The sequence below is a fragment of the Metopolophium dirhodum genome, chromosome 4, assembly GCF_019925205.1.
Source record: "Metopolophium dirhodum isolate CAU chromosome 4, ASM1992520v1, whole genome shotgun sequence".
Classification (NCBI taxonomy): Eukaryota; Metazoa; Arthropoda; class Insecta; order Hemiptera; family Aphididae; genus Metopolophium; species Metopolophium dirhodum.
Genome location: NC_083563.1, coordinates 1,607,337 through 1,711,902, shown reverse-complemented (window position 1 = coordinate 1,711,902; position 104,566 = coordinate 1,607,337). Strand labels below are relative to the sequence as shown.

The 104,566-nt window shown below is 28.3% G+C and overlaps 2 protein-coding genes and 1 pseudogene across 4 annotated transcripts; 2 read left to right on the top strand and 1 right to left on the bottom strand.

Moving 5' to 3' along the window:
- Positions 1–1,624: 1,624 nt before the first annotated feature.
- Positions 1,625–64,951, top strand: LOC132942865 (uncharacterized). 2 transcript variants are annotated; one of them, XM_061011540.1, is made up of 5 exons: positions 1,625–1,715; positions 1,785–1,876; positions 36,146–36,283; positions 39,517–39,631; positions 62,046–64,951. In XM_061011540.1, the coding sequence occupies exons 2-5, from the start codon at positions 1,865–1,867 to the stop codon at positions 62,339–62,341; spliced, it is 561 nt and encodes a 186-aa protein (XP_060867523.1). In that variant the 5' UTR covers positions 1,625–1,715; positions 1,785–1,864; the 3' UTR covers positions 62,342–64,951. The 2 variants fall into 2 exon arrangements, with proteins under 2 accessions (XP_060867523.1, XP_060867524.1); XM_061011541.1 differs by adding an exon at positions 32,315–32,426 and having other exon boundaries at positions 1,628–1,876.
- LOC132943482 (prostatic acid phosphatase-like) lies at positions 43,388–56,274 on the bottom strand (annotated as a pseudogene).
- A 13,348-nt stretch (positions 64,952–78,299) lies between the features above and the next one.
- Positions 78,300–82,690, top strand: LOC132943454 (mitochondrial uncoupling protein 4). 2 transcript variants are annotated; one of them, XM_061012461.1, is made up of 7 exons: positions 78,300–78,444; positions 78,699–78,895; positions 79,935–80,193; positions 80,252–80,374; positions 80,467–80,664; positions 80,734–80,826; positions 80,903–82,690. In XM_061012461.1, the coding sequence occupies exons 2-7, from the start codon at positions 78,772–78,774 to the stop codon at positions 81,075–81,077; spliced, it is 972 nt and encodes a 323-aa protein (XP_060868444.1). In that variant the 5' UTR covers positions 78,300–78,444; positions 78,699–78,771; the 3' UTR covers positions 81,078–82,690. The 2 variants fall into 2 exon arrangements, with proteins under 2 accessions (XP_060868444.1, XP_060868445.1); XM_061012462.1 differs by lacking the exon at positions 78,300–78,444 and having other exon boundaries at positions 78,614–78,895.
- The last annotated feature ends 21,876 nt before the right edge of the window (positions 82,691–104,566 follow it).

Below are 104,566 nucleotides of genomic sequence, written 5' to 3'. Positions count from 1 at the left end.
TATTTCCATTAAGAATTTTTTTTTTTTTATTAACTATCCCGCGCAACTCAGGCCATTGGATGGTTATTACTGTGGGGGAGGGTACTGTAAGTTTTAAACATGTGTGTTTTGGTTTTGGCAGATTTTTTGGTAAGCACCCGTAGGTATCTGCCATGCCCTGGATGGGGGATGGCGGCACTTCTCTCCGGACACCGTGACTTGCCTGAAGAAAAATGCCCCCCGTGGCCGGCATCGAACCGGCGCCGGTGTGCGTCGCAACCGACGGCTAATCCGCTCGGTCACTCGGTCATTCCGTCCCCCCATCAAGAATTATAGTATTGGAGATTTAATAATATATTTGAAATATTAACATTTAAATAGGTACCTACTTACGAATTATATAAACATTATTACATTAAACACTACTATAAAGTCTACAAATTAGACTATTTACATTATTTATCAATAATTTTTTTAAGATTTGCAAGGCTCAAATCTAAAGTCAACTATATAAATAAATATAATATTTTGGATTCTGAGCGGAGCGATCAATGTATTGATTTTACAATGATGTGTTTTTTATTTTTTATAATATTTTTACATTTTTAATTCATTGAATTAAAAAAAGCTATGTCCTATATAATATACCTACCTATAGGTATCAGGTACGGCTATACGATATACATAATCAATTAGTTAGTAAAAACTGTATATTTACATACCTAGGTACCTAATTAATTTATCATGTCCTATTTTCTCTTAAAACATGTTTGATATAGATTAATTAGACAGACCATTTATATTTTCTACTGCCCACATAATTGCAAATTTGTTTCGTAATATTTTAAACTCATTTAACTGGTCATATTCAAAATAATGAACAAATTTCAATTATTTATAGTTCAAAATATAATCTATTTAATCAAACGTGTAATACAAATAGGGAATCAAATTAAAATTTAGTTGCTTATTCTATGCGTTGAACACTTACAGTTACTGAATGATTTAATAATAATTGGTTTTATATTTCAGAATTTCTGAAACATTACATACAAATAGTCGTAGTCAGCTTCACGTGTAGAGAAAACCGAGTTTTCAAACTTTTTATATAATGCTATAAGAATGCCAGAGAAGTTATCCGTGGAAAAATATACGATGGCAATACATAAATATCAACACTAAATATTTATTTCAAACAACTTTCACGTGTGTTAAATATGTGTAAATGATTTTAATCACGTTAAGTATATTTGAAACTAAACAGTATATAGTAACTATTTAATGACATTGATTAGTTTATGGATAGCTGTTAAGTAGGTATAACCACATTGTATAATGTATTGTTGATAGGTACTTAATTCGACGGCCTATACATAAATATATAGTGTCGTATAAAATATTTTTTTATTCACTATTTTGTCATAGAAATTTAATTGGAAAAAAAATAGGCTACAGTATAACAAATAGAAAAGTGAATGTTTTCTCCTCCCCAATAAGTTGTAGACCATAAAATAAGAATTCGTGAAATATGTTTTTAAGTTGGGGTGGTATTTGGGGGGAAGAGCCATGCAACAGAGAGGGTGCGTGTAGGTGTATGATGAACACCCGACGGCAAGCCCTTCAGTATCATTTTCCTCTCAGTCCCGTTTGTGTGAAGGTGAGCGTTGACCGCTTTAACTCGTCCAAAAATATAATTTATCGTTTATTTTTTTTTTCAATCAGCATCAATCGAAGTGGTTAGGTTTTTTATTTTCTAACAATACAAAGATTTACTTTATAACACAACGTTTAAAATCATTTTTCAGTTTGCTTAAATCTCTAGACAATTGTGTGATAATTATTGTTGAGCATTAAAAATTGCCCGCCAAATTTACCACGTGAAAACATGGATGATCTTGTAAGTATATTTGTATATTGTGCATTATCATTATTTGTTATACTTGGTTTATACATAACTTTGTTATCGTTTAACTATTATTTTTTTTACTAAACTTTTTAACTTTAAGTTGAACTCAAATTTTAATATTAAAATAAATTCATACTATCAAACAGTTAGGTACATAAAAACTACTAGTGCTTATTATAAAATAAAACAATTAATATAGATTAAAAGATATGAAATTAAAGTGTGTTGACTACTGAGTAAAATTCATAAAATGTATTCAATGGACATTATCAATACGGCATACACTCAAAGAATAATGCTTGGAATCCTTCTTCTTAAATAAACCTAAATGTAAAATGATATTTTTTAAAAATAAAAATATTGTAGTTATATTAAACTAAAATGGATTAATATTTAAAAACCTATTGATTTTTTTTTTTTTTAATGTAGACGTTTCTATGAAATACCTAATTAGACTTGACTGAATATTGATTTAATTTGTAAACAAACATTAATAATTAAACTTCAAATAAATATCAACTTTTATTGGTCAGTTATTATTTTTTTTCTTTAAATATTTCTAATGCGCATAGAGTAATGTAATCTACATACTTATTTATAATACCGTATATTTACTTTGTGTTTATTATTTTTGAATATATATTATATATTATACATATTATAGTTTAAATTATAAAGACTCAAATCAAATATATTATTGTTATAATTGTTATCTTGTCTTGTAAACTATTATCAAAATATATAAGATATTTTTAGTAGGTTTTAGTTGGACACCTACTTGATTTTTATTATTTTTAATACGTTTCGAAAATAAAATACAACACTAAATATTTGTAAAAAATATCATTTAAACATCAATGACAATTATTGACAAATATAATAATTATGGTATCAGTATTTATTTTTATAACATTTTAACACGTGGCTTATTAGTTATTATAAACAATTACATCGCACATCTTCGGAAGAAATTAAATTTGATAAATAACTTTATATAACACTAAATCAAATATTACGTACCTACCAAGTTATTTTGTAACGCTATTGCTCATCATTGCTTTTAAATTACCTAAGTACAATAGAGGTTGAAAACGATTTTATTGAATCCATCATAGGATAAGGAGTAACATAGTAAGATAGAAAATATTTTAGGACTAAATTTAAAATTGTAATTTATCGGTATTGTAATCCACGTTCAATATTTATAAATGTTCAAAAATTATAAAATTTTTGCGAGCACTTCTGTTCGAAAAATACATTGTTTACCACGTTTATATGTAATCGTTAATATCTGTGCATTAGATTAATTTAATTCGGGTATTAGGCTAATGCTTTTTTAATATTTAATATGATTGATGAAATTGAATTAATTATTCTGATGCGCATTAACGATTGCAAATAAACATTAAAAACGTGCGAAAGTTAAAAAATATAAAATAAATTACTGATCCCTCCTTTTGTTCGGTATCTTAAATTGTTTCAACTTTTAGCCTTAAGCCTTTAAAGGTTTCATTATTATGTAGGTACTATGTAATATAGGATAATGCAAGGTATGCAAAGTGGACCTAAATTAACTGACTGCTGACTGGATTATGGCACTTTAAATTTGATTTATCGCGTGTTGAAGAATGATGTTTACTAATAGCGTTTTTGTGTAGAAATATACATATTACTATAGGTTCATATATCAATATCATATTATAGTAGCGCATGCGATGTAGAGGGCCATTCTTTTTAATGGTAGCACATTTTTCGAATAAATCAGTTTTAGGCGATTTCGCTTTTTAATGAGCATTATTAATGGCTATATATATATATTTATACACACTATGAATATTTAAGACGAAAAAAAGAGAGGAAGACTGGGTAGGTAGCATATCAATGTGTTTACCTGCAGCAGGGGCACAAAATCCTAATTACAACCGGGGCCTAAATAACGCAGGAATGATGTCACTACCCTTTTTTTTAAATATTAATTCATCATAAAATGAATATACACGTACAGGTTGTTGTACCTATTCATGTATGAAAAAATATTAAAATGTAAGAATGATATGTTCGTCATTTATGTAACAGTGTAACCGCTTAAATATATTTGTACAATTTATTGTAATATTATTCATAGCGAGGGAATAAAAATGAATAGAATAGGTATTATGTAGTTTAAGTTGACAATTTAATAATTCATAATATGGAAATTTAACTTCTATTACAAACATTTTGTAGTAAATGACACGTATGAAATACAATATAATTGTAAACGTATTACAGTTTTTAAAGATATGTTAACATAACATTTTATATGGTTTTAAAATGAATTGAAAATTGTATACCTACTGTTACACGATAATATCCTTTATAGAAATTGAATGAATATATTTTATGATATTAATATTTAAAAATATAAGTATAACAACATTTTTTTTCTAAGTTAAAGAGATTACATTTATAATAATTTATTTTCAATAATGATTAATGACTATATAAACATAGCGTGAAATCAAATAAGTTGTAAATTGTAATAATATTCTTAATGACTAAAGTAGGTAATTATAATTTTAAAACAAACAATTGATATTAATGTTTGGAGGATAAATATATATACCTATGTCCTATTAATTGTAACGGTTTAGAGACTATATACCTGCAAGATTGTTATTAAATATTAACATTTATAATATTAACATTGAAAGTAGGATTAAATACATATTTAAATGGCTACGTTCCTTAAGTTTTTAATACTTAAGTCTAACAGTAAGTCGATTAGAACTACACATTTGAATGTGTTTTATTTTTTACTTGAATTAAGTAGCAGTATTATACATATTAAGCTCTTTTTAATATATTGACTATTTTAGAACCGTTACCGAAGAAATGACAGACTATAATGACATTGAGTACGGTAGTACTATTTTATGTACTCCTTCTAACCTCGTTCGGGATTCAGTTTTTTTCTTGGATAGTAGTTTATGCTTTTATTTTTTCTCCTACAATGTATTACATTAAAACGCCACCCAGTATGGGTAGTATTACAGTCATCTATCAATTCATTCATCGTTAAAGAAATAGCGAAATATACTTAGGTGCATTGAAACAATTTGATTTTTGTGTTCAGATTTAAATACTTAATGATAATAATAATATTTAGGTTCATAGGTAGGTATTACTAGGTATTAACAAAATACATCAATGTATATTATAATAAAAGTTATTATAGTTCTTAAAAATATTAAATACCTCTACCTATAACGGTTATACTTAAATCGATGTGCAAATAAATCGTACCCAAAATACGATAAAAGATCCTTGTTTTCTTATTTTTGGATTTGTAAGGGAAGTAGGAAGCTTTATAATATACTATATTATATTATTATATTGGTTTGAACTTTGGATGCTTAACAATGATATATTATGCTTTTTATTTATTTTTTTTATTATTATATTTAGGATCGCTAGCGATGGTTATGTATCAATGTAGAATGAATGTCCTAAAAGTCATATAAATCTTTCTCTAGCGCTTGAAAATTAGACACATATGGTAATTTAGAAATAAAGTTTTAAAATTTCTGAGTAAAAAAAAAATACGTTAACTTAAAAAAAAAAGGTTTGGAACAAAAACTATATTTAAAATGTGATTTAAAAAAATATTCAAATGAGTTCGTTAATATTAAAATTAACCGAACGGTTTATAAAAGTATATTTGTTTATTTAATCAAAAATATTTAAGGGTTAAAATAATTTGTAAATACTTGTGATGCACTAGAATATTGGTACTTTGAGGAAACTTCAAATGTTCAACCATCAAACTTACGTGTATAGTTTTGTAGCCCATTTTTCCACGTTAATAGTTAATAAATGATGTCCCAGGTGAATTAAATAATTTGGAGTGACAGGAAAATGGAAAATCCATTACCTTATTACTTTATGTATAGGATAGTAGGTAGGTACTATTCAATTCCCACGAGACATTTATTTCCCAATAATAATGTTTATGACGAGTTAACAGTTCTAAGTTGTAATATTTTATTTATTTGTTCAGTTGTATACTATTAATGGGCTTAAATTAATAATATTCTCTTTGCTTGTATAAGAAAGCACTTCAGACACAACTTACTACCCTGCAGCGAGTATCAAAAATACATCTCAATCGAGTGCTATATATTTTATCTTTATTTAAAATGAAAAAACAAGAAAATTAGATTTTTTTAGGAGATAATCTCAGCTATACTTAGAATTGTTTTTTCAAATAGAATGATTTATTATTGCTTTCAAGTTAACAGACATCCAACCCCATACAGTAGTACAGCTCTCGTATTCCCTTTTTTTAGGTATTGCATCTTTTACTCCGCGATTTTATATCTTCTATATTTCATTGGTTGTCACGCTTTATAAATGTATACACCTATAATATATTGATCTTATAGTGGTGTCACAATATTAATTCCGCCCTTAAGCCAATGCCAATCCAAAACAATGGTCTACACAATGCTCTGTATACAGGTTTAGAGTTTAAACCTACACGTCTTATAAATAGGTCCTACACGTGTTTTACGCGCAGACTTTGGTCATAAAATTATTTTGTTACAAAAATAAAACATAAATAATTTGTTTGATGCCCAATTATATTTGCTAGCCGTTAGCTGTCTTTATAGGGATTACACGAAATCTTTGGTTTGATAAATCACACATTTTCCCTAGTAGATTAACGCAAAAATGTTCGCTCATAATCACTTTTATAAACTATCATGTAAAGATGGGTTTAATTTTTAATATTCAGATTTTTTTTCATCAGAGCTTTCCGATTTTTGTAACAGTAAAGATCGGTAATCTTTACTGTTACGAACACAAATATAATATTATGGCGTAAACAAATTAATGCGATTGAAATTTCAATTTGAATAAAAAATACTGTTGGTCTGGTTTCATGACAAACTTAGGTATGGTATTATATGGGCCAAAAATATTGAACGGAATACTATGCGGGCAGCATAAAAAAACCTTATCGAAAAAACATTTCACACAAATTGTTCAGGGAAAGTGCGTAGCCACCACCACGTAGGTAACACACATGACATAATATGAATACCAAAATGTATTTCTCTCTGCTTTAACATGCATGCACGAAACATAAATTGTTTCTATTTATTTTTTTATTTAACTGTTGTTGCTCTTTGTTTTAATTTATTTGTCCGACGATCTTGGTGGCCGTGATCAGAAAAAAAAGAGTCGTGGGCCGCGCGTTTGACACGGCTTCAGGTGTAGAGTATTTTAATTTATTTCGAGTCGATATTATTCGAGACGAAAGTCCGTTATGCCATAGAGAAAATGGTGGACAAAATATTGAGCCTGTGTAATAGCTTACATAGGTAGTAAAATTTCAAAATAAGAAACAGTATAAACATGGGAGGCCCAACTTTTTTAGATAAAGATCTACTGAGAATGTATTTTTCATTTGAGCAGCCATAAAATACACATAACTATTGTCGACAGCGGTCACTGGGATTTTTTATGGGGGGTGCTATAAATGTATAATAATAAATTCTGACAAATGGGAATCGTTTTTGAAATCGACCACGGTCGTCCGTTTGGCCGCTTCTGGAATATAGCAAAACAGCCTATAGAATATCGAGAAGTGAATATAATAATATATAATAAGTGAGTATCATTTTAAGTTTGATTTTGAAGAAGATTCCAGGACTCTGAAATTGGGTAGTGATTTGAAAACCACGCAACTTTCATAATTTTTTTAATGTTTTGTCTTTTGACTCATATCCAAAAACACAGTGCGTATATTTTGTCATTTTGGATAATAATTACGAGTTGTCTCGCGTTTGCCTGATGTGCGTCCATAAAACGATCATATAACACAACATAATATACCATAACGGTAGTCCACGCTGAACTGATGAAGGTTTAATTGATACTGAAAATTACACTACCACATCAATGATGATGTCTGACGCACCGCTATACCTACCTATTCATTAAATTAGTTAACGTTGGTCTATTTGATGTGTAACAACCAATGCTCTATTAGAAGAAATTGCGATACCTATATTATTATATGCGTGTATATATAATATTCATTATATTATGCGATTCACATATTTGCATATTTGCATATTTTGGAAGATATTATATCAATAAATTGAGTAAAGAAGGGTTACAGTGCTAAGGATGTGTAAGCAGGCAAGGGTGACCGACCCCATATAGTCGTGAGTGAAGGGCGAAGGGAAAGAGGAAAAATAAGAAGCTTATATTGATAGCGTCATAGAAGTATTGATTGATTGATTGATTGATTGATTGATTGATTGTAGATTGATTCATAGATTTTTGTAGGTATGCGTTAATATTTATTGGCGGATTTGTATATTTCAAATGTATATTTTAATTTTTGTAAGCCTAAGTTTTCATTTTAAATTTTCCATTGTGATTTTCAGTCATGGGTATTTGGATCATTTGTTTTTCATAATATTATATTCCTTAAATATAACCTAGTTTTCAAATATATATTTTTCATATTGATATGATGATATTGGTGTGTCGGTTTTGTTCTCTCCGAATAGTTATTTTGTAGGTAACTACTTACTAGTTAGTAGTTACTATATACTTACCTACTGGTTAATGGGGTCAGGATTATTGATTATGAGTTTTATTTCATAGAATTTGAGAATATTTGAAAAGTCAATATTCGTAATGTTAGTTGAATACCTAGTAAATATTTATGTTTGTATAACATGTATAATATTGTGTGTTAATTATTATGTGTGTTATTTTATACAAACTAACAAGTAACACTAATCAATGGGCGAAAAAACCCGTGTTGGCCGTTGGGAAATGCATATTGGTCAAACATCGAACTGAATGTCAGTATGTCACGTTTCAATAACGTTTGGAAAGTTTTGAGATTATTGAAAGTGTGTTTGACATTATCCAAACTGCCACAATAAATTCTAGACATGCTAATATATTATAATGATGACATAGTAGGTACTGCATAACATTACTATTTAAAAACTCACAGTTTTAGACTTGGCTACTTTGTATGATTATACGTTGTGCAGATAACATAAAAAAGATAGGTAAATAAGTGGTTTTAATTATTTGTATGCGATTGTGATTTAGATATATTCGTATTAATAACTGAAATATAGTTTAGTAAGTACAATTGATTTGTATTTTTTATATTTCAAACTAGAAAATTTTATCAAATGCCATCAGGGGTTGTCAGACTTTTTAGGTAAGGGACCACTTATTATTTTGAAACAATGTATCGAGCCGCATTCGTAATGAAAACATCTATTAAATGATTAAAACTGTATTAAAAAATACATGTTGTATTCAAAATGTGTTCACGGGCTCCGAATAAAGACGAGGCGGGACACGGGTTGAACCCTATTATACTTTAGGGAATATATACTGTATACCTTATACACTTATACAGTTACACGGTATATGGTACAACTGAATATGGTGTATTGGTGGTGGTGTCTCACCGTGTACTCTTAGTGAAATGCCAACATGCAAAACTTCCACTGTTTAAATAAATCAAGTTTATAATAAAAAAAATATTTTTTTGATCGAAAAATTAGTAATGCTGAATATTTTTAAAAAAATGTCTGCAGTGTACGTTAATAGGAGCCTTGCATTAAATTTTCACGCTTTTTTACCCAAAAAATACAATTTTATTGATATTTATAGAAAAAAAACTAAAAAAATGGAAAATTGACAATGTCCGTAAACAGCCCAAAAAGAGTCAAAATATTTTCAACATTTTATGGTGTATAGAAAATGAAAATATAAACATTCAGTAACATTATCATGTATCTACAGTTATTTGTTTTTGAATAACAACAAAATAACAAAACCGCTACATGAGAAATCGAGTGAATGTCCAACATTGTAAAAATATGAATTAAGGTAGACAAACTTATGAGGAATCCTGTATTACATTTTCAAATCTTAGATTTAAAAAGAAAAGTTTTTATGAATTCTCAACTCAAAATAATTTGCTTTTTTTCCGTATTTTATTAAGATTTGAACTTTAAATGCTTATAAATAAAAACTGTGACTAAGGATTTTTAATATTTTTCAAATGTCATTGTAAGAATATAGTAGGAGCCTTGTTTTAATTTTTCAAGCTTTTTTACCGAACAAATAAAGTTTTATTGAAATTCGTAGAAAAAAAGACTAATAAAATTGGAAACAGAAAATGTTCCTAAACAGTTCAAAACAAATCTAAATAGTTTGAAAATTTTATCTTGTATAGAAAATGCAAATATAAACGACCAGTGAAAATGTCATCTATATACGTTCATATATAGAGTTACACCAAAAACCAAAATTGAATTTTGGAAAACCGATTTTGCGTAAAAATTCCCGTTTTTTCTTAATTGTTCTTTTATTTTTCCCTGCGCTTTACTTTTGACCCCCAAAAGTACCAACGAGATTCGCTTTCCTATCAGAAAAGATACTGTTGAAGAAAATCTAAGCATTTTTACTGTCCTAAAAGATGATGGCAGACCCAAAAAAAAAACACAATCATTTTTATGTTGTTTTGCCCGGCGTTTTTCAAAACTATTAGGAATTTTAAATTTTGACCTCCCCAATGCACCAACAATATTCACTTTCCCATCGAACAAGATACTGAAGTTGAAAATCGAAGCATTATTTCGACTACTTATCGTGTACATAGACACAAAAAAAAAACACATTATTGTAAAATCAATACATTCATCGCTCCTCTCAGAATCTAAAATTAGATGCATATTTTTATTATTTATATCATATATTAGTGATTTAAAGTGCATATTTTGATAGTTTTTAATGCATGAATTACTGGGGCCTAAATTAATAATAATTAACTAATAACTTCTATGTACAAATAAACATGAAATGCTTACTTTATATTCTGAAACTGTTCTTCATGATAAAGACTATAAAAGTATTGTTATTATTTATTAACAATTTAAATTTAAATCTACTAGTAGGTACCATATAAAATAGATGTATAGTTGTTGTTTAAATATTCATACCTTGTACAAAGTTTTACTTTGTAATTTTGGATTTCGCATGAGTTATGATTCTAACAGAAATCTGAAACTAATTAATAAACTTGTAAATGGTGTGCTGTACATCACCTTAAGTAGTCATAATAAATTAATTGTTAAAGTATGAAGTAATACATTTGATAAATTTGGGTTCATAAGAAATATAGGTATATAAGTAGGTAATTATACCAGGCACTTTATAATCAATAATCAAGTAAATTAAAATTTAGTCTTCAATTAATATTAAACCAGTATTAAACATATCAATAATTTTCGCACAGAATAATATCGTAATATCGTAGGTAGTATGACGATTCTTTTTTACATATTATAATTTATTTAAACATATTTTTAACATATTTTTAATGGTTTTATTTTTAAATCTTATTTATTTATTTCTTATCCATCAATAATTGGTAAGTAACAATCTAAAATTTGTACACCTCTATGCGAAGTGAGGAATTTATTGGTATATCAAAGATATTCTATTTTCCGTGAACATTTTTAGTTGTAAAATGCCCCAAAAGTTTCTTACAGCCGTATTTATCAATTGAAAATCGAGTCTAGTTGCTCTACTTAGGGGTAGCAGGTACTTTCCTTAGTAGTTTATATTAATTAATAGTTGCTACCTCCTTAAATGCACGCAACAACATGTAATTATTCATTATTGTTCAAATTAATTATCAAATATCATAAAGATAGAACAAAATTCTATAATAAATAACTACGAAATAAATTGTAATAAGTAGTACCATTCAGAATTCGACTTGACATCGTAAAAGACCTTCGTCTACTGTGCAGTGAGACAAAACAAAATCTTTTCAAGCACACATATACGGAGTATAAAAAATAAAGCTTTGTCGAGTTAAATTTTTTTTAAACGATATTGCCAAGAGTTATTCTGCACAGACGTCCTAGAAGTAGTGTATTTATCCTTTTAGTTCAATCTCGTCTTGAACATGCCTCATTTATTTGGTACAATGATTATAGTATTACTCGAAATATCATGATTTAGAGTCAGTTGACAGTTCGGTTAATATGTCATCTTCTAACTTATCTTTGAAATATCGTTTTCAAAGTTAACGTGCACTAAACATACATTTTCTAATAACATTTTATGTTTTATACAAATAATTACAATAAAATACAAAAAAAACTTTCAGGATTCAATATTTTTGTACAAATTCATTAGCGATGTCTAAATTGTTCAAAACTTCTTAAACGACTCCAATATTCCAGCAACACTTTAGTGACACATCAAATTTATACGAGAAATACAAATTTGTTCAACGAAAACAAATCGATATGATGCATATACAAACAAATTCCGTATACGGTCAATATTTTAAAGTTTATAGAGTGAACATAATTTTGTCATTATTGAAATATCTTCAAATATAATATCAATATAAAATGGGAATAAAACTAATTCAATTTTCAGAAGTTAATTTTCGTCAATTTTTATCCATTATATAACATTAATAATGAATATTCTATATTATCATGTACCTACACAACTGTTCATATCGTCTACATTTAAAATTGTAAGACAAAGCTTTATCCCGTAATAAACAACTAAAAATTCAATTATTTATGAATTTTTTTTCGTCCAACAATGTAATTAGATGGAAATTTTGTTATTTAAATAAAAACAGGTGCACGCTGACATATAAACGAGTTCCCATCTAAAAAGAATACAGGATGGTTCACCAAGAATTCTCACCACCATTTTATCCTTTAATAATAAGACATTTATTACAATTCTGATTTTTGAAATTTTTATACCTTATTAAGAACCAAATAATTTTAAAGCACATGGAATTTTTTTCAAATAATTTTAGTAAAGTCCTGTAGCGAAACAAACTTTTTTTCATAAAATCAGTACTACTATATATTTAATCCAGTACTTATTAGAGTCTATAGGTACTTATTACTCGGGCATTTTTTTAAACTGTAAAACATTAACAATTTAATTCAATTTTCCAATAATCATAGCTCTCATTACGTCATAACACCTATATATAACTCCTATACTTTATCATGAAATGTTAACCGTATAGCACTCATAGCTTAACGATATTCAAATATTACCCATTTGAATACCAATACATTTAATACATTAAATTATCAAAATGTGAAAAAAAAATGTCTGTTTTACTTAGGTACTCGTAAGTACTGTGTGATTTTCATCTCCCTGATTTCAAAAGATATGAAATGTTTATATAAAAAAAAATCAACAGTGAAATTACATTTTCAGCACTTTCAGTCATATTATTTATTTATTTTTCTTGTATGAATATTTTATTAATTTATATGCCCAGGGACGAGAGATTTATTTCTAAATTATATTTTCGATTTCGTTTCCAAATTCTCGTAATTGTATTTTTTCCTTTGTACAAAAATAAAGTATTTTTACTACCTACGCTCAAAATGTATAAGTACTACACTAAGGTACTAATATTTAATCAATTTCTATTTTTCTCTTTCGTTTATGTTCTTTGATTTATCTAATCTATTATATCCAATTTATTTATTTACAATGATGTCTGTTTTTCATGTGTACACGATTAATAGTAGAAAAAATGCTTCAATTCTCAACTTTGGGGGCGGTTTCTGGTATAAGATTGGATCTACTTTGTACTCCTAAGGTCAATAGAAATTTCCTAGTATTTTTCAAAATAATCGGGATAAACAAAAAAAAATGTTCACACTTAAAATCGATTTTGTTTTTTTGGTGCAACTCAAAAACGAATAACCACAGATATTTGAAATGTTAATCTAATGTTTATAACTAGCGTTTTATAAACATTATAATATTCTCAAAATATTTTAAACTATACCTATACAGACATTTGATGGTTTTTATATTTTTTAGTATTTTTTTTCTATAAATATCGATAAAAAATTGTTTGCTTGGTCAAATTCTGAAAATTAAATATAAGATTCTACCAGTCGGATGGCACTGCTGGTTGATTATCTGTACACGTAAATTCTTGATATGTATAATTTATTTTAGGCAATAGTCATATCAAAGTTACTTGTTGTTCATAAATGTATAAATATTGTGAATTCATTAAAAAAATGTATTCAAAAAATAGGTTCCTCCTAAGATTTTACTATAGCTATTTAAAAATATAAAAAATACCAATACAATTTTTTAATAGACATTTAAGATTAGAATTGATATGAAATTATATGATCAAATGAAGAATAACAATTTTAGTTATATCGTTGTAATTTAAAAATCTTATTCTTGAGTAACTATACTTGATACTTTTAACGTACGACCTACCTATATTGCATATACCTAATTATATTGTATACAGTCCATTATTAAATACAATGTTATTGGAAAATATTAATTCAACCTACCGTTCTGATACTACCGTTTAACTAATTGTAAAATACATTACTATAATAGCAATATTAAAATATGATAAATATATTCAAAAGCATGGGCCGACAGACCGTATTGCTCAGAATCGTTATTCTTATGCAATGCAGGTAATCATTGAATTCAAATTCAACACATGGGTACAGCCAAAGGCCAAACGATCTGTTGTTGATTCGTCTGTAACACATCAGAATGGAAACAATATGGCACCTAGTCGTCTATATAAAGTAAACATTATAATATAAGATAATATTTTGGATCTTGGTATTATACTATCGTAATTAAAACAATATTCTAAGGATTTACAGAGCCGATATTGTTCTACGGGAGTAGATATCCTCTCACGAGACTTGCTCAAGATAATACGCCTTAGCATATTAGCGTAGTATTTAAGTAGGTGTACGTATGTACGGATCAATAAAATAAAAATGTCTCTGCCTTCATAAAGAATATGAATTCTACGTCCTATATAGGCCTGTTAATTCGTGTACTTACGACAATATTATGTACCTTTTGAATAGACGGTTGGACGTTTGACACTGCTCTGTATATAAAACAAACGAAAAAAACGCGTTTTTTTTTTTTTTTGTAGACTAAATTATTAATACATTTTATAATATTACCTGAATAATTTACAAATAACGATACAATAAATTATACTCAAAGAAAATAACAAATAATGATGACTTACAATATAAAATATTGCAGTTATTTAATAATAATTGTAAAATATAATAAAAAGCAGACATTCGCCGCGAGTTGGCCACTGTTAAATGGACCGTTTAACCATGAATTATGTGTATTCAACCGACGTGTTTTATCACATATAAACTCATATTATTTTTATAGAGAAAAAAAAGGGATCTATCGAATAAGTAAATTAAAAACGTGTTGAATATTTAAAATGAAGTATTATTAATTTCCGTATACATTTTTTAAGAATAGAAAACTGCAGAAATACTTAAGTTTCGCGAGCTATTTTTATTGATTTAATGATAGTTTAACACAGATGGTACCTATACTTGTAAGAAATATCGAAAAACTCATAAAAGTTTTAATGAAAATTGTAAGAATGTCGAAAAACCGAGAATTTCGTAGATAAAAAAAATGAATAGATGAGTAAAAACAAAAATCAATCGGAAGGTTTTCAATTTGTTTGCTATAAAATTAAAAATAATCCAACAAATAAAAAAAAAAACTATTTTTGGAATATTCTAATTATTGTTTTTAAGTTTTATATGATATAAAAGAAAACAGTAATTATTACACTAACGATAACTAGTAATGTGGTTCATCGCTCATCCAAAGCCGTGATTATACACGATGTGTAACGAATTACGGATCATGTTCACTCATTTGACTAATAGGTAGGTACTTTTAAACATATAAATTAAATGTTTTTAATTGTATTTTTATGAATAGACTATATACCCATTTAAATTGATACACGCCCATAAAATAATAATTTTACTCTAATTTGTAAAGTATGACGCGAATACCTGGCAACAATACTATGATAAAAGGGTTTACAGAATATAACAACACATAACTGTTCATTGTCTTAGCTCTGCTCAAAACCTTAAATTAGTTACATCTCCATAAAAACTTAATTTAGCGACTACTGCATAAAGTTAAACTTTTAGTTCCCATTATCTTGTACTACTTAAAAATGTAGGTACTTATACATTATTGAAAAAACTAAAACTATTAAATATATAATTAAAAATTATTTTCCACATTTTTTATTGTAATGATACAATGGTTCACTACAATGGAAGAATGTTAATATCATGAAGTCTTGTCGTATCCAATCGGAAGAGTTTTACATAATTCGTATTTTTAGTCTGCACAAGGCAATTGTTTTTCAACGAAGAAACTCTTTATTTCGATTACTTTTAAGTTTAACGAATTTTAATATATTGTTATACATGCTATGAGTTTATTACAAAACAACGTATTTGAAAAAAATTATATTTTTTATTATTTTTTTTTAACTTTTGTAGTTTTTTTAATGTAAACATAACTTTTTTACTTCATATTCCGAGCAGAATATTTATGAAAATCGAATTTAGTTCATTAGTTATATCCTGTAAGTATTTAAAGTATTTAACTACCTACAGGCTTCTAGTTCTAAATTTTATATTTATACATCGAAATACTCTGAAGAATATTCTGCTTCAGAATATGAAATAAAAAAATGTATTATTATCATTTAAAAAAGTTTAAGAAAAAAAAATGACAACGATAGAAATGTTAAAAATACGATGTTGTGTTGTTAAGACTCCGAATTATGTAAAAGAAAATTGTTACAAAAACTTTTGAAGATAATAAGTGTTTACAGTAAAAAGAATCACTCACTTTTAGTTTTTGATTTTAAATTCATAAGAACATGTTACAATAAAATTATTTGTCATTCTTTTTATGTATTACTTCATCAGAGCTCGTGGTAGTGATTACATTTTATTCTAAATATACAGAATTATACAGAATATTATCACATCGGTTGTCAATAAATGTTTTAATAGGTAATTATTAATTAATATCGTTTGCTTTAGTTGAACTCAACTCGAACTAAAAAAAAAAAATTGAATGTTTTATTTCCTGTTGAATTATAAATTGCCAATTTATAAACTAATCATTTATGAAAACGATTTTACATGGGTAACTCATATTTGATGAATATTCAAATAATACAATTATTATATCAATTTTAAAGTTTTTTGTACCTAGATATATACTGGATGGCAGGAACATTCACTGTGAAACACCCTGTACACTTACATGTTAAAAGACAAACATTTACAAGATTAACAATAGCACAAAAAACGTCTTGTTTGGACATAAAACTAGATATTCTCGTTGCGGTTGGTCATATAGTGTTCTCGTAGAATTTTATGATTATAGATTGCTACAATGTTAGTTATACGTGGAGTTCTTACATTTTTTGTAAAAATTTAGTCTGAAGTTGTGAAGTCTGAGTAACACATCTAGTGCGTTCAAAGACAAACCTACGTAGTACGTACGCGACATGCGTGTACACTGTCATATTATTATTATTATACTGTTCATTAATTTTAATTTCATGTTTGTTGTGAGTACATATTATAACATATTTTGTAAAACAGTCTCTGGACCCGTTCAGAGTCAACATAATTGTATAGAAATTTGAAAACGCGAAATTTCTATTGCACCTCTTTGTCTTCAATATAAAACACGCTCGCGGCTTGCCCGAGGTAAAATAATACACTTCTCCTCTTTTACCTGTTATTCCCGCCGCCATTAATATATATTATTAATGTTTTTAATCTAGTGCTGCTTGATAACAAAGTTAACTCGATTATACAGTTTGACCCATATTTATTATAAACTGTATTCGCTTATTTAAAAAATGTATAAATTGTTTTATTGATTAAAAACAAAAAAATGTTTAGGTTTGTTCAGTGGTTGTTTACATAAATATTTTCTGTAGTGTAAGCTCAGATACTTTATTTTTTTAGTACCTACGATTATATACTATTACAGGATGATAAACATTGTACAGTTATAGCGGCATTACATAAGACATGATTCACGTCATAATAATATGTGGACACAAGTTTATTTTGTTTATTTTTATGCGAAATTGAGAATAAATGAAAACTAAATAAAGTGTATAAATAATTAATAACTTAATAAATTGAGTTTAGTTTAAACTGTTGATTGGTAAATTACTTAATTTTTTTGTACAACAGTAACTTTTAACATAATTGGCAAAATATTATAGTATTTTACTTAAAGAATATAATATTCGAGAGTGAAAATAAACCTCAAAATTAAATGTATTTAATGTTACTGACCCAAAAGAATTATTAAACCAAATACAATTTAAAAACAATAAAGTAGGTAACTGTCAAGGGTTAAGGAAAACTATTATTACAATAGTGTAAGTTACAAAACACCAGTCACCAAATGTATTTCTCTTTAAAATGAAACCTCTTTTTTATGGTATTTTTACTCTTATATAATACTACTTAATGGAATTAAATAATAAATATTAGCAGTGTGATTGAAAAATAAAATAAAATGTATAATAAGCGCAGACCGAGTCAGTTATTAAGTCAAAATAAATTATTATTATCAATTAAATTCAAATTCGATAATGTTAAATTGTATACGTAAAAATATAAAGTTTATTGTAAAAGATGCGTAAAAATATCTACCTATCTATAAATAATACAATTTAATTAAATGATATACAACTATCTAAGTATGTGATGCAAATAACAATACAATAATATTATGAACCTAAACCAATTACCTGAGGACATATTCAGCAGCCTACGACCAGAACTTCCAATACCTTGCATATCATTATCCTTCCTCCGGCAAACCGGATTGGATGAATTAATATATTGTAAACCTATATAAATTTGTCACTACTATTTATACTATTTTCATATTTTCATATTTTTAGATTTAATCTTTTATTGTATTATTCTTATTATATATTTTTAAAAAAAATGTCTTTCACCTGTGAAATATTTTGTAAAAACAATGAACTCCCAGAGGCCATGATGCCGAGGGTTATTTTTCACTTGAATAAAATTATATTATGAGAGAAAATATCAACGAGACGTGTAGCTCCGGAAGACTCATCGCATCGATAAACTTCAGACAATATATTATTTTCATGAAATGAACAATACCATCTATAGTTAATACATACACGTAATAACCAACCAGCGACGAAAATCGCAACGAATGGTCTCAACGGTACGCAGTATAATAGACACCATATTGAAACACATAATCGGCGATTAAGTGGAAAACTAATTTCTTCCTCTACGGTAAACATCAATTCAAATGGTGACAATTCGTTTGACCCTTAAACACGAGACTATAATTTCAACAAAACCAACGTATAAGCTTTTTTTTTACGTAGAAATATCAAAAAATAAGTAAGAGAAATCATAACTCGGTGACGCGCCAATAATTATTTTCGGTTTTCATTAGTGGGATTTATGAGTTCAAAATGAAATACAACCGACAACAATATAGGTCAGTACTTTTATGTTACATATTAAGCATATTATTATTTATTGTCCAACCAATTATAATCTCAAAGTGCTTGAATTCACGTATTATTACCAGTTAAAATGTCATACAACAAACAAAATAAATACATGTACCTATCGCTCCGCTCAGAACCTAAAATATATATATTAGAAATACTGTCTGATGCATGAAATAGGTACAACGTAAATGTACGAAATAATAGTAAAGATTTACTATTATAGACAACTATAGTACAAGTCTAGTACAAAACATATATCGTAAAATAATGTTTTTATAATAGCAACGATGGCATTGATAACTTTGGAAACACATATTATCTGTCTATATATGAATACTTTGTGGGTGTGTATGGAGGGGGGGGGGGGGGTTAGTTAAAATATCGCATTATGTGTAGTAAACTAGTAAGTAACATGTAACAAAATAAATAACCACAATAAGTATAGAGACACGCAGACACGGACAATTATTAAGGAGCAAACGTTTTTCTTTTTATTCGTGATTATATTATCAACAATTATAATAATAATGATCAATTAATACTATAGTAGACGTGTTGTAAGTTGTCTAACGATTGGACGTTATAGGTGTCCATAAAATAATAATAACGGAGAAAGCAGTGAGATAGCGTTTTACGGTTTGTCGTTAAAATTTCAATATTATAATTAATCATGCCTCTATCAGTGGCGGTAGGTATATTAACCGATATTATAATACAATTATTATAGTCATCGATTTATTCGGCGGCGGCGGTACATTTGAACGCCTTCGGTTCGAGACGACGATACGTTTCATATCGGAATACTCCAGTGCGCGCATAGAATTACTATAATATTATTACGATCATCCCAACGGCGGCGACTATCATAAAAGCGTTCAATCTTCAGTGTGCATTGCTATTGTCCTGTATTTGCTAGATTTGATCCGACAAATACCATTATAGCTTTTCAATTGGCAGTGTTCTCCACACACTGCGATAGGGCTTATATTGTCTGAGAATTGTCCCGGGCCTCGTAAAACACTGCAACACCAACAACAATATATATTATAGCGAGTATATTATTATATGGACGAACTGTACATCTTATAATTCGGGCGGTGGATTGATTATTATTATTACTATTTATTATTATTTTGTCGAGTTCATAGAATTTTGTTTACTAATGTATGCGAAATACAAGTAAGTATATTACAAAAACTTGGAATAAATTATTTCGAGAAAACTCGAACGCAATATCGTTATTTATGTTTAAATAAATAAATAACAATATATTGATGGATTCCGAACAAAATGTGAAAGCTATACTCTGCAACGCTCTTTCTTCTCGGAAATAAACTTTTTGAAAAAGTATAATATTCGGGGCAGATATTATATAGGTGGATGCATTTCAATAACTTCACTTACAGGACCTAATTTATTGATAACAGAAAATAGACCGCAGGTTGTTGTTTCGGTTGATGTATAATCCATGAATAATCACCATAATATTTCTAATAGGAAAACGAATAATAAAAAAATACATACCTATACACAATATACATATTATATGTGAGTAAGGACAAAATTAATTCGTTATTTACCATTTTAGAGTCGACAATATTCTGTGACGCGATTTTTTTTTTTTGAGATCAGATTTATAGAAAAGTCCAAATATATTATAAAACACAACTCGACGCTCGTCTGCTATATAGAAACAGAGAATATATGAAGAACTTAGGTCATTTCTCCATAAAATCGTCAAACTTTCAAGTTGAAAAATAACAAAAATGTTGTTATTTTAAGAAATATTCAAGAAAATATAATATATAAGACGGCAGAATGCTATCATTTTATGGCGATGCTTTTATTATTATTTTAGATTTAAACTGGCACAAGAGATGTATTGGTTTTATAATGATGTGTTTTTTTTATGCATAACCATTGTTCAGATGGTAAAAAGTTCTTCAATTTCATCTTAACCCATCTCTAGCAATTGAATCATTTCAAAAAACCAATACTTAACTAATAATTTCCGCAATACATATAATATACATATATATATTGATTCAAACGGTCAAGTATATAAAATTCATAAAATAATCAAAAAATATTTCTGCTATTCGAGTTGTTGACAAAATTTATTTTGTAATTTTATGTCAACTAAAAAATTTATAATTTTAATATTGTTTTATATTTTTATACAATACATTTTGATAAAAAAAATGCTATTTCTCAGTCAAAAATGTATGAGTTTTATAAGTTGTTATGTACCAATTTAAAAATATATGGGCTTATATTTTAAGCGTTTTAAGTTCAAATTTTTACGAAATTCGTTTAAGTCTTTAAAATGTAATTCAAGGTTCATCGTGAGTTTTGTTATATACATTTAAAATTACTACGCACCATTTGTTTTAATAGGCATATGATGATAAATTTGGAAAATAGTTATTTTGATGTAGTTCAATAAATTAATTCAATATTAATCGTTAGGAATTGACATTTTTTTTATTACGTAAGACGTAAATACCTACTCATAATATAAACGTAGGTAGTATAGGTACCTATTTATATAATTTTCGAAATATTTAGTCTAATTTTAAGCTATTTAGTATTTTTACAACGAAACTATTAACATGATTTTACGATAATATGTGGTAGGTACTAATTTATAACTTCTAACTCAGTTATAACTTATAAGTTAATATAACAATAAAAATAAATAATATAATATTAGGTTCGATGTTTTTTTTCAAAAACTAGTTCAATATACCTATTACCTACCGTATAATTAATATCGCTAATATACTACTTATTACTAATTAATAATTTTACAGTAATACTAATAGCGGTAGGTACTATAAATAAATTATAAAATATTCGTATATAGAAGTATAGGTATAGTGGCTGAAACGGCGAAGTCTACGCTTGAAAACGATTTTCGTATGAAATGAATCATCATTGAATTTAAGTGTAACCGTGACCCATCACAGTGACCTACTCATTGACGAGTTACACCCAAAATCTACTATACAGTAGAGTGACCTTTTTTTTTAATACCATTTATCAAGATTACCCATATATTTATGACAAAAATATAAAATAAACAAATAACAAAAAAAAATTAACGAACGACTGCACGGTATGGAAAAAAAAAGATTATAGTATACGAATCGTATAGTAATATGATTACATTTGAATGATTCGGACGACTCGAGAGGAGCATTTAGTTTTGAAAACAAAACGGACCGCAGCGTTTTTCGCGATTGTCGATCTTCATCTATGTACTTTCGTCCGAGAAATCGACACGAGCAGCATCGTTAAAACTGGATACCAATAAAATGCCGACATCGCATTGTAGGTTAATACCCCATATAGTTTTAAGACATGTATATCCATTAAAGGAGGGGAAAAGATTGCGAAAAGCATCACGTGAATCTTCCACCGCCGCCGCCGCCGCCGCCGGTCATTAAATGTATTGCCGCAGTCACTTCTATTTGTTGGAACAACAATTTTTGCTTAGTTTAATGCATTTCCCGGCGTTCGTTTAATCTCCAGCACATATAGAGGTCCTGCAGCGCTCACATTTCAAAACGACAACAACTACTGTATTATTGCCATGGTATTATACACGGAAAATGCCGGCAAAGTGGGAAACCCTCTCTGCCCGGGATCAAAAAACAATTAGACATATTGCAATGGCGACAGTGTAATTGTAACGTTATAATCTTAATTTAAACGACGATTATCGCTACGATATTTACGATAATGCGTCCGCGCTCGAGCAGCAAAACAAATAATATTATAATATTATTTTTTTTTTTTTTTATTGATCTCAAAAAAAATTAACATCGACAGCCAAGGCCATTAGTTTACAAATAAACATTAATTAAATACAAAATAATAACATTTTTTTTTTTTTATATAAGATTGAACAATTTGGTTTGTTTTATAAACTTTATTAAATCAATGTTTTTTTCATGATTGGGTCCGAGTGAAGAGTCTAGGTTGTTGGATATCTGATGTGATGTCCGCTCTTGGTTGAACATTAAACAGTCTGATATTATATGTTTGACGGTTAACAAGGTTCCGCAGGTTTGACATATGGGAGCTTCCTCTCTTGCCATCAGGAAGCCGTGAGTCATTCTGGTGTGACCAGAACGGAGTCTATTGAGATAATATTACTGTCGTATCATATTGTTGTACTTTTCGTGCGTCCATTGTTGTCGGATACGCACAATAATAATACAATAAACGCGGCCGCGGTGACACGTACACCTACCTACCTACACCGTATTATATAAATAAAATAATAACATTATAGCCTAAAATAATATTAAAAAAATCAATGACGCAGTTGGCGAACGTTGTTGTTATTATTTATTGCTGTTTGGGAACCATAAAAAAAAACTTACTTGCCATAACAAATAATTGCTACAAACTATATATTATTGTGCTATTGCGTGAAAATCAATTCTTTAATATAAAATAATAATTGAATTTCGGCCAACGCTCTGACTATCTGGTAGTTTGTAGTTTTCTGTCCGTATCGTTAATTTAAATTGATTGCACATTAATATCGCTCGAACAATATAATAGGATACGTCAGTATTGATAAAAACTACACGCATTGTTTGTTTTATGGATAAGAAATATTTTGATATTTCGTGATTGTGTCGTGGGCGTTTGTTTTAGTATAATACCGACTTATATATTTGCAGCTAACCTACCGCGGCTTGAAGTACATTAATGCGTTTCTAAGTCTAATTGAATGGGCAGCGGCGCAAATTTAAGCCGCGGGCCTCTAATAGTTGCACAACAGTTTTTCTTTTTTTTTCATTTTTATGTAAGATACTATAAATGTAGGGTAGTAAAAAATATTATCAGTGTCTTAAATCGACTTAGTGCATTCGGCACTGGTGTGGTGAACCGCTGTTTTTACGGCACTGCTTATTTGAGTTTACGTACATACTTATTCGGTTGTCACACGGAATTATCTACCGAGCGAGACGAAATCACATGATACGCGATTAAACTTTAGTCAATTTTAGCACACTTACAATAATTTATCATTTAAATATATACTATATATTTAGGTATATATAAAGACACTGTTCATTAATTTGCAGTTTATAGTTTGTAAGTTCTCATAATTTAGTTGCTGAGTAGGTGGTTATTGTTTCAGTGGTGTTGCAGGACGTGTCTGATTTACCGACCACGTATTCGTATGTATTGAAGCACTGTTTTATTCTTAAAATTGTAATGACAGTTGACACACAACAATATAAAACGGTATGTCATAATACTGAAGGAAATAAATATAGAGAGACGATGATATTATATGGGTACTTGTTTGCATTTAATTATTAATTATACATACACAACGACAATGAAATGAAATTATTAAAACAATTTGAAATAAAAATACTGATTTTATATCATACTAATTTGTATATAGTTTTGTGAAACAGTATTAATTAGAACGTTTACATATTTTAAATTGGTAATTGCGTTTTCACTCCGTTAATGCATTTAAGAAAAAAAAAAATACTGAGAAATATATTATAATAATTTAACAGTAAATACAGGTCTGAAGATATTCTCTGATATTTTATACCCACAAAGTTGTTTCACCTCCACACACAAATTTATTACGGTGAAACTTTTGAAGAATTCTTTTTAAATTTAGTAAACCAGAACGGCTTAGCATACTTTTTAAAAAAAAAAAACGTCTACCTTTTTCTTATTTCATTTTCCGTTTTCTAGCTTTATTGCAATCGTTCTCTTTTCCTACCGATACTTGTCCGGTTAAAAGGTCACATATTATATTTTCTAGATCGAAATAGGAATTTGCATTACCTATTTGCATTAACATCTCGCCTAGACTTATTTTTCTGTATTCTATTTTTAAATACATGCAGTTGTATTTTGACACCGTGAACAAATTATGTATTCTCCGTTGCAGCATTACCGTCAAGATTTTCGTATTTTGAATTTTCGTACAACGTAGACTTTAGTATGCTTATATTGATATATGTATAAGGTGTTTGTATAAAGTTTAAAGTCTATAGTAAAGTGTATATAGTTAGACCGCAAACTTTATAAAAACACGTATATATTTAAAAATGGAATTAAAAACGCATTAAACTTTTTGAATGCATATACATGTTTTACATAATATTCCCATTTATACGCCTTTTGTATGATTAATAATAAGCAGGGAGGGAGGGATGGATGGATGATGTAAATGACAGGGTTAAATACCCTTTTCAGTTCACCTAAACAAAAACGTTCTGGTAGTAGTCCAATGGAACTTCTGACGTAGCCACGTGGTTATCTAAGAATATCTTGAATTTAGTTTATATTTATGTTTATAATATACTCACTACTTACTAAATTTGAATATCCTGCTCTAAATAAACAAACTTTCAACGAGCGTTGAACGTATGTTATGTTTTGAAATTCGTTTGTTCATCTTTTACGGTACCTACATTACAATATATTACTATTTCGTCATAATACTACGAGATATTATAAACAAACACGAAACTATCGTGTGAAAATCTACGTTCATAAAACATAATAATAATATGTTTTAAACAATTTCTTGTTTCGTTTTTTTTTTTTTTTTATATACCTGCATATAACCTAACCATGCGTATGATTTTTTCTCGTAAAATGAATTGTTTAAACAGTTTTCAAAACCACTATCATCACAAGCATAAACGTACACCAATAAAATCACGACACATTATTTTGCTACGGTATATACAAATCATGTGGGTACGAACTATAAATATATATATTATAGCATTACATCGCGCTGAAATAATACCATTTGTTTCAATGAAGAATGTTTGCAATGTTTGTCATTACTGCGGTGCTTTCCACTGTTGTGTTATAATTCACAATGAAACAGACTCAAACAGATCATATTTTAATTAATATATTATGTGGTGAACTGCAGTGAATCAATCCATAATTATATGTTTGTTTGTTTTTCAAGTGTAAAATATGTTTGTAGTACTATTAAATATTAAGTAAACAGAGAATTAATTGCAATCTCATTAAACATTGTTACACTTGCCCTTATTCCGGTATATTGTGGCCGGGTAGTGAAGTATTGATCGGAAATTACTTTGGTAATTTAATTTCGAAAAACGTTTAGCTAAGTAGCTCGGGGTTGATATAAAAACGAAATTCTAAAGTCGTAGATTTTATTAAATTACCTTTAATTATATATATATAGGTAATGAAATCTTTAAGTATTTTTTCAATGTTGTTTATTTTATCATCGGAACAGTAAACGCTGTATACTGTAGGATATTATGTATATATAATACCTATGTATATATTATATACCTTGGAGCCTATTGCGAAACTTTCGAATTGGTTATAATATTATGTTAAAATTATTCTGAACGAAATAAAAATAAAATGTTTGAAATTACCCACATACTTTAGTCGCGTAATTTATAAAATTACATTATTGTACAAATGCACAATATAGTATTTACTATTTTTAATCGGTGTATACAATATAAGTCAATGTTATGTACATTAAATATTAATAAATATATGTGGAAACATGAAATTGGAAATACTCAACATTGGCTCCGTGCAAATTGAACTTGATCGGAAAATCTAGTATTGTATCGAGAAAAAAATACCGATTTATATTTATTTGTTGATTTTTTTCCCCGTAAAATCGATGCGTACCTATTGCTTTTACATATTTTCTATACGAAACGTGTCCCATATTAAGCTCGTTCTCGTTTTTCATTGTTAAAGAAATGAGATAAAATATTTTCCTAACCTTTTCAAATTTCGTATGTAATTTTTTTTAACGAAACGAATAACGCGTATTTGATTTACAACGATATGTGTTTATTTTTTTAGTTATACTAAGTTAGTTAGTTTTGTCAGTTATCATTTTTTTTTCTATACAAAAGAAAGAAGTACTCTAAAAGTTTCATGTAGACTCGCGGAAAAAAACTATTAACAATCGCGAAGGAAAAAAGTGAAATTTACGGCATACCGGTTTCTAAAAAAAATCAATTTGGGTTATTTTGTTATAATTCAGAATAAACGATCAATCTTGAAACTTCAAAATTTTCACAACTACAAATATTCATTCGAACATTGTTATCAATATACAGACCTGATAGAAATTATCTAGAATGTTTTTTAATGTTCAAGTCCCGTATGGACGGTTTAATGGTTTTTCGGTTTATACGCGTAGAATCATTAAACTTACTACTTTTTTAATTATTTTAACTTGAGTTAAAAAATCTCAATAGCAACTTAGTCAACATTTTTTCATTAAGTACATCCGTTTCGAGTACGAATCCAAGGAGATCTTTTAACTAAGTTACTTTTAGATTTGTTTTAATAGGATTCTTACTTTTGTGTACTTAATCGGTTCATACGAGATTTCTCGTATTACTTCATTTAACCATTAATATGTATAATTATTCATACATTCACTACGTACAATACTTCTTAAATTTGAAGACCTTTCCTTATAAGTTCAAATAATAATGCACCGGCGCTATCCAACGCCGACGCGGACAGATGAAGTCGCGGACCCTGTATTCTTTCAGACAATCTGAAGTAGGTACTATTATTCTATTTTAACAGACTTGTACATTAGAAAGGGTCGGTTAATTTAAGAGTAAATAATTTTTTAATTTATTGCATACTGTAATTGATATTATGATATAAGTAACATGGTCTTCAATTTCCAGACCTAACCAAGCAGATTAAATATTTAAAACCATATTTTCCTGTAATACAGGGGAAACAACTAAACTGAGTTTCGTTAGTAGGTTAGGTTCGTATTGCTCGGGAAACCACTATCGAAATTGAATCGTAAATTCTTTAAATATTGTGATTTAGATGACATTTACCATCGATGGTTTACTATCTCCATTGACACAATATATATAACGGTCATTTTGAATTTTATAGATCATTACTGCCCGAATATGTGTGCGTTCTCGTGCATGACTAAAATAAAACCAAAAATATAATGACCCACTGAAATAAAAATATGCACGTGCCTTCAGCCCATTAAGCGTCTTATTCTACGGTTTTATATAAAAATATTTATTACTGTGGAATCAGCACTAATTACGGATATTTATTGTGTACATTTCATACATAATATTCCATTTTAATTACTAATTTGTACTTTTTAATTGACTTTTATACGCGTTTAACGCATTGGGTATAATAGGTCGTATATGGCTTAGTTATTAAAACGTACAAAGCAAACATATAATCGTTTTTCAAAAGTAATGATTTATGAGGCGAATGATTCGAGATAAACGTGCGTGATGTATTGATTCTGCCGTCCTCTCTGCGTCCTGCCTGCGGTGTCATTTTTAATTTATAGTTTTTTTTTTTTTATTACGACAATCATTCCAATAATATGCGATTTCTCAGAGGTTTACGGTTATTTTTTCGACATAATATTTAGAAACTTTTAGACGATGACATATTATTATTATTATTATTATTATTATGAGTTATCAACACGGAGTTTTCAACATGAATGACATTTTTGCAAACGTTAGGTATTTAATGTTTCTAGAGGAGTTTATTACTTTATGTAATAACAATAAATTATATGGCTTGGTGTTCTACGAATATCGGAAATCTTTCAATGATTTTGTTTTTATTTTTAAAGGCAGTATTTGCTTTGACGTAACGGTTGTATTAATAGTATCATACCGGATGTTTAGAGAGGAAGTCATTCGTCTTTCTCTGTATTTCGGTGGTCCGGAGCTACAACACAATAATATTGTCGTAATGCTCGCTTTTAATGATCGTGTTGTATAAACGAATAAATGTTTTTAAAAAAATAATCGTCTTCTTCAAAGCATGGCTCAAACGTGACTTAGATATTTTTTTTGCGAATTATTTTTGAAAAATTAATGTTTCGCATGTCAGAGGGCAAATATTTTGTAATTATGTTTTTATACAATATTATATTTGTAATGTGTAACATGTATAACAAGTATGTTTTATTATTTTCAAAAAAAAAATAATAACGATCTTAAATATGTTTAGAGTTCAACGATCACATAAAGACCTAAGACCGACAAAACCCATAAAATTACATAATTTTTATCAAAGTTCTAGCCGAAAATAAAATAATAAAATCACCATGTTAACACAGATTTATTTAATTTCGTTTATAAGCGTATGTATTTTTTTCTTATACCTATATGTTTATATTTTTATATTTTTTCTGTCACGTCTATCTATCCACAGTTGTCAGCTTTCTTTCGATATCAACCACAATACGACAGTTTTGTCATCTTCAGAATAATTTATTTTGTTTTACTTAAAATTCTATACATACAATGTTCTATCTTTTATATAGATCATATTATATTTTATTTAAGTTTCTAAGAGAAGCGAGAAATGTATTGGTTCAACAATGATGCGTTTTTATTTTTTTATTATTTGGTATATTTGATCATGTTTTTTTGGTAGAAAAACTGCTTCATAAGTTTTATGTGACCACATAACAATCGATAGAATATCTTGCAAAAACGGTTCTCAATATATTGAGGTCATTTTTAGAATTTTCCATAAAATTTTCAAATAACGTCATATAAACTGTGCAATATCACATGCATTTTAATAGACCATTACTAATTTTTTCTAATTGGAAAAATTAAAACTTAGAGAATATTGACATTTTCATCGGTTCAATTTTATAATACTGACATCGTAAAAATGTTCAACGAACATTTTTGTACTCTACATAGAATTTTTATAAGTTTTTATATGTTCACAAATTTTTAATTTAATTAAAAATGTAATGCAAGCTAATTTACACAACGGGTGTCCAACATTGGGTCTGTTATAAATAAAACAAACTAGTCCTGGTTTATCTCTAATATCCACTCTATAACATATCATATTTTTAATATGATTAATATGTGTACCCGACTTAAAAAAAGTATATTCATTTTAAAGTGCTTGTTAAATATTTCTATTTGAATGAACTTTTTAGTTGAAATTATATTGAAAATATATTTCATATAGGCACATATATCTACACTTTTAAATGTTTTATAATTTGAAATTTGTTCACAATCCGCAGCGTCATACACGCATATAAAACTAAAGGGCAAATGCGGTGACATAAACTACTGGACGTATGAAGAAATGTGATGGGTCAGGTGACACCAGCTCTCAAAAATAATGATGAAGTTGAAAATGTTAACTTTAATATTGATGTCAGAAGTGCTACAATTTAGTGCGTAGGTATGCGATTCACTTAGTAGACCTTATAAAGTTCCATTTAAAGAAGTTTCTTTGTCTACGTAAAATGATTTGATTAAAGGTAGGTATATTAAAAGGAGTCCTACGTAATAGTTATGCATAGTCAGTACCTATAATATGTGAAACAAAAACTCGGCGAAACAAAAATTGTCCGTAACTTGAGCACGTCATTATATTTCCTAGTTATTAAATTTGTTTCCCCTCGTGTTAATAATCAAATTAAATATCAGGCTATACAATAAATTGTGGATTTTCTGAATAGAAAGCTCTATCTATTAGTCTCACGCAGTCCGTATAAAATGTGTTAATAATATTGTGGTGTATTTTACGCAATTAAATTTTGATTTATCAAATATGAAATTGTAATGATAGTATAATAATATATGTTCATTTTTGTTTCGTATTTGAACGCAATTATTTTGATGTTTAATATTATTAGGTTCATTAGGTAATCATAATGAAAATTACATAGGCGGATATTTGGTCACATCCGTGGGGGGGGGGGGCTTAACATTTTTGTCTTATCCATTAGCATAAGCATACATTTTTAAACGCTTCGACCTACTAACTGGGGGCTACTCAGTACTCCTACTTTATTCTAGCAGAGGCACCAAGTATATATAGGTATATTAAAATACACAATTTATTTTGACATCTAGTGTGGTTTGTTAAATTCAGGGGGGCGTAGCCTCACAAGTCCCCCCCAAAATTTATATTTTCTATGGACAATTAAGAAAAACAAGATTATTGATTTTGAAAGAAAACAAAATTAAAAATCAATCGATCATAATAATCGCATAATAATATAGTTGTTTAGGACTTATTTGTTTATTAATTGTGTCGTAATTTAATAATTATTATAATTTTTAATTTGTAGAAAAAATTGTTGACAATATTTTGGTTAATTATAGAAGTAAATCGAGTTTAAAGACACAGTATTTATTACATATTTATGGTATTAATATTTATTACGATCTTATAAAAACAGACCACCACAGGAAAAAATGTAATAACGTTGATGCAATAAATGAGTTACCCCGTCATACCCTACATCATAAATAATATAGACTCTCAATTTTAATTTGCTTTACTTTTATAATATTATTATTGGCAGTATATTATACGAGTGAACCGAGAGGAGCATACCTACGACAGTAACACAGGTTTATAGAACAAATAAATATATTGTAATAATCACGCACGATTCCACTTTAAAAAATATATTTTTTTGGTAGTCAAAAATTATTATCACTACCTACAAATATGTTTTTTTATGCCCTATGTCAGAGTGCCAATATATGTATTATGCTTTACATAATATACTATATTAATAATAAAATATTTAAAATATTATACACAGTGAAACTTCTATAATATTATACAACGAAGTATCATGGGGAACAACAAAAATTTGTATTATAGAGGAATTCGTTAAATAGAATTACGACATTTTCATTTTGTTTTTGCAAATACATTCATATTTTATATTAAATTTTAAAAAACCACCAAATATCATATTATACATATTAGCTTTACTTTGTTTAAACTTATCTCAAACGTATTTAATTTATTTTTAATCTTAATTTAAAAGAAATTATCAGGGAGTTCAAAAACTGACATACATTTACGTTTCGAAATTTTTTTTGTGCTTATAGAAAAATGACGGAAAATTTTATCGTTTACGTCAATATTGAAACCGCAGCACTGGAGCAAAATTAACCGGCTTGCCTATACCAATGCTATATTTTTATCGGATACTATAAAATTGTATGTATTTTAGAACAATATTTAATATTTGATAGTGATCAAATTTACAAAAACTGGTTGATCGATCATTGAATAGTTTATTCGTTACCTATACAGAGATAAATTTACGAATGAAATGAATGAAAGTCATGGCACTCAAAAATATTTCGTTAAACTGAAAATTGTCACGTCATATCAGTTTGACAGTAATTTGTGTATTATGAAATAAGGTATAGGTTCACTACTGAGTCTATGAATGACCCTTCTTGATGCCAAAAATATTGTCATAAACTATATAGTATATAATATTGTTATTCACTTTTTGAAAAATGTTTATAATAAAATTTTTTAATGAAATATTTTCGATAGTGGTGACCGCACTAAAATCATATAATATGAGAATAATGTTAGTAATCGTTATATTATTTTTCTTACGTTTATGCGGATAGCCGAAGGACGTTCTGTGTCTGGCCAAAAAATTCTACTTCAAATTCTGTCGTTTTAATTTTTGCTTCACTATATTAATATAGTCTAAGTCCTTACTCGAATGACGATATAGTTATTGCCCAATTGCATTTGTTATTCTCGCCATATATTTAAACAATACTTTATCGGGCGAGTCTTGTGGCTTGTTTATAATTGATTCACGATAAAATAATTCACTACTGTTCTGAGCAAAAGTTTTGAAAAAAAGTCATGTCATGTCTGTAAAATCAATTTTCCATCAATAATGTTCGGGCTTCTTCATTTGTGCTTCACATATTATTATTGCGAAATGTGATGGAAATATAATCAATGACGTCAATTATTATGAATAAGTATTCTTTTGTTTGGCGCCAACTTCGAATTCTGTAAATGAGATGTCGAGTGGGAGATAATTAATAAAAATTACTACCTACGTAGTATGCCATAATGACGTTACTACCTACAGGGGGTAACCTAAATTGCCTATTCAACACGCCGTGTTACACAAATCATAATGTGTTTCGGTACCAAAAATGTCGTTAACAATTACATATTAATTAACATAATAATAATTATTTCTATACTAATTGTATACTTACTTAATACTAATTAGTAATTATTCAGTCTATGAAATGTATATTCTTCACGTTTTTAAAACACTCAAGCATAAGACTTTTTATATTATAACTATGGTAATATACTGACATGGTTAATAACCATTGGTTATATTAAATTACCAAGTACCTAGCTGAATATCCCGGCTTTGCCCGTGTGCAGTTTTTTTTTTGTGGCAAATCCTATATGGTTAGGTTATGTGCTATATAGGCGTACCTCGGTTTGAGTATATTTCTGTTTTAGTGTACCTACCTCAGTTCACGGACAAATCGGCGTCAGTGTATCCAGCTTTGTGAAATAATTCGACCTAAATATGGGCAACCACAAGTCGGATTTTGCACTTGGTATATTTTTTAGCGTGGTTGAAACTTCTTACTCTCCAAACTTTCCTGTCATCGCCAAAAACCATCTCTGAGATTTTTCTCAAATTCAGTTGAGTAGTTTTTGAGTATATAATAGCTAGTAGCTATACATACACACATATTTGGTTTTAAGACGTAGGTTGTTTATTTATTCGATGCCCTAAGCGCGACAATCTGATGCATGCAGTATCACTGTACTTGATCGGCCCGAGTAACCAGCAAAAACCAATTAAATACAAAAAAAAAATTTCAATTTACATCGTGAAACTCAAGATCCCCGTTTGACCACCTATTTAAAATGCGAATATCGGAAAATCCTTTCTAATTGTATATCTAAATCATTAGAAGAACCACTATTCCAAATTCAAAGTTCATACGTTTTGTAGTTTTTAGGATGTAGCGACGAATGAGTGAGTGGGTTGATTTAGCTAATATTATATATATTGTATTATGTGTCCATAAATATGAAAAAAAAAATATATTCAATAATTTTAGTTGGTTCATTTTTTGTCAATATTATATTTAATAATATTATTCATTAAAACAAATATACCGTGTTTACATACATTTTAGATTTTAATATTGAATAAACAATTATTTAACTAATCAATCAATGAACCATTTTACAATATATCTGATAGTAATATAATAGGTAAAGTTATTGACACGTTATTTTTTTGTTTTAAAATCTTTTCATAGCGCTTTATTTAACACTAATGATCTTATTTTTAACTACAAAACAAGGTATTCCTTAACATTTTTTGGTTATTGTATTTTCAACGCATGAATAAAATGAACCACAAAAGGTTAAAATAAATTACTGAAAACACGTCCATTCACGACAAGTAATAGTTACACGACAACCCCTTATAAGATATTCATTGGATTTATGGTATTGCAATTTTCGACAGATATAAACTATACAATGTTTTTTAGAAACCACCCCTTTCAAAAAGGCGACACATAAATTTCTAAGTCCGGTGACGATAAAAATCTTCATGTGCATCATATTTCTGAGAAAAAAAATAACGTAGAAATTTGTTTAATGTTTCAACCTTTTATTTTCGTTATTGCAACAGTCGGATAGTATTCTGTATAATGCAATTAAATTATAAATAATATGTAATTTATGTTTATTCGGTAACACCACGTATAGAACCAAATATAATAGTGATACAACACCACTTTACGCAATTAATAATATAGTCGAAAATCATCATTGTAAAAACCCCTTAATGTACACAATTATATAATCAAATCGTAAGCTAATAACCATGATAATATGTTGGTGCTGTAACAATAAAACAAATTAAAACATTAAAAAATAGTCGAAACTATATATATATATATATATATATATATATATTTTAAACAGTTTACTATGTTTTAAAAATGAGATAACAAAAAAGAAAAGAAAGGTATTGGTGATGAGAGTAAACAGAAATAGCTCATTCGGTTATTTTTTATTCGACTTTGTATACACAACTTCTGATTACTATACTCGTCATCCAATATATTATCGTACAGTCGTTCCAATAGAACGCATATTATTACTGCAATACGCTATCCATCGATACATATTAAAGTGTATAAATCTCATTTTAGAGTACAAAACGTATACGTTACGTTAACACGTCTTGACGAATAATAACGACAATACGACACGATAACATTTAAAATATAATGCGTATGGCATTGCTATTACTTATTACATAAAATTATGTTTCACGAAAGAAAACGTTAAAACCGATTCCGTTTGTGATTTGTCACCCAGAAATATAGTTAAGCGCTTGTATACGTATGAATACGAGCCCGGACAAGCTGGCGATAGTTTTTAATTATTGACTTAAGTTAAGTTGATAGAAAACTGATTTTAAAAAGTTTACATTTAATAGTTATCCTAATTTTTTGTTTAACCCATTTAAGTTAAAAGTTATATGGAAACTTACAATTAACTTATTAACTTAAGTTAAAAGTTATTTTTTTCTTATATTATACATAAATAACCACTAATACGGTTAGGTTAATCATAAAAAGTAAATGTTTATTCAATGTGCATCATCAATTATAATTTTATTATACTTATTATTTAATTATTCATAAGCTAACGTAATTTAGATTTGATTAAAATATTTATTAAGTTTGTATCAATGAAAATCAGTTAAGTTAATAAAAATTAAATTTAAAAAGTTAAAAAGTTAACTTAACTTTAACTTTTTTACTATTTTGTGCCCGGGATTGCGTAAATATATAATAAATGTATTATAAGTATTTGAATCTATAATATAATTATTGCAGGCGGTCCGGCTGAACCATAAGAAAGAACAAGTGATCATACTCGACGAAGATAACATGTTATTAGACGATAAAATGATCTACACGTCGCAACCGAAGATTTATCCATTCGCTGTAGTCCTCAGACTTCGTGTGCTTCAGGTACGTAGTATTCATATCAATATTGAAAAATTAATATACAGTTAAACCGTGGTGTAATATTATTATGACTGTAAGGCTCGAACTCTATAAAGAAAAAATATAAAATTACGTTTCGTGTTTGTTGAACGCGGAAAGAATGATTTAGACGAATCCATATAGCGTGATGTACAAATGTTATAAAATAACGCGAGTAAATAATCTATTATGAAATTGAAAAAATCGACGGCATTTGATGACGGGTTAAATTTAATTTGTTTAATGTAACTGTTAAACCGAAGCATCTGGTAAATAATAATTTAAATACAACTTTGAGGTACAATACGTGTAAACATTTTCTGATGATAACTACCAACATTTTTTTTACTACATATCATTATCAATCTTTAGAAATTGTATAATAGTACTGAGTTAATCACAAGTTCGTTTCATGACACTGTATATAGTTATACCGCTATGGCGCTATACATACGCATTTCAATAGTTCAATTTTCATTTTAGAAATTCAAACATCAAATAATAGTGTGTACAAACATCGGTGTGAAAATTGAATTAAAATCGTTAAATATTTTCACCTCGTGAACGTTGAAGATTATCCAAGGTGTCAAATATAAGGATGACAAATGACGGGATCGTCGTATTCGGTATTGAGGATATATAAGAGTTAAAGCCTCGGACAAACCCCTAGCGTTTCGCGGTATTTATCTCGCTCGTTATCGAAGGCATTCAAAACCGAACTTTTACTTTACAATTTGCTTAAAGCGGCGTAAAATGCTTTCACCGCTGTGGCAGTTTATTTATTGTTTTAGTGCAACGAAACGTTGTTTAAAATTTAATTTTGACTATGACAAGACATTCAAAAAAACCGTTTATCTTCATAACGAAACTGTAGACACGTTTTGTATACCATGGCTATACCTCGATTTTTATTATATTTCTGTACAACTTATATAGGTATAACAGCTCCGCGGAATCATTGATTAATGTACCATAAATAATGTCATTGTAATCGCACAATATTATATAGAAAGCAAAATACATCGTATATATTTATTTACATAATAATATACAATTTTCCTGTACGGTTCCTTTGACACGTGCACTTTTGATATTAATTCTAAACGTTTTTTAGAAGCTCGCCATTGTTATGATATGTGTTCGCTATTTTTACGTTTGATTAATACACTAGAATTTACCAGGCACATATTATTATTATTAGTATAAGCACTTAGTGTGGGGTTTCAAATGGGAGATGCGATTATGCGCTTGCTGAACACGGAAATAATTAATGTGCATATAGGTGTGCGCAGGTATGTATTCGGCCCCGTGAAAAGCTTTCACAAATTATACATTATAAAACAGCATATATAATCTCGGGGGTCATTTTTGGTCGCGACTCTCTCTGTACGTCGTCCGTTTAGTTGTATCCGTTTTAAAATAATAATACGCACGCCCCGCGATTGTTTCGACGAACAATATATTATATTATTATACACATTGGGTATTCACTTTGCGGTTGAAAAAAAAACAACAAAAATGATTACTGTAAAAATATGCCTTTTGCTCACTGTGCAATGTAAAAAAACTTCGATTTTCGTAGTTTTACGAAAAATTAGACGTGCCTACGTAGTATTATATTCTTCGTACAATATTATATGGGATTCGCGACCAGTCCAAAATATGTTCAAAATATTGTTTTTCCATCGGTCTCGTCCACACGGATCAAATAAATAGAATATCGAGAACCACCGTGCGTATTATGTGCGACTGGAATACGTCATTAAATCGATATAAAATACTATGGAACCACGCGAGACAAAGCCCTGCGCCACTGAACTACTGAACTTTGTGCGGCGTAGCGGTATTTTTTTTTTTTTTTGAGAATTTATGAGATATTAACTTATTTTCGTAAAGTCAGCGATGTCGTTGATACATCAATAGTGATCTCGTGAAAAGATTTATCCCCCATAACACCACTACCTACCTTTAAAAAATAAACATTCTTAAATTGACATAAAAATAATATAAGAATGTCAAATTTGACCTCTTTTTCTCAGAAAATATTTTTTCGGTTGCTATTTTTTTTTCCATTTTCTATGAAATTCAGTGCACGTCATTTATAAATAGTTCAAATACCTCTTGAATAATATGAATAATATAATATGGTGTTTGATAAAAAAAAAATACATCTTTAGACTTCTGCTATGTGTAATAACCTCAATTAAAAACCATTCATCGAAATAATTTAGTATAAAAGTCTTAAAATAAATTCCTTGAGTGAAAGATTTTTTTTCTTTCATTAATCTAAATTAAACGTTCATAAATGGAAAATTATAATTTTTATTGCCTATATTTGTCTATATATTATACTATCAAGTATGAAAGCCTTAAAAAGACAATAAATAGGCATGCCATTAATATCTTCAGCAGGATGTAATGTTTTCTTTATTGTTTTCTTCTTTATTCGTATAAATATTAAATAGATTTGAACAAAACAATGTCTATAAAATAGTAAAATATAGTTGTAATACACTCTAATTAACTTCAGATTGTTATTAGTTGTAATTAGAATTCGTTTTTGTGTTACGCTTCAATTTTGGTATAAAAGTCTTTGATTGGTTCGTAAAAAAAATTCCGTATAGTGAATATTACGTTCAATTTAAATAAAAAATGTCTCCAGGGTCTTACTTCGTGAATTTAGTATATATTCAATATAACCTGAATACATATAAATCTTTTTCAGTTCAATATTTCTATCATTAAAAATTATATTTTTAATAATAATGTAATCAACTTCAACTGCAGCATACATTTATAATGCCATATAATACCAATACTAGATAATATGATTCTCCTTGAATAGAACCAGAGCACAAATATAGAATTAAAATAGATTTCAATTCAATGGTATGAATTATATATATACAAAATTAGCGGGAAAAAAAATGTATACCTAAAAAAATCCATGGGAGTTTAAATATAATTTACTCTCACGACGTTAGAGCCGAATAAATTGCTCAGAAGTATTTTATGTCCTCTCACTAACTCACTCTCTTTCTACATATATATATATTTCCTTTGATTTATATACGGTACCTAGTATAACATATACTACTTGGACCCTGCTTCATATATTATATATTATTAAAAACGTAATACGTGCTCTCCCTGTGTAATTTCAGGTTTTTTGTAATCATTGTATAGTTATAATTATATATATTTTTTTTTTTTTTCAGATAGTTTGCGGTATTACCGGGTTAGTTATGGGCATGGTCGCCACTATAGAAGAAAAGGGAAAAATGAACTTGGGCTTAGCAATACCGGCTGGAATTCTGACAGTTATTGCTGCAGGTATGTATAATGCTATAATATATATTATATATGTATAATGTTATAGTATATATATATGTGTGTATATGCATTATCGTAGTTATTAATGAATAGGATGTTTATGATCCAAAACTCTAAAAAATGCATGCAAATACGCCCAACAAATATCAAAGTGTGGACTTAAAGTAATCAAATATGATATAAAAGAATTGTTCATGTATTGTTCATTCAAAATAAACTATTCATTTTTAATAAATTAATAATAATATAACACGTATATTATATTGTTATAATAACACGTTATATTCGTGCCTCCAAGTGGATTGTGACACCAACATTAACATATAACTTTGAGCGTTGCCTGCAGGCTATGGGTATGTGCCATGTATTGCCTACGGTATGTCAATAAAAGCATGTATGACACGCTTGTTAGCCTGAACTTGCTGATCTGTACAAGCTAAATCTAATAGAAAAAATATATATTTTTAAAAATGTTCTTAATAATCTAAAATCTTAGAAAAGTTACGTACCTATACCTATACAATTTACAAAAAATGACCAAAGTATAAAAAAATTTCCTCAAAACAAAAGCTAATACATTCATGGCTATAAATGCAAAAAAAAATTAATATAACTGCTTCTATGCCATACCAAACGGATTTATAATATCTGCAATGCATATAAAGTGATGATCTCCTTCCACAAAGAAACCGGGCTGGACAAGTAAATTTAGTAATGATATAATATTTCTTGAACATTTTCTATAAACAAGCCTGTGATGGATTTGTTAGCTAAGTTAGATTTTTCTGAAAATATTTTTAAATGGACATCGAGATTACGTCCTAAAATCAAAAACAAAACAATTAGTTTGTATCATATGATGTTTAAATTTTTCTTTCAATAATTTCTATCAGGTACAATCTATTAACCTACATTTTACTTATTTTTAATGTTTTAAAATGTAATAATTTAATACTATCATACTAAGAAGATTTTATATAGAGACTTCATATTATTAAATTTGTTCGTACAAATAAATTGATTTCTCACAAATTATTTTACATATCAATATATAATTAAGAGGTGACGATTTTTTAACACACTAGATACATCATGCAAATATTTTTATAAATATAGATACATTTACCGACTTATTTAACAGTAAAAACTGTATTGAATTTATTTGATTTGTGTGATAAAAAATATAAATAATAAGAATGATTAACATTTTTATGTTGACTAAAACGTGTTGAAAAATAACCATCTTTAAAACCTATTAAGTAATTAAATGTGTACACAATTTACGGAGACTCAGCGACAACAATAAATGTAACCGTATAGAAACATTGAACATAGTAGGCATATACACTATATAACTACCCATTTGCTTTTATAATATTATAATTGGAATAAAACATGCAATAAGCCTATATATTTTTCATCAATGTACTATGACTCAATTGTGTCTAATAATGCAATCTCCAACGATAAACATGTATAGTATTAGTATATACATTAATATGAATGCAAAACATTACCTAACCATATTAGAATTAGAACAAATTAATAATTTTTAAAATTCAGCTATAAATTCTAATGATATAACAACAATTTTCTATTGGACCGTAATAATTTACAGTGCGATAGATTCCATTAAATATATAAATGTATTAGTCAATAACATTTCTGGAATGAAATTATTAATTTTAACAGTAAACATACCACTACAAGCATGCCATGTGTTTTTAATTAAAATTGTTCTGCGATGGTTTGATAATGGCACAGTAAAAAAATAACTTCTAAGAAAACATATGGCACCTATGGAACATTAAAATATATAATTTATTTTCTAAATTGCGTGCTGAGTTACATATTATAACTAATTAATTTAAAGAATAATATATAAAGACAAACATTTTTTTTAAACAAAATAACTGATAGAGAAACAAGTTGTAAATAAATAATATTGTGTTAACGCTCAAGTCAACTGAAAAATAATAATTTTAAAAAATATTTTTTTTCTTCTTAATACTGTGTTCACTATGTATGAATATAATTTCAAAATTTATTGTTAACATTATATAGATTGTTTGACTACAACTTAAATGGTCGTCGTTAAAATACATTTAGACCATTACATACACAGTATATCATTTTTACATGTGAAATTATAGCACACATTTCAAATAATTTACAAACAAAATTGCAACTAACAAACCATTTTCTCCTTGTGTCTATTTCTAAAGTTGATACACTATTCACAAATCATTCAAATGACTGTACAATTATTATTAACATCTATGGAACGATAAACGAAATTTTATAAGCAAATATTTTTGGTCACATTCTACTCGTATGCACAATACCCCTCAGACAATTAACAAGCTTTTTCTGTCATCACCAACTAGGTCATATTAATGGCTCTCTAAAACGTTGTTCTAAATCAGTTTCATTTGTACTAATTTATGAATTTATACCTAACAAAATCATGCGGCTTTACAAACATTTCAATAACTATGCTTTTTAATTAAAAAATACGTTCAGCGAACTGTATGGCAAAACAATAAATGTAAATTATTAATTCGACTATTGTTAGAAATATTGAATATTATAGTTGCTGCCGATGTACTGTATGAGCGAATTATTCGATTAATGTGTCTACTCATTGGGACACAATATTCTCATTTAATCAACTAATATTTTAACGTAGTCAATTAGCAATGAATGGCTTCCACCTGTCTGACAAACGCAAGCAATCAATCTAAATTGCCGGCAGTAGCGCCTAAAGAACCAGAATGGTATTCACCCGATAAGTTTCTAACTTGAAGGAAATCCTACTTTATACCTATTTACTTGCTAAATAATTTGCACGTGTGATTTATAAACATGAATATTCAATACGAATATAGGTAATATATTCAAACCAGAATCCACAAAAGTAAATAAGATAAAAACTAAAACAACTAAAGATAACAAATAATTTGTTCACAGCGTAAGACAAATATAATTTCCAATGTATAAAAGTACATCTTCTATTAAATATCATATCATTACGTTTTTATTTATAAGAGTTTTAAGTTAAATTCATATGTATAAAGAAGCAAGCAGGGTTATCCTGTGAAATTTGTACCTAATGCACTGCAAAACTTATCCAAACAAACTTTAAACATTTACTATTAAAAACTACATTGAATGTTTACTATTAAAAGTCGCATTATACGTAAAAAAAAATGTTTAAAAGAGTATTATAGAAGATGCATCTAATCACATTCTACTTAAAAAGTTATAAAATATTTTAATTATAAAGTGAAATATCATAATATGATATTACACTTATCATATAGACTTATATACATATACATTTATTTATTTTAGAAGAAAAAAAAGGTATAGTAAAAATGATTTATTGTACTACAATAATAATCCTTAAATAATAATAATATATAAGCACTCTTCAATTATATTGATTCAATTTTTAATTGTAAATTATACTTATGAAAGTTTATTCTTATTCATTGGACTACTTTGAATAAATTGACTTATTTATTGTTGCCATAATTTTTTATCATCGGTAATATAATTTTACGGTTACGAATAAATGGGTAAACAATAATAAAACGGTATTAGGAATTATAAAAAGTTATATAATCGTAATTTAATAATTTAATAACTCAATAGTTAACATTTATTTTAATGCACCTAAAAACAACAGAATGAATAGTATTAAATTATAACATGATCAGACGACATAAAGTTTTAATAGATAAACTAAAATAACTTAACTATAACTAAATAGGTACTTACACAAATCGGTTCATTTATCTTATTTATGTGTTATAGATCCAATAGGCAAAAATTAAACTGAAAAATTAAATAATAACTAGTTGTGATATTTATTTTTATTTATAAACTTATAATTATACGTTATAAATATTACACGTGAATATATTTTTTATGGGATTTCATAAAATGTTTAGATTAGGCACGAATGAAGTATACGTTAATGTCATAAATAAAGTTATTCAGCAGTATACCACCAATATAAATGAAAAATAAACAATGAAATAATTCATCATTTTAAAAGTTTTATATCAAATTTATTTAATATTGCCCTTTAAAATGCAAATATTGAAATATCTAATTATAACATTTTCTATCGACGATTGTATAATTGGGAGTGAAAAAAACGTCCGACATAACTTTTGCATTGAATCGCACCAATCGTGTTTCTATTTTTGTCAATGTAATGTATTTTTCGAAAGATAATAAACAATATTATAAAACAATGTTAAACATTTTGTCAATTTATTAAACAAATTTTCTAGAGTTAATAAAAATGTATTTCTATAATATATTTATTATAAGTTATAGTATGGTAATATATGGTTATGCCCCACATACCTATACAATTTTACAGTTGTACCAAAATACCTTAGGAAATATATAAGGCGAATTAGTTAAATATTTTAAAATTATTTTTCAAATAGTTAATAAAGAAGCAAAATAATAAAAAAAAATGTCTAATATAGGTAACACGGAATTAATTTAGTCAGTACAAACTTTTGGTTCTAAAAATGTTCGGGTAGGTAGCGTTGGGGTGTTCTCAAAGTATCATATAACTTCTGTATCGATTATAATGTGATTAGGTACTTATATTATGTCAACATAGATGGTATTTTATAAGCCGGTCATATTCACAAATTCTCATTAATTATCGAGAAATAATAGGTACCTATATTAATATATTTAATATAATATAAGACGCTGTAAAGTTCCAAAGTATGCGATAAAAGTATTAAATTTAATAATCCACACTATTCATACTATTCAGAATTCTCTATTCATATTGGAAATATTTAATTTACCTAAAACATCTACCTATATATTTCGAAAGTTAAGACATTTTTTTTAACTCGCGTGTTTCGTTATTATAGAAGAATGTTATTTAAGTTTAAAGTTAAAAATTGCTTTTTTTTTCAGTGTTTAAACTTGTAATAATTACAAGTTAAATATTTGAGGAACTCAACTTCGTTAAAAATCAATTTCATACATTCATTTTTTAGCTGAATATTTATATTTTATGCCAAATCGGGATAAGCAAATTTGATGAAAGAAAGCATACACAAAAACTGAAAAAATACATTATTATAATAATCAAAAAAATTCATTATTTTTGACAGAATAAAAAAAAGAAAGGACTAAGGAGGACTCCCCAATAATATTAACTAGTTGAAGTTATAAATTATATTAGTTAGGTTAAATATTTAAATTTTTTTACCAACAAACAGACGCAATTAGGGTCAAAATTCTGGAGGGGGGCTACAGCCCACCTAACAAAACTATTAATTTAAAATAACCCATAGGCGGCTCATATCTAAATTAATAAGGAATATTTGGGGGGGCTAAGCCCCTCCCTAGCCCCCCACTATAGTTGCACCACAAAGTTGACAAATTTTATAATCAACCATAGCGCATGAAAACCAATAGGAAAATTCCTAATGAGTTGTACTTACCAGCATATTCCTACATTAATTTAAAAATATCAAAAATTCATAGTCACGATTTTTTTATATAGATCACTCAACTAACTTTGATTTAAATATCGAACTGGATTATCTGGTAGTGCTATTATTGTGAGGTTTAAAATGAATATATTGGAATGAGATTGCACATTTCTATACATCAGTATTAATACACATTATTTTGATCCCTATTCTAATAAATCCCTAAATCTGGGAATAGTGCATTAAACACTTCGGTAGTCTACAATTCAGTATTTACCGATACATAATATTATAACCTGAAGTATACCATATACCGCAGTTTCTGAATTTTTTATTTTTTATAATAAAAACAATAATTTGTACAAAACAAAATATAACATTGATTTATAGGGTTTATATTGGGAAAACAATTGACTTAACATGACTATAATAATTAATTAACTGGTTAGAGATTAGTTACTACCTACATATCATGAAAACAATTTGACTCGTTAAGTTAGAATAGTTATTTTTAAATTAAAAGTAACTCATTGAATAACATAGTTAAAAGTATTTTTAAGTCGTTTATGCTAAGCCTTGAAATTATGAAAGTACTTTTAATTCTATAGAATGTAATTTAAATTCTAATTGACAATAGTTTAAAATGTGAAAATAAGGCTGAAATAGTTTAATAGGATAATAGATTTTCAGGCAAATATAGTTTATAAACACGTAATCAATAAGTTTGAATTATGTGATACATATAAATTTAAACAATCCTGCATAGTTAAACATTAATAAATATAATATCAAATATACTCAATTTAAATTATGAAAGATAAACCAATACACTGTATAACATCAATAAATTAATTAACAATTAATTTACAATCCAAGACTATTGTTGCATTTATATTTACTTATGATTATTATATAAATAATAAATATAATTCTGTAAGTTAGTTAAATATTTGTTATTTAGAATTTACCCAATAAACTTCAAATACAAATATTCCCGCATAAAATTATATATTAAAAGGAAATGTTATTAAATTTAAACTAATTAGTAAAGTACATTTATTACGTACTTTGTTATTAATTACTAATAACAGTTAACCTGTATTTTAATTTTTGAAGGTTATATTTTTAATTAACTAAAGCTAAAACCAGCTAAATAAAAATCATCATAATAATTAATATTACCTTTTTTTGTTTTATAATAATTACGATATTTAAATATATCAAAATGTAACGACAATATTTTACTTTTTCAATTTCATTTAATTTTATATTTTTTTAAATTAAATTAAATTAGGTATACGCATTCATATTTTGTACGCCTTTTATTATAACAATTATAATTTGTAGTGACATTAAAGAAGTAATAATAACTATTTATTAAAAGATTAACACAACCAGCTGTGTCTAATTGGAAATTATTCTTATTATTTTACCGACATTTTAAAACCTGGGCATAGAATATTGCGATTTATAATTAAATATTATATCCATACAAAATAATTATAGACCTTTTATGGATGATAAAATCAGTTTAAAGGATTAGAATTTAATAAATATAGTGATGATGATAGTGGTTAATGTGGTCGTTTTTATATTGATTATTTTTATTATTTTTTGTATGTAAATGTTAATTACGCGTTTTCGTTTTTTTTTTTTTTATTTATGTTACCGGAAATATATGAATACATCTGAAGTTATTTATAATGTCTAGACAATATAAAAAAATGGCAGGTATATAATGTGTATAATGATCACATTAATTGTCATTTAGTAGGAACTAGAAATTATAATGCCGAATGAAAATCAGGCTATATGCAACAAAAATAATATGACAAATGTTTTATCAGTGTAGGGGTAGATTTTTCGAACGATACTAATATGACTTGTTCAGACTATTTTATTATACATAACAGGAATACAACATCAAAAACTGAGGGGGACGTCTATATAGTCGTCCAAAAATTATTTATGTGTAAAAAAAATCGTTTTATTCCATATCAGAGTAAACAATGAAATCTTTAATTCGGAAATAATTAATTGAAACATCAAAACATGACATAATTTATGTACGAATATAAGTGATGGAGTTATGGGCATATTATATAGTTATAGTATATACAGAGTGATTCACCAAGCATGCTCGTCCCCATTTTTTCCTTTAATAATTATTATTTATTCAAATTCTGATTTTTGGTATTTTTAAATATACTCAAAGACTATATTTTCAAATCCTTGAGATTTTTTGTACTACTTAAGGAGTGTCCTGTGGCGATACAAACTTCTGTTTTTCAAATGAGAACACCTCTTTTTTACTGTAAATTATTTAGCGGATAATTTTTTTTAAAAATGATGATGTATCTAATTTAAAATTCAATTTAGTAGTTTCTTAATTATTAAAATGTTTATATTAAGGATATTTAAAAATGGTATTACATAAATATAAAATAGATGTAAATTGGATCTAGTATTTATTATACTTGGGCAATTTTTATAAATTATTTATATTGATGACTACGAATTTCAAATCACCATAGTCCCCATATCTTATAAATCCATAACCATAGACCTTTTATCCTTAGAACACAAAGTTAAATATCTCAAAAACTATTCGTATGAATAATTTATAGTTGAATAGGGGTGTTCTCATTTGAAAAACAAAAGTTTGCACCTCCACAGGATACTCCTTAAGTAGTACAAACAATCTCAAGGATTTGAAAATATGGTCTAACAGTATATTTTAAAATTCAAAAAATCAGATTTTGAATAACTGTATTATTAATGAAAAAAGGGGGTGAGCATGCTCGGTTAATCACCCTGTATATATAGTATATACTCCTCATTTAACTACTGATTTGTATAAACATTTTATTATTTATTATTGTTAGGTACCTACCGTGCATATTTAAATAAACAATTGTTAAAATATGTGTGCATCATAAATATTATTTTTCTGTTTTTATTGTTATTGTTTTACCCCTGAATATATCGGACGCTATTTTAACTTAATTATATTGGATAACGTTAACTATAACAATAATCACTAAACCTCTCCCTGTTCAGTGTGTTATATATAATATATAATATTTTTTATTTTTTTTGTATGGTTTAGGCAGTATGAGATATTATTATTATTATTATTACTATTATTAAACTTCGCTATCGATCACGAGAGCAGGCATACGAGCATAAAGCCAGCATTTTATCTGGCGTGAAGTATTCAATAGACAAGAGAATTATTATTTAAGTAGGTAAAACCTTTTATTAATATCAATGACTATCACATATTCTCATTGACCATGTCTTCAAAATTATAAGAGCGTAAAATATGAACGTGATTGAACAAATTATTGCTAAGTTATAAAACAATTTTTTTTGCTTATTAATTTATATAATATTACAAAATTATAGCATTATACAATTTGTTGTATATTTGAATGTTTAAGACTGACATTTTTATAGTTTCTAATTATTTTTATTTATAGTTATTTATTCAGATTTTTCATTTTGTTTAGTTGGAGTTGATTATATTTAATATCTCTTCAACATTTGAATGAATACATATTCAATCATAAAAACAACATAATTAGGAAATGCCTGCTCTGACTACTCACATGTTTGGTAACCTGCCTTTTTCTTAAAGAGAGATAATATTTTTCCAGCAATCACATACGATACTAATATTATTACAATAAAAGTAATAATCTGAAAAATAAAATAATACAATTTTAAAATGATGGGGGTGTCTAATACTTATAAGTTATAAGTTATTGCGGTATAGCCTATACAAAGCACGTGCTAAGAACCACACGAATAATAAATAATAATTATTTTGGAATAAATATCAATGTGTTCGAGACTTCGACATAATATTCAATATTTAAATTGTATCTCTGATATTTTTTTTGATAAATTAAAGTTCTACGGTTATATATTTGATGAAATTTTAGATGTAATCATAATAATTATTTTAATAAATTACATTTTAAAACATAAACCATTACATTTTCAACAGCTTTAGATTGAAATACAAAATAATAAATACACGTTTGACTCACTAAAAAATGTTAACATATTATTTTCCACATCAGATTTGCACTCAACATCCCAGTCAACTGATATTAATGGTCTTAAAACATCAATAAACATATCTAGCTCGCAAACGACGAAATCGCAACCACGTACATCTAGTAAATATGGTTCGTGGTTACTTGTGTTTCGATACGATATCTAAAATATAAAATTATTAACCAAGAAATAATACTAAAATAAAACCATATGAAAATTATAATATCATACTGCAGTTCTGGTTTAGTTAATCGATTTAAAAAAAAAAAAAAAACGTAATTCATATACCTACTGATTTATACATAGGTACTTTATTCTTAAATGTATTCATACTTTATATATATTACCTACATACTTAATATTTATGTGTGCAAAAACTTACTGTGACAACATAATTTCCTGTAGTGTTTAACCGAAGTTCAATCATCAAGACAGCTGCTTAGGGCACCAGTAAATGTTCGTATAGTTCAAAAGCGTAGTAAATTAACTATAGTAGTATCATGAGCTGAATAAACCCAAAGCATTCTGTTAGGACTCAGGGTACCATTTTTCTTTTCGTACATATGGGTTACAATCTCGTTAAGTAAAGGACCCGAATACAAACCAAACCTTTATTCTAATATCACTATAACCATTATAATATATAAGTATATAACAAACAAAACACTCATAAAATATACTCTAAAACATTGTTGCATACTGTTTGATACTTGAAAAATAAACTAGTAAGTACATAAACATTTGTCGATGATTGGCTAATTGGCAATTCATTTTTCATCGACAACATGCGTGTTATACAAACAACGTATATTATATATTTATATTATATAACATTTAAAACATATATCATGAAATGAATTTTGTAAATTGCGTAATTCTTGGGTCACGTATTTCAATTTCAATTTTTATATTATATTAAGGTTCTTTTCGATGCTTTCCATTGCCGCACATGGCCCAATGCCGGGCAAAATACATAACCAGCCCATACCGCGCAAAATTCATAACCTTATACGTTATACCACGTTTAAAAATGACTCGATATTCCGCTTGCATTTGATAAAATCAATATCCTAAAAGCACTTACGAAAATGGCTCAAGACCACACAGATTCTTTAGAATCCATAACATGTGTCAATATACACATAATGTAAATTAATTTTAATAAATATGGAATATTCTTTTTTTTTTTATAATGTTAAAAAATAAAGAAAACATTTTTTTATTAATACCTAATAAAATGAACGTTGATCAAATTTGTATTTGCTTTACAAAAAAATAAACATTTTAATCGTAAAACGTAATCTCTTGATCCTCTTAGTTGGCTTAGTTATTTGAAAGAATTTAAAAATTGTACGCACATCTACATTTAACTATCACGTGTCAGGTACTATTATACTATTTATAGATATTTATAGATACTCCGTAGGTTTACTGGAATTTCATTCCAAATTTTTACATTTTGTAGGATAGGTCAAAAATAATATATTATTATTAATCGTTTATGATATATGGACTGCTGGTTATGTTATGTATAGTAACAAATATTTAATAAATAAAATTAGAAAATATTTGAAAATCCGGTAACAGTTGCGTACTGTGTGGTATTAGGATATCGGTAATATCGAAATATTTGTGTATGGTCTTGTCCATTGCGGTTTTCAAATAATTTTGCTGTGATGAGCAACGATTAAATATTCTTTAATGTTTAATTTTTAAGTGTGGTTGGTTTAAAATAAGTTCAGTAAAATATTCATATTTTTATGGGAGTATGCCTTAAACAATTATGAACCTAAAATTTGCCTAAGATAACCTTCAATAATATACATAATGTATGATTATTGCGTATATCATGAAAACGAGATTTTTAGAAAGAAAAATTTAAATTTAACAGCTACCCAATCGAGATTCAAAATAAGAACCTGTAGAATGCCAATTAAAAAAAATAATCATAAAAATAAGTAATACTTCATTGTATTACTGATTTACGTTATTGAGTATGCAGATCTTAAAAGTCATTGTTCGTTTTATTCGTCTAAAAGGCTAAATCTATGCCGTACCTATATTTATTTTAGTAAATAAATTATTATTATTTATAATTTAGAAAATCACTTGCCAGTTTTTAATCTTTTCAAAGTATTAGTGTGTGTTGCCAGTTCTACATTTTCTTTAATTATTCTCAATAATGGTTCAGGAAATATAATCTTAGTCCACTTCGGTAATGTGTAGTTGAACTGTGACTATAAAACAAAATTACCTATTCGTTAAGTTAAATTTAAAAAAAAAAATGTACAATTTAAATGTCGTAACTCGTAACTACTCAAAATACACAAAATAGAAAAAAATTATAAAATTATTTTCTGTAAAAATTGTCTAATACACTATAATACCCAAATTAGATGTACTTTTTTAAGAAATAATCAGTGATTGGAATATAGTCGAATAGATAAAAGAAACACTAATTAAATAACAACCTTAGTAATATTATAGTGATCCTAAAATGATTTATATTTATTTTTTTTTTATTAAATAATAAAAACTTAGTAGCATTTATTTTATTTTACAATACGGGACGAACTCATTACATAAGATAGCAATACAGTATACAATTAATGCTCAACGAAAACGTCGGAAACTATAGGCTCGTTTATTAAAGATATGAACATGGCTATTATTTCAAATGCACAATTAAAATATTCCAGATATAAGCTATTTATACCGAGTGATTCATTTAGCACTTATATTATTTCAAAAACTATTAACATTTTTCAAATATTTTCTTACGTGGTTTCAAGTCGTTGCAAAACGATGTTTTTTTTTTTAAATTATATTTTTTAATACGAATGATACTGCTGCAATTTTTAAGTTCTTACTTTTTTGAATTACAACATACAATTTTAATTTTACATTTCGGAGCAGAATATTTTTAAGTCTTTGTATACATGAAAATCGAATTAAGGACTAATAGTTAATGAGTTATAAGTATTTAAAGTTATAACTCATAAACTACTCTTCTTAAATTCGATTTTTATGTATCGAAATACTAAGAAATAATATTCTGCTTTGGAATATAAAATTAAAACTGTATGTTATCGTTCAAAAAAGTAAAATAATAAGGATAAACATATTGAAAAATAATTTTTGTTTTTCAATGTTGTTTTTAACGACTGAAAAGTAGCAACCACATACATTTTTTTTTTAAACCAATATTATTTTAAATAGTTATTGGTTCATGATAAAAGAATCACCTGGTGTATATTATTATATTAAACATAAAACATTAATCGAATATATGGTCAAAGTATCAATATTTTTTAAAAATTAAGAACATAATATTTTAATAATAATTGCATTTCAATATTAAAAAATTATTTCAATTAGTTTTATTTCAGTACCTACATCGGTAGTATTTAATTTTTCAACATGTCTATGTTTATCTTTAAATATAAAACGAAGTTACAAAAATATATGTACATACCTACCTACCAACCTTTTAAGTTTAAAATAGTTAAATGATGATCAATAAAATAAAACAACTGATAATTATTAATAAACATAAAATATGAAAATATTAAATTCTAAGCAAAAACGTATAAGTACAGGCGTACAGCTGTCGTTATAAATTAATAATAATTACAATATAAAGCACCGGAATAAAAAATAATTGGTGAAATATTTTAATTCCACCCAAAAATATGAAATAAAATTTATCGTCATAATATAATGTCAAATTATAAAAAAATGCAAAAATCTATTAACAAAATTGCTTAACGCATTAAATGGATATGATGGATCAGTCAGTGGGTATAATTATATATTAATTATGAATTCAAAAATATACAATTTACAATACACATATAATTTATTAATGTATAATATTATATGTTTAGTATTTACCTATACAAGGAGTGCATCATATAGCAACGCAGTAGATTTTATGACTGATTTTTTACCCATTTCAAGGTTGCTAGTTTTTCCATGATAATCGAACGCCGAACTAAACTGGGCGTAAAATTTTTGTACCTCGAAGTCGTTTACTACCTTATCCATATGTTGTGAATAGAGTGGACAAGACTCTGACATTGACCATAACTAAAGGAGATCCAATACAAACGCATTATAATCATGTTCTAATACTATAAGACAAATTATTAAATTATACACAATCATCGTTTTGTTTTTGTATAACACTTGTACCTATATCTATCTAGGTAACAATTATATCGAAAACAAAATGCATACTCGTATTTAAAATGTAACCTAACCTCGAAAAATGTATAAGAAATGACAAATGTTTAATACCTATCTACTATTCGATATTTTCAACGTGAACTCAATTATTTTGAGTTTATTATTATCTGAAATCCAAATGAACTTAGTGTCGTCAGACGAAACCGAGATGAATAGATGAAAAAACGTACGTTTTCACGACAAATTGAATATTACGCCACCATGAGTCATGACCTCAATGCGTCAGTCTGTCTACTTGAGAAAAAAAGACATTAAAAAAACTAAAAGCACTCTAAGCATCCGTCTTGAAACCTAGCCTACAACTAATTTCTCAGCTGTATATTATATAGTTCACTCTCGGTTTTTACTTGCTCTGCACAAATTATGAATACCTTGATACGTGACTTTTTCTAGCTCAGCCTTTTTTCCGTTTTAAATAACTATACCGCGGTACAATATATTATTTTAATTGGTATGCGTAAAAATTAACAAATCACCAACAAATAACAAAACATTTATTTCGAGAACGTCGTATGAATTCGTTCTGATGAAACGCACCCAAACCACTATGTACGATATCATACATACGTTATCCGTGGACTTTGGCACAGTATGTATTGGAACTATAGTTGAATGTGCTTTCCAGGTTCCATGTCCCAATCTTTAGGTCCCGCGGGAGGATACGAACCGGCTAGATTAGCTTGGGCACTCATTATGGTCCGATTGTAGTCACAGCTCCGCACATAAACGTCTTCTGCAGAATACACTTCCGGCAACCATTCGCTGTACCGATTTTTCAACCATTTTCCCAGTTTAAATTGTTTTTCTACTCCAGACTAAAAAGTAAAAAACATAACCCCCCCCCCCCCCCACAAGTCCATCGTTTCAAGGTCGAAGATAATGCACGAAACGATGCGTGTACCTACCTACTATATATTATAACATATATTTGTTATGTATTTAGCTTATATATACCAAGATCTCATACACACATTTAGTAATATAATTATCTGTAATATTATAAATTTTAAATTTAGTATAATTATTTTTTTTTTTAAATCGTGTCAATTTTTGTAATTTTACAAATTACAAGTATAACACACTATACAATTTTCAATTTTCTTCATTGAGTAGACGTTATACAATACGCAAGACAATAAATAGCAAGAAGTTATACGTATTGCATACATCAGCGTTTAAAGTCGTTATAAAAAATATAATGGTACAATTGTAAGACAAAGACAATACTCGTTATCCTTTTCAGATTTTCAAATGCGCAATTAAATTAATTACTTACAGGAGTTAGTTGGCCAAATCCCATTGGCCAATAAGATTTAGTAGCGTTTAGGGTCGTTTGTATAAGTACGCTCAATTGACCGATCGCCGTGTCTGTACCTACGACTAAATAATATTAAAGAAATCGTCTTAAGTAATTATTATTCTGAAATAATAATTATATGTTGATAAACACGATATTATGTAAAGTAAGAATATTAATCATGTTTCAATTTTCATAAAATGAAGAAACTATTATTGAACATATTTTGTCATAATAATAAAAAATTATGAATAACCAACAAATAACCTACACGATCATTTTAAGAGTAGAAGACGTAAATGAGTATGAAATACGGATCTTTTTCAGTCATTGTCAACAGTGTAAATTAGTTAGGTTATTGGTGTGTATAGATTTATAAATTTAGTTGTGTATAAATTAGTTACAGAAGTACTAATAGGTACATACTATAGACTATGACACTATGTAGTATATAATCTAAATACAATATATTATATTCAATATTCATAGATAATAGAAGCATGGATGAGACTTTGCAGATTGAGGTGACTATATTTTTGCGGTCGTTAAGTGATAGCAAACTGAGGCCGTTTGTTTACATTTTTGTATAATATATTGATAGTCGAATAGTCGATACTCAACCGTCAATATAGGCATACACTTAGTTGGCCTCAATCGAAATCATTGATCACCGCTGATAAGACGTTATGTCCTATTCATATTTGTACTATCCATGTATATTGTATATAATATATATCAGTGGCGTAATTGCGGGGGGGAGGTGGCAAGAGTATCATTTTGCCCCCCCCCCCCCCAAATAATCCACATTTAAAAAGTATTCTTAAAAAGACCGTTAACATAATATTATAATAATATTAAAATATTTTTTTCCTCAAATTACTTTATAAAAGTTTATATTTCTTTTAGGTTTCTCTTGTTGAATAATATTATATTATTGAAATCGTGATTATGACTACTTAAAGGAACGGTTAATTTTATTGCCTCCCCCCCTAGATTTGTATCCAGTTACGCCACTGATATATATTATACATTTTTTATAGTATTTTATACTATTAGATAATTTTAATTGTATATAATATATCATTATCCTAATCCGGTAATAGGTATATATATTAATGGTAACAATATGCATGTGGCCTATGGTTATGCCTGTATGCTCGCTTTCCCACCTACATGATTTATACTTTCTATAATTCGCAAGTGATTGTTATTATATTATTATGGTTTTTCAATAGAAAAAATAATATAAACTATAATAATAGCCAATAGGAACATCGGCAGATTCGATGATATTCAAAATTTAAACACATAAATACAATTTTTCGAATTCAAATTTTCGTTGCGGATAACCGGTAGAAATTACATAATAATTATTATTATAATTATTTACGCATATGAATATCATTAGAATATTAGATATCATTAGATACATACTAGTGTGGAAAAAATACAATATATCCGTATAGGTATTCACAAGCCAAAGGATCCACGCTGACAATGTTTCCAATATTGCAGATAAATATTATCGTTGCCACAGTTAATTTATTCATATTTTCAAACCGTCGCAGAGTTTAATGTTGTAATAATATATATATATATAAGAATACTGTGAATACTGTGTTTGTATAATGACCATTAATGTGCTATGCTAGAACACACTGATCAGGCAGTAGTATTATATACGTAACAATGATTACAATATGAACTGACCGAAATGTTACATACCTATACGTACAAACAAATAGCAATACCTAATCATTTAATAATAATTGTAATTTATAATAATATTATATTGAGTTCTATACGATCATTAATTTAAATTATAAACTAACAGATTTTCTGAGACAGTTATCTAAGAATATATTTTATCGTTTAATTAGCTTATATTTATCAACAAATACTAATAATATGATTTATGTAATGCACTATGCACTACATTTATCCACTTAATTCATTTTAAATGATATCCGACGTCCGTACAGCGTATAACAGTATTATTTTTTTTTTAAATTGAACGATTTTTTCAGAAATTAATTGTTTTATTTTTATTGAAATATCATCGAGTATTCATTTCAATACTTAATAACGACTTGACAGTTGACGATTACAATATTGCATGCGGTGAATAGTAATAGTGGTACAAACATGTGTATGTGGCAAAACACTTTTAAACTCGTATTTAAATATTAAACCGAATAAATTGAATAAATACAAAATACAAGATATTAGCTAAATACAAATGAAAAAATGGGTATACGACTATTAAATATAATTATGTTACTAATATCGTTAATACTATAAGTAGTTTTTAAGTCATTTAAAAATATTATAGTTTAATTAACTCCCTCCTCACTTTTTTACATCTGTACCTATTGCAAAAACTTAATATTCCATAGAGAATATTTTGTGTATCTCTGCTTTTAATTAACCATATTGCCGCACGATCGGTTATCTTTACTATTATATTATAATCTCATTATTAATTGGCCTTCGTAGCTATACATATGTTATATATATTCATATATCACGCATTATTATTATTATTATATCATATTATATTGCATTATGTCATATTTCTTGTTATTATTTCCATATGTATACAAATAAAAAATATATATACCTATAAAGTTTATAATAATGCCAACATATTATAGTGATTAAGGATAATAATTAAGGAGATAGTAGAAATTAATTACAGAAAAGTATTTAGAACTGTTGATATGAGGGAAACGATCGGTCGAGCGGGCTAATGATAGAATTTAAGTCTCAAACGAATCGGGATAAAATATAAGGAATATATAGATGGCGACTAAGTTAATCCGAATTGTGAGTTATGTAATGAATTTTAATTGTCTGTAATAAATTGTAGTATATTTAATATGCATATGAAATTAACTTTTGATGAAATAATTTAAGTTTTCAGTGTTTAAGATAAATATTATTTCCAGCTTATGGCAGTTTATAAGTAGGTATATATTGATACAAAGCATAAATTATATTCGAAGTTCTTATCATAATAAAGAAACCACAAAATATTAGTTTTACATAAGTTTATTAAATCGCGCCAAACATATTTCTGAACGACGCTGTTTTAGTAATTTTAACGTTAAACCATTTGTTTAGGTTGTCAATTAAATGTTTTATTGTAAGATTGTGCAAATTAATACTGTCAAACAATAAATCTTTAGATCAATCAGATATTTGGTATATGATCAACTAACGAGAAATAAACATTTTAATAACCATATTGTATACTTATACTTCTATAGTTTTATGAATTATGAATAACGACGTATATAATATAATATACCTAATATTATATATTATTTCAATTTCCCTTAAAAACATTTTTATTGAATAATCATTATTATGTACAATGTAAATATATTTTATTTGTTTTCTAATAACTTGGAGATAAAATGTACAGTTAGATTTTTATAATAAACAATTTCAATTTTCAAATAATCGTACAAATATATATTATGTTATTAATTATTATACATTATGAATTTGAACTACCTATATTGTCATTGTTATTATTGTTTTTTAATTGTGTGCATAATCTTGCATCTTTATCGTACATCACCAACTAATATTACTAATATTTTTTTTTTTTTTATGAGCTTATAACCTAGAAATTGATGCTATACAATGAATAAAATTATATATACAATTTACATTTATAAGATTTCAAAGATATAAAAATAAAGGGAACAATAACTAAGTAAAATTCCCAATAACGTAAAATATAGGGATATTAAATGTTCTACCTCTTTTGGACTTATGTAATTACTTTTAAATGTTGAATCCTGTTAGCTGAATAAAAGGTTCATAATATAACATGAGCTATACAACGTCAAAGATCAATATTTCTTGGGTCATGTTACTTAACGTTCTTTTATGTTCCATTATGAATGAATGCTTTACGAATTATGGTAAACCAATTAATGGCATTATCTATAATAAATACGTTTCACACTTTTACCTAAATGTCAACATATATTTTTGGTTAATATTGTAAAAACCTAGAAATAATTTGCAATTAAAAAACACTTAAATTAGGTATTCTCTTCGTTATTATCTTAATTTTTCAGTCGTTTTTTGTTAGGTTAAAGGTCATTATGGGACCTTTGTTTAAGTTATTCGTAATATTTTTTAATAAAATGACTGAGTAAGATCTTTTCACTTTTGTACTGCAGATCAGAATTAAAACTAACGAAATACATTCATTCAAATGTGACTGTGAAGTGATTTATTGTTCGCAAAACACAAAAACAATAAATAAATTGATAAGCACGTCATGTTATAAAATTGCGCCTAACCTTATTATACTAGCTTTTAATTATAATACATTAGAAAATATAACCGAAAGGGGTGACTCAATCAGTGTAGTATACACATAATAATATAACCAATAATATTATGTTGACCAACCAATTATAACTTGTTATAATAATCGTACAACCACTACAACCTATTAATGATTACCCAGGTACTATATAGTAATAATAACTAATAAAGGCGTTTTCCACCATACCGCACTGGTGCCATAGACCTTATACCAATAGACGGAGCATTTACTTGTATGTAGGTATTGTCTTTTTAATTTTAACTTCTAATAACATATGTAAATGTACAATGGCAACAATTAAAAATGAGGATTTTCTCCCAGTGCAATTACTCTGATTCACGGCAAAATTAAAGATTCTTATCATATAGCAATGAATGTATTAATTTAACAATGATGTGCTTTGTTTGTGTCTGAGCACTAAAAATGCTCCAATTATCAACTTTGAGGGTATTTTTTGGTGCCTACAATTGAATCTATACGCTAACCTAACCTAACCGAACCTAGCTACAGTATAGTTGGTACTTTTTTAGGTAAAAAGAAGGTACTTAATGTTTTTTTTTAAATAAGTAGACAAAATTAACGACGAATGCAGAGAAATGGGAATACGTATTTATACGCAACACCAGTTTTTGTCACAATCGGTTTTTTAGTTAAAATTTAACAATTTAACCGTTAAATATTTATCTGTATAATATATAAAAATGAATGTTTGTCTGTATGTCCTTTATGCATTCCTAAACGGCTGGACCGATTTCGATGATTTTTTTTGTGTATGATTGAGTGGTTCTCTGGATGATTTAGGTTCACAAATGGACCCGGAGGTGCTCAAACAGAGATTTTGAGATTTATGATGGATATTTTTGCTTAAAAATGGTTGTTATTGGTTATAGGAGAAATGATTAGTAGAAATTAGTATTTTTTTGTATATTGGTTGCCATTGGTTAAATCTGGCAGAACAGGTACAAGCATGCATCACATCGAATTTTCGCACATTGCCCAGCCACCTTGCACTTACAGCCGCTCATCAGTGTGTCCGCAATCCACCATAGGTGGATTGCTTACTTGATATGCTGTCGCACATTGACCGCGATCCGACGTATTCGGATTGCCCACCAGGGTGGCTGAGTTGCACTTACTGCAGCGAGTTACACCCAAAAAGAGTTGAACAATTACAATTTTTTTTTAAGAGTTGTCATTTTTTACGGGCAACGAAGTGCGTGGCATCGCAATGAAGTGCGTATTAGTTGGGTATATTTTAGTCCCTATATTTAAAATGTTAACTTGGTTGGAAAAATTTTATAGAAACACTCACACAAGAAAAAAATTAAGGTTATCACACACGAATACATCAAAAATCAAAATTATTTTGACCATGATATTTTCACTTTACCTACTTCAATAGTTACAACTCACAACTATAAACACCAATAATTTTCGCTAAGACTTGAATAATAAATACCTATCAAATATAATAAATTTTCAAAAGTTCAAATATTTTTAGCAAAACGATACCCCTGATTCCCCAAAATAATTTATGGTGTAGCAAAAACAACCCTCGATACACCTTAGTAACGCCTATGAGTCCATCGATAATATTATATATTTTAACTAATGAAAACTGCATTACAATATTCGTATATATTATATTATATCCATAGTGCGCACAGGGGGTGACGGGGATGACTGGGCACCCTTGGACCCTTCACCAAAAACGACAAGGGCCCTAATTATTAATTAAGTGTAAATTAAATTAATGAAATTATTGACGAATTCAAAAATGTTGTTCCTTTTAAACGTCGATTATCATTATCGGATTGTATATCTATATATTGTTATGTAATATTTATTAGAATGAATAATGAAATAAAATAAATATTTTTAGTGCATTTGATATCTTTAAAACATTTGTCTGTATCTATAATTGTTTTCAAAATTACTGTGGGCCCTAATTTTTAGTGTGCACCCCCGGAACCAAAAGTCTGCGCACGCCTATGAATTTATATAACGAACATAGGTCAGTAGACCTTTCAAATTTATTAATTAACATCTGCAGACACGCAACAAGTGGGAGTATTGGATGCGAGTACTTACACGCCGGGACACCAGAGTACTTGACATTTGGGTTAGGGGAGGGACACTAATGTTAACATCACACGCTACATTATTTGTTTTTATTTATTAAGATTTTATGGGCTGATCCCTTTAAACAATAGTCCATAACACATTTATATATACAATAACAAGAAAAAATACTAATTTTACAATATACTTATATAGGTACTATAAATAATTTGAAAAAATGAAGGAGGAGTCCACATTATCAAGGGACATAATGGATTAATTTAACATATAGTTTGTAGAATATAGGGGGTAGCGGAATAGACAAGTGGACAGAATGTCGGACAGATCGTCGAGGGTAGATGAGTCTGTTTTTTAAGTAAAGATATTTTTCTAAAACAGGAGATTTACCGAATGTCTGTGATTCGTGGATGTTCGAGGAATCTAATCTGAGCCTTGTAGCTACAGGTTTATAATCATGTTGCGTATGATAAGGGATTCGGAGCAATAAGAACCAGTGAACCTATCAGAAACCGTCTCTGCACACGTTCAATTTGGCGAGAGCCGCTAATTGTATGCGTATCCCAGATATACTCCAGGCATACTCCAAAACACTCCACGCCAAGTAGCTGCAGAGTAGGTACCTTAAGGCTTAAGGGATGATTTGTCTCTGAACGAATGTGCAGTTCGCGTAATAAAGACAATAGGTGATTTCAATTCCTTAACACATACCACGTCCATAGTATGTGGTCTAGAATCCAGACAGATATTGTTAGTTTGATACCTATATAAGTCTGCAAGTACAAGGCAATTACATATCGCTCTGAAGTAGCGCGCCATTTACAATTATGAGAAAATGTAATTATAATTTGATTCGGTAGTAATGATTTTCCATGATGTTATGTTATACAGCTGGCAGCATTTACACGAGCCACGGTTTCAGCGGTTACCGACCGCAACAGCTGTGCGACCCGCGACTGCAACCGTTCCGGTTTCTGGGGCCCACCGTCCGGTCCGCGGTGGCGCTCACAGTGCTATGGCTCGCCGCGTGTCTGTTGCACGCCTGTCTGCTGTACGTCTCCGCACGGTCGCTGTTCCGGAACGGGCAGATCGCCGTGCTGGCCACCATACTCATTTCACTCACGTTGCTCACGTTGCTGTCCACCGCCGCGCTGGTGCACATCGACTGCAAGTACGATCCCGATTGACCCGGCCCGGAGGCCCAGGTGCCAACGGCTTCGGTCAGCGTGATCGGGCCCAGCCATTTGTCCACGGACAGAGCCACTAAGGTGGCGTGGGTCATATAATACCACGTATACCAAGGTATACCGGGTGCGGCGGATGCCGTGCGTCAAACGCTCCATGTTCATATTACAACATTATGTATATTTTAATTTTTATGTATTCTATGTATTTTATATCGTGAACATATTTATGTGAATATGACCGTATAAACATCGTCGACTTAGGGCTCAGTCAAACAGAAAGCGGTCTGCCTGCGCGGGCACTGTAAAATAATACAACCGACCGCTGCCCGCCGCGGTCAGCGTACCCGTAGACCATGGCAGCCCGCTCTCTGCTTGACCGACCCTTAAGGGTCGTTCTTACAATGTCCGGTCGGCTAAAACGCTCTAACCGACTGATCACAGATTTCATAGCCGGCAGAATTCGCGGCCGGTCAAGTGCCGGTTATAAGACTAACCGGCAGAATTCTGTTTCACATATTATAATAAATTCTTCTGGTTAGCGTTATCAGACACTCGACCGGACATTGTGAGAACGGCCCAAAGTAAAGCTTTGTATAGTCATCGTAAAATATAAATTACGAGCAATATAACATTCCCTACGTGAAAATCGTGTTTTCGTATATTATCAAATACAAATATGATCAAATGTGATAATATGATCTTACATTATATTATTGGTACCAAATAATGAGAATCCTGCTGTCAAAATGTGATACCACTCAACAGTTCAGTTCCCGAAACCAGACTTTTGAACACATTTCTGAACTATATCCAGTGGCGCTCTCAGGAATTTTCAATTTGGGGGGGGGGCTAAACCCCATGATCCCCCCTCCGTGAGCACGTCCACTAAATCTAATCCGGAAAATAATTAAATTCAAAAAAAGACATTGATTCATACAAAGTATAATATTTTTTGTAATAAAAACATCCTCTTTTTAAATGGAAAATTAGTTTTATTTAAACAGTTCACAGAAACCTAAATATTTTATTCTAAAACATAATAAACGTCATGTTCATTTTTTTAATGAATTTTATCGTAAAATGTTCAATACCAAATAATGCTTTATTTTTCTTCAGATTTTTTTATTCAAAATAAGAATTCAAGACAATAATTTTAAAACTTTCAAAGCTCTTATTTATTATTATTATTATTATTATTATTATTATTATTATAATTTTATTTTTATTTTTAGACTTCGGTAAATATTTGTAAGCTTAATTTGTCCATTGTTCGTTATATAAATCATTTCCCCAAATGTATAATATGTAAATGTGCAGAGTAAAAAAGTTTTCAACAAAATTCAATCGTCAAAGAATATATTATATTATATTATACAAGTTCAATATAAATGTTAAAAACCATTGATTATTAGGTTAATAATAAACATAAATAATATTTTGCATACATATTGAATTGAATTTTCGTTTTTTTAGAGTGTTATACTCTTTTTCTTAGTTCTAAGTGTTATGTTCAAAAATTATTTTGTTTAAAAGGCAGGTATATATTTTTTCCTTGTAACGCCGCCACATGGGACTGAACTGTTGAACTGTTTGTAGATTACTATTTGCTTGGCCCTCATGCAGTTTAATAGGCATAACTAATTGGTATTTTGTTAGATTATATTCAAAATTAAAGACTATTAAGATTATTTTTAAAAATTGTTGTTTTTATACTTGAACTATACCTTTAGTTTAATATCTAATCATGATGCTAATTGTTGAATTTCAAAGTCATTAAGAGGACGCTACCCGTGCATTTGTTGTCTCCGTCTTACACACGTACGACATTGCAAATTTTCGTCCACTAGTTTCAATAGTGCCCTGTTTGTTTTGATATTAGAGTGAATTGACCTATTAGCAAGTTTTTAGGTATGTGCTTAAGCGTCGGCTTTTATTTGATATTTTAATTTTTAAGCGAAAATTGTTATGCATTTTTATTTGTGATAGGTACTTCACTTACCCATATCTCGCACGAAAATTAAAATATCGAATAAAAACCAACGCTCGAGCACATATAATGTATATAGCCAATATAGGTACCTAAAAGTTTTATTATATGTGAATTCACTCTAATATAAAGTATAAACGCTATATTATTGAAATAGTAAACGAAAATTTGCTACGTTGTACGTTTTTAAGACAAATACAACAAACGTCCTCTTAATATATTACTTGATATTACAGAAATAATAACAACAACGTAACACAGTCCACAATATGTATAATATGCCTCATAATATACTTATGCGCTTAAGAATAATTTAATATTTATTTGTTTTTTTATTTAGGAAATTCGTATTTATTATTGTATATTCAATATAGTTTTTAAACTTTTGATTTAATTTACGATTTGACATTTGTTAACTATATATGTGTATTATAATGTCCTGATCCAAGACTTCAAGAATAAAAGAAGATTTACAAATAAAATAATGATTATAATTAAATATGTTTAGACCAAATGTCATAAAAAATAAGTTTATAATTTTTATGATCAACTTGAGTTTCATAACTGTTAAATATGTACGCATGTAGTCATGTAGAATATTAAAAAAAATGTACAAAAGATATATTATAGGTTGTTTTTTTTTTAAATAAATATTAATTTGTATATAGTTTGAAAAAATAAAATGACTAAAAATTTCAATTTTATTAGTTTTTAATTAGTATACCTTCTGTATAACTTAAAAAAATTGATTTTGTTTGAAAATTGTTGAAATCAAATTTTTTAGAATATACAATATTAAAATGACATTTTTGATTTTATTTAATGACTTAGCTGTGATTCATATTATATGATTGTTCAAACGTGATACGAATAAAATTGAAAGCTTACTTAAAAATACGAGTTATTGACATCAGTAAAGTAAAAACCATTACAGGTCACTTGGGGTCTTGAATAGACCCTGATTCAGAAATGACTTAAAGTCATGATACCTAACCCTGATACCAAAACTTTAGAAAATCTATTTAAACTCTATATTATTTAAAGTTATCCAGTTATAATTTCTTACAAGCATATAGTATTTTTAAATAATTTTAGATTCTGAGCGAAGCGATTAATGTATTAATTTTACAATGATGTGTTTATCTTTTAATTTTTTTTTGGTTTTTGGTGTAACTCTAAAACAAATGACCGTAGATACATGCAATTTTCACTAGTTGTTTATATTAGCATTTTCTATACACGATCAAATTTTGATTTGTTTTGAATTGTTTACGGACATTTTCAGTTTCCAATTTTTTTAGTTTATTTTCTATGAATGTCAATTAAATTTTATTTGTTGGCTAAAAAAGCTTGAAAATATAATACTAAGCTCCTAATATATTGTTACAATGGCTTTTGAAAAATATTAAAAATCCATAGTCACAATTTTTTTTTAGAAGTATTTTAAGTTTAAATCTTGACAAAATATGGAAAAATCACGAAAATGAGCAAATTATTTTGAGTTAAGAATTCATAAAAATTTTTCTTTATAAATCTAAGATTTTAAAATGTAATACAAGATTCCTCATAAGTTTGTCTACCTTTATCACGAAAAAATGTTTACAAGAAAATCAAATTAAATATTTATGAGCTTTTGTAGTTTACATTTTTACAACATTGGATATCCAATTGATTTCTCATGTAGTGGTTTTTTTATTTTGTTCTCATTCAAAAACGAATTACTTTAGGGTCTTAAAAGTGTGAAAATGTAATACAAGGCTCCTGATATATTGTTACAATAGTAGTTAAAATAATACGTAAGCACAATTTTTTTTTTTTTATAAGCATTAAAATATCAAATTTCTTTTTTTTTTGTCATATTTGTTTTTTATTTGTACAATCTGTATAAAAATATAATTACAATAAGCACAATGGAGGGGTAATACAATTATAGGGCATTGGTCATGGTTGGCTTGAAGAAGAAGCTATTCATTAATAGCACTTCATAGTAAAAAAATATCAAATTTAAAATTTAATTAATGCTTTGTAATGGATTAAAAACGTAAAACAAGGTTTCACGTAGGTATTTAGGTTAATCTGTAACCAAAAAATATAAAAAATATAAAACAAATTTTTTTTTATAGTTATTTTATGTTTAAATTCGAATTAAATTACAAATTAATTAACCAAGAATGACGATTTTAGTTATTTTGTTGTTATTTTATAATATTAATTCAACTTACTGGCTACCGTATTATAAATTACTTTATTCACAACAATATCATCCCCCCCCCCCCCTTATGACTGTTTTTAACCTGTCAATAGCGCTATAACGGCAAATAATCCAAAGAAGAATTGGAAATCTGGGAAGAAGATTAAATCTACCAGAAAACCAGGAAATTGTTATTTTTGTAATTTGCCAGACCATTGGAAAAGTCAATGAAGAAAATACTTGAAGAAGCAAGTGCCTCCCACATTTATTACTTATTTTAAAAAATATGTTGGGGCTGAAGCACCCTCCTTAACTTTAAGGTCTAGTTACACCTATGGGAACTTTGGTTACTTGACTCGGGAGCATGATGGAATCATATGTGCGGTAAAATAAATTGGTTTTATAATTACGTATTATTTAACAAACCAATTCAAGTAAGAATAGGTGACGGTTCAATTTTGTTAGCAGAAGGAAAGGGTAGGTATAATATAAAAATATTATCATTTGCAAACAATAAATGGAATAATAATTATTTATTAGACTTACTATACATGCCGGAATTAAAGTATAATTCATTTTCGTGTTGTACAGCGTCAGATAAAGGCTCAATACTATCATCAGATAAAAATAAATGCGCGTTTTCAAGAAACGGACAGATGGTCTGTACAGGTGAGAGACAAGGAAAACTATTTAAATTAAAGTTCAAAGTCATCACCCTTATTATAGAAGAACCACAAGCGAATATTGTTATCAAGGACATATTAAGATCATGGCATGAAAGGCTAATAATAGTCATCCAAAGTATGTTAGTAATATATTAGAAAAATATAAAATGAACAGATAACGAAAATCACTTTTTCTGTGATTCGTGCGTAATCGGTAAACAGCATAAACAAACATTTAAGTCTAGTACAACAAACACATAAGTTGTAGGAGAGGTAATACGTCATGCTGATTTATAATATTAAAAGACGATTATTCGCATTATAGAAAAGTATATTTTATAAAATATAAAAGCGAAGTAAGGGATATGATCGAAACGGTAATACGTAAAATAAAAACTGATACCGGTCAAAGTATTTACGGACTGATAATGGCTTAGAGCTTGTAAACAAAGAAATAAGGAGTGTTTTACAGAAGCGTATGGGATTAGTCATCAAAGAAAACCGTTCCATACATACCGGGGCAAAACGGGTGCAAATTGTATGCATGCAGATAAATGGAAACAGGTCATGGGTGAGGACTACTTGTGAAGCAATACTATATAACTATTATAATTTAATCTTTAATTAACTCGATATTTTTTTACCATGGGGATATATTTTAAAAAAAGGTGGATAAGTGGATGTCGCTCTGCTGTACAGTAGATTACAAGTGGGTCACTGTAATGGATGGTGTTAAATTTGAATTCAATGATATGATATAATATCATTGTATAAGAAAAACGATTCTGAGCGAAAACGGTCAGTCAGCCTATGATATTACCAAGTATATTTGATGATATTATTGTGAATAAAGTAATTTATATATAACCTATTTACGTGGAGCCTTGTTTTAAATTTTCAATCCTTAGCCATAAAAGTTAAACAATTTATACATTTTTAACTACAAAATAATTAATAAATTATAAATTTGATAAATGTTGTCAAAATTTGAACTTTAAATGCTTATAAAAAAAAATTGTGCCTATGTACTTTTAATATTTTTCAACTGCTATTAGAAGGATATATCAGGAGCCTTATATTAAATTTTCACGCTTTTTTACCCAACAAATAAAATTTTATTGATATTTATAGAAAAAAAAAACTAATAAAATTGAAAACTCACAATGTCCGTAAACCGCTCAAAAAGAGTCAAAATATTTTCAAAATGTTATGGTGTATAGAAAATGCTAATATAAACATTCAGTGAAATTTTCAAGTATCTACAGTCATTCGTTTTTTAATTACAATAAAATAAGAAAATTGTTACATGAGAAATCGAATGAATATCAAATGTTGTAAAAATATAAATTTCAGACGCTCATAAAAATTTAATTTAAGTTTCTTGTAGACATTTTTTTTTTGATAAAGGTAGACAAACTTATGAGTTATCTTATATTACATTTTAAAATCTTAGATTTTAAAAGAAAAATTTTTATGAATTATCAACTCAAAATAATTTGCTAATTTTCGTGATTTTTCCGTATTTTGTCAAAATTTGAACTTTAAATGCTTATAAATAAAAACTGTGACTAAGGATTTTTAATTTTTTTCATCTGCCTTTGAAACAATAACTTAGGATCCTTCTGTTAAATTTTCAAGCTTTTTTACTCAACAGATAAAATTTTATTGATATTTATAGAAAAAAAAACTAAAAAAATTGAAAACTGACAATGTCCGTAAACAGCTCAAAAAGAGTCAAAATATTTTCAGTCAAAATTTCATGTCTCTACGGTCATTTGTTTTAGAGTTACACCCAAAACCAAAATCGATTTTCTCGAAAACAGATTTTGCGTAAAAATTCCCGTTTTTCCTTAATTTTTCTTTGTTCTTCACGTCGCTTTTGAAAACTACTGGGAAATTTTTACTTTTGACCCCCCCCCCCCCCCCCCCCAAAGTACCAACTAGATTCACTTTCCTATTAGAAAAGTTACTGTTGAAGAAAATCCTAGCACTTTTACTGTCCTAAAAGGTGATGACAGACACAAAAATAAAAAAAAAAACACATCATTGTAAAATCAATACATTCATCGCTTCGCTCAGAATCTAAAATTAAAATTAAATATTTAAATAATTTAGTATATTTTAATTAATATGATGTGCGCTGATTCGTCTCTCTCTCGAGTGTATGTTTGCGTTGTAGATCGTTTGAATGTCATATGCTTACCCTAATAATTATCGTGTGCTAAAATCTCGCGCTGAATTGTCACATGCTGAAATTCTGCCTAGAAATGTCGCAGAACATGAAAAACATTGTTTATAACACACGTCACACACAATAAAGAAATATGGATTAATAATAATATATTTTATATGTCGTGGCATTGTCATCTGATTTTTTTCATACAGTAGTGTTTTTTTGGCAAAATCCAAATAACTCGGTTGTCCGATACCACCCCAATCGGCAATCTATATCTATGGTTTTGCTCATTACAACGATAATTGCTGTATTAAAAATAATTTATTGAAACAGATATGTACAACATATTACTATAGTAAACAACGCACAACTATATGATAGGTAGGCAAGGTAAATGTATTACGAAAAGATTAATGTTGTAATTCATAATCCAACTGTAAAAATACTTTAAGAACTTCACATAAATTGTACGAAAAAATTGAACTGTGCATGTGATCTATCACTTACGCCTATATATTGAGTGCTGTTAAATAGTGTTAAATATAATCTTTTAAGTACCTAATCATCGCTTACAACACGTCTGATGGATTAAATGTTGAGATACCCGCACCAAGCTACACCATAAAACTTAAAATTATATTAATATTAGATTTATAAATTATTTTTACTTTTTAAATTATAGAAACTAAATTTCTAATTATTGTGCTATCCGTGTATGTTTAAAATAGTTGGATAAAACTCATAACAGTCATAACTGTAGACTTTTATATAATATATATTAATTACTAACTCATAACCTAAATTTAAATTTAAAAATTTAAGTACAATGTATCAAACCGTTTAAACTCCGATTTATTTATTCATGTATAGCTTAAATATTAACTAATGAAGTTAACATTTATATCAATTTTAGATGTTGGGCGATGGAATAAGTGTATAGTTATAACTTTTAACACTGATTAGTGTTTTGATTTTGAATTTGAATTTTTGAGCCATTATATTTTGTATCTGTAAAAATGCTTAAATTTTCTGGTAGAATTTTAGATCTAGTTGGTACAAGGGGATAAGAAGTAAATAAGTAATGCTTTTTGAAATTATTAAGAAAAACTAAAAAAAAAGTTGAAAAACGGGAATTTTTACCAAAAAACATTTGATCAAAAATTGTTTTTTTTTTTGTAATTCAAAAATGAATAACTTTAGATGCTTGAATTTTTCACCTAATATTTATCTTTGCAAAATTATTGACACGATACAGTTTTAAAATAATATGTTGTGCTACTATTATAGACATTTTAGATTTTTTAATTTTTATTAGTTTTTTCAATTTGCTTGATAAAAAATGTTCATGATTAAAAAATTAAAGCAACTAATCAGCATACCCTCAGGCGTCTCTCAACTTCTTTACTCGTCGTCATCTCTGTGTTAAATTTGAATTCAATGATAGAAACCTTATTTAAGATTTTAAATCCTTGGCTATACAAATTGAACATTTTATGAAGTTTCAAATATAAAATTAATCGATTTTATTGAGCTATTTTAACGAACCTAATTAAACAAACTGCATTATGAGGTGGTTGGAAGTATTACCCCTGACTATGCCTTTACTTGCAAGAGTGACAATATGTATTACAGCATACCTAATTATATTTACTTCCAAAACGTCAAACTTGTGACCGTAACGTAAAATTATTTTACCAACTAACCAGTGCAAAACGTATTGTAGGTATACATCGGAGATCCAGGTGACCAGGTATATCTAATATACACTACGAACTAAAAGCAAAGTCAAAGCAAAGCTAAAGTCAAATTTAATTGGTTTACCATTGACTAATGACTATAAGTACGTGTCGGTGTGATAATTCGAGTTAAGTTCACATGATGACACTATAATCGAAAGTAATAAATTTATTGAGATTTTTATCGCATCTTATACAATTGCTGTTTTATGCATATTATTAATATTTATGTAGGCATTACGTACATTATAAATATTTACAGTAAACACTTTTATCATCATGCCAACTACACAAATCTCTTTTTAAAACGTCTATAAATATATTATATTCTCTTAATATATAATATATATATACCTTTCCGTGTGTAACAGTGGCGTATTTACGGGGGGGGGGAGTATGTAGGATAGATCCCCCCTTGACTTTTTTATTTGTAAAGTTAAGTTTTCTTATCTTCTGTATTTCTCAATATGATATTACTTTTAAGTATGTCGGTTTTCTAAATGTTCTAGCCGTGGTAATTTTACCGCTCTGATATATACTATACGCCTATATATAGTGGTGACCACGATTTAAGATATAATACCTTAAATCGTATATCTTAAACCGTGGTGGTGACTAGTCGTTCACGGCATATATGTGACTATTGGACAACAAAAACATATACCTCTATGGTAGTATGGTGTACTGTATTTTTTAATTTCCTGCGAATTATGTTCCATGCACGAGTGTTCATAATAAACCCGATAAATAGTCGGTAAATAAAACTAAATTACCACGAAGACTGTAGATTTACCATGGGGCGTGGGTTTATTTTTAGTGACTGGAGCGTAGTTAGTGACTGAACAAATTGTGTTCACCTCTGAGTTACATGCTTTAGATCTATGCAGTAAAGAGTTGTATCCAAATATTCATGAACTCTTGCAAATATTTTGTACTTTGTCTATATCAACTGCTACACTTGAACGATGTTTTTCAAGTTTTTATTAAGTATTAAGTCTTACCTAATAAATAGTATGACAGAAGTAAATATTTTATCAATTTTCCTATCTAATATTAAATAATAACTATAAATTAAGTAGTAATTATTATATACTTTGTTTATTAGAACCGACTTACAATCATAGTTTAAACCTAGGTTACGCTTAACCCACTGATTTTACCAGTCGAATTCCGCGGTTTAACATTAGTTTAACCATTGTAATACGGGCCCTTAATGTGTTGGCTTTATTGGCGTGTCACCGATTAATACAATAACTATGCCAGATGAGGTTATTGATGAACTGAGCATCCAAAAAAAAAATAGAAAACAGGATTTTGTATTATAACTATGTTTTTTGTTTATCGTATTAAACACTGGATTGGCGTTAGTATGAATTTATAATAAATGCCATTAGGCAGGTGCAATTTGTGTTAGTTCTTATTTCGCATTGATTCACACTAACCTCAATAAGTTAGGGGATTTTAAAAATGTATGTATTTACGGGTGTACCTATTATTATATATTTCATCCCTATCCCCTAGAAAAATTCATAAATACGCCACTGGTGTGTCTACACCGATTTTTTAAAAAAAAATTTGTGTTTGCTTGAGTGGGTCCTTGAATGGTTTAAATTCACAATTGAACCCGGTAGGGCTAACCCGGGGAGGTGCTCAAACGGCATTTTGATATTTACGATGGACTTTTTCGTTTATAAAAGCATATTGGTTATTGAAGAAATAATTAGTAGAAATTGATATATAATTATTATTATAGTTGCTATTAGTTATTCGGGCGGACCCGGTACAAGCATGCGTCAAATCGAATTTTCGCACATTGCCCACCAAGTTGGCTGAGTTGCACTTATAGCAGGTGGATTGCCTATACTTGATACGCTGTCGACGCTGTCCGACGTATAGCTCCAACGATTGCCTATCAGGGTGGCTGAGTTGCACTTACTGTAGCGAGTTACACCGTAAAGGAGTTGAACAATCACAATTTTTTTAAGAGTTGTCATTCTTTACGGGCAACGAAGTTCGCGGGATCAGCTAGTATTTTATAAATATTCTATTATGAGACTATAATATAGTTTATAAATAACTTAACACAGTAACACGCTATGTGTATAATACGTAATTTATGTAGGTATATGACCCATTCGGATTTAACCGTTGTAAGAAAGGGCATACATGATTTGCGTTCTGATCATTTAAATTTCGTAAGTGGTAGGTACCTACAACTCTCAACTTTAAAAAAAATGTTTACATAATATTCATCCCTGGTTACTTTTTAATGCACTTACATTATAGTAACATTTTTAGCCAGCCCTCCCTTCCCCTCCATTTGTCCAATCTACATCAAAATACCACCAAATATAGTAGGAAATCAATTGCAAATAATTGCAAATCAAGTTTGGCTAGTTGCTAAAATATTTTTTTTGTATACAAAAAAGTCCCGGTCCCTGACTAGCTAAACATATTTAAAAAATTTCAATATTTTTTTTAAAGCATATAAAGTTAGAAGTTTGACCAAAGAAATAAGTCAAAATTGTGAAAATATGCAAAGAGTTTATAGTTAAGAATGTAGTGTTCAATTTTTACAGTTGAGGTTTAACAATTTAATACAAGGTTCCTCATAAGTAGTCAATACTGGGACCAAAAATATATTAACTATTTATACATGGTACAACTGCACAAGGCGGCATTTTATCGCCTATTCTATATTTCTAAATTTTTGAAAAAAAATTTCCCATTTTTTATAACGAATAAAAAAAAACCTTAAATTTGTTCATATTTATTTTTTAAAAATCACTTCATCAACTCGTTATAAATTATGTATTTTGGTGATAAAAATAATAGCAGTAGTATAAGTTTTGCCAAAAATTTCCCGGTTAAAATTAAAGAAAATGTGGATACCTATTGATGATATTAAACATAATATAGGTACAGATACAAAGTATGTGAAGGCTAGATACATATTTGGGGGGCTCAGGCACCTAATTGCGCCTATGCCTATACTTAATACGCGTTTTACAAGTCTGTAGTTTCACTGTATCCGGCTATGTCTGTACAGTCATGCCTAAATGTTACGTCCTGTACTCTGTAGTCTGTAGGTTATTTAAGTACTAAAAGGTTATCATTTATCACTTATCATTCTACGGTTTATACATTTATACCTACTTAGTACTATTGTATAGTTATATACTAGGCACTTACATTTAATACACTTTAATAGCACTTACCTACATATTAATATAATGAACCGCAACGATTTCAGGTATTAGACATTATAGTGTATTGTATAGTTCAGGCGAGCCCTACCTTTTTCAACTTGCGATCTACATTCGAAATTTATATTTATAGCGTAGCTGTATATGTATACCGGTTCATTTTGATAAAATATTCAATAATTAATATATTATTATTATATTTGATCACTAATTTATGACTCTTATCACTTTATTAAAATTAAAAATTGTAAGACAATTTGTAATACTTAAAAGCTTATTGAAATAACATTTTTTTTTTAATTATTATTTTTATTTTTACCTTTATCTATACATATATAGAAATTTCCAAGGCTGGGCATTAACTTTAACTTAACTCATTTGTAACTACGCTAACTTAAAATCAACTTATATTATTTTTGATATTAATTTTGAATTTTCATGTAACACCATCGCACCGTACAGATAGGACGTTGGTGGTCTGAAAATAGCCTTCTTTTGTGGCATTGCACACGTTTCACAATGTGCGGTGAAAATATTGGTAGATGTCGTAGAAAGCGAGTTGTACCGTACTCCGTTTTTATGGATTTGTATGTCCCGTTGGCGAAAGTTGAATCAAAATACACCAAAATATCGTCTAATTCTTCCAATATGATTTTAAAAAATTGGATAGTAGTGACATTCTTACACATTTTTTAAACACTCAAAAATTATACATAAATGTATACATTACAAAAATTATAAATTACTTTTTTTACAATATTTGCAGGAAGAAATGCTAAAGCAGGAATCATTTTAACAGCCTCTCTAAATTGTTTGTCTTGTTTATACTTTATATAACTAACGGCTAATCCCAACTCTTGAACTTTTCGCCAGATAGATTGGTTTAAAATTTAAATGATAAGAACACAATTTCACCGATACTTCATTATTAAATACTTGTCAGTACCACAGAATGTTCGAAATCGATTGACATTATATTGAAAGTGATTCAAATGTATCCTCTAGAGCAGTCAGTAATTCAATATAAGTTTCTTAATTTGTACGCTGAAACAAAGCGTACACAACAGGAATAATAATATTTTCTATACTTGAGTAAAATATATAAACTTGATAAAAATCGGAAGGACAAGAAGAATATGTTCCGTCCATATAAATAATTTTGGTACGTTTTAATACGTCAATGCACGTTTGTTAAGAGAAAATTATAATACGGTTTTCACTATTTTTACTGTCATAAAATAAAAACGACTGAATTTTCTTTACCAGTCATACTACAATATGTTCCTACCTGTAAAATATCATCCATTTTTTAAACTTTTTGATAGATACTGCTGTGAATACGCTACAAACACCTTTTAATCGAATTTTCATTTGCAATAATTTTTTTGTTTTTGTCTGATAAATTAATAACATTTCGTGTAAAAATTCGAGATGGTAAATCATATAGGTTTCTTTTTCTGTCTTCTTCATATTACATTTGACTCTCTTTACGTTAATTATAAATCTGTATGACCTTCAATCTTTATGACTGTGAGCTCCAAATTTAAAACGGTAGTTATTTCATCGTCTGTTGTAATTGTTCCAGTGCACAAGTCTTTGTGAACACACACCCACCGGATTCCCAATTTTAATTTTTTTTGTTCACAGCATAAAAAAATGTTGGAAATGTGTTTCTTTTTGTCTTTAATCACTCTATATTTGTACTATACAGGGTGTAACCGAAACCTGTTACACCCTGTATACGCACTACAATATGAACAAAATATAACTGTGTAGAATTGTGGAATTATTGTGGAAATGGTAAGCATAAAAACATTTTATCGAATAGGTTTATCTTAATAACTTTTGATATACTAAATATTTTATAGCTATTTGAAAATCATTTAATGTATAGGTATTAATATAAATTTAGAATTTCAGCTCACAAACCTGTTTGTCTGTATAATAGTGCACGTAAAATCTTTATTACGTACCTATATACTATATTACAGAACTGTTGATTAAAAATAAATGTATTGATCGTTAGTAAAATAATGAACTTTGAAGAAATTAATAAATAATAACGATTACCTCAATAACCTGAGAACCGAAAGAGTCCTCTATTATCAAAATATGCCGGGGACCAAACGTCCTATGGCTAATAACTCACGTCCGTTTCACCAGCCACCCCCCCCCCCCCCCCATATTGAAATCCCCGATTTTTTTTTTTTCGTTCCGGTACAAAACGTCCTATTTAAATAATTGCCTTGAACGAAACGTCCGTGGACGAGATATTTTGACAGGAACGAGATACGGCGATGTTCGTTGCGTTGACGTGATATAGATGTGGACGAGTAAATGACGACGCGGTGCCGTGCGCGGAACATACTGTAATGTCCTTATGTAATAATTATGTCTATAACCTAACCTTTTATGTTTTTGATTGTTGTTCGTGATTAATTAAATAAATATCAAAATGTCTCTGCCTCCGAAACACACACGAGACAATAGGACGTTCGCCAACAACGCGATCGCAGGTTTCATAGTTTTGCCGAAAATGCGGAATCAATTATTAGAATCCGAGACGTCAACACCGCCCAAAACATCGTCATGGTCGCCAGGGCCGGATTGGACAAATTCGGCCCACCGAGTTTTCCGTACTTCACCAGCACATTTACAAACTGGCGGCCCTTGGGTACGTTCTTATTCGGAGCATAGTTTTTTTTATTTTATAGTCTCCATTTCTTCAACTTTTATTTCTTAACATATTTTCAGTCAGCGCGGCCCCTCATGACTTAAACGACCCAAAATTGTCGCGGCCCACCGAGTTTTACTCGGTAACTCGCCGGGCCAATCAGGCCCTGATGGTCGCCCGAGGATTCGTTGACTATAGGATAAAATATAATGCAAAAGAGGTGGGCAGTTGGGTGACACTCTGCTGTACAGTAGGTTACAAGTGGGTCACTGTAATGGATGGTGTTAAATTTGAATTCATAATGATATAATATAATTGCATAAGAAAAACGATTCTGAGCGAAGACCTGAATATATTGAAATTTCTAAATATATATTTGATGATGATATGATGATATGATATTATTGTGAGTAAAGTAATTTATATATAATATAATAACCTGTTTACGTGGAACCTTGTTTTAAATGTTTAATCCTTAACTATAAAAGTTGAACATTTTATAAATTTTTAACTACAAAATAATTATTACATTTTAAATTTGATAAATTATGTCAAACTCGAACTTTAAATGCTTATAAAAAAAAATTGTGCCTATGTATTTTTAATATTTTTCAACTGCTATTGTAACAATATATCAGGAGCCTTGTACTACTTTTTCACCCAACAAATACAATTTTATTGACAATTGTCAATTATAGAAAAAAAACCTAAAAAAATTGTAAACTTAAAATGTCCGAAAACAATTCAATATTTTTTTGAAAATTTTGTGGTGTATAGAAAATGAAAATATAAACAATCAGTGAAATTTTCATGTAAATACAGTTATTTGTTTTTGAATTACAACAAAATAACAAAATCGCCATATGAGAAATCGAGTGAATATCCAATCTTGTAAAAATACAAACTTCAAACGCTCATAAAAATTTAATTTGATTAGCTTGTAAACATTTTTGACGAATCTTAGATTTGAAAAGAACATTTTTTATCAATTCTTAACTCAAAATAATTTGCTAATTTTCGTGATTATTCGGGTGTGATTTTTCGTTCGGAATCTAAAATAAAATCGTATAACATAATTTCCGAACGAGAAATTGATTGTTAGGCTGACACGTGTATTTGTATTTTCTACTTCAATATACGAGTCAAGTCTTAACTACTAGCGGCATCGTGGCAGGAGTGTAGGACGGACATGTTACAAAAGTGTAACACGCCATGAGAGTTAATCACGTGCACGATTAAGGCATATTATCATTATTCTTTAATCGTGATCACATGTTTATTATTAAGGCATTTCGAGAGTGTTATCAAACAACCATATGATCAGAACATCAGGTTGTCCTTATCAGTGTTTACAATCTAGAAATTCTTACGATGTCGTTAGAGTGATGTTTGACTTTGAATGTCAAATGTGTTAGACTATAAAATTGTAAGTACAAAAAACTTTACAGGGTCAAATCCTCTCTAAATGGTGAGTATTTATAGTCTACAGAATTGTTTGATAGAACAAATAGAATCCTACCCAATATAGACTATCCGACTTCCTTATTCTCCCGAATATTATAGGTACTCAGTATTTTATCTACCTTCCTTTGTGTTTTATTTTATATCTAATCTCTCAGTCCGACAGTAGGTAGTAATAATAAAGACTATTAACACAGTTCATTGTTCATACTTGATACTTACCAATCACTCAATTGTGTTCATCGCTTATTTGTTATTCAGCGGCAGTTACCGGTGGCACACATTTCAGTAACGTGTCTGATGATAATAATAACAGTGTTTAATAAAACCAATAATGGTATTCACACAAGTGGTATCCATCAAAGACAAAGCACCTGGAACCAAAGTATACAACTATGCTGATTCATTCTGGTGTACATATATTGTGTCTGTGGTGGCTGCCAGTGTTGCAGAAATATGTGAGTACTTTTACAAGATCCATATGATTCCTATGTAAGTGCAAATCGCCCAAAAATATTAGGAGGACTTAAGAACCAAACAAATTTCAGAGGAAACAAACCCCGCTTTTAAAGCTAGAGGTCTTAAGTTAGGATTCCGAAAAAATTTTAATATTATATATAGCCTACGGAATTGATCCCCCCCTCGTAAATACGACACTGCCTCACACTCCTTACTTACCATACCTCATCTGTTACATTTTATATCTATTAATAAAATACATTATAGATTTAAATCAATATTATGCAAGGAAGCGAATTTTTAGAAAAATTAATTCATTTTAGCTTATAGAAAAACATGGTTTTTTTTAACACAAAGTTTTAATTATGTACAAAGAACTCAATTTTGTATTTATTTATATTTAACAAATTTTTTTTTAGTTTTCAGTTCTTTTTGGACCTATATTATAGTAATTAGCTATATTTTAAAATTTTTATTACTTTTTTGGATAGTTTTTAACAATTCTTGATAATTAAAACTTTATATACACAGGTTATGAATTATTTTTTAATTTTTGTCTAATATAGGTTTTTGTAAAAGAATAAAAATTTAGTTTTTGTATTAATACAATTTGATAGATTTTTAGATACCTAGACGTTTATATTTTTAATATTTTTTGAAATTTTAAATGCATTTTTAAAGTTTTTACTGCATAAAATCCCTAGTAATAACATTTCATGTAAAACTTTTTTTTTTTTTATTAATAACTGATAAGTAATGTACTTATTTACAATGGACACTTGTTTTTCATATTTATTTAAAATTGTTTTATTATTAAGGACTACCTATAAATCATTAGATGTGGCGAATTGGTAAGTCCGATAGTCTTATTAAACTCTCGATAGACCCATTTTAGTGGTACGTATTCAAGTTCTTAATTATTCTATAAGAATATCGTGGAATTCCTGGTGCTGGCATTGAAATTCAAGGTTCTAAACTAATAATCCGACCCAAACTTATATCTAACTATTTATGTTATATTATTTTTTTCTTATGCAGTGACATACCCATTGGATTTGACCAAGACCCGTCTGCAAATACAAGGTGAAGTAGCTACAAGCAGTAAACCTACACAGTATAGAGGCATGTTAAAAACGGCTATCGGCATTGTCAATGAAGAAGGTGCACTAAAATTATGGCAAGGTGTGACGCCCGCACTCTATAGACATGTAGTGTATTCTGGTATTAGGATTGTATCGTACGAAACCATGCGTGATAAATTATTATTAAAAAACGAAGATGGATCATTTCCGATATGGTATTCACAAATAAACAACACACATTGGTAGATTCTTTGATTTATTATTTAACTTCAGGAAATCGGCCATAAGCGGAGTGATGTCTGGTGTTATTGCTCAGTATGTTGCTAGTCCAGCTGATTTGATCAAAGTTCAAATACAGATGGAAGGCAAACGACGTCTGATGGGAGAGCCTGCTAGGTATACCTATTATTTATTGTTTAACTATTTATTATTATTGTTGTGCAATCATTTAAAATTAACTTGCATAATACTTTATCATTTTATTCAAGAGTGTTAAGTGCAGCACATGCGTTCAAAAAAATAGTATCTGAAAGTGGTGTCCGTGGTTTGTGGAAAGGTTCAATACCCAATGTACAACGTGCTGCTCTTGTAAATCTTGGTGATTTGACTACTTATGATACAGCTAAGCAAGTAATTATGCATAAAACTGGATTACCTGATTCCCATCTACTGCATTGCCTTTCTAGGTATACATTTATTGTTTTTATTATTTTACATAAACTGTTAAGATTTCTAAGTGTGATTTATTATTCCAGTATATGTGCTGGATTAGTAGCAGCTACATTAGGAACTCCAGCAGACGTTGTAAAAACACGTGTTATGAATCAACCAACTGACAAAAATGGAATGTAAGTTCAATCACTATAAATGTATTAAGAAATGCACTTTTAGGTAAATTGTCTTAATATATTTTTTTTTCTTTAGTGGTTTGATATACAAAGGATCTTTAGACTGCCTGTTGAAGACTATTGAAAATGAAGGGTTTTTTGCTCTTTACAAAGGATTTTTACCTGTCTGGATTAGAATGGCACCCTGGTCATTAACTTTTTGGATGAGTTTTGAACAAATACGCCATATGCTTGGTGCTACTGGATTTTAGAAATTACAGAGTATAATCATTAGATCTCATTTTTATTATGTTTTTCATCTTTTACAATAGTTCTAAAATATGTCAAGATGTTTATTTTCATATTCTCCGTGATCGTATAGAAAATTTAGGTCATGAATATACACAGTGCACACTACACATAATTTATTTCATAGAGTCTAGAGATTGACTTCCGTACAAACTACAAGTACTATGGATTATAATTTATATTATTAATCAAAATCAATGATAAGACAACATTGTAACAATGACAAACCATCTATATCAAGCAATATGGAAAAATGTAGGTCATATTTCCGTTACTGCAGGCTTAATATAAAATTGGTAAAAATTAAATACTCTTTATTTATTACCATATTGAATTAACTTTATTTTTTTATTTAATTTAACTTGATTTGTGATTGTACCATGGTTCAAAATATTGAGATTAAATAAATCAATGTTTTAATATTATAATTTCAAAAATAAATTATTGAACATTAAAACATTGGTAAAAAAATATTTAGAAGTTAAAGTACTGATAACTTGTTTTGAATGATAAATTTAAAAATATGTACAGTACTATAAAAAATGTGGTTTTTTTCTTTCAATTAGGTAACATTTATATGATTTTACTCTGATCTTACCCTTAAACCTACAGTAAAAGAAATACATATTACAATTTTTCTATATTGTATATTGAAATGACGGACAGTTAACTAATGTTGATATAACACCACCTTCAAAATTAAATAATTAAAAATTGTGTTATAGCATCAAATATACATTACTAAGGTTTTCATCACTTTTGGCTCAAACTCGTGTCGTTATTAGTGTTATTTATGTTTAAAAAAAAACTGTTGTTTTAAATTGTTTGATAAGTTAACTATTTAATCTAGATTTAATGTTTGGCCAAATACCAATTATTTTATTGTGTTAACTAAAATATTTACCACCCTAATTTATCTGTCAATTGAATTTACTTGTAAAATTATCTTTTGTTTGTACAAATTAACAATACATACTACAAATTAACTATAATTTATAGAAATATTAATACATTTCTATAAAATAAAAGTACTTTAAGTACTTATACATAGATACATTATACTATCTATGATGCCAATTAAACCCAATATCTATTGCTAACACAAATTGTTGTGTTTTTATTCAATTGCATTTACATACAATTCAAACTAAATTAATTATACTTTTACATGTTAGGATATTAGGCTGCCTGGTATAAAGTAATAAAATATCCAAGTAGAAAATGTATTTTTTTTTTTTGTAGTAATTATGTTTTTTTTTCAATAAACTTAGTACCATTTTTAAAAGTATTTAATTTAAATTTGCCAAAAACTGAATTAAAGTTCTATGTAAATTAATATAAATAAGAGACCACCAACAAAACTTTGTCTATATCCTACTGTAATACTATGAATAATGATGTATAATCTGCTGTATAGTAGGTTTAAAATATACCTCGTCACTGTACTCAACTGTAATAACTGATGTGTTAAATTTGAATTCAATGATCATATAATTATAAATCATTACATGAAACTGTGTGTCAGACCATTCCTAAAGATATTAAATAAATAATAAATATTAAATTATTTATATAATTTACTAGCTGAACCTGTGCGATTTTGCTGCCTGTACAAATAGCAACTCTTAAAAAAATTATCATTGTTCATTGTTCAACTCCTTCTGGGTGTAACTTGCTGCAGTAAGTGCAACTCAGCCACCCTAGTAGGCAATCCGACTATGTCGGATCGCGGACAAAGGGGAACTCTTTCACCTTGGTAGGCAATGTTCAATAATTCGTTTTGATGCAAACTTGTATCTGATCTACCCGAATAATCAATATTAATAAATACTAATTTATACTGTAGACTAACCAATGGCAACTATTAATAAACAAAAATAAAATTTCCAATTTCCATCGTGAACCTCAATGTCCCTGTTTGAGCACCTCTTAAGCGGTCCTCACACGATCAATATTACTGACAGTGTGAATTTCGACTAATCTTTTCTTTGCACGGTGAAAGTATTAGAGGAACCACTATTCCAAATCAGTGAGTCAGTGATATTTGGATTTTCTATAACATATACATTATAAAAATACAATCCCCCTATCCCTCCCTTCTGATAAAAAAAAATAAAAAATTGGGCGACGCGGTGACACTCAGAAAGGTATTTAGAATATCTCTGTGAAAAAAAATTGGAAAAAAATTTTACAGTGTCGTCACAAAATTGGAACAAAAAAAAGGCCTGTTCTTTTACATTAAATATATAAGGATTTATACTACCACTAAAAAAAAAAATGTACATAATATTATTTTCTACATTTTTAATGCCTGTAAGAATAATATATGATGAACCTTATAAGTTATAATACATTTTTAGGCTTCAACTATTAAAAATTATAAAATATTATGAATTTTACTACAAGATAATATCATAATTTTAAGCAAACCCCACACTCTTCGTTGGAAATTGAAGCATTTTTACTGCTCCAAAAGGTGTTACCGATATAAAAATATTAAATAAAAACTTATATTGTTGTAAAGTACATTATTCATATATTCATTGACGCAAATCACATGGGTGCTTAGAACACTGTATTTTAATGCTAGCACCCCGAATGTCGTGTGAATCTGTTCCTTAATTCACACTTTTTGTGAAGTTATATTTATGACAAAATAAGCTAAAAAGAATTTTCTTACAAATGCACACACACCTATTAATACAGTATTGGTTTAAATATTAAATCTTTAATTTATATTATTTTTTTAATAGAGATGTCATATATGTAACGGTTATAAGGAGAAATATCGGTAAGAGAACTTCACGGTTTTGCTTCCTCTAAAATGGTTTGGGTGTTTAACCCCCCCCCCCCCCCATAATATTTTTGGGTTATTTGCGCCTATGCATATATTTCATGTAGAAATGATTTACTGTCATTCTTTATATAATATTCATTTTTAATTTTACATTTAAAATACCTACACAAGTAGGTACTATAGGTATGTCCATGCCTGAATTGAGTGGAGGTGTACGATTCCTACGCCCTATCAAAAACTATATGTTAGGTATTTTTATTTTACGATAATAATGCATTATTACCTACGATTATGAAGCTCTTAGTAGTTCCGTTGATCATAAATACCTATTAGTATTTGCGTGTAAAAAATCAGTACCTACTTACATCATAAATATACCTATTACAATAAAATTATTATTTACGTTGTATCTCATCTGTGAACCAGACCTGCCTGTAAAAATGTCTACCTACGCCCCTGATTAAGAAACTTCCACAGTCCACAGCACCACCAACCAAATATTACCACGGTCCACCAAAATGTTATCGTGCTTGAAATATTAACCAAATCTTAAAAACAATAAACTTGCGACCAAAATCATAACGCTTAGTTTTTTTTCAAGACATCTGTTAAGAGGACGTCTCACCCGCATATGTTACTTGAGACAACTTGTCTCCATAGTCCATAATCCATCTTAATTCATAATTATTACTAACGTAAAAAATATCGAATTTACCTACGTTCAACAGAATCAATTTCGTGTATTGTTAGCTTTGATATTAGAGCGAATTGACCAATAATACCAAACATAAAGGTAAAAAAGTAGGTCGGCGCATTTCGGTGGTGAATGTTTGTCCATCGTCCCTTCGGGCCTCGGACAGGATAGTGTAATTTGATTGCATTCGATAAAAAAACTATTCTGAGCGGACGAGGGAATCCTTTTTATTTAATTTTATTCGTTTCTATGGTGATAAACAAAGCGTTTTAAGAACAGCTTAAGAACGATTTATATAAATAGGTAATTTATATAATTATAATTAGGAAATATCATAAAAATGAAAAAAAATATAAAAGAAAAGAAAAAGCTCATAAGACGCTCAAATGTTTTGAAAATTTTACCATGTCTAGGTAGGAATAATATAAGTAAACAACCCAAATTTCAAGTTTTTACGAATGTTTTTAACCGAATTACAACAAAAAAACTCCCAAAATTAACATCATAAAATAAAAAAATAAAATAAACACCATTGTAAAACCATTACATTTCTCGCTCCGCTCAGAATCTAAAAAATGATCATTGTTTGTAATATTTTGCGTGTTGGTTTTTACGATATTTTAATATTTTAAGCAAAATATGAGTAGGTAAGTAAATATTACAATTCGAAAATACAAATAATACTGTAAAAAACCAACATAATATACCTACAAACACAGATAATATTTGTACCATTAAGTTGAACACCTATAGATCAATTCACTCCGATATTAAATACAACAATGAACAAAACAAACTTGGTTCTGTAGCCGTACGCAATTTTTTTATGTCGTAGGTTTGCCTACTTGTAACGGTAGACTACCAAAAAGTCTGAGGTAAAAAATTCAACGGTAAAAAATGTCTAACCATAAAAAGTTCGTGGGGAAAAAGTCCAGTACCTACATATTTTAGGTAAAAAGAAAACTACGATGTGATGCACAATCAAACGTTCCAATTAGTATTAATATATAATGAATAGTAATTTAGATTTTTTTTATAGGTAATGATACTAAGTAATTTTAATCATCGAACTTCTTTTTTAAATAAATAATTTTAAATTTTGTTATACATAAACATAATATATAGGCATATACCCGACTTTTTTTTAAAGGGCTTTTACTTCGGACTTTTTACCGCGATTCACTTGTAACTTATAACTTGTACTTTCGTAAGACGGAGACAACTCTAAACTCATGTGTGTGTGATGTCCTCTTAACTTCTTTGATATAACATCAAATCTTAAGTTACAGGTACTTTTTATAATTTATATTTTTCAATTAAATAGGATATAACATTAATTTTTTTTGTCAGGAATTAATTAAAAAAGCTCTACAATGTATATTTCTACATTTCAATGATGTGATATACTGATATCAATTATATAACTACTTTACAAATTAATCTTGACGTATTTTATTTCATTTATTCAACAGGTGGAAAGCCCAATACAATATATGGTTAATTTGGTAATTAGGTACATGTTGCATAAAAGAAAACGTCATACAGATAAAACCTCAAAATTAAGTTAAAATAGGCAATGTTAAAAAATATAGGAAAAGGAAGTGTCAAAATTGGCATGTCTCATGCAGCGTGTAAAAGGTCCATTATTTAAGTAATCCGTAGACTTTAAGACACGGTTGAATGATACAAACGGAACAAATGGCACAAACGCAATGTACCTATACCATAATATTACCTATTACCTATATAATAAGTAATGAACTACCTATAATGACCGTTACAATATAGTTAAAAGCTTAAAACTTTGTTTGTATAAGTGTATAACATAACTTAGATGATATTTTATGGTTAACTAGCGTATGAATAAATGATTGACATTATTTTGCTAAAAAAGGTACTTCATTATATTAAATAAGACTATTTTTATGACTATTAAATAGGTATCTAGGGAATCTTCTATTAAAATGTATTGTTAGCTATATGGAAATGGAAACTTTTATGAATTTCTAACTGAAAAATGTCGAGATTTTGATGAATTTTTCAACATTTGAACTTTAAATTCATATAAAAATAATCGTGCGCATGTATTTCTAATACTTTTAAACTTCCATTAAAAAAACTTATAAGGAACCTAATATTACATTTTCAAGCTTTTTACTAAGTGAAAAAGAGTATATTGAGAAAAATTTCTCTAGGCTATAATTACCTACAAATAGAGTCAAAACATTTTTAAAATGTTACTATATATGACAAATGCTAATATAAATATTTGGTGAAAATGTCAAGTGTACGGTTATTTTTGAATTAGACCAAAAAAATAAAATCGATTTACGTATATAAATTACCATTTTATTTTGTTTTCTTGACGCTTTCTAACTTATAATGTAATTTTCAATTTTGACCTCTCGAAAATGCCAACTAGATTCACTTTTTTATCAAACAGATGCTTATGTCGAAAATCGGAGCATTTTTCTAGCCCAAATGTTGATGACAGGCGGAGCAAAAACACCAATTAATTATATCTATTATGTAGCCACGTAATATATTTCGATAGAAATCGTTTAATTATGAAGATTGTTATTTTCAGTTTTCTCAATAAACTTTTTTTTTAAAGTGATAGAAAATACGTTTAGATATTTACTTTTGAACATAAATTCACCTTCCCGACGTTAAGATTTATGCCTACTGTAGTTTATGTAGTATTCTTTCAGGCGTTCGCCATTCAGTCCATACTTTTTGAAATAATTAATAACTGACATGCCTACATTTTATTATTATTATTATTATTATTATGAGTAGCCAGCGCAATATTATAATACAAGATCATTAAAGTATTTATTTTTGGCTACCGGTCAAAATAATTAAGATAATTGACGTGTCAAATGCGTTATTGAATTTTTCATTAGGTATACCTATATGTTTGATTTCGAACAAAATATTATACAAAATGTAGACATTTTTAAACATATATCATTAACATTTTTGTTTATACAATTAAATATTTTATACACAAATAATGCCTACTTTATATTCTATGAATCGCATGTTATTCTATTTGAAATCGACTGTAGATGGACTTTTTTTTTCCTTTGCCGGTTAATGCTTATACAGGGTGATTATGTACCAAACACGCCATCCCCTTTAATTCATTAATAATGCACTTACTCAATTTTATTATTTCCGAGTTTTAGAATTTTTAAGTGTAGGCAGTGGCCGTGGGCTTGACCTTTTTTCCTTGACTCGCATTTAATATTTATTTACACCACCCACCCTAAACGTTTTTTTACTACTCTCCAATTAGCCAATTCGTATGTTATTTCTATTGTTATAATAATGGTAAAACAACCTTTAAACAATGTTCAAAAACTAGCTTTCCAACTATAGGACACCCATGACCAACCTATTAATATATTTTTGTGGATCACATGATTAAAATATATACCTCATTTGAGCCGCCACTGAGTATCTATATTGCACTCAACTACTATAGGTACCTATTCAAAGATCATATTTTCAAATAGACTTGAATATACCATTTAAGGAGTGTCTTACGGTGATACACTGATACAAACTTGAAACTTAGTACCTATACATAATTACCTTTATACCTATAATAACTCAAAAACTGTCTATTTAAAAAAAAAATTAACAGTAAAAAATGTTGGTTATCATTTGAAAAAAGGTGGATAAGTGGATGTTGCTCTGCTGTACAGTAGGTTACAAGTGGGTCCCTGTAATGGATGGTATTAAATTTGAATTCAATGATATAATATCATTGTATAAGAAAAACGATTCTGAGCGAAAACGGTCAGTCAGCCTATGATATTACCAAGTATATTTGATGATATTATTGTGAATAAAGTAATTTATATATAACCTATTTACGTGGGGCCTTGTTTTAAATTTTCAATCCTTAGCCATAAAAGTTAAACATTTTATACATTTTTAACCACAAAATAATTAATAAATTATAAATTTGATAAATATTGTCAAAATTTGAACTTTAAATAATTATAAATAAAAATTGTGCATATGTATTTTTAATATTTTTTTACTACTATTAGAATGATATATCAGGAGCCTTATATTAAATTTTCACGCTTTTTTACCCAACAAATAAAAATTTATTGATATATATAGAAAAAAAAACTAAAAAAATTGAAAACTGACAATGTCCGTAAACAGCTCAAAAAGAGTCAAGATATTTTCAACATTTTATGGTGTATAGAAAATGCTAATATAAACATTCAGTGAAATTTTCAAGTATCTACAGTCATTCGTTTTTTAATTACAATAAAATAAGAAAATTGTTACACGAGAAATCGAGTAAATATTAAATGTTGTAAAAATATAAATTTCAGACGCTCATAAAAATTTAATTTAAGTTTCTTCAAGACATTTTTTTTTTGATAAAGGTAGACAAACTTATGAGTAATCTTATATTACATTTTCAAATCTTAGATTTAAAAAGAAAAATTTTTATGAATTCTCAACTCAAAATAATTTGCTATTTTTCGTGATTTTTCCGTATTTTGTCAAAATTTGAACTTTAAATGCTTATAAACAAAAACTGTGACTAAGGATTTTTAATTTTTTTCATCTGCCTTTAAAACAATAACCTAGGAGCCTTCTATTAAATTTTCAAGCTTTTTTACTCAACAGATAAAATTTTATTGATATTTATAGAAAAAAAAACTAAAAAAATTGAAAACTGACAATGGCCGTAAACAGCTCAAAAAGAGTGAAAATATTTTGTAAATTTTATGGTGTATAGAAAATGCTAATATAAACATTCAGTCAACATTTCATGTCCCTACGGTCATTTGTTTTAGAGTTACACCAAAAACCAAAATCGATTTTTTCGAAAACAGATTTTGCGTAAAAATTCCCGTTTTTCTATAATTTTTCTTTTCTTTTTCACGTCGCTTTTGAAAACTACTGGGAAATTTTTACTTTTGACCCCCCCCCCCCCTAAGTACCAACTAGATTCACTTTCCTATCAGAAAAGTTACTGTTGAAGAAAATCCAAACACTTTTACTGTCCTAAAAGGTGATGACAGATACAAAAATAAAAAAAAAACACACATCATTGTAAAATCAATACATTTATCGCTTCGCTCAGAATCTAAAATAAGATTGTATCACCACTTATCACTATATAGAGTATAGACACTCCTTAATTGGCTTAATAAATCTAAGAATTTGAAAATATTCTGACTTTAAGCATAGGTTCTTAAAAATTCCGAGAATCATAATATTCATCTTATTAAAAGGTTAAAGTGAATTATAGAGTGAGTACTACGTATACTTAGTGAATCGCCCTGTATAATACCATTTATTAATACTTAAATAAATAACCATTAGGTAATCACAAAGTGATTATAATATTTGTAATTTCGAAGTCCAGCTATAAGGCTTAGGGTTTGGGACTTAGGAGTTTAGATGATGTTTTCTAAGTTGAAAAAATAATCTAAACTTATTTCGTTTAAAGCGAATATACGTAATTTGTACCATTTTTTTTATATATATTTTTCTTTCACTGAAATAATTAAAGGCTTAAATAAAAAAAAAATATATTAACATTTTATCATTTCTATTCACTTATTAATATTATGACACAAATTAGATTAATAAAGATATAATCCTACTTTGTAAATATTTTAAAGCGTTTAAATGTTGAGAAAAAAAATAAAATCATGAAAAACGAACAATACTACAGTTGAAGACAAAATCAATACGGATACGAAATATCGCAGGTTGCTCAACCGCGCATTGGCGCGACCTCTAGTCTTTCCACATATTTTGATTTAAGTTTCAATTTTAATTCCCTTATTCATACTTTCTATTTTAAACATCAATTTAATATTAATTTCATATCGTTCTTCTTTTATATATATTACCTACCCACTTGTCACATAGGTTGGTACTCACGTCACCGTGGTCAGTTTTTGAACCTATATTATTATATTATATAAATAATTGGTAAAATCTTGGTTTTCAAGATTATCAATTTATTGTTATTTCTTTTCTTAAAGTTTTAGTTATAATGGTCAAAATTGTTAACTATGACTACCAGAATGATCATTGGCCAACTGTTTAATCTAAATGTGCCATTGATTAGCTTAACTTGTATATATTTCGTATATTCGTATAATACAATACTATTATATTAGGTAGGCTAAAATATATATATAGTAGGTATATAACCTATGTATGTGATGACGTTTAGATATACCTATCACTTCCTAATATAATTTTAAATATTGGTATAATATATTAATATCAAGTACCTTACATGTTATGTCTTCACTCTTCATTAGCTTAATCTGTATCAACTATAAACTACATTTTACGATGAATTACTACTATTATACTACGATTTTCACTAATTATCCGCGAGTTAATGTATTTCAAATTTCAAGCATCCTGTAACGATGTGTTCCATTCTTTCATTATTGTTATTAATATTAATTAATAATTATAATGCATAGTTGTAATAATACATATATATGTTTGGGCAGCTGTGTCCAAAAATAGTAAAAAAAATAGTAAGCACCTATGCCTAACATTTTGTTTTTTAATAGTTACCGTCAAATGTTATGGTAAATTTGTGAAATGTTATGTGCATCGGCATTTGGCGCAAGGGAACCTAGAGTACTTATATATATGTGTAAAAATATCTAGTACCATTAAGTATAAATAGTACCATATATACTCAATGCTAGTACCTACCTAGATACCTAATGGTTTTGTCCAAAATGTGTGACGTCCGGATACAAAATGTTTCGTATGTATAAGGATTAAGTACTTACTATAGTTACTATAATATGTATGAGTATGACTTCGAAAACCAGTCTTATCGATGTATACGTATACCGGGCTACTATAGTAGGTATACATTGTATACAATTATAATAATAACGAACGATATTTATAAAAATTAAGAAAAAAATAAAATATAATTTGTGAAATTGGTTGTGTGTATTTTGTATTATTAGACAACAAAACCACATGGATCTACCGGCATGCCGCATGTCTACATATATATAATGTTATTATCTCTTGGCCACCTGTTTGCATAATCCCGATGGCCCGAGCACCGCAGTCACACATGATATAACCCGTGTTCGACCTCAGATCCTTCGCAGGGTGTATAATATGAGGATGGACGGGTCGTGCTGTGTGAAGAGAGGTATGAAGGGAGACAACGAAAATAGTGTGTTTGTGTGAGAGTGTATATAATATAAACATACATATAGATACTCACTCCTATAAACACCACAAGGAAATTGATTATATAGTTACCTCAAGCTTACGTTTATTTATATCGTATACTATTAATGTAAATGGATAATTTACTGCCGTATGCCTATAATAATTGTAGTGTGTATGCATATAAAATGTCAACTGTAGTGTACATACAATTATACGCGTAGTATATAATACGATGATTTCGTGAAGTTTATCAATGAGAGATTGCACGTTTTTATGTATTGACCTCAGATTTTTTTTCGGACAACACGTGTTGCGCACATTAACCGAACGGCGTAAGATAAAATATATTATGAACGTAAAAAAAGTTTACCTACGTCCTGCTTATGCTTATAACCCTGTTCATCGTAATAGTTTTTTTTTTTTTAACAAAAATGTACGGTCTGCACTGTTTCTCATTATAGCCGTTATTATTCTAAATAAATAACAAATAACAAAAGCTATAAGAATTCCATAGTGGTCGTCTTCTTTATAGATTTCAAATTTATTAAAACGTGAAATAAGACTAGGTAATAACAACACAAACTCTCTAAAATCAGCAATCAGTAGCTCGCGTGGTTAAAACAACAATAGAGCACTTACCTAAACGTGTTCATTTCTTCAACATATTCTTTGCAGTAATTTTTTTTTTGTTATATAAAAACACTTGCGAACAAGATTGAATTCCAAACGAAACTTTTGAAGCACTAAGACTTTTCATCTGATTAAGTTTTAAAAAAATAACATTGCAAAATATGTGTAATAAAACCAAAAAATTGCTAGTTTCACTCCAAATTGGACTCTCCAATACTCATGCAGTAGTAATAGATTTTTCTAACTTGATTAATTAACAATATAATGTTACGTATTCATAATAATTAATATACATATTTACAATATTTAGGTACTGTTTATTAATTATTTAATTTCACAAAAATAACTGTGCTACAATATTCACAGAAATACAAAAATCTTAAACAGCTCTCTTTATTATAAATTTACATTTCACGTGTATTTTTTTAATATATTTATTTTTAGAATAACATAGAATAGTGATTAAAAATTACATATATAGTAAATTTATTCAATATATAACTAATCAGTAATTACTAGGGGACGGAATTGAATGCAAATTGCAACATTGCTTTTTAAGCACAAAGTTCATTTCATACATCAAAGAATTAAAAAATGTAACTTTTATTTTGCATTTTTGACATTTTTATATTTTTAAGTTATTTCTATAAAATAATAGATATTTAGTTAAAATTCATTCTAAAATAATTAAATAAAATATTATTTATTTTGCCTTGTACTTCTATTTGTATTATTTGTTATGTTTCTACCAATCAGATAAATAAGAGGTCGTCGCAACCTAACCAAGGGTTATATAAATAATTTTTTGTTAATAATTTTCAGGCTAAAAAGAAGATAGGAGAAGATGAATAATAAAATGATACAAATAATTAATAATAATAATGAGAATTTATATAATAATGAATAACAAAACAAATTTTTTCAATGTTAAAAATAATTTTAAAAACATTTCCTAGGGTATTTAAAAAAAAAAATTCTGTCATGGATGTATTAAATCGTATTTTTAAGGCATTTTTCTTGTTTTTTAGAGCAATTAAATCCGTTTCCTAGTTACTAATTATGTATGGACTAATAAACGGACTACCCTATTGAAATGATTTCTTAAATAGAATAATAAATAACCAATATTCTGACTCTCGAAAAAAATTCAATGATAATCTATTTAGGTAGGTAAATATTAAATAATTTAATTTGTTTAAGAGTAGGTACCTAATTTAATTTTTTTATGAAAATTCCCATATAACCTATATTTTGTCTTAATCTTTTACCAGCACATAATATGATTTATCACAATACAAAAAGCATAGGTGATTTGTGAATCTTAATTATATTATTCTGGTATAGTGGTATTAATAAAATAAAAGAATCTTTTCTTATCTATCAATTTAAATAGGTATGAATTCTTATTTATTTTAGAGTGCCATAACTATGTAGTACGATATAATATTATGTTATTTAATAGCAAGATTAACAAGTAAAATGTAAATGTAAACTATTTAATTTTTAATAAAATTAGACTTGGACACTTGGTTACTGCGATTAAAAATTTAATTAGTGTTATTTTTATAGGCAGGTGTGTATATCGTAGCATTATAAACGCTTAAAATATTTTTTTAATTAACAAATAGTAAGAATAGTAGATTATTAATTAAAATATTAAACTTTTTATTTGACTCAACAGTAAAACGACCAAATGAATGCGGTTTTCCATACAATTTCAGACTCTGGTTTCACAAGAATAATATTATATTGGGTTGTGTGTCACGCTTTCCAACGGTTGATATTTTGGGATGCCCTTGCGGTAGGTTTTTTTTTATCAAAACGACCCCATCGCTACGTAGAATGTAGTCGCATCGACCCGCACTACTGGTGCGCCCTCTGCTTGCGCTCGTAACGAAAACCGTGGCGAACGAATAATAACGACGCTGTACCAACCGGCAACCACCGATAATAATATAATAAAATATAATAATATAAGCCGTCGCAGTAGTAGTTGTTGCCGTAGGTACGCGACTCGGCTCGAAATATTCTGTTTTCGAAACGCAACACAATGGACGGGGCCGGTTTATTGCTGCAACGTCGGCGTACCCACACGTGTTTTGGCAACCACTGGCTTGTTATATAGTGGTGAGTAAGCCGAATACAATGTGAACAGCGAACTACGGACAACCAGTTGGCGACCGATGCGCGTGCGCGGTGGGGAAAGCTAGGCCCGGTGGCCGAGCCAGCTGCTGTTATCGACGCCGCCGCCGCCGCCGCCGCCGCCGCCGCCGCCGCCGCCGCCCGTAGAGTTCTCTTTTAGGAGTTGTATCTATTATATAAAATAATATAAAATAATAATACATATCGCTCCCACCGTTCACCGTCATGAATGCACCGACAGCGTTTTGATATTATCATTGTACCCTCGAAATCGACGACATTTCGTTTCAAAACGTTTCCCTTGCGTATTCGCTTTTTGCGTTGTTACGCAAATATATTTATTAAATGCTCGAATTTCTCCGACCTATAGTCGCAACGGACTCGAAACTTAAATAATTGAATAAATTATACTTTAACACTATCATATATATTATGTTTTCAAATCGTATGCGAAATTCGTAATAATCTATCTCTACGAATAAATCGCATTGTACAAAAATAAATATGAAATCAGAACGTTATTAGAATACGAATACATTGTAGCATACTGGCATGGTATTTATTATTTCCGAAAACCTTTCTATATTCTATTGCTTTTTCTATTTTATATTGTGTTTGAACCGCTATACTGATATTCTGGTCGACAAAAGTACATACTGCTGACTCCTATCTATGATACTGATGTGAACCTAACAAATTATATCAAATAATGTAAATTATTATTATGGTCTGGCTCGTTTTTACGTTTACGCATAATAAGGGATAATTTATTTCTACGCCACATTTTTACTTTTTTTTTTACCAATTTATGTAACACGTATTATATTACAATGTTTATGTAACTACTACATATTAAAACATATTTTGACTGTAGTTTATTAATCAATAAAGCCGTATTTTAATACGTTTTTTCCATGAAACGGAAAAAATTCAAAAAAAATCTACTTTCGATGCCTATCGAAATTGTACAATGTGGCAGCTAGGATTGAACGGACCATTCAAATAAATAAACATAATAGGTATTAAGGTATCCAACATTCAAACGACTTATTGTTACCAATGCCCGCGCCTTATCTTATTTTATTACAGGTTACTTAATTATTATAATTATAATACTTTAGGTATAATGCTTGAATTAATAATTACGATTTTAATGTTGATAAATATTGTAGGTTTTGCAAAATTAGATACTATTTCAGCATACACATGTGAGACCGACAACTGACAAGGATAGTCGTTGTTTTTTGTCAGCACTCGGCAGTGCCGATCCGTAGCGAGGTCAGTTCAGACAAGTGTGACCACCTTTCATGTACCTGTACTATGTATTTTAATTTTTATAATATATATATATATATATATACATTATACGTGTACATTAAGGTTAACCATATTTTATACCATGACGCTTATAAAACTTTATATTATTTGAATATTTTCATTGTTTTCAATAAAAGTGTACATATTATGTACTTTTTAACTTTGTAAGGTTTATACTTTATAGTACCCACCATTAGGTGTTATACTTTTCAAAAAACTAATCAATAACTAAAGAAAGTGTGTAGTATAACACTAATTTCGTAGATTAATCATCATTAAAAATTATGATTCTAATTATAGAATCAATTCTAGTAGAAAGGAAAATATATAAAACATTATATTTATGTAGTGGTGTAGGATACTAAGTACACTTATCGATTTTAAAGCTTTAACGTTTAAATAGTATTTAGATTAAACAAAAATGAGGGAGCTATAAGAGTTTTAAATTTTAATATATTTTCCTATAACAATATTTTTCTCTTAACAATTTATATTAATTGGAAATATACTAACTACAGTAGGTATGTACCTAGTACCAACTTGAAATGTATCAAAATTATTACGATAGTATAGTATAGTACGATGCTATCTCTATTAATTGTAAAATTATTTTGAAAGTTTAAAACTATACAGATTTAAAATTAGTAATTACACATGATATTTACATCTATATAGCCTCAGTCAAAACAAAAACATATTTAAAATTCCAAGAATGTATATTTTTGTTTTGTACTTACAAATTAAATGACTTTTAAATATATATACTATACATTTTAATATTTTATCACCTAAAACAATAAGAATAGTAATTATGATAAATAAAACATAACATTTTAGATTCTGAGCAGAGCGATGAATGTATTGAATTTACAAAGATGTTTTTTAGTTTATCGTCCCTGTTGAAGTAGGAAAAATGGTTAGATTTCCAAACTCAATATCTTTTCTGGTAGGATAAACAATCAGTGTCAACATTGAAAAATTCCCAGTACTTTTATTAATAATTGGGATTTGGAAATAATTAAAAAGAAAAATTAGGGAAGTACAGACATTTTTACACAAAACTACGATCTTATTTTGTTGTAATTCAAAACCGAATAATCGTTGACTCTTGAAATTTTCACTAAATGCTTATATTATTATTTTTATTATCATTTCTACGCACGCATGGTATAGTTTCAAAATGTTGTGACTCTTTAAGCTATTTACACATATTAAACAATTTCAAATTTACACACATTCGGCCTACATTTTAGGCACGGGCAAAAACTTAACAATTACATAAAAGATCTGAAGATCCCAAATAAGGTGTTAATATAGCAATACTTAAAATACAAAGACACGTTTTTTTATAATATAAGCGTTTGAAGTTCAAATCTTGACCAAATTCGTTAAAATCAAAAAAAATTGCAATTTAAAATTTATAAAATATTACATTTTTATGGCTAAAGCTTGAAAAGTTAATTCAAAGTTCCACAGAGAAACAGAAAATAGCTAATACATCGACAGCGCTCCATGCATCGTTCATTAATTTTAAATTAATACATTTCACTTAATTAATAACAATAACAAGTAATTTACGAATTTACATTTTTTTTATAGCGATAAATTAGTTTCCGTACACTCCGGCTGCCAAGGACTACTTTCCGTAGCGTTTGCTAGTATATATATATATATGTAGATTGTAGATCCCTGGCAACCCGAGAGCTTGCAATGTTTGACGTGCTATATAGCGAACGGAGGACAGAAGATCAACCCTGTCACCTTGTCTCAACTACCTAAATATTTATATTAATTTCAAGCTATTGGCTATGTATATATCTTATTATACTAATAGATACATAAATATTACTATATACCTAACAGCAGAACAATATAAGTAACATAATATGATTTTTTAAACAAACATTGTAATATAATATCGTGTCATATACATGCAATGATTTATCATCGAATTAAAATTTAATACATCCATTACAGTGACCTATATATATTCAGTGACGAGATACAAATTGTAGAATAAATATTGTACAAATATACGGTAGGTTAGTTTAGGGTCAGTATTATGAGTAAATATGCTTGCCTCCCACTTCTCAACCGGCTCTGACTGTCTTCCATTGCTTAAATTCGCTACGCCACTGAATATGTAGATAGATATAATATTAATTTTAATATCAGAGACGGACATACATACATTTTTTATAAAATTATGTGTTTTATTTTCAAATCTCGACGAATTGGTAGTTGGTAATTGCAGGTAAGATAAAAACAGTTGTAATACTATAACTTAAATAAAATAAGGTGTATGGCCCGTGAACATTTTTTTTTTATTTTTTGGCCCTCGACACTAAAAAGGTTGCCGACCCTTGCTATGAACAATACATTTTTTTCGGGATAGAATACGTGCTCTGAGAGTTTTACGACAAATATAATATAAAGACATACGTTAGTTCGATAGTCCCTCACTATAGTCACCTTTATTTAGATTGAAATTCGACATAAATGCGTACGTATATAGTCGTATATATGGTATAGTTTTATATATTATAAACTGTTTAAGACGTTATCTTCATAACTTTTCTGTAGTTTTCTAAAATTCTACTGAATAAAACTACCAACAATCCACATGGTATATAACAATAAGGATATTTATAACATATTTCAGATTCTGAGCGGAGCAATGAATGTATTGATTTTACAATGATGTGTGTTTTTTTGTGTCTGTCATCAGTTCATCACCTTTTAGGACAGTAAATATGCTTGGATTTTCTTCAACAGTATCTTTTCCGATAGGAAAGTGAATCTAGTTGGTACTTTTGGGGATCAAAAGTAAAGCACGGGAAAAAATAAAAGAACAATTAAGAGAAAATGGGAATTCTTACGCAAAATCAGTTTTCGACGAAATCGATTTTGGGTTTTGGTGTAACTCTAAAACAAATGACCGTAGATACATGAAATTTTCACTGGTTGTTTATATTAGCATTTTCTATACACGATAAAAGGTTCCACGTAGATAGGTTATGAATAAGATCTGTAACAGATCTGTAACCAAAAAATCTCAATAATATATTTTTTTATAATTATTTTATGTTCAAATTTGGAAGAAATTACATATTAAATAACCAAGAATAACGTTTTTAGTTAATTTGTTGTAATTTTACAATACTAATTAAGCTTACCGGTTACCGTATTAATAATAAGTAATAATAATATAAATAGGTATAATATAAAATATCCACACTGATAAACCGTCACCGCTCAGAATCGTTTTTCGTATACAAATATACAATGATATTATATCATTGAATTCAAATTTAATGCCATCCATTATACAGTGACCCACTTCACTTGTAACCTACTGTACAGCAGAGCGACATCCATTTACCCACCTTTTTTTTATTATTAAATCCTAGAAACCTTCCATGGGTTATAAAATTATACAAATACATGAATTTTAATAGCAGGTATACCGTTACTGCACAACCCACGGTGACATATTATACGAATGCAGAAAAATGCAGTCAAAAAATCTGTAGGTAATGAGTATTGTCGTGCATCAGGCATTGCAGAGTAAAATAATATTTAATATTTATTTATTTATACTCAATGGACCGTGGTATAATATTATGGCTGTGCCTGTAAACTATACCGTTATTTAAGTTCACTAATATTATGCATGTAACATTCGAGTAGGTACTCCGCAGTCTTACGTACTACACCTTCTGTAAGTGTATGATACGTAAACAATAATATCTTGTAATAGTATGTGTACCTATAATAATATAATGTATATATATCCATGTTATCGTATTATTCAATATACCTATATAATTTTGGCGGCACGTGGTATCATCCGTATGTTGCACATACCACTATGCACACTCCTCCTACCGCCACTACACGTTTCCTCGGTCTACACGCGCAATAAAATATATATAAATCGCCGTTTTGTTTACGTTTTGCCGTCTCTTTGTGTGCGTTTATAATATGTAAGTGTGTTTGTGTGTGTGTAATAATGAAGTGATCGGTCAAGGTCGGTGACCTATATAAAATTCACGGTCGGGTATGTGATGGTCAGGAGGATGGTGGGAGGGGTAGAGGGGAGACAGGAGTCTGTCTGTCTCTCCCGGCGGCGGCGTCTGGCACCCTCTTCTCCTCCACTCTCCTTAACCGTCGTCACCGTCGTCACCGTCGCACACTCCGCCACCACTGCCGAGACGACGATAATCCAAATAATTGAAAAGGAAAAAAAAAATACGCACATGTAAATATTACTATCAAGATAATAATATTATTATTGTGTTTAAAACATTTTATATATTATAACATACTATAATAGACGTGTGATGTCGGTAGAAGGGAGAAACCATGAATGAGTCACGTATATATATGTATACTGTACGTTAACAACTTCCATCGTGTATAATATTATGATATGTATTTTTCGTTCAACCTACGTAATTCAGTATTGCCGGTATATATATGCATGTATAGCATATTATATTTTACATATCCAGGTACATAACCTCAGACACGTGTTGAACGCGTGTCGTTTTTCGAACGGTTCCTATATATATATGATGTATATTGTATACGTAACACCATAATATTTATCAACACATTACGTTACATATATTATTATAATATAATATAAAGTAGTGTGGTTACTGCGGGTTACATGCAATATGCTGTATTGCAGTAACTCGGCTCTTATTTTAGTCATGGGACATGCTGTAAGACAGAGTAAATAAATATAGAACTGTAATATGTACAAATGTACAAGTACCTATATATAGTATATACCTATACAAATTTAAAAATGTGCACCATATTAACTATTAAGTATAAATAAATATGATCAAGTTTTTGGAAAACTTGTTTATATAATTCCGCCACACCATTTTATAGAAATTAGAAACAAAATGCGCAGTACAATTTTTTTTAAGGGCTGTTAAATCTAACTATTGTTGTTGTAGTGTATTTTCCCATGGATGCCACACACGTCATGTACCTACATGGGTATATCTGTGCTCTGTGGTCTGAAGTTTAATATTGTATTCCATAAATATATAATACAATAACAATAATTAATAATGATAGTTGATACACTTAGATAATTTGGAATCTGCAAATGTAGATTTATAATCTAAATTACATAATAAGTAAGTGAATATATCTATATAATTATAGCGCAAAATGTGCAATAAAATTTAGTCATTGATAACTACCATGTCACATGGTATAGATAGGTATATATTAGATATAGATATAGATTATAAATATAAAGTCGTTAACTAGTTTTGTTCAAATTTGATTACATGCAAATAATCAAAATAATTAAGTTCGTATAGTATATATGTATGTATGTTAAATATTTAATATTATAAACATTATAATATATAAGTACACACAGATGACAGACACACATACAGTAACAACACCTGGTTGAGTCATGGCCCACTTTGGCATATCGCATAAATAATAAATAGGTAAACATAAATTCTAAAATATTAATCTATGAAATAGTTAAACGTTGGAAAACGTATAGAAACAAAAATAAATAAATACATAGGCAATACGTTTACACTTTACACACATATAGCCTAGATCTTTATTTCTTTAATATCGTCATAATAGAATATACTTATTTGTGGTTATGGCGTATTTAAAAAATGTTCATGTGAGGATCCAGATAGTTATTTATATTCCTAACACAAGTACCGTGAGGGCTTCGCCACAATGAATAAGAAAAATATGATTTGTTTGTATATAGATATTATTAACTAGGAATTAAAATGTCAGACAATTTTGGAAAGAATAGGTTTCTCAGAGCCTCCGAAGATATATTATATAAAACTCAAAACATTTAAAAAACAATACATTACTGAAAAAACGTGAAGTTTTTGGAAAAAAAAATATTTAGGTACATTTAAAATAATATAAAAGTATATAAATCATAAATAAAAATATAGACAAAGAAACAAAAAGTTATTTCACAATTAAACAATCTTTACCTAGTAATATATTAAGCTATATAGTAGTATATACATGTCTATAATATAACTATACTTATGGTACATTGGCACGGACATATTAGGACCAAATAGGGGGGAGATTTAAGGACTATGCCCCCCAAAAATGTCTATAGCCCCCAACATTTCCTATACATTTTGTTTTAAGCTTATTCAATTATCAAAGTTAGGCTATAGCCCCCCAAATCCCAAACACTATGGGCCTACTATGGACTGACTTGAAATAGGTAGTATTAGCTTGGTAGTATTAGCAAAATTAAAGCTGAACGTTGAATTCTGATTGTATCATCGTTTTTATTGAAAACAAATTGGGATAGTAGCCTCTCTGCTGTACATAAGGTGTCAAAATATGTATCTCGTGACTGTAATGTACCTACCTATGCGATTTGAATTCAATGATAAATCATTTCATAGTGCATACCAAAAACGATTCAGAGCGAAGATGGCTTGTTAGCCTATATTAGGTACTAACTACTACTAAGTATATTGTATGATACAATTTGTACATTGCTACTAAATATAGTATATAGTTATTTATTTTACTATTAGTATTTAGTTATACGGCAGCCGGCAGGTTAAATTAATTCGCAGGGAAAACATTGCATTTTATTTTTATATTTATTATAGTATATAAATATAATACATATGTACCAAAATATATTATTATTCTAATTAACTTTCGTATCAATACCGACTTACCGTAGAATGGTATGAATATTGAGAATAAGGTCTGTGGAGGTACTACAGGTATAGATAGGCAATAGCAAACGATTAACCTAAATGTTTTTAAAATCTCAATGTGTACCTAAGCAGTACACATAAAATTTAATAAAATACTAAGTTTCAAATCCTCATACATAAACATGTAATTATGTACCTATTTGTGTATTTATTTTTAAATTTCAAATTAATACTGGTATATTATAATAATATAAAAATACCTATATGTACTATGTAGTTATATATTTACCACATGGCACATATACTTAATAGTATACCTGTATACCTACCTATTTATATATATGTGTATATCAGCGCACAAGTATACCCGTTACAGTACCTACATAAAGGTATTATAATATTATAATAAATATGATTATAATAATTATGATGCCTAATGAGTATAATGGTCAATGGATATTAATATAATTTAATGTAACAATATAGCTATATTGCCTATATTAATTACCTATATCAATTATAAATCAGTTACGACTCTATAAACATATTTCAGTCAATTAATGTAATTAAGCCGAAAAATACAATCTAAATTCTGAATAATAACCAGAAATTTGAAAAATCGTAACGACTAATGATAAATTTTGTAAAGGAATATATATAATGATTGCTCATAACAAGATTTTAATGACAAAATATAAAAAATTAAAAACCACAGATCAGTTTGTTTTTTTGGATATTCATCCTACATAATATAGTGTATCAGCGGATATCAAGCATGACGCCATACAGACAGACTACAAAGTCCATTACATCTATAAACGATGATTTAATGAATAATATTATAATACCTACAATATTATAATCCACACCTAGCACAATAATGTGTATTATAAATTATATAACACTATATTATAAAGGTATATATTGGCTAATGGCTATTACCTATAATAACTGTGTACCTACAATCTTTTTTCTGATATTAAATATAATTAATTAATTAACTAATTAAACTAACAAAAAGTTGTATTATGTGGTGTTATAATATAATATGCTCAAAAATGTAATCTTAATTTTTTTTAAATAAAATATGACATAATATTTTGTTATTAGCAAGTTTTAAATAAGGCAGCAAGCGGGACAAAAAGGTCTGGCGAGCCGCCAGTTGGCCATCACTGATTGAAGACAATATCTTCTCTAATCTCTAATACCTACTTTAACCGTCTAAAATAAACAGGACTGAGCCGCCATGCGTTTTCCCGTTTTTAGGCGCTGGTTATAATATGAGAAAAACGAAAAACACAGTGGGAAGTGACTTAACATTTTTAATTACCCTGTAATAAATGAAAAGTAAATAATGTTATAATAACTTGTATATAATTTTCGTACGAACTTCAAATTAAATAGATAATAATACTTTAGTAGTATACTATACCTTAAATCGGCTTCCGCCCGTCAAGTTTAAATAAATAAATAATGTTATCCATATCTAAACAATTATTGTAATTTGAAAATTTGAAATGAATTTATTGTTTACTAACCTAGACATGAGGCTTTTGCTAATTAGAAATTTATTATAAAATAAATGGTAATTTTTACTCAGCTATTTAAGTTATAAATTCATTATGAAAATTATTGATGCCACTTTTATTGTTATACACTTATACCCTTACATTACGTTTGTGTTCAGTTAACATTTTCCTATTTTATTAGATAAGTATATTTAAATGCAAACCATCAACAGGTTTGTGATGGCTAAAATATGACACTGACGTATTATATGGCAATACGAATAAATAGGGGTACTATTATAATATTACTATACCAAATTAACACCTTTTAATAAAAAGTTTTTAAAAATGTTTCGTTTGTACTTTGGGAGACCCTGAATAAGCCGAACTAGTTCCTGAAAATATCCCCCTTGTCTAATGAGCACACATGTATCATGTA

What these genes read in the sequence shown, in the direction of transcription:
- LOC132942865 (XM_061011540.1), top strand. An exon ending in TCAGACTTCGTGTGCTTCAG is followed by an intron (nt 36,284 to 39,516) that starts GTACGTAGTATT and finishes TTTTTTTTTCAG; the next exon opens with ATAGTTTGCGGTATTACCGG. An exon ending in TCTGACAGTTATTGCTGCAG is followed by an intron (nt 39,632 to 62,045) that starts GTATGTATAATG and finishes TATGTTATACAG; the next exon opens with CTGGCAGCATTTACACGAGC.
- LOC132943454 (XM_061012461.1), top strand. Translation starts at nt 78,772, where the DNA reads ATGGTATTCACACAAGTGGTATCCATCAAAGACAAAGCACCTGGAACC. An exon ending in CTGATGGGAGAGCCTGCTAG is followed by an intron (nt 80,375 to 80,466) that starts GTATACCTATTA and finishes ATTTTATTCAAG; the next exon opens with AGTGTTAAGTGCAGCACATG. An exon ending in CCAACTGACAAAAATGGAAT is followed by an intron (nt 80,827 to 80,902) that starts GTAAGTTCAATC and finishes TTTTTTCTTTAG; the next exon opens with TGGTTTGATATACAAAGGAT.